The sequence below is a fragment of the Raphanus sativus genome, chromosome 5 (assembly GCF_000801105.2).
Source record: "Raphanus sativus cultivar WK10039 chromosome 5, ASM80110v3, whole genome shotgun sequence".
Classification (NCBI taxonomy): domain Eukaryota; kingdom Viridiplantae; phylum Streptophyta; class Magnoliopsida; order Brassicales; family Brassicaceae; genus Raphanus; species Raphanus sativus.
Window position 1 is genome coordinate 3,213,785 of NC_079515.1, and position 131,113 is coordinate 3,344,897.

A 131,113-nucleotide genomic window follows, 5' to 3' on the forward strand; every position below is an offset into this window, starting at 1 on the left:
TACCATGAAAGATAGTTTATAATATATTAATTCAAATGTAGAATGTGGTTTGAAATTTTAAAACTAAAGTGAAGAGTATAAACATCAGTATATAGGGCATTTACCGAAAACTCAATAATTTTGAAGGGGCTAACCCGCGGATTTTGAAAAAAATTCAAATATATAAAAATCTTGTTGTAGTGTATAGTTTCACCGAGCACTAACATAATATGATGGTCAAAGAGTTTAGAACCTCTGTTGTCTCCATTTCTCTAAATAATGAGGATTTTATAATGCTAATTCCACTAATCTAGAAAGTATTTAAACTTTTAGTAATCTAAATATTAAAAAAATAGAATGATTCCTATATACCATGAAAGATTTTTTAGAATAAATTAATTCAAATGTAGAATGTGGTTTGAATTTTTTAAACCAAAGTGAAGAGTATAAACTTCAGTATATGGAACGTCACATACCCATTGACCCTCTCTGCAAAAGATGCGGCTGTTTGGAATCTATTACTCATCTCCTGTTCCACTGTCGGTATGCGCGACGGGTCTGGCAACTGGCGCCCTTTGCAACCGAACTGGATACTAGCGGAATAATAGATTTGATGACTAGCTGGGATTCTCTCTGTGCCCTCAAGTGTCTTCCCCCCGCTGGAATCACGTCAGGTACTCTGGTCCCTTGGATCTTGTGGTCGCTTTGGAAATCCAGAAACATGTTTCTGTTTGAAGGACAATCCCCTGAACCGGAGGATGTACTCTCCTCTGCAATTGTGCTAGCGAGAGAATGGAGCCTGGAAGTGAAAAAAGAATCATCTACCTGCTACAAACCTCCACCCTGTCACATTAATGCCCCCACAGATGCCGTCGTGATCAGGTCTGATGCTGTGTGGGCTTCATCCTCTAACGACGCGGGTCTGGGTTGGGTCCTGCTCTCGAGCAACAGACAACAATCGTTCAAAGCCTCGGTTAAACACGTCATCTCTCCTTTACAGGCGGAAGGACTTGCGCTTCGAGAGGCAGTACGTACTTGCATCGACTTGGGAGTGAAGAGTGTGGTCTTTGAATCTGATCCTGCCCAGCTCATAAAGGCAATCAACCTGGATACTCCCCTATCAGAGCTCTATGGAAATCTAGCTGATATCTCTGTTCTTAGTTCAAGTTTCGAGTTTGTTTCTTTCTCTTGGATACCTCGTGAGAGGAATGTGCTTGCAGATGCTTTGGCAAAAGGTGCGTTAATTGTATCAGGACCTTTGGTTGTTGGTGATGCCTTCATTGCACCCAACTAACTCTTAGTAATCGAAGTATGGTGTTAAAAAAAGAGCATTTACCGAAAACTCATTATTTTAGAAGGGTTTAACCCACGGATTTTGGAAATTTTTTTAAAAATATGAAGATCTGGTTTTAGCGTATATTTTCATCGAGCACTAACATAAGATGATGGTGAATTAGTTTAGAATCTTCGTTGTCTCCATTTCTCTAGATAAGGAAGATTTTATAATGGTAATTACACTAGTCTAGGCAGTATATGAAATTTTAGTAAACTAAATATTAAAAAATTAGAATGATTCCTATAAACCATGAAAGATAGTTTATAATACATTAATTTAAATTTAGTATGTGGTTTGAAATTTTTAAACTAAAGTGAAGAGCATAAACTTCAGTATATAGAACATTTATCGAAAACTCAATATTTTAAAAAGGGCTAACCCACGGATTTTGGAAAAATTTCGAAAATATGAAAATATGGTTTTAGTGTATAGTTTCATAGAGCACTAACATAAGATGATGGTCAAAGAGTTTAGAACCTCTATTGTCTCCGTTTCTCTAAATAATGAAGATTTTATAATTGAGATTCCACTAATCTAGGCAGTATTTGAAATTTTAGTAATCTAAATATTAAAAAACTAGAATGATTTCTATATACCATGAAAGATAGTTTAGAATATATTAATTCAAATGTAGAATGTGTTTTGAATTTTTTAAACTAAAGTGAAGAGTATAAATTCATTATATAGAGCATTTCCGAAAACTCATTATTTTAGAATGGGTTGTTAACCCACGGATTTGGGAAAATTTTCAAAAATTTAAAAATCTGGTTTTAGTGTATAGTTTCATCAAGCACTAAAATAAGATGATGATCAAAGAGTTTAGAACCTCTGTTGTCTCCGTTTCTCTAGATAATGTTATTTTATAATGCTAATTCCACTAATCTAGGCAGTATTTGAAATTTTAGTAATCTAAGTATTAAAAAATTAGATTGATTCCTATATACCATGAAAGATAGTTTAGAATACATTAATTCAAATGAAGAATGTGGTTTAAAATTTTTAAACTAAAGTGAATAGTATAAACTTCAGTATATAGAGCATTTACCGAAAACTCATATTTTAAAAGGGGTTGACTCCTGGATTTTGGAAAAACTTCAAAAATATAAAAATCTGGTTTTAGTGTATATTTTCATCAAGCACTAACATAAGATGATGGTCAATGAGTTTAGAACCTCCGTTGTCTCCGTTTCTCTAGATAACAAATATTTTATAATGGTAATTACACTAGTGTAGGCAGTATATGAAATTTTTGTAAACTAAATATTAAAAAATAGTATGATTCCTATATACCATGAAAGATAGTTTAGAATATATTAATTTAAATGTAATATGTGGTTTGAAATTTTTAAAATAAAGTGAAGAGTATAAACTTCTGTATATAGAGCATTTACCGAAAACTCAATATTTTTGAAGGAGTTAACCCACGGATTTTGAAAAAATTTCAAAAATATGAAAATATTTTTTTATTTTATATTTTCATCGTGCACTAACATAAGATGATGGTCAAAGAGTTTAGAACCTCTATTGTCTCCTTTTCTCTAGATAATGAAGATTTTATAATGGTAATTACACTAATCTATGCAGTATATGAAATTTTAGTCAACTAATATTAAAAAATTAGAATGATTCTTATATACCATGAAAGATAGTTTATAATTTATTAATTCAAATGTAGAATGTGGTTTGAAATTTTAAAACTAAAGTGAAGAGTATAAACATCAGTATATAGAGCATTTACCGAAAACTCAATATTTTTGAAGGGGTTAACCCACAGATTTTAGAAAAATGTCAAAAATCTAGTTTTTGTGTATAGTTTCATCAAGAACTAACATAAGATGATGGTCAAAGAGTTTAGAACCTCCGTTGTCTCCGTTTCTCTAGATAACGAAAATTTTATAATGATAATTACTCTAGTTTAGGCAGTATATGAAATTTTAGTAAACTAAATATTAAAAAATTAGTATGATTCCTATATACCATGAAAGATAGTTTAAAATAGATTAATTTAAATGTAATATGTGGTTTGAAATTTGTAAAATAAAGTGAAGAGTATAAACTTCTGTATATAGAACATTTACCGAAAACTCAATATTTTTGAAGGAGTTAACCCACGGATTTTGGAAAAATTTCAAAAATATGAAAATATTGTTTTAGTGTATATTTTCATCGAGCACTAACATAAGATGATGGTCAAAAAGTTTAGAACCTCTGTTGTCTCCGTTTCTCTAGATAATGAAGATTTTATAATGGTAAGTACACTAATCTAGGCAGTATATGAAATTATTAAAAAGTTAGAATGATTCATATATACCATGAAAGATAGTTTATAATATATTAATTCAAATGTAGAATGTGGTTTGAAATTTTAAAACTAAAGTGAAGAGTATAAACATCAGTATATAGAGTATTTACCGAAAACTCAATATTTTTAAGGGGGTTAACCCACAGATTTTAGAAATATGTCAAAAATATAAAAATCTAGTTTTTGTGTATAGTTTCATCAAGCACTAACATAAGATGATGGTCAAAGAGTTTAGAACCTCTGTTGTCTCCGTTTCTCTAGATAACAAAAATTTTATACTGGTAATTACTCTAGTCTAGGTAGTATATGAAATTTTAGTAAATTAAATATCAAAAAATTAGAATAATTCCTATAAACCATGAAAGATAGTTTAGAATAAATTAATTTAAATGTAGTATGTAGTTTGAAAATTTGAAACCAAAGTGAAGAGTATAAACTTCAGTATATAGAGCATTTACCGAAAACTCATTATTTTAGATGGGGTTAACCCACGGATTTTGGAAAAATTTCAAAAATATAAAAATCTGGTTTTAATGTATAGTTTCATCAAGCACTAAAATAAGATGATGGTCAAAGAGTTTAGAACCTCTGTTGTCTCCGTTTCTCTAGATAATGAAGATTTTATAATGGTAATTACACTAGTCTAGGCAGTATATGAAATTTTAGTTAACTAAATACTAAAAAAATAGTATGATTCCAATATACCATGAAAGATAGTTTAGAATAGATTAATTCAAATGTAAAATGTGGTTTGAAATTTTTAAACTAAAGTAAAGAGTATAAACTTCAGTATATAGAGCATTACCCGAAAACTCAATATTTTTGAAGGGGCTAACACACGGATTTTGAAAAAATTTCAAAAAATATGAAAATCTTGTTTTAGTGTATAGTTTCATCGAGAACTAACATAAGATGATGGTCAAAGAGTTTAGAACCTCTGTTGTCTCCGTTTCTCTAAATAATGAAGATTTTATAATGCTAATTTCACTAATAGGCAGTATTTGAAATTTTAGTAATCTAAATATTATAAAATTAGAATGATTCTTATATACCATGAAATATTTTATCGAATACATTAATTCAAATGTAGAATGTGGTTTGAAATTTTAAAACTAAAGTGAAGAGTATAAACATCAGTATATAGAGCATTTACCGAAAACTCAATATTTTTGAAGGGGCTAACCCAGGGATTTTGAAAAAAATTCAAAAATATGAAAATCTTGTTTTAGGGTATAGTTTCATCGAGCACTAACATAAGATGATGGTCAAAGAGTTTAAAACCTCTGTTGTCTCCGTTTTTTAAATAATGAAGATTTTATAATGCTAATTCCACTAATCTAGAAAGTATTTGAAATTTTAGTAATCTAAATATTAAAAAAATAGAATGATTCCTATATACTATGAAAGATTTGTTAGAATAAATTAATTCAAATGTAGAATGTGGTTTGAATTTTTTAAACTAATGTGAAGAGTATAAACTTCAGTATATAGAGCATTTACCGAAAACTCATTATTTTAGAACGGGTTTAACCCACGGATTTTGGAAAAATGTCAAAAAAATAAAAATCTAGTTTTTGTGTATAGTTTCATCAAGCACTAACATAAGATGATGGTCAAAGAGTTTAGAACCTCCGTTGTCTCCGTTTCTCGAGATAATGAAAAATTTATAATGGTAATTACACTAGTCTAGGCAGTATATGAAATTTTAGTAAACTAAATATTAAAAAATTAGAATAATTCCTATTAACCATGAAAGATAGTTTAGAATAGATTAATTTAAATGTAGTATGTAGTTTGAAATTTTTAAACCAAAGTGGAGAGTATAAACTTCAGTATATATAGCATTTACCGAAAACTCACTATTTTAGAAGGGGTTAACCCACGGATTTTGGAAAAATTTCAAAAATATATAAATCTGGTTTTTGTGTATAGTTTCATCAAGCACAAAAATAAGATGATGGTCAAAGAGTTTAGAACCTCTGTTGTCTTTGTTTCTCTAGATAATGAAGATTTTATAATGGTAATTACACTAGTCTATGCAGTATATGAAATTTAATAAACTAAATATTAAAAAGTATGATTCCTATATACCATGAAATATAGTTTAGAATTGATTAATTTAAATGTAGTATGTTGTTTGAAACTTTTAAACTAATGTGAAGAGTATAAACTTCAGTATATAGAGCATTTACAGAAACTCAATATTTTTGAAGGGGCTAACCCACGGATTTTGGAAAATTTTCAAAAATATGAAAATATTGTTTTAGTGTATAGTTTCATCGAGCACTAACAAAATATGATGGTCAAATAATTTAGAACCTCTGTTGTCTCCGTTTTTCTAGATAATGAAGATTTTATAATGGTAATTACAAAAATATGAAAAATTTCAAAAATATGAAAATATTGTTTTAGTGTATAGTTTCATCGAGTACTAACATAATATGATGGTCAAATAATTTAGAACCTCTGTTGTCTCCGTTTCTCTAGATAATGAAGATTTTATAATGGTAATTACACTAATCTAGGCAGTATATGAAATTTTAGTCAACTAAATTTTAAAAAATTAGAATGATTCCTATATACCATGAAAGATAGTTTAGAATAGATTAATTCAAATGTAGAATGTGGTTTGAAATTTTTAAACTAAAGTGAAGAGAATAAACTTCAGTATATAGAGCATTTCCCGAAAACTCAATATTTTTGAAGGGACTAACACATGGATTTTGAAAAAAATTCAAAAATATGAAAATCTTGTTTTAGTGTATAGTTTCATCGAGCACTAACATAAGATGGTGGTCAAAGAGTTTAGAACCTCTGTTGTGTTCGTTTCTCTAAATAATGAAGATTTTATAATGCTAATTCCACTAATCTAGGCAGTATTTGAAATTTTAGTAATCTAAATATTAAAAAATTAGAATGATTCCTATATACCATGAAAGATTTTATAGAACACATTAATTCAAATGTAGAATGTGGTTTGAATTTTTTAAACTAAAGTGAAGAGTATAAACTTCAGTATATAGAGCATTTACCGAAAACTCATTATTTTAGAAGTGGTTAACCCACAGATTTTGGAAAAGTTTAAAAAATTTCAAAATATGGTTTTAATGTATAGTTTCATCGAGCACTAACATAAGATGATGGTCAAAGAGTTTAGAACCTCTGTTGTCTCCGTTTCTCTAGATAATGAAGATTTAATAATGTTAATTTCACTAATCTAATAAGTATTTGAAATTTTAGTAATCTAAATATTAAAAAATTGGAATGATTCCTATATACCATGAAAGATAGTTTAGAATACATTAATTCAAATTTATAATGTGGTTTGAATTTTTTAAACTAAACTGAAGAGTATAACTTTAGTATATAGAGCATTTACCGAAAACACATTATTTTAGAAGGGGGTTAAGCCAAGGATTTTGGAAAATTTTCAAAATATGAAGATCTGGTTCTAGCGTATAGTTTCATTGACCACTAACATAAGATGATGGTCAAAGAGTTTAGAACCTCTGTTGTCTTTTTTCTCAAGATAATGAAGATTTTATAATGGTAATAACAAAATCTAGGCAGTATATGAAATTTTAGTAAATTAAATATTAAAAAATTACAATGATTCCTATATACCATGAAAGATAGTTTAGAATATATTAATTCAAATGTAGAATGTGGTTTGAAATTTTTAAACTAAAGTGAATAGTATAAACTTCAGTATATAGAACATTTATCGAAAACTCAATATTTTTGAAGGGGCCCATGGATTTTGGAAAAAATTCAAAAATATGAAAATATGGTTTTAGTGTATAGTTTCATCGGCCACTAACATAAGATGATGGTCAATGAGTTTAAAACCTCCGTTGTCTCCGTTTCTCTAGAAAATGAAGATTTTATAATGATAATTACACTAGTCTAGGCAGTATATGAAATTTTAGTAAACTAAATATTAAAAATTAGTATGATTCCTATATACCATGAAGGCATGAAAGATAGTTTAGAATAGATTAATTTAAATGTAGTATATGGTTTGAAATTTTTAAACTAAAGTGAAGAGTATAACTTCAGTATATAGAGCATTTACCGAAAACTCATTATTTTAGAATGGGTTAACCCACGGATTTTGGAAAAATTTCAAAAATATGAAGATCTGGTTTTAGCGTATAGTTTCATCGAGCACTAACATAAGAAGATGGTCAAAGAGTATAGAACCTCTGTTGTCTCCGTTTCTCTAGATAATGAAGATTTTATAATGGTAATTACACTAGTCTAGGCAGTATATGAAATTTTAGTCAACTAAATATTAAAAAATTAGAATGATTCCTATATATCATGAAAGATAGTTTATAATAGATTAATTCAAATATATAATGTGGTTTGAAATTTTTAAACTAAAGTGAAGAGTATAAACTTCAGTATATAGAGCATTTACCGAAAACTCAATATTTTTGAAGGGGATGATAACCCACGGATTTTGGAAAAATTGCAAAAATATGAAAATATTGTTTTATTTTATAGTTTCATCGAGCACTAACATAAAATGATGGTCAAAGAAGTTAGAACCTATGTTGCCTCAGTTTCTCTAGATAATGAAGATTTTATAATGGTAATTACATTAATCTAGGCAGTATGAAATTTAAGTAAACTAAATATTAAAAAATTAGAATGATTCCTATATACCATGAAAGATAGCTTAGAATAGATTAATTCAAATGTAGAATGTGGTTTGAAATTTTTTAACTAAAGTGAAGAGTATAAACTTCAGTATATAGAACATTTATCGAGAACTCAATATTTTTGAAAGGGCTAACCCATGGATTTTGGAAAAAAATCAAAAATATTAAAATATGGTTTTAGTGTATAGTTTCATCGAGCACTAAAATAAGACGATGGTCAAAAAGTTTAGAACCTCTGTTGTCTCTGTTTCTCTAAATAATGAAGATTTAATTATGCTAATTCCATTAATCTTGGCAGTATTTGAAATTTTAGTAATCTAAATATTAAAAAATTAGAATGATTCCTATATACCATGAGAGATGTTTTATAATACATTAATTCAAATGTATAATGTGGTTTGAATTTTTTAAACTAAAGTGAAGAGTATAACTTCAGTATATAGAGCATTTATCGAAAACACATTATTTTAGAAGGGGTTTAACCCACGGATTTTGGAAAATTTTCAAAATTTTCAAAATCTAATTTTAGTGTATAGTTTCATCAATCACTAACATAGATGATGGTCAAAGAGTTTAAAACCTATGTTGTCTCTCTTTCTCTAGATAATGAAGATTTAATAATGCTAATTCTACTAATCTAGGCAGTATTTGAAATTTAGTAATCTAAATATTAAAAAAATTAGAATGTTTCCTATTTACCAAGAAAGATAGTTTAAATACATTAATTCAATTGTATAATGTGGTTTGAATTTTTTAAACTAAAGTGAAGAGTATAACTTCAGTATATAGACATTTACCGAAAACTCATTATTTTAGAAGAGGCTAACCCACGGATTTTGGAAAAATTTCAAAAATATGAAAATATTGTTTTAGTGTATAGTTTCATCGAGCACTAACATATGATGATGGTCAAAGAGTTTAGAACCTCTGTTGTCTCCGTTTATCTAGATAATGAAGATTTGATAATGCTAATTCCACTATAGGCAGTATTTGAAATTATAGTAATCTAAATATTAAAAAATTATTATGATTCCTATATACCATGAAAGATAGTTTAGAATACGTTAATTCAAATGTAGAATGTGGTTTGAATTTTTTAAACTAAAGTGAAGAGTATAACTTCAGTATATAGAGCATTTACCGAAAACTCATTATTTTAGAAGGGGTTAACCCACGGATTTTGGAAAAATTCAAAAATATAAAAATCTGTATTTAGTGTATAGTTTCATCGAGCACTAACATAAAATGATGGTCAAGGAGTTTAGAACCTCTGTTGTCTCTGTTTATCTAGATAATGAAGATTTTATAATTCTAATTCCACTAATATAAGCAGTATTTGAAATTTTAGTAATCTAAATATTAAAAAATAGATTGATTCCTATATACCATGAAAGATAGTTTAGAATACATTAATTCAAATGTAGAATGTGGTTTGAATTTTTTAAACTAAAGTGAAGAGTATAAACTTCAGTATATAAAGCATTTATCGTAAACTCATTATTTTATAAGCGGTTAACCTACGCATTTTGGAAAATTTCAAAAATATAAAAATCTGGTTTTAGTGTATAGTTTCATCAAGCACTAACATAAGATGATGGTCAAAGAGTTTAGAACCTCTGTTGTCTTTGTTTCTCTAGATAATGAAGATTGTATAATGGTAATAACACAAATCTAGGCAGTATATGAAATTTTAGTAAACTAAATATTAAAAAATTAGAATGATTCCTATATATCATGGAAGATAGTTTAGAACAGATTAATTCAAATTTTGAATGTGGTTTGAATTTTTTAAACTAAAGTGAAGAGTATAAACTTCAGTATATAGAGCATTTATCGAAAACTCAATATTTTGAATGGGCTAACCACGGATTTTGGAAAAATTAAAAAATAAGAAAATCTGGTTTTAGTGTATAGTTTCATCGAGAACTAACATAAGATGATGGTCAAAGAGTTTAGAACCTCTCTTGTCTCCGTTTCTCTAATTAATGAAGATTTTATAATGCTAATTCCACTAATCTAGGCAGTATTTGAAATTTTAGTAATCTAGATATTAAAAATTAGAATGATTCCTATATACCATTAAAGATAGTTTAGAATACATTAATTCAAATGTAGAATGTGGTTTTAATTTTTAAAACTAAAGTGAAGAGTACATCTTCAGTATATAGAGCATTTACCGAAAACTTATTATTTTAGAAGGGGTTAATCCACGGATTTTGGAAAAATTTCAAAATTTAAATCTGGTTCTAGTGTATAGTTTCATTGAGCACTAACATAAGATGATGGTCAAAGAGTTTAGAGCTTCTATTGTCTCCGTTTCTCTAGATAATGAAGATTTTATAATGCTAATTCCACTAATCTATGCAGTATTTGAAGATTTTATAATGGTAATAACACAAATCTAGGCAGTATATGAATTTTAGTAAACTAAATATCAAAAAATTAGAATGATTCCTATATACCATGAAAGATAGTTTAGAATAGATTAATTCAAATTTTGAATGTGGTTTGAATACTTTAAACTAAAGTGAAGAGTATAAGTATATAGAGCATTTATCAAAAACTCAATATTTTTGAAGGGGCTAACCCACGGATTTTGAAAAAAAATCAAAAATATGAAAATCTGGTTTTAGTGTATAGTTTCATCGAGAACTAACATAAGATGATGGTCAAAGAGTTTAGAACCTATGTTGTCTCCGTTTCTCTAAATAATGAAGATTTTATAATGCTAATTTCATTAATCTATGCGGTATTTGAAATTTTAGTAAACTAATTATTAAAAAATTAGATTGATTCCTATATAACATGAAAGATAATTTAGAATACATTAATTCAAATGTAGAATGTGGTTTGAATTTTTTAAAGTGAAGTGAAGAGTATAAACTTCAGTATATAGAGCATTTACCGAAAATTCATTATTTTAAAATGGTTATTGTATTGTTCAAAAAGGGACTATTGTAGAGCTCAGTTTTCATTTAATGTGTTTGAACGGATCGATGGGCGTTTTGGATGAAGTCACCATGCTGTCCTGTTGATTTTTGATCAAAGAACCAATAACAGTAATGTGTACACCGTCATGAAGTATTTTTTGTCTGTTTTATTTTTTTATTTTTTATTTTTGAATATATGTTAAATTTATTCAAAAGAAAATACCTTTTTTACAACTAGTGCATCTGTGTTTTAAAAGAATGTAAGAATACTATAAAGTTCCTAAGATAAAAAAAATTGTTTCATCTTGTATCAAGCCACAAAGAGAGGCCTGCTGCAAGCTTGTAGTTTCCTTGTTGTCGGAAGAGTATGCATCTGTTTCGAACTTGTCGATCCACCATTTTCGCAAGTGCTACTGCCGAAGTGAGAGTATCCCCATGTCTCCTGTCGTTCCTCTCTTTCCACAGCAAACATATAGTTGCTTGGATAGTGTATCTTGTTAGAAAAGTTTCAAGAAGACCTCTATTTGTATCCAAACTCAGGTCCATCAGCTCCGACCACTTTGTAGAGTATCTCCCTTGAAGCAGCCCAGACATAAGAAGCGACCAGACCTCTGATGAGTAAGAACATTCAAAAAATAGGTGCTCCCGAGTTTCCATGGGGGCTTGACAGAGTATGCACGATGGGTTTGTGCTTGCATTCCAAGCAAGCTGTAACGCCCCGACCGCCCACGGCTAATGGGCCACCCACGCCCGCTCTCTCGGCCCATGGGCCCCATCCCATCCGACGGTCGGTCGTTAATTTTTCAAGGCTCGAAATCATTGTTTACTGACCCTGCAATCACCACCCGACCTTTCCCCGTGCTTTGGCCTCACTCGCACGCTATCGCGAATCACTTCCCGATAGGTCACCCATCATTCCACTACTCCAGCTCAAGCACGCTTAACTCTGGAGTTCTTTCAGGATGTGCTCCAGAAAAGGTAAGTCAACTTTGGTGACATAGGTAGCCAAATCAATTCTCTTAAGCCTTTTCACATATCACAACTCGGGATGTTACAATTCACCCCCTCTCAAAGAACGCAACGCCCTCGTTGCGCCCCACGACAGGTCTCAAGACGCCTCTCATGTCAGAACTGAGACGGCTAACCAGCTCTGATACCACTTGTAACGCCCCGACCGCCCACGGCTAATGGGCCACCCACGCCCGCTCTCTCGGCCCGTGGTCCCCATCCCATCCGACGGTCGGTCGTTAATTTTTCAAGGCTCGAAATCATTGTTTACTGACCCTGCAATCACCACCCGACCTTTCCCCGTGCTTTGGCCTCACTCGCACGCTATCGCGAATCACTTCCCGATAGGTCACCCATCCTTCCACTACTCCAGCTCAAGCACGCTTAACTCTGGAGTTCTTTCAGGATGTGCTCCAGAAAAGGTAAGTCAACTTTGGTGACATAGGTAGCCAAATCAATTCTCTTAAGCCTTTTCACATATCACAACTCGGGATGTTACACAAGCATTCTGTCTCCCGTGGACAGTGTATTTTGAATCGCAACCCAGTGTATAAATGCATACTTTGGGGTGCAGTGTTGAAACCAAACCGCTCTCCTCCATCGGACTGGTGGCTCATGTTTCCTCGTTATCTCCCAAGTTAGCTTTGTTTTGAAGACAGATTTGAACGTGTCATTGTTCTGTCTCCATAAAGCCTGGTCTTGCATCAGTGTCAGCTTCTCCCTCTGAGCATCAATTAGCGACTCAACCTCATTGTCTGTTTTATTTAGGTTACATAATGCAACGTTTTTTGGTCCATGAAAGCATCTTACTTTTAATTTGATAAAAACATTCAAAGAATAGATTTCGGTAGTATTTAGCATTTACACCACATGAATTTTGCGTCCTGTATATGCATGGTTATAGTCTTTTAGAATTTAGAGGACGTCGAATCATATTTTCTAATCTATTTACATGCTTGCATATTGGTGCACACGTATTTTCATTAGAAAGAGTTATACATTTTGGTCTACCGTCTATGTCGTTGTGAATCACAACTAGGGATGTCAAAACGGACTTCTCTACCCATTTATGTCCAAGCCCGTTTAATTTTTCTGTCCATATAGAGCTCATTTATTTAATTATATTAAACGGGTTTCGACGGATTTGTCCACATATGTCTGTTTAATAAACGGGTTTCAATAAAAATAGTTGGACAGCCCGTTAAACCCATTTATTTTTTTTTCCATTAGTCTATAGTAATTAGTATTTCCTCATGAGTTAGTTGAAGGTATAAGTTAAAGATGTATCTTTACATATAATGATATAAAGCGACTTCTCTAAAGGGATATATGTTATTATAATTCCAAAGCATTGAGAAATGAAAAAACAAAAACACTTTTATTCTAACCAAGATCTCATGAATCTTGGTCAACTCAATCACAAACTAAAAAGAACAGAAGAGATCGAAACATTGAGACGAAACCAAATCCTCAAGAACATATAGATCAAAGCTCATCTCTCTTGATAGCAGATGGACGGACACCTTGACTTAGGAACTCTTTGTAATACTTTCCCGATTCTTTTACAATACGTGTGAGATTATTTTTGAAATCGATGTAGTAGAGTCCGAATCTGCTCTTGTAACCTTCATTCCATTCAAAGTTGTCCAACAATGACCATATAAAGTATCCTGTAACATTTACTTTGTCGATGCTGCAGTTTTGTCATATAATGTTCTTATTAGATTCTTCGATATAATTGTTACTCTTATCATATAAGCAAACTAAATAGGACTTACCAAATAGCTTCATTCATACTCAAAAGATGCCTCTGAAGATAATATTTTCTGTTGTGATCAGCAGTACCAACTGCAACTGAATCGGTTTCCCCAAGGTCTTCTCCATATCCTAAAAATATTAATCTATTTAATACAAGTTTTTTTAAACCAGATACCGATAAAAAGAGAGCTAACAATGATGAAATGACAGAATGTCTAGTTACCATTTTCCATGATCATAATTTCAGGGTTTGCATATTTATCCTTGATGTACTTCAAAAGACTTCTAAAGCCTTTTGCGAAAACGGGTAGCTTACCGGTGGAAGGCTGAAATACAACAAAGGTGAAAGTATTACATTAAAGACACAAACACAGGATTTATCCAACTTTTAGTTTTAGTTTCCAAAATCCATACCGTGCTACCAATGGTCAATTTGTCTGAATTCTTAGCTGAAAAGAAGATCAATTTTGATCAGTACCAAATACAAACCTATTCGTTTGATTTGTTGCGCCATCGCAATTTGAAGTTAAGGAGAACAAAATAAAAACTTACGTTCCCATGAAATAAGAGAATCTTGCTTCCATCTTGGTTTAGAATGATCTGGATTCTCGACATGGTTTGCAAATGTCGATGTGTAGTAGTTGAGGCCTACGAAATGGGCCGAGTTTTTCAGTTTTGCTTTCTGCGCAGCAGTAAATTGGGGCAGTCTGTGTCCAACAATATCTTTCATGATCTGTGGATAGTCCCCATACATGGTAGTATCCAAATGCCTACAAGAGATAATATAATTCAAGAAACAACAAAATCTCATTAAATGGAAAAAAGTTATATATATATAAGCACCTATTATTTACAATACCATCAACTGCTTACCATCCCAACATAAAGTCAAGTGCACGGCTTATGGACGCACCATCTTGTGAATCCTGAAAGTCATGTGGTTCAAACCAAGCCGGACTATGTGCGATTCCGACCTTTCCTCCTTTACACTGTCGCCATAATTAACATAACAGAAAACAAAACAAAACTGGTTTATATAAGTCAACGATGGTAAAACAAGTTTGAAGTTAATCCCTATAATTTATATACATTAGTTACCTTTTCACATTGTGTGAAAGCTTCAAAGGCTTCTGCGTGAGCGTTAAGGAGGTTATGACTGACGAGATAAACCTCGTATCCCGATCGTCCGCCTAGGCACTTTGCATCGACGTAAGAAGAGCAACGCCCTGGTGCTTTCTTGCCTACGTCATAACCGGCGTGAGCAAAAACCCATGGCTCGTTGAAAGTGATCCAATGTTTCACTTTTCCACCGTATTCTTGGAAAACAAAATCTGCATACTCCCGGAAATCTTTCCTGCATTTTGGAAATTAACGATATTCATGAATTCATCATATGTTCGTGGTTGCAACTTAGTTAGTATATTTAAAAAAAAATGATTTTGTTTTACAAGAAACTTACACAATCCTTTCACTTAGAAAGCCGCCATATTCGTCTTCTAAATCTTGTGGAGTGTCCCAGTGGAAAACAGTCACGAAGGGAACAATACCTATTTACAGTATTAAACCAAAATAATTTCCTTAGAGAACTATAGGGTACTTGAATATTTTTGTTTTATTAATTAAATTCTATGTAATCTTTTATCAAGAAAAAATCAATTAATTTTGATGTATATATATGTTACCATTTCTTAGGAGCTCATCGATGAGGTCGTGGTAGAACTGCACACCTGCTTGACTCACTCCTTTCTCCTTTCTCCCATCTGATTAGGCATTTGTTTTTTTTTCGTTAATACGTTTATTGCAGTCACATTCTATATGCGCATCAAATTTAATTAAGACTCAATTAAATTAGTGATGGGGAGCAAATCTACTCACGAGGAAATATTCTTGTCCACGCGATAGAGAGTCTGAAGGCATCTGTGTTTAGGTTCTTCATTAGCTGAATATCTTCCTACGTACACACATTTTTAAGAGGAGCAAGTTTTCAACATCTCTCAAGTATTAATTATACTAATGATTTACCAACCAATGGAATTGTATTTTACTTGATATACTGTACTTTTTATATAATCTTTACACACACACATATATATATATAACATACCTTATAACGATGGAAGAAATCAACGGCCACATCGCCATTATCGTTTTTGCATCTCTCTGTAATTTAAAATTGAAGATCAAGCTGATCAGCTAATTAAATATAAAAAAATTAGTATATAAGAGATAGGAATATATAGAGGCCCTAACCTGGATATCTTTTACAGAAGATATCCCACAAGGCCGGTCCACGGCAAGTTTCATTCACTGCACCTTCAACCTTATCAATGGCGTAACGAAATGAGTTGATTGGTTTAAGTAATGAGATATAGAGAAGTATGGGTTTATTTTCTGTTTTTTTTCAATTTCATATCATGTAATCAGTAAGATACATTTTCCGATAACTAGTAAAGAATGAAAAAAATGGACTATAGTTTTCGAATATATATATATAATTCAAGTAGAATGCTATTTTAAAAGTATGATATACGAAACACACTTATTTAAATATAGTATTCTGTTTGATATATGATAGTGTTCTATTTTCTGAAATGATAAACATGAATTTCAAAAATGATGGTCTCGTTTTCTGGTTATCCACAAGACTTCTCATGACTTAGAATAGAACAATTTAGATTACATTATATCATATGTCTCACATGGTATAAATAAAATGGGTTTGATTGAACAAATTCAGCATTTTATGATCTACATTTAGGTGTCAAATAACACATGGAAAACTTTTCTTACGAACGTATCAAAAATGTTCATGGAAACTTGTATTGTACCTGATATGCTGCAGTAGCCGTGCCAAATAAGAAACCCTCAGGGAAACTTGCCCGGCTAAGTTTGGTGGACGGAGGGCAAACAGGTCCATCAGCTGTTGCTGGAGAGACGACGATGGTTAGGAGCAAAAGCAGCCCAATGAGAGGAACTTTGTGCAAAGCCATTTTTGATTTAGCTGTTTTTGTTTTACTTCAAGAAAGAAGTTTAGTATGGTTCTTTTACATCTAAGTGGGGTTCTTTATATAGGGGTTTCCATTCATCTATTGATCTCTAAATTTATGTTATTTTAGTATGCCAACCAGGCCCGTTAAGCATATTTTAATTTTGTACTCTATAGATCCAGATCGAGTTTCGATTAAATCTTAATTGATAAGTGTGATCCTATCGTGTTTTTCTTTTAATTTATTGGTTTGTAAACGAGTGATAAAAGTAAAGAAGAATTCATATATCAACACTAGCCAACCTGTATCCAACTGCACCTTTAAACTCATATTCCAAGTGTGATTTGGAGAGAAACATAAGACCATTGATCGGAAACCTAACCAGCAAACTCTGAGACATTCTTAGGCATGCGGTATACCGTAATAAAATACTAGGTTTAGCTTCTAAATTTTTGAACATATATAAATTAGAAGACTTTTAAATTATAAAAAGTTACTAAAATTTACACTACAAATATATGTTTTAGCATACAAAGAAGTAGCCAGTTCCGCCACTGCCGTCCATTCAAGATCCATATACCAGTGATTTTAGTCTCGAATCTGGATACCTTATTTGCTCCTCCTCATTTATTTGTCGCTATTTTTCTTCTTTTCGAGTAAGTTGACTAAAAACCAAAACTTTCACTGCACGATCTCTTTGGTTATTTATTTTATATAGGAGTATTCATCGCACGATCTCTTTTATTATTATTTTTCCATTAGGATGATTCACCGCATGATCTGTGTCCTTGTTTCATTACCTAAAATTTTCAGAAATTGGAACAAATAATATCCCGCGTGTCTAACGTGCAACATCTATATATTAACATGTGAGTGTGACTGAAAATGAAAATTCGTGGTGCAACTCCTAAACAAATAAAGGTTTCACGTAGTAAGGTAATACTATTAATAATGCCCCTTCAAGACCTTTTAATATTTTCAGTCCAATAATAGGCGGTGACTATTTGTTTCCTAATTTTGAAGGCATATGGGCATTTTCTATTTTGTAAGATAACCCAAAACTTGTTCAGTGTTGTATGTTCTAAAAGGTTTAGAACGTGATTGTGTGTAAGCTCGGATCTGGTTAAACACAATACGATTTGTTTATAAAGAATTAACTCTCTTCATTGATGCTTAGAAACTTATTTAAAATTAAACACCTTGAATCTTATATCAATGTCACAACTCGATATTAATATATATAGCAAATAGATAACTCATATTTCATATTTCCTATAGTAATTAGTTAGCTTCTAATAATATGGGGAATGTTAATTTACCTATTTCCTAAACCGACATGTTTTAGGAAATTTAGACTCTAAACTATTGAAGCTTATCCAACATGTTCGTCTTGGTCTTGATCTACAGCGAACGACTAGATTAGTTTCTCGACCATGGACTGAACCTTCAGTTTCCTTTTTTAACTCTCAGTGTGAAACTCTTCTCCTTTGGAAGTATCCGCAACTAGTCATTTATATTATTAAAATAATTTTAGAATATATATATAAAATAATTTTAAAATACTATACAAAATAATTTTAAAATACTATATAAAATAATTAAATGATACTTTTTTAAAAAAGTTACAACTTTCTTAATATTATTGATTTTAAGTTACTACTTACATTAATTGTGAAATAGTGGGAGTACATAATTATTGATGTATACATCAAATTTATTAAAGAATAATACTAAATTAAAAAAAAATTATGGGGGCATGTGTACCCACAGTCCCACTCTCCTAAACCTAGCTTCGTCACTGTTCACCATGCTCTCCAGTTGATTTTTGATCAAAGAACCAAGGACAGTAACGTGTAACAACTATGAAGTATTTTTGTCTATTTTATTTAGGTTACATAATGCAACGTTTCTTGTTCTATGAAAACATTTTACTTTTCATTGATAAAAACATTCATAGAATAGATTTCGTTAGTATTTAGCATTTACAACACATGAACAGAGCATAAACTGTAAGTCTGTAATTTCTGACTTTTTTTTTTGCGTTCAGTATATGCATGATTATAGACTTTTAGACGACGTCGAATCATATTTTCGAATCTATTTATGTATATGCTTACATATTGGTACGTACGTATTTTCTTTTTTTTTGAACAACTTAAGACTTTTATAAAAAAGGCCTCAGGCCCATGACGAAATTACATTGTAGAGACAGGCTTTGGCTAAACAGTCAACAGGCCCATTGTTTTCTCTTGAGACAAATGAAAAACAGCAAAAATCAAAGAACGAAGATAGTGATTCGATATCCGCAAGAACTCCATAGAAATTTTGTGGTTTGATAACCGAATCTAACGCTCTGATGAGCGATAGAGAGTCTGAGCGTAGCCAGATTTTAGAGATGCCAAGGTCAAGAGCATGAGAGAGAGCTTCCCGTACTGCTAAACCTTCGGCCATGATCACCGATGATACGCACTGTTGATATTGGTATCCTTCCGTCGTAGGCAGTAAAGTAGGCGAGTCGAAGATCCAAGCAAGTCCCGCAGCCGCTGTCTCCTTCTTCCAAGCCGCATCAGTGTTGCATGTTACGGTACCAGAAGGGATTCGCGGCGGTCTTCGTTGAATCTGAGTCGTCGGTATCGGTTTCTTCACTGTGGATTGCGCAATCGACCATTCCCTAGCATCGATTAGAGCCTTTGTAGTGGTGATCGATGCAGAAGCGGGGCGGTTCTCGAAGACTAGCCGGTTTCTAGTAGTCCATATATTCCAACATACCCAAGAGAAGAGATCCCCGTGATCCCGCAAGGAGGGAGACATGTCCATTTGATAGCCTCTAGGAGGGCCTCGGTGAAGGAGGGGAGTAGCTCCGGTTTAAATTCTGCAGCGATGGGAATCAGATTCCAGACTTGCTTGGCAAAGGAACAGTGAAGGAAGATATGTTATGTAGTCTCGATCATACCACAGTGAGCACAATTGGAAGTTTGGAGCATTCCTCTCTTCATCAAATTCTCTCCCGTATGCAGACCGCCTTGTATTGCTTTCCAAAGAAATAGGTGAAGCTTGGGGGCTGTAGAAACGTTCCATACTGAACGATACCAATTGAACGAAGGAGGAGCTACAGCCAGTTGTGCTGAGTTCTGTTTTGCAATGGCTGATGCGTATCCTGTCTTTGTAGAATAATGGCCAGTAGAGGAAGCGTACCAAATGTAAGAATCTCTTGCTCCAGTCTTACTAGGCTTTAAGGCAAAGATAGCCTCAGCAAAATCTGGTAGAATGCTAAGAACTCTTTCTCTATTCCACTCGCAGGTACCTCTAATAAGAAGATCAGAGACGTAGAGACTGCTATCTCCTTCCTTTAGAGGTCCGTAGGGGTCGCAAACAGAGGAGGTGAGATCCAAGAGTCTGACCACACTTTGATCTCTGTCCCGTCTCCTATGACTCTTCCGAGCTCTGTCACTAGAAGGTCACGCCCTGCCAGTATACCCGTCCAGCCGTGTGAAGCTCCCTTCTTAATTTTTACTTTAAGTAGGGGAGCTTTGTGGCAGTACTTCCCCAGGAGAATTCGGGCTAGCAGACAGTCAGGATTGGTAAGCATGCGCCAGGGAAGTTTGGCCAGAAGCGAGACGTTAAAAGTTTGTACGTCTTTGAAACCCAGACCTCCCAGCCCTTTGGGTAAGGTAAGCTTCTCCCATGCAACCCAACTCATCTTCTTTTTACCCGTGTTAGAGTCCCACCAGAACCGCAACAGCGCTGACTGAATCATATTGCACAATCCTACAGGTAGCAGGAAGCACGTCATAGCGAAAGAAGGGATGGCCGATAACACCGATTTGAGCATAGTTAATTTCCCAGCAGATGAGAGAAATCTGGTGGACCAGCTGACTGCCTTGAGCTTGATCTTCTCCACAATGAAGGAGAACAAATCCTTCTTCTTTCGTCCAAATAGCTCCGGGAGACCTAGGTATTTACCAACTCCCCCCTCCTTTGTGATAGCTAGGATGTTTTTAACTTCGTTGCGTGTTGCTGCTGTAGTCTTTGCTGCAAAGGAGATGGAAGATTTATCGGTGTTTATCCTTTGGCCCGAAGCTGCTTCGTAGAGTGTTAATATCTCCTTCAGGGTTGTAACACTGCGCCTATCAATTAGGATGAAAAACATGGTGTCATCCGCAAACAGTAAGTGGTTTAGACTTTTTGCGATTTTTACACCTGGTAATCTTCCATCTTTTTGCGCTTTAGAGTATAAACCTGACAAAACTTCACTGCATAGGATGAACAAATACGGGGACAGGGGGTCACTCTGCCTGATTCCCCTTTGAGGTATCCCTCCTCCCAGCACCGAGTCATTTATCAGGAAGGCGTAGGATACAGAGGTCACACACTTCATAATCAAGGTAACAAACTTATCGTTAAAACCCAGCGTAGTGAGAACCTGTTTGATGAAGCTCCATTCTAGCCTATCGTAGGCCTTGCTCATATCCGATTTAACTGCCATTTAGCCTCTCTTCTTTGATTTTGTTGTTTTCAGGTAATGACATTCGAGAGAGTTAGACATTTTGGTCTACGTCGTTGTGAATCACTACTTTGGTATCTTTTCGATTAGTCTATCGTAAAATAGTATTTTTCTTCATGAGTTAGTTGAAGGTATAAGTTAAGGATGTATCTTGACATATAAAGCGACTTCTCCAAAGGGATAATGTTATTATAGCTCCAAAGCATTGAGAAATGGAAAAAAGAAAGAAAAACACTTTATTCTAACCAAGACCTCATGAATCTTGGTCAGTCACAAACTAAAACAGAACTGAAACAGAAGACAACGAAACATTGAGAAGAAACCAAATCCTCTAGAAGATATTGATCAAAGTTCATCCCTCTTGATGGCAGATGGACGAACACCTTGACTTAAGAAGTCTCTGTAGTACTTGCCCGATTCTTTCTCAATACGTGTGAGGTTATTTTTGAAATCAATGTAGTAGAGTCCGAATCTGCTTTTGTAACCTTCATTCCACTCGAAGTTGTCCAACAATGACCATATAAAGTATCCTGTAACATTTACTTTGTCGATGCTGCAGTTTTGTCATATAATGTTCTTATTAGATTCTTCGATATAATTGTTACTCTTAATGAGCAAACTAAATAGGACTTACCAAATAGCTTCATTCATACTCAAAAGATGCCTCTGAAGATAATATTTTCTGTTGTGATCAGCAGTACCAACTGCAACTGAATCGGTTTCCCCAAGGTCTTCTCCATATCCTAAAAATATTAATCTATTTAATACAAGTTTTTTTTTAACCAAATGCCGATAAAGAGAGAGCTAACGATGATGGAATGACAGAATCTCTAGTTACCATTTTCCATGATCATAATTTCAGGGTTTGCATATTTATCCTTGATGTACTTCAAAAGACTTCTAAAGCCTTTTGCGAAAACGGGTAGCTTACCGGTGGAAGGCTGAAATACAACAAAGGTGAAAGTATTACATTAAAGACACAAACACAGGATTTATCCAACTTTTAGTTTTAGTTTCCAAAATCCATACCGTGCTACCAATGGTCAATTTGTCTGAATTCTTAGCTGAAAAGAAGATTAATTTTGATCAGTACCAAATACAAACCTATTCGTTTGATTTGTTGCGCCATCGCAATTTCAAGTTAAGGAGAACAAAATAAAAACTTACGTTCCCATGAAATAAGAGAATCTTGCTTCCATCTTGGTTTAGAATGATCTGGATTCTCGACATGGTTTGCAAATGTCGATGTGTAGTAGTTGAGGCCTACGAAATGGGCCGAATTTTTCAGTTTTGCTTTCTGCGCAGCAGTAAATTGGGGCAGTCTGTGTCCAACAATATCTTTCATGATCTGTGGATAGTCCCCATACATGGTAGTATCCAAATGCCTACAAGAGATAATATAATTCAAGAAACAACAAAATCTCATTAAATGGAAAAAAGTTATATATATATATATAAGCACCTATTATTTACAATACCATCAACTGCTTACCATCCCAACATAAAGTCAAGTGCACGGCTTATGGACGCACCATCTTGTGAATCCTGAAAGTCATGTGGTTCAAACCAAGCCGGACTATGTGCGATTCCAACCTTTCCTCCTTTACACTGTCGCCATAATAAACAGAACAGAAAACAAAACAAAACTGGTTTATATCTTAAAGTCAACGATGGTAAAACAAGTTTGAAGTTAATCCCTATAATTTATATACATTAGTTACCTTTTCACATTGTGTGAAAGCTTCAAAGGCTTCTGCGTGAGCGTTAAGGAGGTTATGACTGACGAGATAAACCTCGTATCCCGATCGTCCGCCTAGGCACTTTGCATCGACGTAAGAAGAGCAACGCCCTGGTGCTTTCTTGCCTACGTCATAACCGGCGTGAGCAAAAACCCATGGCTCGTTGAAAGTGATCCAATGTTTCACTTTTCCACCGTATTCTTGGAAAACAAAATCTGCATACTCCCGGAAATCTTTCCTGCATTTGGCAAATTAACGATATTCATGAATTCATCATATGTTCGTGGTTGCAACTTAGTTAGTATATTTTAAGAAAATGATTTTTTTTTAACAAGAAACTTACACAATCCTTTCACTTAGAAAGCCGCCATATTCGTCTTCTAAATCTTGTGGAGTGTCCCAGTGGAAAACAGTCACGAAGGGAACAATACCTATTTACAGTATTAAATCAAAATAATTTCCTTAGAGAACTATAGGGCACTTGACTATTTTTGTTTTATTAATTAATTTCTATGTAATCTCTTATCAAAAAAATCAATTAATTTTGATGTATATATATGTTACCATTTCTTAGGAGCTCATCGATGAGATCGTGGTAGAACTGCACACCAGCTTGACTCACTCCTTTCTCCTTTCTCCCATCTGATTAGGCATTTGTTTTTGTTTCGTTAATACGTTTATTGCAGTCACATTCTATATGCGCATCAAATTTAATAAAGACTCAATTAAACTAGTGATGTGGAGAAAATCTACTCACGAGGAAATATTCTTGTCCACGCGATAGAGAGTCTGAAGGCATCTGTGTTTAGGTTCTTCATTAGCTGAATATCTTCCTACGTACACACATTTTTAAGAGGAGCAAGTTTTCAACATCTCTCAAGTATTAATTATACTAATGATGTACCAACCAATGGAATTGTATTTACTTATACTGTACTTTTTATATAATCTTTACACACATATATAATATACCTTATAACGATGGAAGAAATCAACGGCCACATCGCCATTATCGTTTTTGCATCTCTCTGTAATTTAAAATTGAAGATCAAGCTGATCAGCTAATTAAATATCAAAATTTTACTATATAAGAGATGGGAATATATAGAGGCCCTAACCTGGATATCTTTTACAGAAGATATCCCACAAGGCAGGTCCACGACAAGTTTCATTCACTGCACCTTCAACCTTATCAATGGCATAACGAATGAGTTGATTGGTTTAAGTAATGATATATATAGAAGTATGGGTTTAATTTCTGTTTTTTGTTCCATTCATATCATGTAATCAGTAAGATGCCATTTTTCCGATAACTAGTAAAGAATGAAAAAATGGACTATAGTTTTCGAATATATATATAATTTAAGTAGAATGCTATTTTAAAAGTATGATATACGAAACACACTTACATATAGTATTATGTTTGATATATGATAGTGTTCTATTTTCTGAAATGATAAACATGAATTTCAATAATGATGGTCTCGTTTTCTGGTTATCCACAAGACTTAGAATAGAACAATTTAGATATTACATTATTTCATATGTCTCACATGGTGTAAATAAAAGGGGTCTGATTGAACAAATTCAGCATTTTATGATCTACATTTAGGTGTCAAATAACACATGGAAAACTTTTCTTACGAACGTGTCAAAAATGTTCATGGAAACTTATAATGTACCTGATATGCTGCAGTAGCAGTGCCAAATAAGAAACCCTCAGGGAAACTTGCCCGGCTAAGTTTGGTGGAAGGAGGGCAAACAGGTCCATCAGCTGTTGCTGGAGAGACGACAATGGTTAGGAGCAAAAGCAGCCCAATGAGAGGAACTTTGTGCAAAGCCATTTTTGATTTAGTTGTTTTTGTTTACTTCAAGAAAGAAGTTTAGGATGGTTCTTTACATCTAAGTGGGGTTCTTTATATAGAGGTTTCCATTCATTTATTGATCTTTAAATTTATGTTATTTTAGTATGCTAACCAGGCCCGTTAAGCATCTTTTAAAGATCCAGATCGAGTTTCGATTAAATCTTAATTGATAAGTCTGATCCTATCGTGTTTTTCTTTAATTTATTGGTTCGTAAACGAGTGATAAAAGTAAAGAAGAATTCATATATCAACACTAACGAACCTGTATCCAACCGCACCTTTAAACTCATATTCCAAGTGTGATTTGGAGAGAAACATAAGACTATTGATCGGAAACCTAACCAGTAGACACTGAGACATTCTTAGGCATGCGGTATACCGTAATAAAATACTAGGTTTAGCTTCTAAATTTTTGAAAATATATATATAAAAATTAGAAGACTTTTAAATTATAAAAAATTACTAAAATTTACTAAAATTTACACTACAAATATATGTTTTAGCATACAAAGAATTATCCAGTTCCGCCACTGCCGTCCATTCAAGATCCATATACCAGTGATTTAGTCTCGAATCTGGATACCTTATTTGCTCCTCCTCATTTAGTTGTCGATATTTTTCTTCTTTTCGAGTAAGTTGACCAAAAACCAAAAGTTTCACTGCACGATCTCTTTGGTTATTTATTTTTATATAGGAGTATTCATCGCACGATCTCTTTTATTTTTATTTTTCCATTAGGATGATTCACCCCGTGTTTAACGTGCAACATCTATATATTAACATGGGACTGAAAATAAAAATTCGTGGTGTAACTCCTAAACAAATAAAGTTTTCATGTAGTAAGGTAATACTATTAATAATGGCCCTTCAAGACCATTTAATATTTTCAGTCCAACAATAGGCGTGGCTATTTGTTTCCTAATTTTGAAGGCATATGGGCATTTTTCATTTTGTAAGATAACCCAAAACTTGTTCAGTGTTGTATGTTCGTCTTGGTTTTGATCTACAGCGAACGACTAGATTAGTTTGTCTTCTGATGGACTGAACCTTGACTAAATTCAGTTTCCTTTTTTAACTCTCGGTGTGAAACTCTTCTCCTTTGGATGTATCGGCAACTAGTCATTAATACTGTTAAAATAATTTTAAAATACCATATAAAATAATTAATACTCTTACAATATTTATCTTCTATCTATACTATTAAAAAAATTACAAATAAAAAACAACCCTAACTTTTATAACTTATTTACAATAGAATGTCACTAAATTAATTAATAGTACCATCTCAAAATATTTTTTGTTTTTTCCTAATTTACGATCTTTTGATATTTTTTGTCTTTTCCTAATTTAATTTAAAACTAACCATAAGTAATAATACAAACTACAGAAAGATTACAGCTTCAATTATGCCTAAAAATCTGCGATTAGGATCCAAAATATAAATGACAACTTTCGACAGTAAATAAATATAAAACTCTGTTTTTAATAGATTAAATATTAATAATAGTAAAAAGTAAATATTTTGAAATATTCTAATACGATCCGACACAAATTTTTCCTCAAATAATATAAATAAAAACAGATTTTAATATTGTCATATAAATTAATTTTGTTTTCAAAAATTCATCAAAATACCAAAATTTACAAATATAATAGTTTTTTCAATATTATGTACAATTTAAAAGTATATACTAATTTAATTTTAAAAATATTATCAATTTTCTTTGGGTTTTTGATGGTTCAACCAGAGTTAGGTCACATGTTAATGATAAAATTTCCGATTTTTTCTGTATTTTATTAGATTTTTAATTAACGAAATTTTTATTAAATTTGAACCGGATTATATACGACTCACCAGGCTTACCGGTGCAACTGTGGTTTTGGGTCGATATGAAAACACTGAATATCTTAACATAAATATGCAGATCAAAACTCAAAAAATTGTGCTTAATACTAACTAACATTTCTACCGAGAAATTAAAATTTGCGTTTTCAAAGCGCGGATCAAAATTTAGTTTCTATTATTAATTGTGAGTATTGGTTAATAAACTTTAATGATTGTCTGGTTAGCCTAGTTTCCTTTGTCTGGTTCATACAATTTTCTTTGTCTAGCCTGAATAATTTCCTTGTCAAATTAAGCTGATGGGTTACTAGCCGCCTCGTTCAAATTTTCAGATCTTCCATCTTCCTCGGTGGCTTGGCTTTGCTGCATGTTATATTACTAGCTGCCTCGTTCAACTTTTCAGATCTTCCACCTTCCTCGAAGTCCGTAATCCTCCTTAAACCCAAAATCACAGCAGGTTATATTAATTTCGTCCCAACGGTTATTCGAACTAGGAACCTCTGACACAATGGTCAGGGTCCTTTCCAGTTAAGCTAATGACTTCGATAATTTTCCACCTTATAACCAAAGGCCTTCCTTTTGAGAAGTGTCTTTCCTGCTTAAAGCAGGTGAAAAGTTGCCATAGTCCTTAACTGTTTTGTTGTTTTGTATATCGGTTTGTATGGACTTGAAGATACAACGGATCAATTAATTTCTGACGATATTTTGAGGTGTAGATTTGCTTTCAACATCACGATTCAATATAATTATGTTCCAACTTTCTGGGTTTGTTGTGAACCTTGTTTCGGCCCACTCACATTTTGCTCTGAATTCGTTGTCATTCTATCCTAAAAATTTCTCTATGTCTATCTTTTATGTTGTATTGCCTCATTGTAATGCTCGTAGAATTAGGATTATTTCTTCTTCAAACTGTAATCTGAATGTTTAAGTTTTAATGAAAGTGGTGTTCCAAATCAATAACTGTTTTAAGAATCAGTTCAAATAATGATCCGAGGGAATATCTCTTTATTATACAAAACACAACTGTAAGAATAAGCAAGAAAAGGCAGTCAAAAGAAGTCGAATATCATTTGTCTATACAAAAGCAAAATCCTAAATTTCCACCATCGGCTCACAGAGAACAAATAATCTTTTTCTAATAATTTGATGTCTCACCCTCCCTCTTTTTACTTTTCGGGCTTTATTGCCTTGTGCTTACGCAGAATACACTCTGTGCGAATGAAGTTGTTGTGATATACTATTTCGTGGGTTCATTAGATTGGTCGACATCACAAAGGGATTTTTAAACTACAATATATACAAAATAGTTGCCCATTTAGAAACTAGTTTCGAGCTAGATCCATAACATTTACCATTGTTTAACATGTTGCCGCATTCAATTTCTTAACTTTTAGTAGTTTGTTAGGAATAGATCACATTTAAAACAAGACGGGCTTTACAATAATTAATATGTAAGATACGTATAGGCCTAATTTACATGTTCTCATCCACCCTTTTATAATTTCGACTATACCTCCCACCTACATATTTACCAACTTTTGTATTAAAAAAGCTTATAGAGATTTAGTTTTGAATAATACTAACCCAAAATCAGAACAGAAGTTGTTAAGCAAAATATATCACATATGCAATCATAGAAACCACACATTTTACATTGGGCAAAAGTTGTTTATCTTTATTCCGCGTATGGAAAACTCAGAAGCTGGCTATGTGGCAAAGGCAACTCTCGCTGTAGCAGACAATTCCTCCGTCTATGGAGTGTAGTTTCTGTAATGCCCCGATCGTCCACGACTAATGAACCATTTACATCCATTTTTTCGGTCCGTGGACCCATCTCGTCGGACTGTCAGTCCGTTAATTTTTCCTAAGGTTCGAAATCATTGTTTACTGACCATATAGTCACCACCAGACCTTTCCTCGTGTTTTGACCCCACTCGCACGGTATCGTGAATCACTTTTCGATAGATCACATATCCTTTCACTACTCCAGCCAAAACACGATTAACTTTGAAGTTCTAAACCAATATGTGACGGAAAAAGTAAATCAACTTTGGTAAAATAGATAACAAAATCAATTATCTCAAGGCGCCTTTCCATATACCACAAACCGGGATGTTACAGTTTTTTTTCTTATTAAGCTAATGAAATCAAAGTAGTTCGACCCAAAAAAAAGAAACCACACATTTTTACATTGTAAATGCTGCATCATCATTTGGTCAGAAAATTGTGCATGCATCAAAAGAAATATGAGTTTTGATCTAAGAAACTCACATAGCAATCAAATATAACTACTCTCTTAAAGAGCTCTATAAAGTTTAAAGTACAAATTCTACAACGTTCCTAGTATCTTATGCGCAAGTTTAGAGCTCTAACAGTTTACTGAAGAACATATGCACGACACAACAAGAAAAATATGTTGTTTTACATTAGAGCATATGTTCTCATAGCATTAAACCTTTCGAATATAAGCATATTCTCTCATTACTATTTGGCCTCAAGAGCCTTATAAATCTGACAATTTCCAAGTAACTTATCAACAACGAAAACAAAATCAGTAAGAACACACCCAAAACCATAAAACTCCTTTTACCATGCATTAAAACGAGACCATACAAGATAAAATGAAGTGAAAGAAGCTATGCATCTATATATGGCGAGTATTGGTGAGGAACGGGTAATCGGCATCCTGAGGTTTAAAGCTTAATTGCATAGCTATGCATATATATCATGTGTGTTTTTTTTTTTGGGCGTATTGGTGAGAAATATGAGTTTTGATCTAAGAAACTCACATAGCTTTTAACCCTCGGGATGCAGATTACCTACTCCTTACTTACAATACGTATATACGGTGACAAGTTAACTGAGAGATACACGAGACGTATATCATATTTGTAAGTATATGTACATACAATGTGTGCATACGTTCCATATGAAAATATTATTAATTTTTCTTTTACTTATTTATTTATTATATATCGGAAGAAATTACAATGAAAATAGAAGCCTAGTAAACAATTTTCAAAGAAAAAATGTTTTTGACAAAAAAAGTTACAGTACTAGTTGAGATCATATATCTTTTACATATTATTTGAGAAATGTTATAACATTTTATATATGACAAATGTTATCATTACAATGTTTCTAAAAGTTCATACAAAATATGTTTGTCTTCTAAACATACATTATATTTTTTATAAAAAATAATTAAGAACATCTCCAAAAAGACACTTTATTTTGATGTTTGTAAAATTTCATATTTGAAGTTTTAACCTAGTCTTCTCCAATAAATTTAACTTCAAAAATAATTATATTTTATGTTCACTACAAGAAAACACGCAAATACTAAGGGACTTTTTCCTCAGTATGTCGTCGGAATAACCGTATTCCGACGACATACCGAGGAAAAATGTCTTCGAAAAAATTCCTCGAAATTTCCTCGAAATTTTCTGACGGAATTTCGAGGAACAGTAATTCCGAGAAAATTGTGAGAACGAGGGTTCATCACAAAAGTCCTCAAAATTTTCCTAGGGACGTGGTCGTCGAAATATTCCGAGGGAACGCTTTCCTCGGGATTTTCAAAAAAGAAAAATAAAAAAAAATATTAATTTTTTTAATGAAATTCGAAAATATAAAATATAAAATAAAAATTGAAATTGAAAATATATTAGATAATATAATTCAAAATTGTACAAATTAAAATATATTAAAAATTAGTTTTAATAAATAAAAATTTTAAAAATCCAAAAATAGTTTTAATCACAAAAATATAAATATATAAAAAATAGTTTAATAATTACTATATATAGTTTTTAGTATACATGATTTATACATATATATATATATATATATATATATATATATATATATATATATATATATTTATAAAAAAATTACAAATCGTTTATAAATATAGAAAAAGGTTTTTAAATATTTTTAAAATTTATAAAAAACGTTTTATTATTACTGTAAACTTTAAAAAACGTTTTAATATATATAAAATAGTTTAATAATTACAAAAATAATTTAAATATATAAAAAAGAGTTTAAATAAATAAAAAATAGTTTAGTAATTACAAAAAACGTTTAAACAAATCATATACACATTTTTTAAAAATCAAAAAACGTTTTAAAAAATCAAAAAACGTTTTAAAACATGAAAAACGTTTTGAATTTTAACCAAAACACAAAATAAATCGAAAAAAAAATAAAACAACAATTTCATAATTACAAAAAGTTTTAATATATATAAAATATTTTAATAATTAAAAAATATTTTTAATATAGAAAAAATAGTTTAATAAGTACAAAAATAGTTTTAATATATAAAAATAGTTTTAAAAATCAAAAAACGTTTTAAAAATTCAAAAAAGTTTTAAAAAATCATATACACATTTTTAAAAATAAAAAAAAACGTTTTAAAAAAATCAAAAAACGTTTTAAAAAATCATATACACATTTTAAAAATCAAAAAACGTTTTAAAAAATCAGAAAACGTTTTAAAACATGAAAAACATTTTGAATTTTACCCAAAACACAAAAGAACTAAAAAATATATATAACAACAATCCAAACAACAATCCAAACTTGAAAATCCTAAGCTATTCATTTAATCCTAGAATTTCCTTCCTAACAACCTAAATTTCGAGATCTAATATCCAAAGAATCGATCTATGAAAAGAGGAAGAGAAGAGAGATGAACTTACATGATAGGAAGAGAGGAGAGGAAGAGAGGAGAGGAAGAGAGGGGATTTGCCGCACAGAGGAAGAGAGGAGAGGAAGGAGGCCGCGCAAGAGAGGAGAGGCAGAGAGAAATGGGGAAGAGAAGAACGTAAAACCTAATTTATGAGACGTCCGACGGACACTTTCCGTCGGAATTTCCTCACAAAATTTAATAAGGTTCCTCGAAATTTCCTCGAAATCTTCTAATCTAATTTTCGCGAAACGTTTGGCGGCTAGGGTTACCGGGTTAATGAAAAATATTCCGAGGAAAGCGGGTTCCTCGAAATTTTCTCACAATATTGTGAAGAAATTTCGAGGAAACAGGGTTTGAAAGCAGGTTCCTCGAAATTTCCTCACAATATTGTGAGGAAATTTCGAGGAAACAGGGTTTGGGGTTTTGAAAACATCGATTTTTTTCCTCTATGTCATTTCTTATACAAATGTAATTCATACTAATGAGGTTTCTTTGTATAGATGATCATAAACAATGAAATAACACAATTACAAAAATAATTGTAAGTATTCCCTTTAACGTTTATTAAAATGTATAAGTGTTTCTCTTATGTTGTGTGGTTTCCGTTCAATCCGCAAAACATTATTTTCGGTTTAAAACCCTAAAGTTTGACTTCATAATCTGCCTAAGACACTTAATGAAGGTTATATACGTGTTATTCAATCCGCAAAACGTTGTTTTCGGTTTAAAACCCTTATTCCTCGAAATTCCCTCGGAATATTGTGAGGAAATTTCGAGGAAACAGGGTTTGAAAGCAGGTTTCTCGAAATTTCCTCACAATATTGTGAGGAAATTTCGAGGAAACAGGGTTTGGGGTTTTGAAAACATCGATTTTTTTCCTCTATGTCATTTCTTATACAAATGTAATTCATACTAATGAGGTTTCTTTGTATAGATGATCATAAACAATGAAATAACACAATTACAAAAATAATTGTAAGTATTGCCTTTAACGTTTATTAAAATGTATAAGTGTTTCTCTTATGTTGTGTGGTTTCCGTTCAATCCGCAAAACATTATTTTCGGTTTAAAACCCTAAAGTTTGACTTCATAATCTGCCTAAGACACTTAATGAAGGTTATATACGTGTTATTCAATCCGTAAAACGTTGTTTTCGGTTTAAAACCCCTTATTCCTCGAAATTCCTTCGGAATATTGTGAGGAAATTTCGAGGAAACAGGGTTTGAAAGCAGGTTCCTCGAAATTTCCTCACAATATTGTGAGGAAATTTCGAGAAAACAGGGTTTGGGGTTTTGAAAACATCGATTTTTTTTCTCTATGTCATTTCTTATACAAATGTAATTCATACTAATGAGGTTTCTTTGTATAGATGATCATAAACAATGAAATAACACAATTACAAAAATAATTGTAAGTATTCCATTTACCGTTTATTAAAATGTATAAGTGTTTCTCTTATGTTGTGTGGTTTCTGTTCAATCCGCAAAACATTATTTTCGGTTTAAAAAACTAAAGTTTGACTTCATAATCTGCATAAGACACTTAATGAAGGTTATATACGTGTTATTCAATCCGCAAAACGTTGTTTTCGGTTTAAAACCCCTTATTGCTCGAAATTCCCTCGGAATATTGTGAGGGAATTTCGAGGAAATACCGAAAATCATTTGTTTCGTCAAAATTTCCTCGAAATATTTCGAAGGTACTTCGACGAACAAGGGGTTTTAAATCAAACCCCTCAACCGTGAAGGGATATTCCGAGGAAATTTCGAGGAAACCCTATTGTCCCTCGGTATTCCCTCGAAAAATACCGAGGAAATGTGTCTTCCTCGCAATTTCCTCGAAATTTTTCGAGGAAATACCGAGGAAACCATATTTCTTGGTTTCCTCGGTATTTCCTCGAGTTTTCGTCAGAAAATTCCGAGGAACTCATTTTCCCTCGGTATGTCCCTCAGAATACTGATGTTTTCTTGTAGTGGTTATGGTCCTTATATTTATGATACTTAATTTAAATTCATAAAAGTTTATAAATAAATGACACATGTATAAAAATATTATAGAAATATTAATTACAAAATGATACAATAAATATATAGTTTATAGAAATACTTAATTAAATATTAAATTACAATTAAATTACTACATTATTCTATAAATTAGTATATTTGTTAATTTTCCTTTCTTATATTGTTGTTATCTGAATCTAGTTTTGAATAAAAAGAATCTATTTTAAATTTTTATTTAATTTTATTTGTAGAATTAGAACTATAAAAACAAATTTGAAATATTATGAGTTATAAAGTTTTGAAAGATTAAAAAGATTAAAGGAAAAAATATTTAATAATTAGAAATATAATATGTAAATGTAAAGAGAAAAATGTAATAAAAATGATGAAACTTCAAATTTGAAGTTTTGAGTAGTTACACTCTATATTTGAAGTTTTTTTTAGAACAAAAAACTTCATATTTGAAATTATATAGTGTCTTTTAAAGATGTCTTAATAACGTACAATTAATATTTTTCCAATTTTTCCTTAGATAAACTAAAGTTACGTCTAATCCAATGAATGTTAAAATTTTACTGGTGTATGAAGATTTAAGACACTTCCAGATAAAGCACATAAATTGATCTTGCACTGTATATATTTGTAAATATCAAAAGGAAAATAAATTCTTGAAATATCAAACTCACGAATCCGTCTGGCCATTCTTTTTGATCAACTTCTGTCTGGCTATTACAAATGGATTCTCGGCACAATTTCTATTGAAGCTAAGCACAGACATGTGCATTCGGGTTTCCGGGTCGGATTTGTGTCGGATTCTTTCGGGTTCAGATCTTTCCGGTCTCAGAGTTTACGATCTAATAGAATAATTTGAAATTCTCGATTCGGGTCGGTTAGGGTCCTATCGGGTTCAGTCGGTTCGAAGTTTAGATTGTTAAACCCAATAGGGTAATTAGAATTTTTCGGTTCGAATCCAGTTCGGTTCGAATTTAGTTCGGTTCGGGTTTGGCCCAAAAATACCCAAAAATACAAAAAGATATGTGAAATTATTTAAATATCCAAAATTTTATCCAAAATTTATATTTTTTATTGTATTAAAATGAGTATATATATTAAAGTATACGCGATACAACAACAATCCATTGTCTCAGTGGTCCACCTCCTTGCTCTTTGGACAAATAACACTTCGATGCATTTTATTTTATTTTATTTATTAATTTTGTTATGATAAAAGTCTCACCTCGGTTAGACAACAAAAAAAAGATGGATAGAGAGTTTGGACTTTTAGAAATGACTTAAAGCATCTATGTTGCTAATAATTTGGGGTACTCATTGGGTTTCGGATTTGGGTTGGGTAGGGTCCAAGACCCACGGATCCTCCATAACAAGATCCAAAGTAAAAATATTGAACCGGATTTTTTTCAAGTTAGTTTCAAATCAAATCTTTGGATCTGGATAAAATGTCCAGACCTAGCTAAGCATGTATATCTAATTATCTATTATCACTACATTATCACTGTGTATTTATTTTGTTTGGCCTTGCTTCGTTTAAATTCAACAACTTTTGTAAATGACACGTCCAAACAAATATAAACGGTGGAAGCATTTATCTTGATATTTAAGGTTTAAAGGTTTCTACATCTAAGTTTGGGGTTCGAATCCCAGATTATATAATTTCTTACAGATTATAGGAGATCCATGTTTCAAATCCTGAAGAAAGCGATTTATTAAACAATTATGCAGATAACGAAAAAAAAATTTACAAGGGATCTTCGACATGGTGGAAGTAAATCTAGTTAGAACTCGATCTTTATAAGACGATTCAGATGATGTAATTAGGCATAGATTCTCGTAATACAAATAATATTGTCGGTTATCGAATCGTCTATGTAATTTTTTCATTATTGTAATATCAGTGTTAAAAAGGTTATATAAATGGGGTATAAATAGATTTAGTGTTTTGCTAATGAAATACTTTAATTTAATTCAAAACATCTCTATAAAAACAACATTTTATAAAAAAAAACATTTCTATAAAACACATCTCCATACGCGAATCCGAACCTAGTGTGTATATAAACAAAGGTCTATATGCATAATGCATTCCTAGCTTGCTCAAGATGAGGTTTCTTTAATTTTTTCCCTTTTCAATTCCGAAGCGTATTTGAATCGTATACATTGTATATAAACGTTACGATAATTGAAAATAAAACAAAATTTTGAAAAAAAAATCCTTTGAACCGCTAAGATTCCAAAATGTTGATGATAATTATAAGCTTAACGTCATACCATGTACAGTGTAGTATAGTTAATTAAAAACCAACTTATACTTTTTACAAAGTTGACTCAACCAGCCATTTGCAACGGTGTATGAATAAGGGTGGGCAAATATCCGTGAAATTTGATTCAATCCGTTATTCGTTCTGATTCAATCCAAAAATCCAAATATCTGTAATTTTACGAATCGAACCAAATATTAAAATTCAATATTCGTCAAATAAAGAATAAATCACAAATACTTATTTAGAAAACGGATATCCGATCTATCCGTAATGTACATATGCATATATATATAAAATTATATATAATTTATATCTATATATAGATTTTTATTTATTTTCCACTAAATTAATTATTTGGTCATTAAAATAATTTGTAGTGGAATATTATTATTTATATTAAAAAAATTCCTCTTTTTAATATTTTTCGAATAAATAAAATTTTTATTACTTTTTACTGGATCGACGAATCGAGTTAGATATTTGATAAAATATACTGATTTTTACGGATATCTGTATTACCAAATATCCAAAAATTACGGATCGGATCGGATCCATACAGAATATTCCTAAAATTTCAGATATCCTCCCAGTGTCCACACAATATGATCAATCATATGAGTCACATGAGTGGAAAAAAAAACAATAGGTGTACAGCAACATGATCGTAAAAGAGCATCCAGCGAGAGCATGCATTTTGATGACGTCATCAATGGCGAATACCTCTTAACCACCTCCCCGATTCGGTTGGAGAATCTGTTTTGAGTTCCGGTTTGGAGAAAGTAATAATTTCTAAACCAATAATAATATTTTACTGAAAAAAGGCGAGAACCAACAAGAAGAACTTTAACCGAACCGGTCCGGTTTGATCATGTTAAAAAGTTGAAGAGGTGCCAACGAAGGCCAGCAGCACAATCCTCTGCTTCGTCTCCATCGCTGGTCATTCCATTATTGAGGAGGAATCTATTAAAAAAATATTCTAATTTGACCCAGTTGAAAAAAATTCATTCTCATTACCCTACCAAAATTCTATATACCCCAGTTTTTTTTCTTATAATTTCCTTCTCTTTATTACCCTCAAGTATTTTATTATTATCCTTTTTCAGTGGTCCCCACGTCCCTCCATGTCCCACGCGCTTTCTCTATTTTTTTTAAAATCAATCGCAGCTTCTCTTCCCCTCATAAAGCCAACCTTAAACCCAACCACCTAACAGCCGACCCCACATCAACCCACCTCTCTCATTCCAACAGCTGTACCTCCTGTCTCCTTTCTCCCATCAAGTTTCTCTTTTCCCCAACCACCATCGAACTTCTTCTTCTCTTCCACTTGAGATTGGCGATTTTGAATCTTTTTTTGAGGTAAAATCATGCGTTTTTTTAACGAAATTTTCATAATAATATTCTACTTATGTTCTATGTATTATGTGTAACGAAAAATGAAAGTATTGCTGTAAAATTCGTGAGAGTTTTGAAAGAAAAATGAAAATATTAGATTTCAAAAAAATCTGTATTTTTCTCTATTTTTAACACGGTTTTGAAAGAAAAAAACATGAAATTTGTGTTAGACGATAATCTGGGTTATGTAACACGTTATTAGTTGATTAAAAATACTTAAAAAGATGAAAAACTAAAGTTTTAGGTAAAAATGGAGGTTTTAGGTATTTTGTTATGAAAATGGATGGTTAAGGGCGATTTTGTATATTTGTTCTTGTTTAACACTGTTTTAAACCAAAATAATGCATTACAGTAGTAGTAAACGGTACTGTGGGTTGTATAACACCCTTTTGGTCAGTTAAAAGTGTTAAATAGACAAAAGCAAAATTTTATAAGAACTACTGGAACTACTGGTACTACTAAAGTGAAACGTGTATTACTTGTATTACTGGAACGACTATGTACCAACGATCTTGGATAACTTAGATTCTTTAAATAGTTAACTAATCATAGTTTTATTTCTTTTCAGGGAATTATATGGCGTCTCCTATTACAATCATATGTTTTGACTATGGAGGAAGTTACATCAAGGATGGGGCTGATATAAAGTGGATCTCGGGAGAAGATCAAATTCACACTCTAGTGATGAAAAAATCTGTGGAAGAGGTTACATATTCTGAATTGGTCGAGTGTATATGCAGAAAGATTAAGGCAAATGGAGATGGGATGGTGAAGATTAGTTACTTTCCATTGGTATTGTATTCCAACAAGCCATCATATATTTGGAGTGATGAAGACGTTTTGGGTTATCTCATGCAAGTAAATCATGATAAATGTAGAAGTGTTTTACATGTGGAGATTAGCAGTGACATGGATGATACATATGGTGGTCTGCCGCTTTCAGGAGATGGTGAAACTGATGAAAGCTATGTTGGTCTTTCTGATGGAGAGGATACTGATACCGAGGAAGATGAAACTGATGAAGATGAGTCTGAGGAAGATGAGACTGAGCAAGATGGAGATGAGCAAGATGGAACAAATCATGATCATGAGATGGATGGCATGGTCACGCTTTACACAGCTGAACAACATGAAAACTTTGAGTTGCATGAGAATTTAGAGCACGGGTATGAAGGAACAGAAGTCGGAATGGAAGTTGAAGCTGCAAGAGAGGGAGTTGAAGCCACAACAGTTGTAGAAGAAGAATGGGATGATGGTCTTGATTTGGTTAAGGGTCAAGAATTCAGAACTAAGACAGCCATGCAAGTTCTAGTTCAGAGGGGTGCGCATAAGAATGGTTTTGAGTATGACACACTTAAGTCCGATACTGGGAGATTTGTGGCAAGATGTCGAGGAGCCAAAGAAGGTTGCAAGTGGTATTTGCGTGTAGTAAAGCTTAAGAATTCAGATCTTTGGACGGTTAGAACTTACGTCAAGTCTCATACATGCTCAGTGGTAACTACAAGTACCCTTAGAAATGGAAGGAGAGGCACACCACAGGTCGTTGCATCTGTTTTGGGTGAAGAATATCCCGGTAGATATGACACACCAAGATCAAGTGTCTGATCAGTATGGTTACCCGCAAGGTTGGTGTTAAGGTATCATATGCCACAGCATGGAGAGGAAAAAGGCCGGCTGCTAATGAAGTGCGAGGTACTCTGGAAGAGAGTTTTTCTATGATACACTCCTATATGCACATGCTTAAGTTGAAGAATCCTGATTCGGTAAGTTATGTTGAAGTAGATGCGGCAAAAAGATTTAAGTATCTATTTTTCGCATTTGGAGCTTCCATAGAAGGGTTCATAGCGATGAGGAAAGTTATCATTGTGGATGGAACACATCTTAAGCATGTTTATGGTGGAGTTCTGCTTGTTGCGACGGCTCAAGATCCTGATCGCCACCATTACCCTATTGCATTTGGTGTAGTTGATGGTGAGAAAGATGAAAGCTGGACGTGGTTTATGAATAAATTGAGGTCAGTGATATCAGATGTAGACGGATTGGTGTTTCTTTCGGATAGAAATGCGAGCTTGATCAAGTCAATACGTGAGGTGTTCCCAACGGCCGCACATGGGTATTGTGTCTGGCATTTGTCTCAAAATGTGAAAGGACATGTATTCAACAACAGAGACGTTTGTGCAATCAAGTTTAGAGAATGCGCATATGCTTATACAGTGGCTGAGTTCGATGTTCTCTATGATGCTTTTTCCAGAAAGTATCCTTCTGCTGCCGAGTATCTAGAAAAGAGTGTTGAAGTGGGAAAATGGGCAAGATGTTATTTTGAAGGAGACATATACAATGTTGACACAACCAATGCAGCAGAATCTATCAATGGTGTTCTTCGGGAAGCGAGGAAATACTTCATGCTACCGATGATTGATGTTATCATTAAGAAAATGGCTGAATGGTTTAACAAACATAGGAAGAAGGCAGCCCAAATACCAGCCACGAAGAAGCTTGTGCCTACAGTAGAAACCCAGTTGTCAAAAAGATCTTTGGAAACGAGGTGTTTAGATGTGGTTGAGATAAACAGCTTTCACCTTGAGTACAATGTCAATGGTAGTGACGGAAAGGTTTATACGGTTGATTTGGCAAGAAAAATGTGCAGCTGCAGGTGCTTTGATATAGACAAAATCCCGTGTGTTCATGCATGTGTTGCTGCCAAGTTCTTGAGCGTTGGAACGGACCTCCATCTACAAGACTTTTGTTCGGTATACTATACGGTGGAGCTTTGGGCGTTGGCATACTGTAGGACGATTTATCCTGTGCCACATCAGTCTGAATGGGTTATACCAGATGAAATTCGAGCACTAAAAGTTCTTCCTCCATTATATGTTAAAAAGAAAGGACCCACTCAGAAGCAAAGGTTTCCATCAGCCGGAGAATCTCGTGGACGTGGAAGAGGGCGAGGAAGGGGAATGGGAAGAGGAAGGGGAAGGAGCAGAGGAAGGAGAGGCGGACGTTTGTATGAGTATTTTGAGTGTGGAAGTACTTCTGCAACCGCCGAGTAGCATGGGACTCTTGTGATTTGAACTATGTGTAATATGTGTAATATGAAACTACTAGTACTACTATTGGAACTACTATATGTAATATGGACTACTAGTACTATTATTGGAACTACTATGTGTAATATGGACTACTAGGAATTACATAGTACTACCATGAACTACCAAAAACTACCCTGTATTACTATGTGTTATGCATGTTTCTAAAAACCTTAATTTTCTTCATATTATTTATTTTTAGAAGATGTATCTCATATTTAACGTGATTATATGTCCATTCATGTGTTTATTTTTTAAAATAGACATAAAATTCTCTTAAAATCTCAACTTGGTAGAAAAATTCTCATTTCAATAGAAAACATCCTTATACTTCCTTGTTAATGTCTTGATAGGAAGACCATGATGAGATGAATTTCTAAAAATACATATTTTCTGAATTTTTTTTTGCCAATTTGTTATATACAGTCTAAAACTATCTAAATGAATTGGTATTACTAATTAATTTAATTTAATGACATTGTATTATTAAAAAATGCTATAATCTGCAAAAGTATTACTATGAAGAATGAAATATTACTACCACCTTGAGTACTACTAAGAGTAAGATAAATATTATTTTAATATTCAAACATGTTTTGTTCAATATCATCTTTAACACGTTTTAGACATGTGTATATATATATTTTTTTTATTCTACAAAGTGTTGACATTGTGTTACACGTTTTTGACATGTTTTAGACATGTGCATATATATATATTTTTTATTCTACAATGTGTTTGTCTTAGTAATACCTAATAAGTCAAGTAATACGAATTTCCTTTAGTAGGACAAAAATTGCCTTGTCTTCCATTAGACCAAACCTGCTTCAAGACAATCACACAACACAAAAAGATTGCACATCCTACATAATAGAATCCAAGCATCATACATAATAGCATCCAAAAACCAACAAGAACATAGTACCTACATAAGTTCACAACAAAGCCGAGATAAATATTAAACATATCATCCTACAATAGTTCACTAAGCCTCAGTTCTTGGCTTCTTCTTCCGCCCTTCAATCTCATCAGTGTCAGCTTCAGTGAAAGGAGAGGAAATCCACTGTGATCGTATACGTGTCCTTGGCTGCTCTGGCGTCCTTGTCTCCTCTGGCATTGTGAACTTCTTTGGGTCAGTAGGCTTTCTTGGTCTACCCCTCGCCTTAGGCCTATGCTTAACCCCAATCCGAGCAGGAAGACCCTCATCTTCCTCAGCTCCTACAACAGGAGCTCCCTCATCTACAACAGGAGCTTCCTCATCTACATCAAGCTCATCCGTCTCCTTGTCAGCTCCCTCATCTACAACAGGAGCTCCCTCATCTACAACAGGAGCTTCCTCATCTACATCAAGCTCATCCGTCTCCTTGTCAGCTCCTTTATCCACAGCAGGAGCTCCCTCATCTACAGCAGAAGTTCCCTCAGCCGGTTCTCTATAGCTCTTGCAAAGTGAAAGAAGCCATTCTTCTTGTTTCTCTTCATCACATGTTAGCACCAATCTCTTACTTGGTGATTTCCAATTCCATGATGGTTTCCTCGCGGCTGCCTTAGTCCTACCACGTGGTGGTGTAGGAGTCTCCATAGGTTGCTTCTCAGCCTCCTTCTCTTCAATCTCAGCCTCCTTATTTGTTTCAATCTCTTGTTCTGTTTCAACCCGAGCCTCTTGTTCTTCCTCAGGTTGTTTCTCTTCCTCACAACCTTTATCTTTATTCTCCGTTTCAGCCTGCTCTGTTTCTTTCTCTTCATGAGTCAAGCCTTCACCTTCTTTGTCTTCTTCAGGTTCTGCTTCATGCTCAGGTTCTTTCTCTTCCTCAGAACCTTTATCTTCTTTCTGAGCCTCTTCAGCTTGAGCTTCAGCTTCAGGTTCTTTTTCTTTCTCAGAACTTTTATCTTCTTTCTGAGCCTCTTCACTCGCTTTCTCAGCTGAGCTTCTGAGCTTCAGCTTCAGCTTCAGGTTCTTTTTCTTTCTCAGAACTTTTATCTTCCTTCTGAGCTTCTTCTTCACTCGCTTTCTCAGCTGTTGGTTCCACGAGGTTGCTGTCATAACGCCCATTATTCCAACCATGATCCATGGTTTGGTACTCAAAACCATCATCGTTCTCCTTCTCTTTCTCCTGCTTCTTCATTTCTTTCTCAATGCCATCAAGTCTCTCCTCTAATGTCTTCTGCTTCTTGGCCTTTAGTTTTAAACCATCTTGCGTCCGCTCAATGGCATCAAACCTCTTCTCCATTGCTTTCATCCTCTTAGACCTTCTTTTTAAAATAACATGGCTCTTCTCCACCACACCAAGCCTCTTGTCCATTGTATCTACCTTCACAATCACTTCACTCAAAGAAGCCATCAACCTCTCTTCAAACCCTTTCAGAACGTCCTCCAAACCATGAACAGAGGAGGATGCTTCTTCATTCACTTTCCCTTTTCCTTTGTCTTTTTTCTTAGGAAACTCCCTTGCAGCCACATCCAACTCATAGAGTCCTTGCCAAAAGATAGGCTTCTCCTTAACAGTCAGCCATGTGCTCCACAAATTACTCACTCCTTCTTCATTTTCATAGTCTGGCTCCCCCTCACATATACGTGCCATGAGAGGTTCCTCATCAACAGTTGGAACCAAAACACTATCAATGACCTGAAAAAATTATCAAAACAATATCACACACATATTTTAACTCAAAACACTATTTATTCCACTCATTTAATAAAAAAAAATATTCAACTCATACCGTAGTGTGTCCAAGCGTGTCGTACAAATCCTGGAGTGGATAACCTTTCATGCTGTTACTTTGGAACCGTTTCTTGCACATCCTCGGGCAGGAGCTGAAACAGCCAGCTACACGTTCTCTGAATTGTGCATTCAGAGCTGGAATACACTCAAATGCCAGGATCTGAATGTCAAAAAAAAGGAGTCAGAGCTGATTCACAAAACAAAAACAATTATATAAAGATGTAAAATTTACCTCCAAAGGAACTATGAACCCGGGAAAGTTGACATTCTTCTTAGGTTCCCCTTTGAGTTTCTTCATCACGTAGTTAATGGACCCGATCGCATCATCGAACGTCAAGCGACCCCATGGAAAGGTTTTGCAAATTTCCACATCATTGACGACTCTTAAAATGAAAGAGTCGAATGGGGCATTGTACCTTGCCTTCGCTCTGATAACCGTGCCTAGGAAGTAGAGCACCGCCATCCTGAGTCGATCCCCACATGCACTCATACTCAGCAACTTCTCTCTCACAGATTCCATTGTTATCTCCTTATGCGAGCCAAAATGCCTATCTACAAAAGCAAAGCTCCCCAACTTCTTATAATTCGGTGGGTAGTCACGACAGTCCAAGCCTGAGATGAGTGCATGCTCTCTCATTGAATACCGGAGGGGCACGCCATTAACCGCAAACCAAGCTGTGTCCTCTCCCTCGTGTAAGGGAATTGTGCGCAGTAACAGCGACCACATACCCAGCAGCCTCAAGTTTGGTTCATTCGGCATGTGGAAAATGTGGCAAAACTGAGGGTGGTTTTTGAACCACTCCAACTCGAGCGACTCATCCTCGGGCGTAAGCTTCTTCAAGAGGTCCACTGTTCCGCTCACAGAGCACTTGCTCTGTATCTTACACGACTTGGTGAATTCCGTGTTCTTGAAGTATAGCTCATCAGGTGGCAATGGTTGACATTCCTGCAAACCACATTAAATTATATATATTAGCACTTTATTTATTAATCTGTCTTAATAAAACCAGTAGTACTAGTAATACACCATACTAATACCAAAGAAATGTTGGAGAATGATGATTAGTGTGAGTCTGAGATGTTGAGAATGCATACCTGAGATGTTGCAGAATGATTTTCGGTTTGAGTCTCATTCCTGCCGGAAAGCTCTTCATCAGCTACTGGAGCAGGGTTGTGTTCTTGAACCTTTTCTCTTGTGGAATTGTTTTGTTTCTTGTTCTGTCTTTTCCCCCGCTTACCACGGCTTGTCATTCTCCTATAACAACAAACAACTATGTATCATTATCAAACAGTCAACATTCAATCCATAAGGTCCAATCCATAATTGTATTAACCATTTCCACCATTTTTACTAATAGGATTTCAATTAAGTTACACAAAAATAAAACAATTTTTATCAATACCAAATCGATTAAAGAGAAGAATAGTCCACATCAAATCGATTTGAATCATATATTTCAAAGAAACCCACTTCAAAATTTCTTCATTTCTTTAAGCCAAACAACCATACATCATATATTTCAAAGAAACCGACATCAAATCGATTTGAATCTATGAAAAAAGTATGAAAAAATGTTACCTTTACACGCCGAGAATGGTGATGGAAGAGGTTACAAGAGGATGAAAAAAGCTTGACGCCAGAAGAAAAAGGTGATTCTGATGATGGACAAGAGAAAACGTGGTGGTTTTCGGTGGATTGCGTTGGGTTTCAGTGGATTCCGGTCAATTTCGTCGAGATCATCGGGGGCGGGTTTTAGGGTTTTCAGAGATTGATTTTTTTTCGATTTGGAGAAGAAACTGTCGATTTGGTCCGTTTGGGAAGGGTTTGATCTGTTTGGGAGAGAGACACTGGGAGAAAGAGAGGGTTTAGGAGAGAGACAACGCGGGTCATGCCCATGGATCCGGGTCGTATGAGTCGGGTCAAATAGAGAGAGGTTGGATCCTGTAAATATCAAATTTCATTAAGAGCAGTTTTGTTTTTTCTCACGTTTTTAATAAAATAAGATTAAAAATATAATCTATTTTATTGATGGGGCAAAATAGAATAAACAGTATAGTGACTAGGGCAAGAGAGAATAAAGTCCAATCTATTATCCTTCCTCCATAAACATAATCCTTTAGATTCCTACGAACGTCTCTCTCTCTCTATTCGTTCTTCGCCGGAGCTCGTAGTGTGGTAAGCCCACGGCGGGAAGAGAGGAGATATGGCTCCCAACGATCCTAAAAACGGCGGCGGTTTCTTCGCTTCTCTTGCTTCCTCCATCTCCAATTTGGGATCCGCCATGACCAAATCAGTTAACGGGTGAGTTTTTTGAAGATCCTTTTTTTTTTGTTAAACCCGGATCCGCCTCACTCAGCTAAGATTCGTAATGCTAATATCAGTTTTTGAGTTTGAATCTGGTTTTGGTGTCTCCTCTGTTCAGACATCTTCGTAAGTTTTGTTGTAATTGAGTTTCGATCCCACTTGTGCAGTGGTGGGTTTGCGTAAAGTTTAGACCTTTTGTGGCTTGATCTCAATGGGTCCTTGTGTTTTGGTTTGATACTCAGTTTGGTTGGCTATGAGGGACTTGAAGTTATTAACCCTGAAGGAAGTACAGAAGATGCAGCGGAGGAAGCAAACAGAGGAAGATGGAAGCAAGAGGTATATACTCTGTTGTTACAGCTCTTGTTGTCACCAAACGGGTTTAATCTATAATGACCTTTGAACACAACTCTCTCAGGATCGAGATGGTTATTGGAAGATGATGCAGAAGTACATAGGATCTGATGTCACATCAATGGTTACCCTTCCCGTGATTATCTTTGAACCTATGACAATGCTCCAGAAAATGGCTGAGGTTTGTGTGCTCAATGATAATACCTGAGTTTTTTTTTCTGATGGTTTTTCTGATGATATGTGCTCTGTTTCTGTCAGTTGATGGAATACTCGCATCTATTAGACATGGCAGACCAAACTGAGGACCCTTATATGCGCATGGTGTATGCGTGTAAGCACATCTCTTCCTTCCTTTGATTTCTGCTACAATCAGTATCTGTTTCGTTTAGTTTCTCTCTCCTGTGTGGCTGAATTGTAAGAATTGACCCTTTAAATAACAGCATCATGGGCTATCTCTGTGTACTATGCTTTCCAACGTACTTGGAAACCGTTTAATCCAATCCTCGGAGAGACTTATGAGATGGCTAATTACAATGGTGTTAACTTCATATCTGAACAGGTCAGAGCCATTTCTTTTTTTAAAACTCAAATAATTGGCGACGACTCAATGTTTAGCTGCTGACTTCTCCCAGATTATTGACACTAATGGTCTTGTTCTCAGGTCAGTCATCACCCGCCAATGAGCGCTGGCCATGCTGAAAATGAGCATTTCACTTATGATTGTACATCAAAACTGAAAACAAAGTTTCTTGGCAATTCCATTGACGTTTACCCAGTAGGAAGGTAGTAGTTTCTACAAACCACAGCATGGGTTTCTGAGTTAACACTCTTCATTTGTTCATGATCATGAACCTTAAATGCGATGGACCTGTGGTGCAGGACACGAGTGACACTTAAAAGAGATGGAGTGGTTCTTGACTTGGTGCCTCCTCTGACCAAAGTTCACAACCTAATCTTTGGACGAACTTGGGTGGATTCTCCTGGGGAAATGATCATGACTAACCTGACCACTGGTGACAAAGTCGTGCTTTACTTCCAACCATGTGGCTGGTTTGGGTAAGTTCCCTTCACTCCAAACCTCATCTTCCTCTTTCTTTTCCGATTATAAGCTTAAAGACACGTGCATGTACTGTGTTAACAGATCTGGTCGATATGAAGTGGACGGATATGTCTATAACGCCTCTGAGGAGCCCAAGATACTCATGACTGGTAAATGGAACGAGTCGATGAGCTATCAGCAGTGTGACGGTGAAGGTGAACCTCTCCCAGGCACCGAACTAAAGGAGGTTGGCCAAATTCTCTCCCCATCATCAACTCAATTCTCTTTCCAATGACTTTCTAAAGCTGTTCTTTTGTTTCATAGGTCTGGAAACTCGCTGATGTTCCAAAAGATGACAAATACCAATACACACACTTTGCTCACAAGATCAACAGCTTCGACACTGCCCCGAAAAAGCTGTTGCCGTCTGATTCACGGTTACGCCCTGACAGATACGCACTAGAGATGGGTGACATGTCCAAATCCGGATATGAGAAGAGCAGGTATGGTAACAAAAACTTGTCCTTCAGGATCTGAAACTGATGTACGCTAATGCTCATCCAATATCTTGTTTATACAGCATGGAAGAGAGACAGAGAGCTGAAAAGAGAACCCGCGAAGAGAAAGGCCAAAGCTTTACTCCCAAGTGGTTTGATATAACCGAAGAAGTCACTCCTACACCATGGGGGGATCTCGAAGTTTACCAGTTCAACGGAAAGTACTCAGAACACCGGGAAGCTGCGGATAGCTCTGAAGATAATACGGACGACCCTAAGTCAATCACATTCAACCCATGGCAGTTTCAAGATTTGTCTACCTAATGAATCGCTCCAAAAGATAAGAAAAAAAAAGATCAAAATCTTTTGGTAACAGATGTTGTAATTCTTATTCTCAGCTTTCTTTACTTTCTCTAGTAGTAGTTTTACAAACTTTTATTGTTCTTTTATATTTAAATCAAATCTCTCTTTCATTCTCGTTGCCATAGCCATCTTCTTCTTCTTCTTCTTGGGGCATGATCAAACCCTCACCAAACCATCTTGGAGGATCGTATCCAGACCCACCTGTCCAAATAGTTAGGGACTCCTTTTGATTGTAATAAAAGAAAAAAAAGGAAGCAAGAAAAGTACCAAAAGGATTGCAGCGGCAGAGACGCCATGTGGTGAGAACAGTGCCTTTGAGAACTCCATATCTTTTGTAAGCTTCCATAGAGTACTCACTGCAAGTTGGAACGTAACGGCAGCTTCTAGGTAACACCGGCGATATCTCCCCTGTTTTTTCACCAGCAAACACCATATTAACAACCCTATGAAACACACTAGTACACAAGAAAACAATTTGCAAAAGGGGAGTTTATTTTTGGTTACTCTTGTAGAATCTCAGCATTGCTAAAGCTACTTTGACTCCCACACTCTCCTGCTCTTCCCCATCTAAAACCCAACCAATTAGTCGCAAAGACTCAACGCATAATTAAAGAGAGAAACTTTATAACTGAGATAGGGAAAGAGAGACCTTTAGGAGATTCAGGGTCTGGACTCGAAGGCGTTGATTTCGCGGATAAGCAACGGAGCTGATGCTTGTTCGTATGAGAAAGATGATGAAAGCTCAAGCGAGACGTACTGAATTTCAAGTGAATTTTAGGAGGATTAGGGTTTTCAGAGATTAAGTGGGTTGCATAAGGACGATGAACGGAGACGACGACGACCGCCATCAAATGCAAAACTCATACAAACAAAGCTTTTACTTTGAACCAAAAAAAAAAAAAACAAAGCTTCTTAGTTCTTACTAACAAGTAGACAACAGAACACTCTGTCTCAATCTCCCCCTTCCCCTCTCTATATTCTACAATACGACGACGTCAAGTAAAGCCCATGTTACTACATGGGCCTTGAGTAATGGTTTAAAATTGTAAAAAACACAATTGGATTGGCTTACTAATAGCCCAAAGGCTTTGTAACATGAAAAATTTTAGAAACACAAAAATATTTTTGTTTGTACTATTGCACAGTCACATAGTCATAGTGTGTCGGAATCCTACTTGTGGTGTTAGGAATATGACACGTTGCATAATTTGTACGCACGAAATACATCAGAACTAACGGAAGCACATCCACAAAACCAAGACTCATCTTCCTCCTTCGTCTAAAAACAAAAACAAAAATGGCGAGCTCGCTTCTCACCTCGACGCCACTGTCCTCATCTTTCTTACCTGTTCCTCGGAAGCTGTCGGTTCATCATGGCCATTATCAGAGCCAAAGAACTCTCTGGTTCGGTCGGAATCAATCGTCTCTGTGTGTTCGCGCAGCTAAACTCCCTCAAGGGGTATGTAAATAGTCTCTTAACACATTCTTGACATATAAGAATCTAAAGCTTCCATGTTTTTCTTTCTACCTTTCTCTTTCTTGTGTAAACTTGTTTGTTTTGGGTTGGGAAGGTGATAGTGCCAAAAGTGGAACCCAAGTTTGAACCAGCGTTTCTGGGATTCACATTTACAGCTGAGATATGGAACTCCAGAGCTTGTATGATTGGTCTCATCGGCACCTTCGTTGTTGAGCTTGTGAGTTCAACATAATTATGGAAGTTCTGTAATATATAGACAAAGAGAATAACTTAACATATGCTGTCTTTTTTTAATTTTCTTTCAGATTTTGAACAAAGGAATACTTCAAATAATTGGTGTTGATGTTGGAAAAGGGCTCGATCTTCCTCTCTGATTTTGTTATTGTTCAATCTGCTTTTACAAACTTCTTTTTCTGGTTTCTTATGGAATCCAAGAATCTACAAGTTATATAAGTTTCAGCATTGCATATAACACATACTGAGAGAACTGTCTGATTCTTATAAGAGATTATAAAAGCTTTTGATAATCTTACAAAGATGTATTTTCACCTGTTAATTGTCATGTATAATTTTTGAGTTATGTATCCACAAAAAAAAAAAAACTGATGTTCTTTGAATCAAGCAGCCAAAAAAAAACAGAGGGAATAACTGACCTAACTGGCATCATAATTTCACAAACTGATGTTCTTTGAATCAAGCAGCCTCTGCTAGTGATTAAAGGCAAGTCTTGGTTCTGAGCTGAGGCATCTAAAACACCGGAGAAGGGGACGAGGCAAACCGCTATGAAGTTCACAATCTAATGCCTTTTTTTCCGATGGAACTCGCCTCCAAAAGTTAGGAATACATGATTTGGATCATGGCTAAGGTTTAGTTTCGGAAGAAACAGGGACTGAGTCAAAAGCTGTACGGAAACGCAGACCGGAACCGATATGCCTTGATGTAGGGCAGAGCCAAGAGAGTACGTTCGGACCCAAAATCTGAGGAAGAAACAGTTAAAACTTTCACAAAACGATTAAAACGTTTTGACTGATACTTGACCATCTAAGGAAGATAAAAGAGAAATGTTTACCAAGGTAAGGTTATCATATGGGCCTATGTCATATGGATGCTTATAGACTTGGCCACCTTTCTCTGCTAACCACATAGCTCTTACTCCTTCGTGGTACTGCTCAAAAATTTACGCAAAACATTTATTAACAAGATGGAAACAAACAAACAAAAAACAAAATATGAAGAGAGAGAGTAAAAGAACAAACCTCGATGGTTGTTTTGTTTTGTAAACTGAGGTAAATGTGCCACGCGAGAAGAACACCTAACGCGATGCTCAATGAAATAAGAACAAAAGCTGAAACCACCTGAGAGTTAAACAAAACATTAGAAGGGAAAAATGATATTTTTTCTGGTAGTTTTAGGAAACATACATATATAGTTCTTAAATAGCTTCCCATTTCTTCGTCTTCATCTTGAGATTCAACAGTAAGGCTTCCCACAAGCAAAACCTAAGAACATTCATATACTAAGGGACACAGAGTGATATATATATATATACATTGAAGTAACAGACGTTTAAGGAAATGTACCAGAGAGTATATGCATGCAGTCACCGCATAGACAACAAATACGAAGAAGACCTTGTAGTTAGTGTGTCCTACGCAGTTGTTGATCCAAATACAATGGTGGTCCTTCAAAATCAAATACGATGATTTACCATAAGGGTTTGGCTGATTTAATTAATGGTTCGGTTTGGCAAAGCTGAGACATATAAGTGTGTTGAGTAAAGAGAATAATACCATTCTAAGCACACATCTTTTGCAAACTCGGCAATGGTGAGCTCTCGGAGGTTTGAAATGTGAACACTTTTGACAATACCTCAAATCTCCTCCCTGCAAATGATCCCTAAGTTAGGAACAAATCTGATAAGCTTGAAAGGTTTCTCTTTCAAAGCCAATATCTTTAAGAGACTCTGAGAGAGAAAGAGGCCTTAAAGAGTTGACCTTTCGCTTAATCTCATGGACAGGACTCTCCTGATCTTCAACATCCGGCATGTAACTGGATGGAACCCGACCCGGATCCCTGAAAACCGCGACGGAGTAGCTGTACACACACATCAGAGCCAAGGCGGTGAAAGCGGCGGCGTTAGCGATCCCGGGAGAGGAAGTGAGGCTGAACCACCGATCGATGTAAGTGAAAACCGTTGAGAAATAGATGAAACCGATCACCATCATCACCACCGCCACGGGGAGAGAGAACCCGAATCCTCTCCGTTTCATCTTGTTTTATTTTTCCTTCCTCCGGCGTCGGAATAACCGTGTCTCCGGCGAATGGTTTTTTTTTAATTGTTTTTCTTCTCGATTATTCGTTGTTGGAGTATGTCCGAAGTTGTCGATGAGTTTGGAGATGTGTCGTGTCTTTAACTCGAAGCGCTCCCACCTAACTAAAACGACCATTTACTCTTACATTCTCTCGTATTTCACCATCTTGTTTCTATTGAACTCTCAAAGGTCACTATTATTAACATTCCTTGTTTGGGATGTCTATGTTTCAAATATGAATTTGACCGGTAAATTTACAAAATTAAGCTTCCAATATTTTTTTAAAAAATTGTATTTTCTTTAGACTTTCTATTATATAGTATATAATAATATTGGACAGTAACATATGTTTGGTGTAATTTATGTTTCATATAATATATTACATCGATTCAATATAAATAAAGTTATGATGTTATAAAGAATAATAATATTGAACTGTTATTCGCCTTATGCATAAATTATAAATCATAAAAATTATTTAGTTTTATTATTTTTATTTCTATATAATAATAAATTAATATGTATAATATCTAAAACAATACGAAGATAGTTTGGAGTTGTTTTGTTTTTTTGTCTTGTTGAATTTTGTTTTGTGATATATAGGTTTATGTAGCTTGGACAAACTATATATAAATTTATTATAAGATATTGTCCATATTTTATGGATTCAACAATGAGTAATTTTTTGCTTAAGAGTTTGTCTAATTAAAATATATTATATGAAAATACTAGTGTTAAAATTTATTGTAACATACTTTAAGTGATTGTTTAGATAATTTATGAGCAGTTACATTTAAATATTTAACTGTTTTCATAAATTTTTATATTTTTAAAAAAATTGAATATATCATTGATTTATTTGTGTCAGATTAAGTTAGAAGCTTCTTTATTGTATTAGATGAATAGTTTCAAAAGTTTTTGAATGGGATATTTAAAAATTTTGAACCTTAAGAGAGTATAAGATTAATATCAAAACATTTGTGACGTTCATGGATGAAAAGAATCTATATATATATATATAAAAAAACGTCGGTTTTCGATGAAAATGTGTGGATTAATCTTAAATATTAACTACAACCAATATATCTTTTATGGAAAACGTGAGACAAAGAAATACAAGTCTATATTCTTAGTATTAATGTCATGTTGAACATACTTTATAAGAATCATCAATAATGTGACTTTTGATTGATATTATTAAGATTATAACATATTTCGTTATATGGAACCGATTCATCAATCGAATAGAAAATTTTCGAATCTTCTTTACGCCGTATTCCTCATAGAAGTCGACGGGTTAACCCAGAATGTCGAATCATATAATGGAGAATGTTGTTATAACAATTGGATCGTAGCAAAGCTTATATACAATGCTTAAAAAACAGAGCGAAAAACAATCATATAAGTAATTATAATGAATAACCAAATATGATAAATATGTCCAAATTTTACGCATAGGAAAATTAGTCGATCATAATATATAACAAATGCAACTGAATTTTAACTATCCAACATTTTATTTTTTTGATATGATATTATTTTTTGGCGTACATTATTATATGTGAATCAATATAAAACAAATGAAAAATACTTATGCAACCTTCTTGATACATACAACCAGTTTATAGTTTTGTAAATTAAGCATCATATAATAAAAATTAGTCATCTCGATGTTTTTCATATGTGTAAGCATCTCATACCTTTGTATCTTTTGTATAATTTTCCTATTCATTCCATAAAACTATATTCAAAGTAGGAAGATTACAATTCAATACCAATTTACTTAACTAGTGTCCTAAACTAAATAATTTACCTTGATTCATGAGCTCTTAGCTTTATTAAAAACGATAGTAAGAAAATAATGTGTTTTTGATACAAATTAATATGTATAAACATATTAAAAGAACTTTTTTTTAGCGGAATGAGTAAATTTATAACGTTGCTAAACATCTTCGCTAATGTGTGATCTGACTAAACGAGATTTAACACATGATTTATTGTATTAAAACAAAACTATATATTATCTACTATATTAATTTAGAGTCCTATTTTTATCTACTGATAAAAGTTGTTATTTGCATTTTAAATGGTCTAACAAAAACATGTAACAATATAAAGCATTATAAATAAATGAATGCATTTGTAACATGTAACTGGAGCTAAATCTTAAACAAGATCTTTAAATGACTGCTATTGGAATATAAATACCGCTATAATATATGACAATCTTGATAAGATCTTTTTTTAGTTACTTGATATCTATTTACAAGAAAGAAACCTCAAAACACGTATTGAAACTATTCTATTAATTATTTTAGGTAGAACTCAATTATTAAAATCTGTGTTCTTATTCCAGCTGCTTTGGTTCACAATTTCTCTGTTTAGCCAAAGAAGTTAGAGAAAAAAAAGAGAGATTCATATGGTATTGTTTCCCGTTAGCAAAGAGATGCAAGTATAAAAATACTCAAATAAATAAATTAATATAACACAATAAATTTATTAGTTTTTTTTTTGGCATTAGTTAATCAACTTTATAAATGAAATATACAAAAAGTAGGCCGCGTTTTAACGAGGGTAATATTCTAGTTAGATGTTAAGTTGGGGGTATTCAATTTGAATTTGTTTTATGTTTGGGTTGAAATAAGCATTGGTTATTGGATAAGGTGGGTCTTATCCTGATATTTAATGTAACGGGCCTACAAAAGCCTAATAGCGTTGCATTTGGCCCAATAACGTTAAAGGCGTCATTGTCTTTTACTTTTTTCAGCCTTGTCTTCAGAGATCGACGAGGTTTAAGATACTTCATTCAGAATGTTGTAGCAGCTTCGCGAATAGTCTATGGTCGGTTTATAAAAACAAAACCACCGAATAAGCCGTTCTCTTCCTCTTCATTAAGAGACAAAAGCTTCGATCTTTGTAGTTTCTCCTCTCTCAAATCTTCGTTTCCAAGTTTCTATTAACGGTTCTTCAATGGCGAAAGACGGACCCAATTGGGATGGATTGCTTAAATGGAGTCTCTCTCACGCCGACGGTACTCGACCAACTCGCCAGTTGAGGTACGAGGCCTCACTTTCTAGTTTCTTAGGTTCTGTCTCTGTCGTTTTTTGTCCGAGATTAGATAAGGATGCTTGTTGGGTAGTGAGAAAGATCAATCCTTTAGAGTGATTTCAAATATGGGTTCGTGTAAAGGAAGGGTTTTTAATCAGTATCGGTTAGATTAGACGCAGTTATCGAATCGTGTAGCTTATGTAGGTGAAAGGGTATCTCTTTTCTTGTTCTATATCGTGTCAGTGGATTGTGTTGTTGATTGAGTTGTTTTTTGGTGAGACAGCGAGGAGGATAGGAAGTGGTTCATGGAGGCTATGCAGTCGCAGACGCTAGATGTAGTCAAACGCATGAAGGAGATTACATTAGTTATGCAAACACCTGAACAGGTTTTGGTGGAACATGGTGTAACACCTGAAGACATTGAAGGTTCTTTTTTATTGGACCATAAACATATTAGTTTCTTCCTGGCTTAATCTTGTGCGGCTGCTGATTTGTTTTTTTAATGTTTTGTGGTTAGATTTGCTGGATGAGTTGCAGGAGCACGTTGAGTCGATCGATATGGCTAATGGTATAAACTAGCTAACTCTTCTTACTTTGGAACTTGTGTGGTTAGCTCAGTTTGAATAATGGTTGCTTACTACTGTGTAGATCTTCATTCGATTGGAGGTTTGGTTCCTCTTCTCGGGTTTCTGAAAAACTCTCATGCTAATATTAGAGCCAAAGCTGCTGATGTCGTGAGCACGATAGTTCAGAACAATCCTCGAAGTCAGGAGTTGGTTATGGAAGCCAATGGTTTGGAGTCATTGCTGACGAACTTCACCTCCGACACAGATGTTCATGCTCGAACTCAAGCTCTCACCGCTATTTCATGTAAGCCTGGTCTAGAATTCTATTAGTGAAGATTGAGATTGTCATGTTTTGGTTGTGAGCATATTCTTAAAGGAGTACTTTTTATCTTTATTTATGCAGCTTTGATTCGCCATAACAAACCTGGAGTCACTGCTTTCAAGCTTGCCAACGGTTATGCTGGCCTAAGAGATGCTATGGCATCTGATAGTGTGAGATTTCAGAGGTAATTAATCTAAAATGCTCTTACTCGTTACATCCTACAAGTACCTTCAAACCTAGGTGGATTCTTTAATTATTATTGTTCTGTTTAAAACACTTCAGGAAAGCCTTAAACTTGTTGCAATATCTTCTCCAAGAAGATGATTCAGACCGAAGCATCGCCACCGGACTCGGCTTCCCTCGAGTGATGATCCATCTCGCGTCTAGCGAAGATGCAGAGACGAGAGAAGCTGCTCTCCGAGGATTACTCGAGCTCACAAGAGAGAAAAACGACGGGAGTGGATGCAGCAGCATGGAGAAAGGCGACGAGAAGCTGAGGCAGCTGCTAGAAGAGCGTATCGAAGGGATCAGCTTGATGTCACGAGAGGATCTAGGAACGGTCAAAGAAGAGAGACAGCTCGTGGATTCACTGTGGAGGGTTTGCTACAACGAACCTTCTTCTCTGAGAGAGAAAGGGCTTCTTGTTCTTCCAGGTGAAGACGAGTTGCCTCCTGATGTGGCGAGCAAGCTCTTCGAGCCTCCTCTCAGAGCTTCTGCGGGGAGTCGTGATGCCACTGAGAAGAAGAAAGAAGAGCCTATCAAACTACTTGGACCCGCACCATAAGAGCGCTGTACTTTTATGTTTTTGTTTGTCTTGTAACGTTTCAAAGCTTTCAGAAAAGATTGATAAACTTCAATGTTTATGTGATGGCAGTTCCTATTTTTGATTTTTTTTAAGATCTCACACAGAGCTGTGATTGTTTTATATTAAGTTTATATGTCTCCTTTGCAGCTCTTTAAGGACTAACCTAATATATCCATGTTTGTTGGGATGTTCTACATGTCTTAGTTGGTTTGTGTGTCTGATAGAATGTTAAGGTTAGGATATTACGAGAATTCATGTCTATGGTGAAACTTTGGATTATTACGGTTCTGTGAGAAGTTGGGAACTATGTTTTTTTTTTTCTTTTTGGCTTTTGGACTCTTGAGAATCTTTGCTGTGCTGTGTCCCAGGTTAAAGGTGAAGGAGAAAAGGATGGGGATGATGAACATTCTGAAGCTTCGGATGATTTAAGACAACTTTTTTGACATCAGTGATACTGAGGTGGGTGGGGAATAATTTGCTTGCTTTCTTTGTGGTGTAATGGTCGAAATTTTCAACACGCTGTCCTAGTCTCTCTTTTTCTTACTACAGTTTCTCTTGTTGATTGATCTTGGTAGTGATATTTTTTCACTGTGAACCAGGATGATTGGTATATTAACACTGATGAGGAAAAGCGTTATAAGAAGGTGATATTGAAACACATCAACAAAAAGTATATTAAGGTGATTTTTAGGATGGTGAAAATGACGACGAAGTTGAAGCTGAAGTAGGATCAAGAAGAATCATATGACATGAACACATATTTTCAAAAACGGTGAGAAGCTCTCTGAAGAGGAAGAAGAGGATGGTTAATGATTTTGGACTGTATTGATGATGCATTCTAGAACAAAGTTTTCATTATTTTTCTTTTCTTTTTGCTGGACTAGTTGATTTGAAAGTAAGGAAAAAGTGGTTGTACTTATCTGCTTCACTCCTACACTTTAATCTCTTTCAATTCTTGTTACAATTATCATAAAACAACTTGTTTTTTCTGAAAAGGGGCATTTTGCATTGTTTATTTCTAACTAGGGTACGGACGGGATATAATTTACATGAGATCTAAGTTATTATTTTTCTGTATAATTTTGTAGTTTGTGTGTTTAAGTTTGCATGAGATGTGTATTACAAAAAATATTATATTACATCACATAAATAGTATTAGACAAACAAATGATATCAATTTGAGAACTTTTTAATAAATGATACAAAATATTTGTTTTAACATCAATTATTGTATTTGTGTTGTTATTAACTTATTTTTGTCTATATATTAGTCTTTGTTAAGTAAGCGAAGAACAATTAAAAGATATATCGTATTTTCATATACATGTAACAATATGCAGTTTACTCTAAACTAAAAATAATTTTAATTTTTACTATTGTTTCTGTTAATCTTATTAGAAATCAAAGATTTGATAAATTAATAAAAATATTTTATTTATGTAACTATTTAAGATTTTAAGTGTTTGTTTATATATTATTGTAGTCCACAGAAAGAAAAATTGTTTCTTATAGAATTCATAGGGAAGAAGGTTTCCGATAAACTATACTATAAATAATGTTAATAATTAGTAAATGTGAAAAAATAAATAAAAATAAAAGTATAGCTCGATCGCTTGTAAGTAAATCATGTACATTTTTTCATATTTTTGCACCATATAATTTGACCTGCGTTTTGTAAGTGCGAATTTATTTTTTGAAATTATATATATATATACATATGAGTGTCTATATAAAATAGTGTATATGTATATGACCACATTAATCCGAAACTGTAGAATTAAAAAAACAAAACTAAAACCGAATTAAATTGCATAAATAGCTAAACAAATTCACTATTTATGGAGCCAAAACACTAAAAATCGAATTAGAATTATATTAATTATATATCTACAAATATCTACAAATATTAATTATATTTAATTTTTAAAAAATTGTTTTCGATTTGTTTAGTTATAAATTTTGTTATGAAAAAATTGTTTGAAAAAAAAAAAATTTATAAATTTTTTGTTTAAAGGTTTTATTTTGAAATCCAAAATTTTGTGTTGTAATTATTTTTTAAAATCATTATTTTTAAATTTGAATTATCATATTTTTAAAATCATAAACTCAATCTATCAAATCAAAACCAACAGTGTAGATTATTTAAACATATGAACATAATTGTTTTCTACCTTTTTAGTGAAATTTATTTTGGACATTTTGACACTTGTGTGCTTTACTTGTAATAAAAAAAAATTTAGGACTAAAATAACTTTCAATATTTAACTAAAATTTAATTTTGAAATTCGTTATTTTTGCTCTGGTGGTAGCAGTCTGGATTCTTGACATTTTTGTTAATAACATTTGGAAAGCACTTGCTTTCTGATGGAATGCTTACTTTATGTGCTGTATTTTTTTGTAACTGAACTTTAGGTGAGATTTTAAATTTCATTTTTTTTGGTTTTGTACGGTGACTTTTTACTAAGAGTCACCGTACCCCCCAGCTCTATTTTTCACATTAAAATAGAGTTTAGAATAAAAAAATGCTCCAATAGTACTTTATTTTACACTCTATAATAGAGTGAAAAATAGGTTTACTCCAAATATAGAGTAAGTTGTTTTTTTTATTCATCATTCTATTTTTTTATCTTTATATATAAAGTAGGCTTTTTTATCTCCTTGGGGGGAAAAATGCCATGTGGCATTTTCTTTAACCATTAAAACATTTTCTCAATTTATATTTAATGGGTTTTAATTGGTGTTAATTGTGAAAGGCATTGAATTTTAAACTTTCTTTCATAAATGTCCACGAGTTTATAACAGTGTTTTGAATCCGATCCGGATCCGCGGTTGAACCGTTAGATTTGGTGACCCAATGTAAATCAGATTTTTTTTTATCAGCAAAATTTAATTCATATTAACCGGATTTATGTTTTGTAAAAAATCCAAAATTTAAGAACCAAAGAAAAAAATATTTGATGGAATTGTAGTATTTTATAAAACTATATTTTGATGTTTAAAAAACATTTTTAAATATTAACTTTAGTTTTTATATATTTATTTTCATTGCTAATATATTATTATATAATAAATTTAATTCATATTAATCAGCGGTTGATCATTTGACCCAACGACCCGGTAAATCGTCTGGTTTAGTATCCGAATCAAATTTCAAAACATTGCTTCACAGGGTTTCTTAGAATTTGATGTTGACGATGGAGAATAGGACCTCTACGATTCTTCTTCTTTAACACAATCGACGTAACCGTTCATGAATCCATAAATCCCACTCATCCCACTCATCCCACTCTCTCATATTGAATATTTATTCAATTCATGCTTCCTTAGCTTCATTGCCTATGTATAGACGGTGTGAGAGCTCGGGTGGAAATCCTTTTACTTTTTCCATTTCAGATCATGTCGAAGTCCCAGTTTCATTGTTCAGAGTTAAAGACAAGCCGGTACAGAGATGTTGTTAAGACTAGGATACAACAATTTTGGCAAGCCTGAAATGTTAAGAAAGAGACAAGCTGTTGGGGTTGATATGTTGTTGCTTGATGGAAAGGTAAGAAGATTTGGTGAAATGTTCCACTCCGGTTAAAACAGAATTTGTCCATTAAATAGAGGAGTTTACCAAACATTTATATTTTTTAGCTAAAAAAATATATTTAAATTTATCAAGATTCGTTGATATTTGCAAATAAGGGTAGACAAACAAGAATTTCGTTAACAGACGGACATAATCTTCCATTATAATAAAATTAATATAGAAAATAAATTTATGTTTCTTATTTTAAAATACATATTTTTAGAGGCCTTCAAACTAAACTAACACATACAACTTGCACCTCCATATTTAAAAAATAAACGTGGTATTCTGAAAATATATATATTAATACTCATCAATTAGTTTACCAAAAATTGATACTTCACCCTTATTTTTTTTATAAAATTTATAAAATATGAAACTTATTCTATCTTTCTATTCTCTGAACTATATATATTAGTACAAGTTTAATAGGTCATAAGTATTCTAATAATTAATAATATAAGTATGTTCTCTAAATAAAATGTCAACTTTACTTTATTTCTAACTAAATTAACTTTGTTACGACTATCAGCTTTTTATTCTATTTTTATTAAATCAATTAGTAACAGCCACTTATGTTATTTCTCTTTGAACTAAACAATTTCAAACAAAGTAATATACTACGTTCGTTAACCACTATCAAAAATATCAGAAAAATATCATTTTCTTTTAACATATTTTCATTTTCATATTTTTAACATATTTTCTTTGCTAAGATCATATAATAAATTATAAATTCATGTAAGAATAAAACATACACACCCGGCGCGTAGCGCCGGAAAACCACTAGTTTTAAAATAGAGTACCACTGAAGCAAACTCCATCTCTATTATAGAGTCACTCTATTTTAGAGTAAAAAATAGAGTGAACCCTTGGGAAGAGAGTAAAAACTGGCTTTTGGTAGTGATATAAATCTTCACTTTAGAGTTGCATCTGAGATTTTTCAATTCATGGTACCAAAAAACATGACCAAAAAAACTTCTATGTACGAAGCCATGGAAGATTAGCAAAGCCTATTGAGTGAGTGATCAAACAATCGAATCACTGATCTCCTGTCCTAAATGTTGATAGATAATTTCGAGCAAATCCAGAATGTCATAATTGCAAGTAAAATGAATATTTATTTGATATTCGGGAAATCATTTATTTATGGAAATACTAGGGTCGGCCCGCCCTACGGGCGGATATACTTTATTTATATGTTATTATTTTTTTTACTATTTTGTGGTTTATGTTTTTAATTTCATTTGCAAGAGATATGTATGATAATGATTTTAATCTTTTAGAAAGGTTTAGATGAGGAGAGATTACATGTGATAAGATATATTATGCTTGTTAACATTAGTTACAAATGTTCTTTATGTATTTTGTTTGACAATTTTTTTTTTTTAAATGTTTGATTCTGTATTATGTGTAAAATTTTTTTATATGATTATTTTATCTATTTATTTTGTAATTTTTACTATTAATTTTTTTTTTGTTTTGAAAATTTAGTTTTAGTCTCGTTAACAGTTAACTAAATTTTATTGAATGAGAGTATCTTCTATTTTCTATTAGGATTGTGTATATGTTTTTATCATTTTGTTCTTTTAAATCATATAAGTTCACTTTTTTATTGACCTTTCATTCATATTATGATCTCCATTTTAATGGTTTGTGATTGTAGTGTGATGTGTGAACCATATTATTGTAGTTTTTTATTGGATGTGTTTTTATGTTATAATTTATGGTGTTTAATAATGTATATTGTTTTTAAGAATGGTTGTGCTTATACTAAGTGTTTGTGTACAAAAATATTATATTAAGATTTTGATTTTAATGATATTTATTATAATTGAGATACTAATTTAATATAGTAGACTGTAACAAAAGAAGACTCCTGCATATTATTAATTTATTGTATTTTTTATTTTTTAAAAGAAATTTATCTTGTTTCTACTATATATATAAAATATTTATTTTTCATTATTTGTGTCGTTATAAGAGCATCAATATTAGTAGAATATGTTGGAGTCTCTAAAATAAAATCAAAATATTAATATTTTCTTTATCTGATTATTTGTAATTTTCTTGCAAGTGAACCATTATGTTGTTGACATCTCTCAAAATTTGTTTGATAAACTCTTCTCCAAGAACGTCTTCTTCCTTCTAACCCAAATGATCTATCTTTTTTTTTTCTGTAACAAAAGAAGACTCCTGCATATTGTTAATTTATTGTATATTTTTTATTTGTTAAAAAATAATTTATCTTGTTTCTACTATACATATAAAATATTTTTTTTTTTCATTATTTGTGTCGTTATAAGAGCATCAATATTAGTAGAATATGTTGGAGTCTCTCAAAAAAATATCAAAATATTAATATTTTCTTTATCTGATTATTTGTAATTTTCTTGTAAGTGAACCAATATGTTGTTGACATCTCTCAAAATTTGTTTGATAAACTCTTCTCCAAGAACGTCTTCTTCCTTCTGACCCAAATGATCTATCTTTTTTTTTTTTTTGATCAAAACCCAAATGATCTAATCTATAATCTGCATTCAAGAACGAATCAACAGTAAGATACGAAAATAGAAATCTTCAAACCATTGGGGGAATAGTCTTACAGGAATGTCATTGTCGATTGTTTTGGAGATCCCTGCAACAGCAACTTTAAGTCCACATCTCCTAATCTCCTGCAGAGACAAAGATACTTTCATTAAATCAATATCCAAATCCAAACCAATGTACTGCATCATCAGATACAACGTTTTTGCACTACCTGGAATATAACAGCTGCTCCTTTCTGTGATCCATCTCCACCGATTATATAAACCTGGTCAAGTCCCAATAACAAAAACTCAGTTTCAACTGTATCTTGGTTGTGTCGTTGGTTTGAGTTACTAAAAATCAAGAACCTGGTTGATCCCACTATCTTGAATACTATCAACTATCTTGGTGGTGTCGTGACCGCCTCTTGAAGTCCCAAGGATGGTTCCTCCACGTTTATGAATATCATTCACTGTTTTCAGGTCCAAATCGATCGTGTTCCTTGCATAGAAACCTCTGTAACCTCCCTGCAAACCACATTGTTCTCAAGATTTTATATATACATTGAGTTTAAAAAATCTTAGAGCAATGATGAAAGATTGAGGGGACCTTACATCAATTCCAAGGATTTTCTTGACACCATACATGTAAGACAATCCACAAACTATCTCTCTGATCACAGTATTAAGACCGGGACACAGGCCACCACATGTAACAATGCAAGCAACTACATCATCCGAATCAAAGACAACCCTTTGACGTGGTCCTGCTCTGCGGAAATGTGTTCCTCTCGGACTATCAAGACGAAGAACTATCTGCGAAAGAGCCAAACATATTAAAGAGAGACGAATAAATGGCTAAAGGAGAGAGCTTTTACACTTACCTTTTGAGGAACCGTGTCATCCTCATCAATGAAGTACTGCCTGAAAACACATAGCAACCAGATAAAGATTACACATTTCTAAACCGAAAGCTATTTGATTCAATACTGAGGGAAAAAAGTAACGAACTTTGTGAAAAGAAAACTGTCACTTCATCAAAGGATGCCGACTCAGTAAACCGGATCATCAAAGGAGAGTCGGAGAGTCGGAAATTCAGAGCACACCGTGACACATCAAAACCGAAGACGGTGAACATCGACCCGACGGCGAGCCTAGACTGGAACCATAGACTATGAGTTGAAAGGGAGAATACGTAGTGGATGGGATTAAACACAGACTCTTAACTCCGACCGTTTTGGTGAGGGGAATCAGAAACGACATAGCTTTGCCGTAGAAGGAATGGAGAGATGCGAATTTCGTTTTCTTCGCCGAAGAATATTAGGATTAGAAAGTAGCTTATGTTAGTACGGGCCGGTTAAAGAACAAACTCAGCAAGCTAAATCCCAGACAAATAACACTAACATGAAGCCCATCAAACCAAGGGATTAATGAAACGATGCGCTTAAAGGAAGCGGACACGTGGCGACTGGAGGAAGCGTGAATTTCCTAGGTGGCAGCTGATGTGTCACCAGGAGAGAAACAACTTTTTTTTATAGTAATAGATTATATTTTTATTAAAAAAATAAAAAGGAAGAAATTTGCAAAAGAGTATTAGTAATGGAAAGTCCTACTTTATGCAGAAACCCCGTCCCACTTTCCTCTCTCCATTAATAATCTTCTCTCTATCCTCCTCTCTACCATCCTCAATGCCTCTCTCCATTTCCTTCACGGCCTCATCCTCCTCCTCTCCTCTGTCGCTGCCGCTTTCCTCCTCAATCCTCATACTCTGCTGCACGCGTATCAGGCGGTTGGCTCTTCCGGAAAGCCTCGGACTTCATCTCATTGGCGAGACTCTGATCTGGTCGGAAGATCCTGGGACTTGCATCGAGGAGAGAATTTCCCGGAATCGGTTTTAATAATGCATATATTTGGTGAACTGACGATTTGCTCAGCTGACCCGGAGTCGAGCAGGTTTCTTATTCAGAACAAAAGGAAGCTTTTGGATTGCTCTTATACTGTCTCCCTTCAAACGGTAAGAACCAAACCATTTCGTACCCCATTGCCGGTACCTGGGTCTCAGAGGATTATAATGATTAAGATTTGAGAGGAAGAAAGTGAGGTGATAAATTTCACGAAAGCTTACTCTGTTATTTATAGGTGCACATTCGATACCATAAAAGGAAGGGTGTATTGAATGTGGCGTAGTGGAAAGAGTGGTTCATTGGTATTGATGAAAACGTTACTTATGTTGATTGAATGCAAGAGTAAACTGTTCAGAGGTAAAAGATTGAACATCCAACGACATGACGATGACGACCAAAGCGAGAAAAAAAAGGAAAACCTCAGATCAAGTGAAACGCTGAGTTTTGCTTCTCTGGGACACGTGTCACATCTACATAGCTCGAATTTGTGACCTGTATGCTGAGTTGGCTTCACTAGGAGAGAAAGAACTATATTTTATATAATAAGATTAATTTAAATAATAAATTAATATGTGCTTAGATAAGGCTATATATTGTAGGAATCAAGCACTTGTAAGTTGTAAACACTCTCCGGTTCACCTTATCCTGAATTGATTGAGAAAGCCGGTTTGGTTTGGTTGAATCATTCATAAATTACAAGAATAAACCGGCCGAGTGAGAAAATAGGTTACTAGTTATGGTAAAAAGAAGGGCGAGTAACGGTAGAGAAAGCTAATTGAAAAAAAAACCCTTTTTTTATTTGTCTCTGTGTCGATCCAAAGTCTCTTCTCTTTCTCTCTGCTTCAACGGGCAAAGTTTTATTTCGAATAAAGTTTCGTCTTTTAACGTTCTTGTTCCTCCTCTGCTCCTGGGCGAATTCGTGAATCTACCTATCTCGATGAGCTTGAATCTCAATCCATCGTCTTCTTCTTCTCCAGATGAGGTTTGTTTCTCAAATCCGATTCCAAGGGTTTTTGTTCGTCCGATCGGTTCTGAAATCGATTACAGATTCATGTGATTAGAACTGTTATAAACCCTAGATTATTATTTTTTCATTGAATTATTTTTGTGAGAGATCTGGGGGCGTTTCTGATAGAATTGAGATTATGGATCTTTTTTTTTGTGCAGGGAGAAAGAAGAGGTGGTGAAGAAGTGAAGATGGAGGAGGATGAGTGTGTAGAGAATAAGCAATCAACAGCTGCTTCTTGCTCCTCTGTATCCGAAGGTAGTGGTAGTGGTAGTAGTTTCCTCCTCAAGTCTCCTCCTGCTGTTGCAAGTCCTCCTCCCACTCTCTCTCCAACTCATAGGTGCGTTCGAATTAAAGTTTACAAATTTAAAAATCTCAACATGAGTGGGAGATTTTGATGTTTTGTTATGTTTTTTTAGGAGGACGAGTGGGCCTATAAGGCGAGCCAAAGGAGGTTGGACTACTGAAGAGGTTAGTTAGTAGTGTTGATTGCTTTTGTTGTGTACTATTTTCGGAAGTTTTTTTAGATGTTTTGTCTTTACTTGGTTGTTCAGGATGAGACATTGAGGCAAGCAGTTTGTACTTACAATGCCAAGAGCTGGAAGAAAATAGGTAAACGTATCATTTCCTTTTTTTCTATAGATTCTTAATTGATGTCACAGCTTTGTGGTTGGAGTCTTTGTATGCAATTGTGTATATGAGTTTCATCAACTGTTCTTTCTGTTTGAATTAGTGTGTTTTGTTTCTTGTTCAGCGGAGTTTTTCCCTGATAGAACCGAAGTTCAATGCCTGCACCGATGGCAGAAAGTTTTGAATCCGGACCTTATTAAAGGACCGTGGACGCAAGAGGTTCCATTCTACTCCTTGGTTTCTTTTGTTTTTGTTGTCTTTTTCAATGTCTGTATGAGAGCTAAAGGCTATTTTGATTTTACAGGAGGATGAGAAAATAGTTGAACTTGTTGGAAAATACGGTCCTGCGAAATGGTCTACTATCGCAAAGTCTTTACAAGGTCGAATTGGGAAGCAATGTCGAGAAAGGTAAATATTCATATGAGCAGAAAGGCATTTTTTTTTCTTTTCTTTATAGTTGTTTTTAAGAAGCTTCAATGTGTGTCTTTGGATATGTCATATGCAGGTGGCACAACCATTTGAACCCTGGTATCAACAAGGAGGCTTGGACCCCAGAGGAAGAGTTAGCTCTCATGAATGCTCATCGAGTCCACGGAAACAAATGGGCTGAAATCGCTAAGGTCTTACCCGGCAGGTAATATATATATATACTCTTCCTTGGTGCATATGCTTCAATGGAGTCAAGGGTTAGGTTTTAATGAAAAAGGGTTTGATGCAGAACCGATAATTCGATAAAGAATCATTGGAATAGTTCACTGAAGAAGAAGTCAGAATTCTACTTAGCTAATGGTGCCTTACCACCTTCAGCAGCAAAGACTGGTGTTCTTGATAGTGCTGCTACTAAACGTCCATTCTTTTATAGAAGAGACTCTGTAACCGTTGCTCAAACCTCTTCTTCGGGTACTATACAGATTAACAAACCAGATGAAGACCGAAAAGACCAAGCTGCTTCACCACTGACCGGTGTTAGCGAGTACGGACGTTCTCCTCAGTTACCTAACCCAGAGCCATCGCCAGAGAACGGTTACCATCTTTACTACAAGAATCCACCTCAAACGGAGTACTCCATGGCGTCAGAAGCGGATAAGCAGCGTATGTACGGGTACGAATGCGGCTGCAGTCCAAGCGCATCACCTGTGATCTTCTTCACACCACCACCGCCTAGTAGAAAGGAGTACATTAACGGTTTGCGTCCAACGAGTCCTGAATCTTACCTGAGAGAAGCCGCTAGGACTTTCCCAAACACACCTTCCATATTCAGGAAAAGACGACGCAGGACTGTTGTTGTTGTTTCTGATAATGACAACAAGGCCACGGAAAGAGATGAAGAAGCTAAAGAGGTTGTTGTTGCTGTTCAAAAGGTGGTGAATGAGACAGAGAGGAGCCCTGATACTGAACAAGAGAAGCAGAGCGATGGTTCAAACGCTTACAACTTGTCTCCTCCGTACCGGATAAGATCCAAAAGAACAGCTGTTTTCAAGTCAAGACAGCTTGAGTTCATCTCTCCAGAGGAAGCAAAAGCAGCTGATGATGAAACCAAATCATCTGAGAAAGATAAGGTGCTTGATTGATGGGGAAGACTCTCAACTCCCATGCTAAGAAACAAAAAAAAAATTATTTTTCTTCATTACACGCTGAATTTTTGTTATTGGTTTTTATTTTTATTTTTGGGTGACTTCAAAACTGTATTAATACCAAAGAATAATTCACAACAGGTTCGGGTTAATAATTCCCAAAAGAAAATATCATATTTTATATCAGATGAAATTGAATATTTATTTTGCTATGGAATCTATTTATATGAAAGTTCTTTTACATATGAGCTGTCTTAAAACTATTAAACCTTAAATAATTTATGAACTATAAAACTATTTATATAATAATTTTCATAAATTATAAAAAGACTAAAAACTAAAAACTAATTTTTCTGAATAAATTTTACATATTATTCAAAAAAGAAAAAAACTCCTAACGTCACTTTGAGTCTTTGACCAATATTTATCAAATCCTGAAAAGGGCAGCGAGAAGAGAAGAAATATAATACTGCAGCTCTCAAGAGAATAACAATTTCCAGTTAAGAGTATTTAGTAAAACAATATTGTAATAATCTGGAGAGAAGAAACACATTCAAACTGACTAAAACTTATAGTAAATCGTACTACCAACTTTCTAACTAAACAACACCATTACAGCAAAAGTGATGCAATGGCCTAGTTTCATCCATCATAGGCTGCCTCTACAAGCTTCGCAGTAAACCTAAGCTTCTTGATTTTCAATTTTGTTTCCTCGGAACATAATGCTTTCCACTCATTGCTCAACTCTTTTCTTTTCTCCGTTCCAAGGTTCATCATCAGCTTCTTAAGCTGTAACTTCCTCTGCCAAACACTTAAACCTTGCAAAATCGTTGTCTCAAACGCATCTTCCACAACGCGTAACTCATCAGCATCATCATCATGACTCTCCTTTCCGTCGGTTGTTTTGTCAACACCCACTTCATAAAGCGATTTGCCATCAAACGCATCTTCCTCCGCCCCGTTTTCATTTACAGGTTCATTATTACCCACTCGCCCATTATCCTTTACAGGTTCATCATTACTCACTCGCCCAGTTTCCCTAAAGCCATTCTCCTGATTCATCAAAATCACTCTTAACTGTTACTGCGATAGCAAAACTTTAGACTTGGAAACAGAACCAAAACTGTAGGTTGGAAAACAAAAAAAAAACGATATAAATAGGTCACTCACGATCTGCACAACGTTCTCCGTGCCATTGCCACCATAAAGCTTACTACTTTCATCCCCATTGTCATTCACATAAACAGCATTATCCATTTGTTCATCATCCCCCTGATTGATCAGCAACCAATAGTACCAAATCATTTTAAACTATTTACAGAATCAAATCAAGAAACCTTCACTTACGCAACTTTGAGTCGTCTCTCCTCCTGGTGATTTCTCAATGCCTCCTCCTTGAGCCTCTTCTTCTTGTGCTTTCTCGTCGTTAGCAGCAACTTCAGGTTGGTAAACGCCCCAGATCATGTTGGAGTATCCAAAGGCTTGAGAGTCAGTAAGCCTAGTAAAGAGCGGATCTTCCCCTCGATCGATTCTCTCCATGTGAAGAGCGAACTTCCTCCTCAGCTTCCTGACCTTACTGAAAAGCTGCTCCTTGGAGAATTTCACATGGATGGAACCTTGCACGAAACGGAAGAAACCATCCCAATCGAAACTCGGATCGTGCCTTGTATTCACTCTGTAATCCACTAATCCCTAAAAATATCCACAGCAAGTGAGAAGAGGATCTAATGTGACATAGGAGTAGAGATGCTGAAATGAGATGGGGACCTTTAAGATAGAGAGCTCGTCGTCCTCGTTCCATATCCGTTTGATCAAAGGAGAAGCCGATTTATTCTTCTTCTTCTTCCTCGAAACGTCTTCTGAGGGAGACTTCGGCAGACATGTATCGGAGCAATTGAGGCGATTCGTAGTCGCCATTTGCACTTACCGTATCGGATCTCTCGAAGCTAATCGCGACGGGGACTTGCGTGACCCTCGATGCGTGTTTGAAGATTCCTCAGCGCAAGGTAAAGGGACGAAGCAGAAGAGTTTCTTCACCTTCGTGCAAGGAAAAAAAAAAGGGCCCCAGTCTCTTTTATACACTCTTGTTCATTTTGTTAATTATAAAAATAAATAATTCTACTATATTTCATAATTTATATTTTTTATAAAAAAAATATTTTTACTTTTGTTTTCGAAAAAGTCCATATGTCACAATATAATTGACATGGGTCTATGTTAATTCTAATTTTTAACAAACTTAATTTGTTAAAAATATTGGTTGTATGATAAATAAAATAAGCAAATAACAAAATAATAACCATTAAAACTTATGCAATTTTGAATATGAAAAAACACAATTTTAGACATTTTTATAATTTAATATTAAATAATATATGGAAAAAATTAAATCATATTTTTCATACATATGATAAAAAACATATAACGGTCGAAATCTCAAACTATTTCAAACATTGTTTTTCTCTTTATTTCGATCACAGCTTAACTAGTAACAAGTAAATCCAATAGGATATTTACATCAGTTATTTTTGTATTTAACTGAAAGCTTAATTTTTAACTGATCAAAGAGAAATAGTATAAGACCTCAAAAACATAACTACTAAATTATATAGCTTATGGAGAAACGGATTACAGGAGATCTTCAGCTTGGTGCATGGCGTACCATCGAACATGGATCTCATAGGACGGCTCGGAGAGGTGCAGTCAGGCGTGTATTCTCACAAGATGGTAGAATTGTCGGCTGTATAATCGTCTTTGTAATATTCTCATCATTGTAATAGCATAATTAATCGATAATAATCGATCCAGTTCAAAAAAAAACAATGTCCAAAACTACTAATATACTTAGTTTTCGAATATAATTTTTTAAAAATAAGTAAATTACCTAATAAATAGAGTCACCAGAATATTTTTAGATCATTTAAAAATTCGCTAAAAAGGTATATAAAATTAGTTGTGAAATTAAACAAAAAAATAGTTTTAAAAAATCTATGCAAAAAAATATATCTATCCTAGACCTTTTGGAAATTCTGTAAAAAATTATGTAGTTTTTATGATAAAAAGACACATTCTTACACATTTTTAATAATCTATTAAAATTCAATTAATTTTAACATGAATATATACATCTTTATGAAAAGACACTTCCTTATACATTTTAAAAATTTCTTAAAATTAATTAAAAAATTAAAATAAAAAGATATATCTTTCACATGTTAAATGTCTAAACAGTTTTAAAAAGGAAAAAACACATTCTTTGATACAATCTCTCGGAGTCTGAAACAAAGACATGGGATACCACTTGTGAACAAGTTCGACATCGAAGTATATAAAGTCGGAGCTATGTATGTCCACACGGATCCCTTTAACCGGAAACCACCAGAAAATGATATATCCGATAAACCACTGATGCTTATGTATCCTATCATTCCTGTGATGCAGGCTTCGTAATATATAAATGTCTGAAAACCTGTACAATCTGTTGACTTCTGAAAAGATACAACTTTTAAGATGACGACGGTTAGTGTAAAAAGATACAATTCTTAAAAGATATGATGGTTCTGCAATTTGTTTAGGAGACGCCTTTGAGAAGATACAATGAGGCATGGATTGTTAATATGAATCATGACGTCATATCCTTCATCCTAAACAAAGTTTTATCCCTTAAATTATATTTTAGAAGCCAATTGTCACTGTTAAATTTTGGTTTTTTTTCCTATAATAAAATGGTGACATCAGTAGTACAAAAAAATAGATTTGCTATATATATTATATATAGATTAATAAATAAATAAAATTATTTTATATATAACTAAAAGATAACTCTGATATGTATTGTTATCCAGAAATTATATTTTAATATAATAATAATTTTTTTTATATAATTATGTGGGTATCTTCAAGCAAAACACCTGGTTAAAAGTATATATCATATAAATCCTTTTAGTTGTTACATTATCGAAAAAGAAAAAGTGAATAAAAGCGGGAAAAAATCAAATAAGAAAAGGAAATAGGGAAAACAAATTTAAAAAAAAAAGGAAACAAAGTGGCTATATATACAGCTAGCTCTACAGAACTCAAACTAGCATAGAAAAAAAAAACCTAACGATCCAGAGAGAAAGAGAGAGATGGAAGGAGTCTACGTTCCTGCTTTCAGAAGGAAGGAGAAGACGACAGACATGGAGCGAGAATCATGGGACGAGCTCCGGAGAAGAATCAACGCCTTGGTGAACAAGGCAAGCGCGAACAACCTGCGCCACGTGGCTTTGGAACTCTTCCAAGAAGATCTGATCAGAGGCAGAGGCCTCTTGTGCAGATCGTGCATGAAATCTCAGATGGCTTCTCCCGCTTTCTCCGACGTGATCGCCGCTCTGATCGCCGTCGTGAACTCCAAGCTTCCTTCGGTCGGCGACCTCTTGCTGAGAAGGTTGGTTCTGCGGATCCGAAGGGCTTATGATCGTAACGACAAGCCTCTTTTGTTGGCTGTAGTTAGGTTCCTCGCGCATCTCGTGAACCAGCGGGTGGCTTGCGAGGTTATCGCCCTCGAGGTTGTACACATGCTTCTCGGCGAGCCTACCGAGAGCAGTGTCGAGGTCGCTGTCGCGTTTGTTAGAGAGTGTGGTGCGTTGCTTCTTGAGGTCTCTCCGAGTGGTATTAACGTGATCTTTGACGTGTTTCGAAGGATTGTTCAAGAAGGGGATTTGGAGTTTAGGTCTCGGTGTTTGGTCGAGTCTTTGGTCGCTCTTAGGAGAGCTAATTTCGAGGGCCGTCCAGCGGTTCGTGATAAGTTGGATCTTGTTGATTCAGACGAGAAAGTGACGCATGTCATCTCTCTGTTTGATGAGTCTGATCCCGAGACTTCTCTTGACGTCTACAAGCCTGACCCTGAGTTCCACCAGAACGAGAAGAAGTACGAGCAGCTTAAAAGGAAGATACTTGGGGAGCAAGAAAAAGAAGAAGTAGATGATGATGATGATGATGATGATAATGATGATGATGAAGGGACAGTTATACATGATCATACAGAAACCGATCTTGTCAGTCTGAGGAGGACAATTTATCAAACGATCATGTCAAGTCTTAATTTCGAGGAAGCGGGGCATAAACTGCTCCAAATCAGACTCGAACCGGGTCAGGAGATGGAGCTATGCGTTATGATCCTCGAATGTTGCGCTGAGGAGAGAACTTATCGTCCTTTCTACGGTCACTTAGCACACAGGTTCTGCCTAAGAAGCAAAACGTACAGAGAATGTTTCGAGAATCTGTTTGTGCAGCAATACGCGACGGTTCACCGTCTGGAAACTAATAAACTGAGTAAGGTAGCCATGTTCTTTGCTCACGTGCTGGCCGCGGGATCTCTACCGTGGCGTGTCCTTGGCAATGTTTGGTTGACAGAGGAAGACACAACATCATCGTCACGTATCTTTCTCAAGATACTGTTCCAAGAACTCTCTGAGCAAATGGGATTGAGAGCGTTGAATGAGAAGCTTCAGGATCCGACCATGGAGGACACTTTTGAGTCAATGTTCCCAAAGGACCATCCTAGGAACATGAGGTTCTCCATCAACTTCTTCACCTCAATTGGTCTTGGAGGCATCACTGAGAGACTCAGGCAGCTCCTCGCCCAGCGTCAGAATCCGTAATTAATTAGATGAGATGGAGAAGAAGCGTAAAAGAAGAAGAGGTTGATTAGTATAAAGCTCTCTACAAATTTTTATTGTCTCTTTATTTGGCTTGAAGTGTCTTAAAAAGAAAATCAAAGAAAGGTTTTTTCGTATCTATTGCCTCTTTTTTTTTCTTTTTTTTTTTAACTTTGATGAGCTCACAAAAAATCAAATATGTTTTAAAGCTATGAGTTTGCATACAATAGCGTTTAAGGTCCATCATCTACTGCTTTGTTGAGCCTAATTTTATGTTCAAAGCTCAAGTTAGTTTAAGAACAAACTTAAACTCGCCAAAATTACACCATGATGATGTAAAGCTTAACTAACACCTCTGTCCAGACTCTAATGATGTAGTAATCACAAGTTGTAATTAAATAGAGAATGAAGTTGGAAGAAAAACACAGCAAAAATCAATTACAAGGCTAATGTTGTTATCAGATAAGAGACTGAAACAAGAAAGTATAGTTAAAAACTTAAAATCCTAAACGATGTGTCGAGAATCAGACCGAATCCAGAATCAAGTGCTACCGCTCTTTATCGCTTAGTTGTTTATTGACTGCAATTTGAGTAACAGACTGTTTTATTCCAACTAACAAGAGTAGTCTGAAATATTGTACCTGCAGCCTCGGTTGCATGACTCCCTGGTGCTACTCTAATCGACCTGAACACAAATATGCGGAAAATTAATAAGAGAATTAATCACCTTCAGTTAGTCTTAGTGATCCTGGTGACTCTTTAAGAAACACAAGAATAATCTTCAACCGGAACAGTTACTTGTAACCTTAAATCGAGAAGGATGGCTTTTGAGAAGTTTGTGTAGATGCAAAGGCCAATAAGGTGGCAGACGTGACAATGTGGAAGAGTTGGCGTGAGTCTAACTCTGCATAATTAAAAAGATACAACAATTTAGTAGATTGGACTAAGGGAAAAGATAAGAAAATCCCAGTAACTTTCTTTGTGCTTACCTAACGTAACTCATCATCAACTTCAAGATTCTTCTGTAATCACGCGGAGCTCCTCCAGCGTCAGCTCCGAATGCTCTGGATCTTTGATATCTCATTGTATGATTTGTAGGTCGGCAAGACGGCAAGGCACAAAAGATAGGTTGATCAAATAATAGGCATAACGACGAGAAATTCAATATTTCTAACGGGTTAAGAACCTAAATATCAAAAATCTCGAGCTGGTCTAGTTGTTCTCTACTGAGTACTCATTGGTGTTGCGCTGATCAATACGAACACGCCGTTTCCTAGGGTAAACAATTGTGTTCTCATTAACCAATCTAGCTAGAGCCAGGTGATTCTCCTCCAAAAGAGTTTCAAAAAAACTAGGTGATTCTCCTCTCCTCTACTCAAACTCATGCAATATAATATTTATTAAATAAATATATTATAAATATTAATTAAATATTTTACTTTTAGTTTAAATTATTTAATAATTTATATGTATAATTCATTTAAAATAATAATATTATTATTTTAACTAGATACAGTATGTAATTATATGTATATATAATATCTAATTAGTTTGATATTGTTTAGATATAATGGATTGCATTTACTTCATCAAATTCTACTTAGTATTCTTTTGTTATAAGCAAATTAATGTTTCTTCAAATGATCAAATCCTTATGCAAGTTAGAAAATCTACATTCCCCAATGATCAAGAGGTGCTTCCTATTCTCAAGCATTTTCAAACACAACTCCACTATCCCATACTTGCCGGCAATATCAGTTCTTTTCATAGCTTTTTTACTGAAAAGAAAAGAAAGAACACAATTAATTAAATTGATTGATTGAAGTTTTAAATTGAAAGTTAACAGTTCATAAAAAGAAGAAAGAAAAGAAAAAAAATACAATGTCAATATCAATTGTTCTCTTAGTTTTTACCATGATTGTTATTTTGTTTCTCTATGACAAGTATTTGAGATCATAACCGAAGTGGAACCTTGGATACTCTATATCCCAAAGTGCGTTTACGTCAATAAAGCTGGGTTCGAATAACTACTGTTGCTTATATCACATTTTCTAGTTGCTTATATCACATTTTCTAGTTGTCACTGTTATAGAACACTTGACTGAGAAAATAAATACTAAATGATGTTTGCTTTCGTTGCTCATTGTTTATATATGATTATGTAGAAGGAATGAAGCATTTATTTGTATTGTTTGAAAGTAAGGCTGGAGCCGTGTACAAATTTAGTTCATAGTTCATACCTACGCTAGTTCATAGTTCATACCTACGTCCATATTATAAAACAAGAGATCCTATTGTAGTAGATTAAAAGAATATTTCAAATCTATGATCCTATGACTTCTATTTTCGTAAATTAGCTTTCTTGTTCCATTAATCTATATTATTAAAAGAGAAGTACACATATAAAATGTTCATTAGTTTTCAGTGTTATTTACACTTCTATGCCACTGATATTAAATAATACTTCCTATTTTAATGCTGTTTTTTTCACTTTAATTAATGTGTTTTCCTAAATTAAATTTGAACTAAATACACAATTAAATAATATTTCTTATTTTAATGCTTTGTCTTTTCCAATTACATTAATGTGTTTTCTAAAATTAAATTTGAATTAAATACACTTCATTAATTTCTCAATTAAAATAATGTCAAATTAAAAAAAAAACACACATTTTTATTGGACAAACAATTCATAAAAATTATAATATTAACTCTTCATTGAACAAATATGAACGAAAAGTATTACCAAATTCGAACCGAAACTAGATAATATCCAAACGGATTTACCATTTTGGTATCTATAAAACCATAACTAAACCTTATCCGAACAAAATATTTCGGATATCCGAATGTATTTAAATCATATTTATATACTTTAATATGTTAGCTATTTTTCGAGTTAATATCTAACTATTTTAAGTTGATTTAAAATATAAAAAATAATCAAAAGTAAACATCTAAAGTAGATAAACAATAATCAAAACACCAAAAATACTTAAAATATATATATATATATATATATATATATATATATATTCTTCATCTAAATATTCAAGTTAAATTTATTTTAATTTTTAATTTAGGTACTTTAGCTTACATTACTCAAATTTACATGTTATATTTTTTTAGATTTAAGGATATTTAAAGATACATAAATTTTTAAAATTTAAAAATAATTTAACGGGTTATCAAACCCGCAAAGATCTAAATCAAACCGGAACCAAAGTTTATAAATACCCGAATAGAGTTATAATCTTTAAACTCGAAAATCTCAAATCCGAATAAATTTTAACCGAATTCGAGTGGATACCCAAATACTTATCCCTAGATTAAACAATATAAAACGATCAAAATAATATTTAATATAAATAAATAAAAATTAAAACTGAAAATTAATATCCGTGCGGTCGCACGGGTCAAGATCTAGTGTGATATTATTTTGTAATTATTGTTGCTTTGCTAGCAACAAAACATAATCTCCCAGCTTCATTTGCCACATATAGGAATATTGTAAATGAAGAAACCTCAGTTACCATCCTCATAATTCTAACTAGAACTTTTCAAAGGAGATATTTGAGTAATACCAAGAAATTGTGACAAAATATTAGACAATGAAGCTAATGAAACACGATAAAGATTACAAGGTCTAGTTTCTGAAACTAAAGTATTGTAATCATATAAAAAAAAACTGAAACAAGAAACTAAAGACAAGAAAAGAAACCAAAGACAAAAGATTATATCCTAAACGAATGTACCACAACTAGATGGATCCAAAATCACATATTTGTAAGCATTAGTTGAAAAGATCCACAAAGTAGGAACTCTCAAGCTGCCTCTACTACGCTCTTTATCGCCTAATTGTTTATTGACTGCAGTCTAAAAGCCAAATTGAGAATCAGACTGGAACTTTTATATTCGAAGACTACTATTATATTTAGAGAATCATTCAACTTCATTCCATAGAAGTACAAACTGACTCATCCGTCACACATGGCAGAGACATCTAGATATCACGTCAACATAAACGAAAACCATTACCGGCTAAAAGACAAAGGCCGCAGCCATTATTACACCATAAACCAAACCAAGAATATAAAACTCTGATTATCTCTGCCTTTTTAAAAAGGTTTCTTTATTCATTTATTTAAAAAGGTTTCTTTATTCATTTACAAGTGCATGGGTCACACTTGCAGTCGGATCCACACTTGCATGCATCGTTCTCAGCGCTGCCCTCTCCAGAAGCCTCATACTGATACTGGTTCTTCATCGCCGGTGCAACGCCAAAGACGAAAGTCTCAGCTGTGGTCGTCTCACCGGAGAAGCCCAAATCTGGGTACATTTTGCAACTGCATCAACCGCAACATCACACGTCATCAGAGGTTGTGAATCATATATACAAAGAATCTCAAAATAAGAAAGAATTGTTACAATGGACAACCAAAACAGAGGACTGAGACTTACCCTCCGCAACCGTTGCCGCACTTGCAGCCAGATCCACAACCACAGTTTCCTCCACAGCAAGACATTTTCTCTCGAGAAAGACCGAAGAAATAGCAGAGAACGTTTAAATTAGATTGATCGTTTATAGAAAGTTTATCACAGAATGAATTTTAGATTGATGAAGCTTCCAAATTTATAGGCTAGATGAGAGAATCCTGGCCATAAACGTGTCGCCAATCCGTCTCCGCTCTTATCTCCTAAATTTAATATCAGTCCAGAATTAGTACTTATTTACGGCTTTACCCTTCGGGGGATTGATTCTCGTACGTCGGTTCAATAATTGGCGGGACAATAATTGTGGAGCGTGTGTTTGTTCTGGTACATCCTAGAGCGTGCCGGAGTTCCGTGTGTTACAGTCTTATCACCGTCCAGTTTTACACCGCCTTTTATGCAGATCTAAATCTATGGTTGTTATTTAACTTCGTTTAATCCACATGCACGCATGTCACATCAATATCATCATTCTATTTTTTTTTTCTAAATTGAAATTATATTAAAGCCTAGAACCCAAAAGATACATGGCCGAAACCCATAAACCTTACAACAAACTGCTCTAAAGCCCAAACGAGAATTGGGCGGACTTAAACCAAAAAAAATTGGGTGAAGCCCAAAACCACAAAAACCAACAGATCTCCACTGACATTTCGGAGAACAATAGCAAGTGTCACGATCCTCCTCCGATCGGACACACGTGTCACACAATCTTTTCAAATCGATGAGTGCCGCCATTACATGTCTTCTTCGGAGACCCCGACCGAGACTCACCCGATGTCGCAGATCCTCGGAGCCGAACCAACTTAAGACCATCAGTGAACTTCATCGGGATTAACCCGAGATCTCATCCCAATCAACGCAACCCGCTTCTTTTTCTTCACCGCTTCAAAACGCCGGAGAGCCTCATCGACTCGAGAGCTCCACAGATCCGACGCTGAAACCCACAAATTCGCTACCAAGCCAAAATGAATCGAAGCATAAAAAGCTTCTTCCTAACAATGCAAACTGAAACCGCATATTACCCTTTGGCGGAAAAGAGCAATATCAGAGCACTAAAGCCGACCGTCCACCGAGAGGACGATGTGACGGCGGACGCCAGATTACAAACCGAAAATCAGAAAAAAAAACGGGACTTTAACATCAGGAAGACACACCGATAAAAAATCCGGACCGACAGTGGTTGTGGGAGCCCATCCGTCGACCGGGAATGCTTTTCACGGTGGTTTTCTCTTTTCTCTCTCTTCTAACTATTGATCCGATATCATCATTCTATAATTTCTATTACTAGTGCTTTTGCAGAAAAATATAAAATTTTGAGATTTTTAAAACTTTTTTATTTTTTTGATATTTTGATAATTTGATTTTGAGACGACTGATTTCATTTTATTATTCCTAAAAGCCTCTTTTATATATTTGCATTGAATGTGTTCTACCTCTAATACAAAAGATAAGAATTAATCATAAATATTAAATTTGGTAATAAAATTCAAATAGTAAATTTTGAGTTTCAAAAAAAATCAAATAGTAAATCTAATTAATAATTACTTTACAAAGAAAATATCCAAATTACCTTCTTGTGAATGAAATATCTAAAAATATCTAAATAAATAGTTCTTTCTATAAAGATAAATATGTGATTGTAGGAGAATCGTTTCCCGAATCTTATCCGGGATATCAATATTACAGATATGAAAAGGGGTTTTTATTGTTGCCAAAGTCATGCTATGCAATCAATGTTTTCATGTTCTTTTTGGCAAATAAATATATTCAAGATTCTAGAAATGAAAATATCTTCTTTGTCGGAAAAAAGAAATTAAAAAATATCTTGGGGGTAAAATGATACCCATTTTTATCGAACGATATCCATTTTTGCTTCTTTTTAGTTTTTTTTTTTGCTTCTTTTTAGTTTTTAACCTGTCTGTAAGTATTTAAGAGTTTTCATTTTAAAAAAAAAAAGTTTTCAAGAATTTTGAGGTAAGTCTTGGTTAATGAAAAGAGAGAGCATAGTGATAATTAGTGTTTTGAAATTCTGACCCGGATCCACGATTAAATCGGTAAATTTGATGATCTAAGATAAATTTGATTTGAATTCTGTGAAAAATAATATTTAAAAACTCACTAAAACTTGTAAAATTAACTAAAATCTATAATCCAGTTACTGACTGAACCAAAAAAATATTTTTACTTACTATTTTATAGTTTTACTTGAAGAAAACGAAATGAACAATGGTAAAAAAGATCAAAATTAGTTGATTTTATTCAGTGTCAGATTATTTTGTTATCAATAATTCATTAATGATGTTTTATTTTAGATTTGTTTTAGATTTGAAATTTAATTTTGTTATTCACATTAAACATTTATGATTTTTAAGTTTTAATATTTTTATTGGATTTCATAACTCTTAACTTGATACAAAAATATTTTAGGTAATCTAAACTATTTTCTAGATATTTTTATATGAAAAATGAAGGTAAAATAAAACAAAATTAAATATTTTCTAATATTATCTTATGATTTATAAACATTTAGAAAATACTTAAATTTAGCTTTTATATATTTATTTTCAGAACTAATATACTAATATTATATAATAAAACTAATTCATTTATTAATTCACGGCCCACTCTCGATCGATCTGATAATCCGATGATCCAGATTGTCGTCTGATTCAGTATCCATATCGAGTTTAAAAATATTGGTTATTACTAATGTGTTGTGAGCCCCTAGCTAATGGACCAAGTGACCACTTACCAAACCAAAAAAACATGTAAGTATGTTGTTACTGGTACACTTAGATTAAGATTATGATATGGTTAGCAAAAATATGGCATATTGAAAACTTGTGCTCTTCTTTTTCCCCGGCCTTGCATTAGGTCTTCATTTTAGTTTTCTGCTGTGTTAGCTTGGACCTGTTTGTCAGCTTATCCCTCTTCCAATGGAGTTATGGAGCAGGAGCCAGCCTTTTCTGTTGATACCTGCTTGAACCATCTCGGTGAATGCTTGATTGAATTTGTCTATAATTATTTTCTTGATGGTCTGGTTAACGCTAGTTGTCAAGAAGCGCTTGGTTAGGGAGTTTAATATTTGGTGTCTCTTGTCCTATAATTATCTACTGACTTCAAAGTTCACCTTTGTTGATAAGTTTTGAGTTAATCTCCTTGTGTCTTTGGAGCATTTTTAATTTTTTGCGGCTCTAAATATTCAAAGTAGCTGTAAAGCAGAATCTGGTTGTGATTTTGATTGGATAACCGAACCTTCATTTTAATTAATGATATTTATAATTTAGCAAAAAAATAGCATATTGAAAACCGGGAGATGTTTTTCCTTACCAATATAGTTAAGAGACCAATACAAGAAGAAAATACATACCGGCTAAGTCTAACTATATTATGACAAAGTAAAATGGTCATTCTCATTCTCTTCTTGCATTATAAATCATACTAGATCATGATCCGCGCGTCTGCGCGGATTTATCTTTTGATTCACATATTTTATATACATCTTGTATATTATTTAAAATTTATAATATAAAAAATTAGAATGATCCGGAACCAAAAAAATCGACCCGGAGAAAAAAAATCAAATACCTACTTAGATCCAAATGTTGAGAACTCGAAGAACTCATACATGAAATGAACAGATTTATACCCGACCAAGTGAGCTAAATTTCAAACATAATATCTTTTGTTATATTTTTAATTCATTTTTATGGGTTGGTGAGATTTACTATTTATTCGGAAAATTTTTGGCTAACTTAATGGCATATATTCGTAGGTTTCTTTTTTCTGAACAGGAAAAAAAAAGATTTGGGTCTTGATTAAATTTATCTTATATAACAAATTACTGCTATAAATAATTTTTATAAAAACTAATTTGTAACAGTAATATCTTTTTTGTTATAAATTAGTATATCATGGTTTATAGGTTCAAATTATAGAGTTAGTCGTTTTCATAGTATTGCTAATATTGATAGATGCAAGTTAATGAATACAGATAATATATTGTACTATTAGTAATCTGTCGTATAGTATTATATGTTAGTAGATATATTATTAATAATCTATTTTATAGTATAATATGCTAGTGGATGTATCTAGCTTATAATAAAATATATGCAATATAAGGAAACATGCGTAGTAGATATAATAATAAGGTAAGAAGTGAAAAACTATGGTAATGTTGATATTAATTATTTATAAAAAAGCATGTCTAGTAATAAGTAGATTAATATAACATTAATTACATCAGGTCCAACTTTAAAATCCACCTAGAAGAAGTTGTAATGTTTTTGTTTTAATAAGATAGATTAACTAAACTACATATTTGGTTATGGAAAACACAGCATATTGAATATGCGAGAAAGTACATAACAAAAACTTAGTGGATCACACACGGTTTTTTATTCACATGGAAGATTTCCAAATTCTCCCTTCAAGTGAAATCACAATGACAGAAACATCGTCATGATACCTGCGACGATCTCCTTGTGGTATCTCCAACAATTCGTGGAAGTCCATACCTAGAAAACCAATCAATGTCGTACGTTAGTTTATTTTATTTTTTAATGAGCGTTTTGCATGTTAAACTGCGATTACGTTTTGGTTCTTAGTACCATATTTTTTGGCAGCTCGAAGGAGGACTTCTTGGATGAGATGCTGAGCAGGATCACCTTCAGGGAAGGCTGAGATGAAAGACTCGACCTCGAAGATGACTTCCTCACTTGAGAAGTATTCATACAATCCATCAGAAGAGAGGATGAGGAACTTATCATGCGACGTGAGTCTATGGTGGTGAAGCGACGGAGAGCACGTGATGTACGGCGATGTTCCAACGTAGTTTATTCTAAACATCTCTAGAACCGCCTTGTTCCATTTCGGCTGAAGAAAAGCGTTTAATCTTTAGCTAGATATATAAGGAATAAACACCTAATATATAGTCTACTAGTTAGGGTCAGTCTTGAGCATAGCCAAGTGAAATTTTGGCATGTGGCTCCCAAAATTTTAACAAATAAATTTACATAAATATAAACTTCCAAATTTATATAAATTGTTTGATACAGTTTCTTACTAAACTGATTTTAACCCATAAAATCTCAGGATGTGTCCTGCTACTAGTGATTGATGTGTTCTTTCATCTAAACTACTACCATGCATAGTCCATTAAAATTCAAACTATTCTAAATAAATGTACATACTTGTTTGAGAAATCCAGCGCCAAAGGCACGAGTAACCTTGAGATAACCTTTCACTCTACCATTCTCTATCGCCAATGGATCATCAGAATGTTCATTCTTGATTCTTCTCACTTCCTAAAGAAAAGTTAAAATCAGTACTATCTCATAATTGTCGATCAAAACAGAACAGTTTGTAACAAGCGTTACCTCTTGAACGTTTGTGCTGTGTTCCATATTGAGCTGAACAGGAACCAGAAGACTCACTCTTTTTTCTCTGACCAAACAAGTCTTTAATGGACTCTCTTCCTTGATTCTCTGAAGATCATTTGCCATCTTTTTCCTCCCGAGATAAGATCTTTGAGCCAGAACCGCTCGGCTGTCTCCAACGCTCATCACGTAAACGTCTTCACCTTTCATCAACGTCACAAGTACGCATGATCCCATCAAGGCTAATACCGGATTCTCGTCAACCGTCAGGTCAAACGCTTCCTCTGTTTTCATCAACGCTTGTTGAAGAGCCTTTAGCACGTCTTTGTGGTTAATCATCTCCGAGTCAGATTCTTTGTGATTCTGTTTCGAAGCGTATCTCCACTGGAGTTTCTTCACATCCTCAGCTATGTTTCTTGAGTCACAAGTAACACTGCCTCCTTCCAGTTTACTCTGTTTCTTGATATGTGACTCGCTACATGATCCGAGATCATCAGAGTTGTCGTCGTCCCATAGCAAACCTTTGAGCTCTTTGAGCACGGCGGTGTAGAGATTGTTGAGAAGATAATCCGGTGGATCCGGACCGTTGAACCCGTCGTAAATCCCTACGAAAAGCCAACCGTTTTCCTCGGATAGGATGACGTGTACTCGATCTTCCCCTGCTTTCCCCTGCGCCCATTGAATCTTCGGCTTTTCTAGAGAAGAAGACTCACTCTTCTCCTCCTCCTCCTCTGAGCCTTCTCGTTCTTTGGTTCTAGGGCTCTCTTCTTGGCTGCTCAGAGTCGTGCTTGAGTAGTTGATCTCAGGAACTGATGCTCCTCCTTGACGTGAATTGAAACTGCTGATTGGCTCGATCACGCTCTTCTTTGATCGAGATAGATTGTTAGGTATCATCAGTTTGTTGACAATGGTTTTGAACGTGGCAAGTCTTTTTTTGTTTGGTTTAGGTTTAGAAAATGATTTGTTCTTCTTTGGTTTCTTTTTATTCCCAACCAAACCGGTTTCGATCGGACCGGACAAGAACCGGCGCTCGAACGGACCAACAGACACATGACTCTGCTTCTTTGTTGGACCACGCGGCACGGGCTCGAGGGGAAATGAAGCGAACCTGTTGGAGCTCTCGAAACCGGAGGCCTTTAACGACGCGTCTGTTGACGACAGACAGGCAGAGAGCGGCGTCGAGTTATTGGCGCTGACGGAAGCGCCGGAGATCGAACGGAAAGTTGTCGTGGTTCCGGGGATCGGGTCGGGTTCGAGAGACGGTTCCTGCGCGAAAGAAGGTCTTGATCCGTCGAGAACCGGTCGGACGTAGCTGAAAGAGTGACCGAGGCTGTCGTGAACCCGTTTGGCTCCGACGTCGTATCGCACGGAAGTATCTCCCGCCACGCAACAGTTACTAACTCCGTTTCCCATTTGTAGAAGAAAGGAAAGAGGTGAACTTGGGGGCTACGCAGCTACTAAAACGCTGCCGTTTTAGTGGAGACAAAGAGGGAAATGTTTTTTTTTTTTGCTAATAAATATCGAGAGGAGAATGTTGCGGAGACATTATTTATGAATTGCTTCTTTGGGTATTTATGATGTGGGAACAAACTCGTGAAGATGATGAAAAGAGTTGACTTTTTAAGAGGTTTATTCTGTTGGTATTATGTTTATTGTTTTGGTCGTCACTGGAATTAGTAAAGCCTGTAAATAAACTTATGATACGAGATTAACTCGTTCGATAAACCTATATGTCTGGTTTTGTAGTTTACAAAATACCTTTTTGTTTTGCAGAAGAATGTCATCATTCAATTAAATTAATTTAATTTGTTTTCGTTACAAGGGAGTACTTGACTTTGAAGAAGGGTATGTGTGGTTTGATTCATACAAGTAATAGAAAAGTATGAATTGTTACACTAATGAAATGCAAAAAGTCAAATAATTAGATGTTAAATTACATGATTAATGTGACCAGTCACTACCAAGAAATTAATTGTGCGAAGCTTGCCTTAGCCTCTATCTAGGGAAAACAAATCTTATGTGCTGACGACGTAGACAATATACGTTCAAAAATTAACAAGTAACAATCATAACAATGAAAAAACACTGTAAAATGTTTTATAAGATGTGAGTAATAGTATCATTGCCTAATACTCCTACAAAATTAGTCTTTTTCAGATTGTAAATAAATATAATAAAAGGATACCAGATATTCTTGGAAGAGTAGCTGTCTCCTTACGTTACAATATGCACTGCGTGAATTTTGCAGCCAGATTTCTTATTTTTTTAAAAATTGAAATTTTCAACATACGACCATGTTTCAGATTTCCTCAGACATCAACAATATGATAATAAAACTGCGACTAGTCGACCAGAATACTTCGATGAAGTGCCATGATCAGAAATTCAAAACAGACTGTTCCAACATGTTTCAGAACAAAAATATTACTGTCATATAAGTCAATTAGTCTATCAACTTAACCATATAATATGCTTAAGCACGTAATTACATTTTGTGGATCCTTAGAGAAAACTTGTCAACGATTTCGGGAATGGAGAACGTGAAGGCAGAGAATCTTGCTTTTAAAATCTGACTTTCTTCTATATATGGTGATTTTTAAACTATTTTTACCCCAAATATATAAAGTCGTAAAGGTACATACAAGTCATGAAATATTCCATAGTTGTGAAATTATTATTATTATTCGATTTGAACGAGATTAAAGGCTAAACCACTCTAAAAACACAACCGTTTTATTTTAATGTTTGCTTGAAAAACACACACACACTATTAAATCAAACACCATAATTCTTGTTTAGACGTGTGGAGGACATACACATGCCTCATTTGGATTGTTCCAAACATCCATTTTCTTTACGAGGACGTCAAGAAGATAATATCCCACGTTAAAAAGGAAAGGAAGAGATACACAACGTTAATAGTTTATCTTTAAATTTCTTTTTAATATTACAGAAAAAAATTACAAACCAACAAGTTTATATATCTATGTTTACACCAAAAAGAAAAGTTTATATATCTTATGAGAATGACTGAGCCATATTTTTACTACATTACTTACAGCTTGATTTCCGAGACCAAAACCCAACTACTGATGCACCACGTGCAAGTGCAACCTCTTAAGTAGGTCGTCGAATCCTACCTACGGATTGGATAAGGAACCAACATTCCATCGTCTGGAAGATTCCGACCTAGAAGGCCACATTTAAACGATTCAAATTCACTCTTCTTTCCCCATTAACATAACACTGGTACTTCTTTCCACACGAAAACCAACCTCATTTGAATATATTACCAACACAATAATATATACATATACAATATGCCAATATGGATTATGATTATGAATTGTGTTGCTTTTGTAATCAAGTCTCTCTCAGTGATCAATCAACTAAGTTAGAATACAAAGCAGGTGACAATAGATATCTTCATGCTTCACGAACATGAGACCCTTTAGGACTCAAACCAGATCGAGGATTCGAGAATGGCTGCTCCTCGGATGAAGAAACTTGTGGAGAAATCCAGAAGCAGAGAGGGATTTTGGTCAATGGCAGCATATAAGGCACGTTCAGGTGAAATTCAGGTTGTAACAAGAGGGATTGCACGGATAAGGACAATCGATTAGCTTCACTGGTTTTCGGTTGAAGTACCAGTCACCTACAGACTCCGCAATTGTCTGTTCCAGCAACCAGAACAGAATAGAATCAGTTGGTTTTGTAAGAAGAAAGATTTGAAAAGGAAAGCAAAAAGATTGTGTGTCACATGCGTTGTTGACCTTATTTTCGATTCTTGTTGAGGTTGGGGAGTGCCATGTCGCCGACATAAGTGTCTGGCAATGAGAGAAGCATGAATCTATGAACATCCCACCAGCTTTGTTCTGATGAAACTTGCCGATCGCATCCATCAGAGAGCTGCGAAAACCTGCAAATCAAATAGGAATTTATACAACTGAGAAATCCCAAGAATAATCAAAAGGACCAAAACAGATCATATCAACTGATTGTACTTTGACACATAGGAGATTTATGATAATCAAGTTATATAATCATTTTGGTCATTAAGCTTGACTAAGGAGTAAACTACCATGTAAAACTTTCATCTGAGCGGCATCACACTCCTTTATATTGAGTCTGCACTTTGCCCAACTTTTATCTAAATCAGTAGAAGCTGGTACCAAGACATTTTGAATCTGAATATGTGCTTGGTATTAGTTAAATAAACATAATTTAAACAGAAATAGGAGAATAGTTATAATGTTTGGCTTGGTAACTCTAACCTGCCAAAAATCGTAAGCTGGATTGACAAGAAATACTGGTGTTTTTATGTTGTTAACGAAACTTTGAGGAAACATACACTGCAAATCATAATAATAAAAAAAAAGTTCTCAATACCAATCATAATCAGTCAAGAAAGACTTTAATATAAGTAAGAGACAAAATCTACCTTAGATGGCTCCGGTTTGGCTACACAGTTCTGATCCAAGCTCTTATCTACACCCTGGTTGGAATCAACCATAGCAAATCGGCTCAAAGCCATGACATGTTCTTGTTCATTTTGATGAAGCATTCATGAAAAAATAAAAAAAGAATGATTTTAACTATTGACAGAAAGTGAATGGGGAAACCTGCAGGTTAACAACATCATGATAGAAAGATCTCATCGTAGGGTGTCCAAGGACATCAGGCCTGAAAAGAAGAAAAAAAAACAGCTTTTCTGAGACTGATAGACACTGATAAGCTGATATCACATTAATAGTAATTTTTCTAGCTCTGTGGAGTATAATCTGCAAACAATTCTAAAACAGTCGTACAGGTTTTGCTTCTTTGTACCAGCTTAGACCCAAAGAAACTAACTAAACAGTTTCACAAGTCTCTGTAAAGAAAAATTAATTAAACATACACGTTGAGAAAGAAGCCTCCGTCAGAAACACATTTGACAGCTGCATCTTTTGGGAGATGATCACGAAAGTAGTCACAGTGTATAAGAGTTGCCAAACCACCAGCAGAACATCCTGTAAGTATGCCCTACATTTTCTCAAATAATTATAAGACAAGAAAAAATATTAATCATTAGATGATGCAAAGTTACCTAAGTAGGCGAATCCTGCAAACACATAAGGAATATCTTATAGACTGTATATAGATGCAAATGCAAGACCGACTTGCTTAATCACCAACAAATCATTAACACAGTTCCTTTCTAAAAGCTCACGAGGATGCTAACCTGTTTCGCATCTGACATGCCCATCGACAACAACTCATCCATAATTGCCTCCCAAATAAGCTGGCCTCGGAAGAAAAGCCGTGTTCCGTTCTGAGAAGAGAAAAAACATGAAAACTTAAGCATCTTTTTTTTTGCCTTCGATAGATTTTGACACTAAGCATTTTTTCTCAGCCTACCAAAAAACCCCGTTTATTACCTTGAATTCAGCTTCAGGGTGTCCAGCAAAAGAAGCACCATCACAGTAACGTATCTTAACTCTGTTCCAGTTAAAGAACTCTACAAACCAACAAAAGACGATTATACATTAAAAAAAAACGACCATGTAAAAGCAGAACAGAAGAAGAAGAAGGTCAATAGACAGTCTCCTACCAGGGTTTTGAGATGGGTCACTGCTTAAAACACCTTGAAAGTCAACTTCATCTTCAAAGTAGGTGGAAGAACCTAACATAGTCATTGCTCTAGCAGAACACGACGCTACCGTACTGCACCAGCCTCCACCCTTTTAACACATTTTCACTCAAAACATATTCTAATCCCCAAAGTAAAAAGTTTCAAACTTTCAATCAACAAAACAAAGAAACAATACCTCAAGATGAAGAAGCCAGCTTTTTGAGCCTGACCCTGAACCCTTATGAAAATGGTACCCAGGCAAGCTTCCATCCAAGCAAACTGCAAAAAAAATCAAAGCTTTACTCTTTTAGCATTCAGAATGTGAAACGAAAGCTAGAAGAAGGAAGATAGATTTGGTTCACAGTACAAGCTCCTCTCTCTTTAGCTTTACTCGATAGCGTCAGTTTCACCAGATCGGGTGGGGATTTGATGGGAGGAGATCGGTCAACGGAAGGGACGGAGTCTGACGTGGGATCGAAGAAGAATGAGAGGAAGAATACGATCAATACGAATCCTATCGAAGCCACAAGACAATCGCTTTTAGCGAATTTTCTGCTTCGAAGCAGAGAGCTAAACCTCGGAATCGCCATTGAAGAAGAAGAAGAAGCGATCAGTAAGCAACACTGTTTCTTATGTTCATTATGTGGGACCCACTATCACTTAATCAAACCAATGATCAATTCGTAATTGAAAAGAACCGCTTAACAACTTAAACCAGGTTAGTAATACTGGTTTAGAAAACCAGGTCAAACCAGGTCAGGTTAGGTGACAAATTAAACCTGGTTTACCAAGCAGATATACCGGTTTAAGACGGTTTAAACGCGGGAGAGAGTGTGAATTTGAATCACTCTAACTTTCCCACCTTGTACAGAGCACGCTTGCTTCCCATGGCGTCGTCGTCACGATCGTTGGCCTCTTCCTATACCTTCGATGACAAAGATCTAGAAGACGCTGATCTCTGGGCGGTTATCGATTCCGCCGCAGCTTCTCTCGCTCAGAAGAATCCTACTACTACTAGTACTACCTCCTCCTCCGGGAAATCTTCGAAACCACTCGCTGTTAGGTATCCAAACTTCAATTCCCCTCCGACGCCTGTTTCCAACGCTCCTCCGCCGTCTAAGCTTCTTCTCCAGGTCGCGAATCATAATAACCCTAGGTCACACGAGGAGTCGCCGCGCCCGAGCAAAATCGCCAGATCTCGCGTCTTGTGCGAGGTGAACAGGGAGAGTAGTAGTAGTAGTCCGACGGCTCTCGTTACTACGACGTCGCATCGGAGCTCGAATCCGATTATCCATTCCACGAAGTTTTCTTCGCCGGAGAGTTACTATTCGCCTGGGATCAGGCAGTCTACGGCCTTACCGGAATCACCGCGTCCTATGGCTCTTGTTACGACGGCGAACCGGGATTTGACTCCGGTTAACCACTCTACGAAGTTTTCTTCGCCGGAGAGTTACTTGTCGCCTGGGATAAGGCAGCAGCAGTCTACGTCCTTATCGGAGGTTTTTTCTCCACCGTCGAGGAACGATCCCGTTAACGAGATGAGGCATAGTTTGTCAGGGAGCTTTCCTTCAGCTGCTCTTTTCAAGGAGTACCAGAACACAGCTATGGCGGTAGGTACTTCGATTTGCTCTAGATACTTCATACTATTCTGTTTGATTCCGATGCATTGAAGGTGTTTGATGAAATGTCATGCTGTGTGTTTGTATGATATAATCTAACCTAAGCTAGATCACTAATGTTTATGTGCTTGTGAAAGAGATGGATGTTTGATATTATTAACATATATGGCTTCATTCAATTTTTACAGATTCTAGAGAAATCTGATTACACGATGATCTCCGGGAAAGCATATATTAAGAAGTCAGGTGAAGATTGGTGCTTATTGTTATAATCTAATCATATGACAGTTGTTTTGATGCTGCTGTATCTTAATGGAATGTGAAGGTTGGAGGAAGATATCGTTTTACTTCAATGTGTCTTACGAAATAAGGGACAAGAACATTGAGTTTGATGAAAACAGAAACGTCCAGCGTGCTGAGTTCATCGTCCGAGCTATAATGCAGTAATGTTCTTCTTCCTGCTTGAATTTGAAGGTGGTTTTTAGAAGATAGTTTGCAGTGATCAATTGCTTTTTTAACCTTTTGTTTTTATGGGTTTTCTCAGAGGAGGAAGATTCGCTGATGGATGGGGCTCTTGTGAGCGACGTGAGAAGAAGTTTCTCAAACCAAATCATGATATCCCCAGTACCGCAGAGACCAGAGCCAAAAACAGAGCTTGCCAGGTAATCTTTATCATCTGATGTTTTTGACTAAGTTGCAGTGTCATTTGTCACAGTCTCACAGAATGCTTATTGAATTTGAAACATCTGCATGACAAGTCAGTGTAATAAAGAAGCTTAGAGAGAATAATGTGTACCTTAACATGTACAGGTTTAAGCCTAAAGATCCTGCATATATGAAAGGAACTGTTGAGCACACTGATATCTTGCTCTTTACCATCAAACTGAATGCTCGTTACAAAAAAACATGGGTCTTGCATAGTGTTTGATTAACAAGCTCTGTATTAAGGAAACTAGGAAATGAAACACATGAACTATAAGAAACTTGTATTTACGAGTTCAAAGTTGTATAAACCCATATTGGTGTGTTCCTAGATTCAATGTTCGTTGTGTTATGTTCTTCCTAATGCTCTAAGAACCTCTTTTCTTCATGTAGGATCTTCTAGGAATCGGTGAATACCGAGAAAGCTCTACTGGGTTTCCACGGTGATCAGACGTCATCAAATGTGTTTCCCGACTTCATCAGTACCAAGCTAAACAATCAAAACAACCAAACCAAGATCGATAAGGTATGCCTCTTCATTGATTTTCGTGGATTTAAGTCTTGACTTCACAGGAAGAAAACGAATGAAAAACTTGGTTGTAATGGATTATGATTTGTGTCAAAGTATATTACATCTTAATCAGCAAAAACATATATAACATTCAAATTACTAATCATTATGCTTTAGCTCTTTCGCTTAATTATTCCCATCTGTAGAACCTATATACACCAACACCTGCATGGGAAAAAGTGGCTTATAAATTCATACCACCTCCATATCGTTAGCAGCAACTAGCAAGATTGCAACATGCTAATCCATAAGGTAATCTGATGCATCTCCATATCATTGCGGTTTAACGATTAAAGCAAATAGATTGTTGTTGTGGTAGTTCCGCATTTCTGGTATATAATTTTAATAAATGCGATTGATAAGAAAATTAAAAGCCGTATAAGAAGAGGGAATTAATATTCAGATTTCAATTCATTTTAAAATGATTTTTGTGTGGCACAGAAAGTTGGATCCATCAATGAAAATACAATAGGTGTACAAGTACCAAGTATATGATAGTGTAGGACCTTAATGATAATGCTTTCAAATTCCCTGACGAAGAGGAAACAATGCTAACCATGAAGCGTGCAGGCTTGTTATAAATGCTCTCTACTTGAACTGTTGTTGACGAGACTAATGTTTTTTGAGATTTCATACGGCTTTCTTCTTCTTCTCTTGTCTCATTCCATAATCAATTTTTTTGATTTATCATTCACACATTACCTTTTAGTTCCGTCGACAGAATTTCAAGTTTAATCAACAAAACTCTTAATAAATAAAGTTTAAATAATACTCCCTCTGTTTTTAAATAATACATGTTTTGAGATTTTCACACTTTTTAATAAAACATATTAAAACTTACTTATTAATGCATAGTTTTTTGTTATTTTATATTTCCTATATTTCTAAACCAATAAGATTTCAAAAAATGCAATTAATGTTTTTGAGATTCACAATTTTTCATAATTAGTTGACAAAAAGTACATTGAAAATATGAAATATACATCTTTTTGAAACAAAAAATTTTCCTAGAATATACATCTTTTAAAAACAGAGGGAGTAACTTCAGAACTCGTCAAAGATAATATTAACAAACTCTTCGAGAAACTTAGAGAGTTCTGAAGAACTACTCTGGTTTGCTTTGTAGTATGTAACAGCAGGTTTCACTCATTTCCCACCAACCTATTTGGTTTAAACCTTACCAAATTGTATACATACCGGTTTATTTAGTTACCTAGAGAATAGTAATGAAACAAGTGCACAAAAAAAAAAAGAATTCGAACTAACACTAAGAGTGTAAAACCATTCAACCATGGGCATGCCCAAAACTCAAATATCTAAGAAAATTACCTGCTTCCCCTTAGACATATAGCATTGCCTTAACCGAAACCAAACTGATGTATCACAAAGTCTTGTTTGGTTTGTTTTGGTTTTGGTCCCATTACTACAAAGATATAGAATATGAAAATACTTGGCGCTAAGAGACAGCTGCTCATAACTATTAACTCTTTGACGTTGCCACTTTAAATCCCATCACTTATTTATACGTACTCTTCTTGTTCACCATAACCTTCATCTCATCATCTTTGCTCAAACAAACAAAAACACCAACACATAGATATCCACAAAACAATTCGTATAAAAAAGAATGCGTGACACAACATGTCTCGAGCGACTCAGCCTAGCTTTGAGAACCGCCTTGGCTTGTCTCATCGTGAGCTTGACCACTTTGTACGGTCCCAAACCACTAAAACACTTGACAACGTTTCCAGCCTTCTCTTACCTGACCACAATCTTAATCTGGCTATCCGACGCCGAACCAACATACGGCGAAGTTCTCAAATCCTGTGTTGACGTCTCTTACGCCACTTTTCAGACAACAGCCATTCTGCTTGTGAGTGTCTTGGTGGTTGGACCAGCATCTCTAGGAAATAGCTTGGTGGCTCCAGTTGCTGTGGCTGTAGCTTCATTCATCGTGGCTTTCCCAGCGTCCACGAGTCTTTTAACCAAACGAATTGCCTTTGGGCAGATCGTTTTAGTCTATGTGACTTTTGCCGTGTTCAATGGAGAGGTGGCTCATGTTTTCATGCTTCCCGTTCATGTGGCGGCTAGTACAGCACTTGGAGCCATTGCTTCTCTACTCGCCGTGCTTCTCCCGTTTCCAAGACTGGCTCATAGTCAGGTGAGTCTTGCTATATTTTGTTTTTAACCTTTTTTTTTCTAATATGACGATAACTCAGAAAACTTACCTCGGGTTTTAACTTGTTTGCAGATGACCAAAGGTTGCAAATTATATGCTGAAAATGCTTTTGAGAGGTTGAATGTGTTCGTAGAGGTCATGATGGCTAGAGACAACACCACAGCTCAGGTGTTGATCACAAAGGCCGCTTCATTGTCTGCAGCAGCTAGACACACACTCAAGAGCATCAAAACACACCATGTAAGACAACCAGCTTAATAATATTGAATCATAAATTTACACCAAAAAGAAATATTGAATCATAAATCTCATAAATTTGATTTTTTAGAATTTTGTTTTGTCACAAAAATAACACTCAAAAATAAAAATCACCAAAATAACATTTAGTCATTTACTAATCAATAAAAACAGTAAATTAAACATTACAACTCTAATCACTAAAAAATAAATTTAAATATATAGATATATTTATACTTTCACCTTTTAATAACATACTATTTTGAGATTTTTTTTCTTTCTTCTGTGCTAATCCTTTTTTAAAATTCATTGGTTGCTGACAAAAATTTAATTATGTAACAGGAGCGTCTTGCATGGGAGAGACCGGATACAAGATTCTTGAAAAGGAAGCAGAAGCATCAAGGGGAGAAACTACAAGCCACAGAGTTTCTGATGAGAGGGATGGAGATAGCGTTGGGATCTTGCAGTTCTTTTCCTCTCGGCATGAGCCGCGATGAACTGACACATCTTTTAGAAGCTCCCAGAACACATATCGCTCGTGAGCCAGCACCACCTACTGTCAAGCCTGAGGACAAGCAAGCTGGTTCTCTTTCTACTGCAGCTTTACCTGTTAGCTTCTTCAGGTACTGTGTGGAACTCTTCAGAGGTGATGTCTTATCTTTGAGACAAGACAGTAAATGCGTAGAGAGTGAGAGGGATACTCACCAAGGAGACAAAGGGTTGCCCATGACCAAAAGGGTTTTGGATTTTCTCTCTGTCTGGATGGCTAGAGAAAGGTTTGTTTTTGCATTCAAGTGCTCAATTTCTCTAGGCCTTGCCGTGCTGTTTGGTATACTGTACAACAAAAAAAACGGGTACTGGTCGGGTCTAACCGTCGCCATTAGTCTTGTATCCGGCAGGCAAGCGACACTAACAGTAGCTAACTCTCGTCTGCAAGGAACAGCCATGGGATCAGTCTACGGTCTGTTATGTTGCGCTATTTTTCAAAGACTAGAAGAGTTCAGGTTCTTACCTCTGCTCCCTTGGATAGCTGCCACTGTCTTCATGAGGCACAGCAGAGTCTATGGCCAGCCTGGAGGAGTTACATCCGCCATTGCAGCGCTGTTGATACTAGGAAGGAGAAACTATGGAGCTCCCACTGATTTCGCCATCACTCGGATTGTTGAAGCTTCGATAGGGTTGCTCTGTTTTGTCTTTGGGGAGATTCTTGTCACCCCTGCGAGAGCATCGACTCTTGCAAGAACCGAACTCTCACACTGTCTCGACGCGCTCGTGGATTGTATCCGGTCATTGGTTCTTTGCTCTGAGCAAAAGAAGAAGATGCCATTGTCGGATTTAAGAAGCAAGCAGGCGAAACTCAGCTCTCACGTTGAAGCATTGGAGAGGTTTACATCAGAAGCGTTGACAGAGCCTAATATACCGTTCCTCCACCCTCTCAACGCGGTCAGTTACAACAAGGTTTTGGTTTCTTTCTCCAAGATATCTGATCTTTGTCTCTACGTTTGTGATGGTCTCACAAACCTATCTGGAGGAGCTCAACCATCGCTTGAATATCCTTGGGAAAACATCACTCAGGACCTGAAACTCTTCCAAGAAAAGCTTCAATCTTCGGTGAAATGCTTAGATACCAAGACTCGAGCAAGACTGCAAAAAGAGTTGCGGAAGAGAAAGATATGCCATGATGTTGAAGCAGGAACAGCAGCATCAAACGACAACCACTCAAACATGGAGTTAGGTCCAAGCCAAGATGATGCAGAGAAGTTTTCAGATTCTTTTGTAAAACTACTGAATGAAGCAACAGAGAAGACGAGTGGTAGCACAGGTGAAGAGGCGGTGAAGAATGAGACTACTCTATGTCTGAGCAGTCTAGGTTTTTGCATTAGCAGATTGATGCAAGAAACAGTGTGTATTATCACAGAAATAACCCATAGAAGTTGATTTTCTTAATTACGTTTAGTAACAACTATAGCATCATGTAAGAAAAGATGAGGTGATTTGGATGTACAAAATCAATGTAAGCCAGAGAGATATTTATAGCAAAAGGAGGTACTTTGTTTCTCTATTAATGCAACAAGACATAGAAAGCAATTTAAATGGTGGAAACTACAGAGAATATTTATTGCACAAATTACAAAAACAAGTAGAGTTCTTTACAGTTGAATTGGGGATAGTGTTTTTTTAGCTTGAGTTTGTCTTAGGACGTGAACAAATCAAAAGCATCATCATTCGTCGCGTGTAAACACACTCTCGACTTTAAGAGCTAAAACCAAGAAAGAGAGGAGAGAAACACAGACCATAACAAGCATCACAATGACCATGGCTTGCAATGATATATATGGGCTTAGGAAGAACACAATCGCTATCGATGCGCTTTGCCATACTTTTAGCTGCGCAAACGCTCCTTCCTGTTTTCCATAAGTCAAAAGAAAAAGTGTATTTGTTTTCATGTATATGTTTCAGTGAACCAAGAATAATAATAATAATAACAAATGGTTTTGTTGATAATCACCGTGTCATGTTTGAAGAGTAACGCGAGAAGAGCACTGATTTGAGTGTTTAATATTCCATCACCGATGCCTAACACAGCCGCCATTACAAGTGGGTAAACTGTGCCAAGTACTCCGCTAGTTGTCCTGCAACATTATCAAATATCATCACACCATAGCTGAGTTCCTTTAAAAACCATTGCACTAAAGCACTAACAAAAGGAGTTACAGAGTCACATAGGGGGGAACAAGCAAACAAACCTGTAACCAAGAAGAAGCCAGAGAAACACAGAAGCTTGAGCAACAGCTCCACCAGAAACTATGAAGGTGATTGATGACAGACCAGAGGTAAACCGTCCAGCGGTTATTGAACACTAAAATGGTTTTCAATAAGATTTTTAGAAAAAAAGGATTAAGCTCACAGAACCCACGCCTATAAAAGCTAACAACAGGATGACTTTTGGCTCTTTCGTTTAAACTTACAACTGCGTCAAGAGCTCCGTAGACAGCCATTGCCCCGCCAACACCTGAGACACCAATCGCAGGTGTGACTATTTCCTTTGTAAACTCAGCCCTATTAACAGGAAAATTATTACTTCATTTGTGCTATTCTTGTGACAAGACATGAAAAAAGAGGAATGCATATATAGTTGGTTGAGAGAGACATGCCAAACAAATGCTTGTTGTAGTCCTGAGTATGCAAGGAGTGGGACAATCAGTAGCATCCGTACGTCGAGCAAAGGAGTGATTATCATCCTTGGAAGAGAAACCAAGGAATCAACTAAGCCCATAGAAGAACCCACAGGTTCTTTTCCATCTTCTCCGTCAATTTTTCTAATGAAGAACATTAGTATAGTTCCAAATGTCATAATGAGGAGGAACACCAACAACAATAAGGTTGTGCTTCCTTCCTACATTCACTCAACAAGAAGAGAAAAAAAAATGGTGGAGCTACCCAAGTAGATGAGAATGTGGGTAGCAAATTCAGCTATTCAATACTTCTACTTATGTATATATTAATGAGGTGAAATAAATTTAACCTATATCAACAAAAAGAAAAGTCATAATGAATATATATGATACTTAAAACTCTGACACATGCTAAAAGATTGGTGTCAACACCAAAAAGAAAAACCTTTCCATCTTTGAGCAATGTAAGTGTAATGAGATTCCCAAACAGCTGCAAAAAGATTGATGCGCAATATGTCAAAATTTAAAGTAAGTGCATAGAAGATTCTGAGCTAAGGAGCAAATTAGAAAGTATAATGAAAGAAGCTATCTACCTGGTGGCAGGCAAAGACAGCCCAAAACTCTCCATTGAAGACACCAATTATTGATCCTTCATGCACATTATGATCTTTAGCATGACTTCTCGCAATTGATGTAAGGTATGTTCCCTAATACAGTAAAAGAAAATTTTGAGTAAAGGTCTTGAAATCAACTACATTAGATTTACACATTGAAGAAAAAAATAGTGGCACCTGGCCAACCCATATTATGGAAGCTGCAAATCCAAGGTATAAAGAGGCTGGCACCATAGTGATCCTGTAACCGATAACATATGTCAAGGAAGAAGTGATGAAAAGATTGTAATGAAATACAAGAGAGGAGATGGGGAATAAATACCATGATGGCTTCAGATTAGCGGCAACGAAGAGCCAATACCCTGAAGTTCCTAAAATAAGAGCATTCTTTGATCCCATTAAGCGGACAACCAAAGAAGCAACCATGGAGCAAAACATGAAGGACACGTACAATATCCCTAGAGAGATTGTTCCCAAATCCTGAAATAACCAAACAACTCAAATATATCACCGAACTAAGACAAAACCGTGTCTTAATCTTGAACACATTGTAAACCCACATAACTAAGATAGATTCCGACAAAAATCTTCACTGGATCCTGATCTCAAATTGTAATGAAACTATAACATCAATCAGAAACTCAAAGCTTGTAGCTTTCTTTCAGCTGATTTTCCAGAAAAAAGAAAAAAAAAAGAAGCAAAACTAAAAAAAATTGAAGATGAAGGGCAACCTTATTAATAGTCGTTTCGAGGTTCTGAGCGGCACCGAAGGCGAGGAAGATTAACAAAAAGGAGATACTAAGCATATGAACATCTCTTGTGTAGCTCTTCCCAGCTCTTACTTTCCGATCCTCACCAGAGACCAACACCAACGGCGCCTCCTCGTCGTTTCGAGAATCCATCGCCGAGAACGATGTCGGAGTTACCTACAGTGAAAGTCAAACCATGGGGGAGAGAGAGAGTGAAAAGCCTATATTGGAAGAACATAAATATCTGGTAATGATTCGGTACAATGTCGGTTTATTATGTTCCCGTATTGTTTCAAATTACGGTTTTTTTGATGATCGGTTTATTTTGAATTTGAGACCCAACAACGATTTTCTGTTTGGTTCCCGCGAAAAACAAATAAAACCCACACAAAATTGGTTTCTTCTTGGGTCTGTAAAGGCCCATTAAGGATTCTTTAAATGGGCTTTAGTCGACCCACTAAGGAGACTCGAGGGTTTTGTAAGCTCTCTTCGAGTTAAACGAGGCCCTTATATACATAAACCACCTAGGGTTTCTGATTCTCCCAGCCAATTTTTAAAAGAGAGTAGTAGCGGCGCAGCAAGGTGAACACGAGTGAAGCTCACGATGGGTATGGCGATGAATCGTGGTTTTGTTAATTCAGATTCGTTAGGAGGGATGATTACGTCTGAATCTAATGTTGTTCTGTGTTGTGTTGGTTGTTAGCGAGGATTAAGGTTCACGAACTGAGGGACAAGTCGAAGAGCGATCTCCAGAATCAGCTTCAGGATCTTAAGGCTGAGCTCGCTCTCCTCCGTGTCGCTAAAGTCACCGGTGGTGCTCCCAACAAGCTCTCCAAAATGTACGTACACTACTATACTATATATACAAAAACTTTAGATTTCGAATTTAGCTTAATCTTGTTACAGTTTAGAATCTGAAATGAATCAAATGCTATTGTTCTCTTGATTCTTGTTGTCATAAGCTTTTGCTCTTCCCTAGTGAATCAGATCGTTTATCCCTATCTTATAACATTTTGTGCTTGGGCTTTGTTTCTCTGTTTAATCTAAAAACTCTTCTTGTGTGTTTTGTAATAAACAGCAAGGTTGTCCGCAAATCCATTGCTCAGGTCTTGACAGTGACATCTCAGAAGCAGAAGTCTGCTCTCAGAGAAGCATACAAGAACAAGAAGTTCATTCCTCTTGATCTCCGTCCCAAGAAGACCCGTGCTATCCGCAGGCGCCTCACCAAACATCAGGTATGTCCTGTTTCTTTTTTTCGTGTCTATGATTGTTCATTTTTCCCAATACTGTGTTCTCATGGATTTTTTTATATCTTTGTTGCTTTTTGCAGCTCTCGTTGAAGACTGAACGTGAGAAGAAGAAGGAAATGTATTTCCCAATCAGGAAGTACGCCATCAAAGTTTAAGTTACCTGTCCTTCTTAAAAAAATATTTCTACTAGAAACTCTGTTTCAGCTTTGTTGTTTGATGGAAACTTGTTTTTGTTCTTCACTTGTGTCAGCAAAATGGATCTTGGTTCCTATTGATGTTTTGACAATTCTATCTTTGCAAGTTTTTTTTTGCTTAGTGAAAAAAAACACACGCTTATCCCTAACCTTCTTGCTATTTTGGCTCTAATTCCTTAGTTTGAAAACTTATCCAGGTCAGGTTGTTCGGTTAGTTATCGCTACAAGTCAACTGTTGTTATAAACTTGTCTTTACAATCAAATTATGTTTTGAAAGCAGATGTTCACAGTGCTACTCAGGTTATCTAGAAACAAATGATGTTAGTTTTTCATAACTAATAGCTAGATTACTGAAGACGAAGCGTAAATCAGAAGTCGAAACCATGATACACATCGTCTGCGGTCAACATTCTTCTTTGTAATTTGTACATGTTTTGGCAAAAGAATAAAATACGACCACAGTGGGAGTACGACCTTTTGATCCGAAGTCAAACGCGCTAATCCACTGCGCTATGCGGTCCAAGTGTTACAATGAATCGGTGATTCTTTATTCTTGTATTTTTAAAACCTTGCGTGAAAGTCGATAGCATTATGACAAATTTGTCTAAATAGTATGCCATAAACATTAATAAAACCTGAATACACATAAAAGGATCATAAGTCTTTGAATATTCAGGAAATAAAAGTCAATTGCATTATGAACTAATGCATGATGTTCTTGAAAGCGTAATTACTCCTTAATTGGAATGTCAATCTTAATATTTTTAATAATTGATTTGTCCCTTTGTTTCAAACGTGCGTACTTTGCGTGTACGGATTGATGATCGAAGAACAATAGCGTAAACTCTGGAAGATTATGTAAAAGGTTTGATAGTAACAACCCAACAACAATATTAATCCTCGGAATAACGTAACTGAGCCACCAATCTGAGGTGATCAATATTGCGACATGAATGTGAATGTGCACCAAGGCCTAAGGTGGTGTTAGTTTATGGCAGTAATTAATTAAACTGCGTTCCTATTCTCTTCGATTTTCACAACTGATTTGATCAAAGTAAATTCTAAATACTATCTTCCAAGTAAGCTCATAATTACGACGAATTTCCGAGAGTAGCCATGCATGAAATGTTGTGTTGAGTGTGTACATGCATATATATATTGGTATTCAAATACACTAACTCGTTATTCGAAGAATCATTGATAGAAAAACAAAAAGAAAACAGACAAGATAATGTTCCGACTCTTTTTATCGTCGAAGTGAACTGGCATTAGATGGTTTTTGTTACGGCGAAGGTATCATGGTGGCTAGACCGTGAATCTGGACATATCTATAGTTCAACCACAATGAGTTTTCAATAAAAATAGTACTGTATTAGGTTTGTTGTTGCCGGGTTTCAATTTGACGACTAATTACAATAATATAATAATCAAATCTTGATAAAACAAATATATGTCAACATATATGCATCGCTATTTGATCTTATCACGCCTTCGACCTCCCGAATATCCAAAGTTGAATTCGACTGTTGATGAAAGGAAAATCTAATCACAAATTCACAGTCATTTTCAGAAACCGAATGAATCTGCATATAGGCTAATCTTATTCAATGCATAAGCTATACCCCATTGTTGACATACCCAAAAAGCTATCTATAACACAGTTGACACGTGGTTGAAGATATATTAATTAATTTGACTATCGAAATAACCACAAGTTTAAAATCATTTCAACTTGTTATAGATCGAGGCATTTTTTTACATGATCGAGATGCATCCATTGACATTTTGTTTTTATCATTTTACTTTCCGAGTTATGTTAATATTATAATTTGTGTGAAACAGATTGTCTCGAGGACCATCGACAAGTAACGTAAATTCAAGGTTGTAATTGACGGTTAGTTCATGGGTCAGGATCAAGGTCAAGCATCCACTCTACGTTCAATATTACACTATCAATGATTTCAAGAATTTGGGGAAGATACGTAAAAACCATGCAAAGCCCACTACACTGTAGGCCCAGAGTAAATCAATTCAGAAAAAGTCAAAAGTCAACAACAACTTTCTCCGTCCCTTCCCATCCACAAGTTTAAACGACGCCGTTCGAACATTGTTGTTTCCTATAAATACTCCCTTTGAATACTCTCCCTCATAAATGTTCACAACTTGCATCATCATTAGTAAAAATTTCAACGATGAGAAACTTATGCTGCGTCGCCAAAACGTCGTCGGACCGTCAACCTCCTCTGACTTTAACGCCAAGCCAGAGTTTGGAATTAGCAGCCGTCTACAGAATCATCGAATCTGCGGCCGACGTAATCGAGAGATGGAACACAGAGACTTCCACTAACGTCAAAATCACTTCTATGTTCTACGAGAACAAAGAGGAAGCCATGTTGTTCATCCACCGAGTGAAAGATCTTCAGAAGACGATGGACTTGCTAGCGAGTCAGGATGCAAACTCCGAGAGGCTCGTGAGAGCTCAGAGACTGATGGAGATCGCTATGAAGAGGCTTCAGAAAGAGTTTTACCAGATCCTATCCATGAACCGTGCTTACCTCGATCCAGAATCCGTCTCTACTCGATCTTCGCTAACCTCAGAGAGATCATCTAGCTACTTAGACTTCCCCGAGGACGAAGATTCATCACACACGGCTGGTGTTGACTCAATAGTTGAAGTTGAAGAGGCTTCAAGTAACGTCATGATGGACTTGAGATCAATCGCTGAGTGCATGATCGTTTCCGGCTACGCGAAGGAGTGTATTAGCATATACAAAAGCATCAGAAAGTCGATCGTCGACGAAGGTGTTTACCGTCTCGAAGTGGAGAAGACGAGTAAAGCTAAAGCGAAGAGAATGTCGTGGGAGGAGATGGAGTTGAAGATCAGAAGCTGGTTAGAAGCGGTGAGAGTCTCCATGGAGACACTCTTCAAAGGAGAGAAGATTCTTTGCGATCACGTCTTCGAAGCCTCTGATTCAGTTAGAGAGTCTTGCTTTAGTGAAATATCTCGAGAAGGTGCGATTCTTCTCTTTAGCTTCCCGGAGACCGTTGCTTTCAGAGCAAGCAAGAATAAGAATCCTCCGCCGGAGATTATTTTCCGGCTTCTCGACATGTACACCTCCGTCGCCGGAAACTGGCGAGCTATCGAGTCTATCTTCTCCTTCGAGTCTACCTCCGTCGTGAGATCCCAAGCGCTCAAGTCTCTCGTCTCGCTCAGCGAATCGATTCGATCGCTCCTTCTTGATTTCGAATCAAGAATCCATAAAGACTCCTCCAAGGTGGTGGTTCACGGCGGAGGAGTGCATCCTCTGACTCTCTCAGTCGTGGATCACATCTCTCTCCTCGCCGATTACAGCGACGTCCTCGTCGACATCCTCGCCGGATCTCCTCCGCCGGACAGATCACTGATCCCGGAGTCTTACCTCAACGTATCTGACTCCTCTGACGACTCGCTAGCCACCAGATTCGCGTGGCTTATCCTCGTCCTCCTCTGTAAAATTGACCGTAAAGCGAATCGCTACAAGGACTGCTCCGTGCAGTATCTCTTCCTCACAAACAATCTCCATCACGTGGTCTCACGTGTTCGCTCCTCCTCGAACCTGAAGCGGCTCCTCGGCGACGTCTGGGTCAAGAAGCACGTCGCTAAGATCAAGCAGTTTTCAGACAGCTATAAGAGGCTTGCGTGGGGACCAGTGTTAGCTACTCTACCTGAGAGTCGTGGCATGGAGATGTCGGCTGAGGAAGTGAAAGAACGGTTTGAAAATTTCAGCGAGGGATTCGAGAGGGCGTATGGTAAGCAATGTGCATGCGTCGTACCGGATATAGAGTTACGTGATGAGATAAAACTGTCAATAGCGAGAAAGCTGGTGCCAGTTTATCGAGAGTTTTACAACACGAGGAGGTCTGTTATCTTGGCGGGAGAAGGTGGCGTGAGAAACTTGAGCTCGGTTGTCAGATTTACCCCTGAAGATATTGAAAACCATTTGTCTGATCTGTTCTCGGGGGAGGGTATTTCCGGGAATTCGTCTGTCTCTTCTCCTTCGTCTTGTCGGTCACGGCAATCAACATCCTAAAGTGATTTTTTTCTTGTCTGTAAAAGGCAAACACTGAATAGGGTCATGGTACTCTGTTTTTTTATTACCTCAAGAGGAAGGAGTGATTGTTGACAACGAGGAAAATCTTGTCTGTACTAGTATCTAATGATGTAATGATTGAGATGGTATTATTTACTCATATTGATAATCTTTTTACACAAAGTGATACTCATATTGATAATTCTGAGAAACTTTAAAAAGGTTTTTCACCACTAATTATGCTCTTAAATTCTCCTAGAATTGATCTCATATTTTTCGAGAAAAGAGATATGTATGTGTCCATGAGAATGACACGTGAAGAGAAAGGATGAGTCAAAGGTGAAGGCTATACTACTATGCAATACAACTATACAAGTATACTTGTTCTTTTAAGTTCTTGATGGATGTGATTATTAGTCTTTGGTCCATTGATGGTGGGTGAGGACCGTGTGATGTATCAAGAAGAACTAAAGTTAAGTCACATATCATGATTTGTTGAGACTAGGCATACTTATAGAACAAATCAACGAAACGCGACTTGACAAAGCAGAAGAGCCACAAGTTCTGTAAATTCATGTCAAATTTCACCTTTAGATTGTCATATCAGAACATCCCCTAGTCTATATTTGAGAAGTGATTTGCCACATGTCTTCTCTACAATAGTTTTCACAAAAAAAATTATGACGTGGCTATTAAGATTGATGACATGTCACATGGTTAAATATGACATGGACAATTACATTTAATACTAATATATATTTTTGGAAATTTTTTTAGAATATGGCAATACCTCATATATTACATTTAATATTGATTTATATTTTTGGTAAACTTTGTAAAATATGGTAATAACTCATAAATCATCATTAAAATAAATATATTCAAATATGACATTTTGAATTTCGAAATATTATATAATTTTACTTTTATAATTATAAAATTTTTATTATCTAAAATTTTCTGAATTAAAAAAAAATCGTAATATCATTAGTTTCTTTTAGATATCTACAAATAATATAAATATTATTTAGTTTTAATTTTTGATAACTATACAATTTTATATGATTTTTAGTAATTTTGTACAAGTTGATTTAATACATTTAACCAAATGAAATAAATAATTTGTTTATCTAAGATTTAAACTTTATATATATACATATATATTCTTAAATATAATTTAAAATTAAAAAAAATATTTTCTCTTAATTTTATGCTTAATTAATGATATTTATATTAATTATTGGTCAAAATAATAAAATATGATATTAATAAATTATGTTTTAAAATATAAAATTTAACTTTTACAAAATTCATCACTACACATGGTGCAAGAAAATATCTAGATTAATAATTGTGACATGTCTACTAAAATTGATGACATATCTTATACATTAATATGATATGGACAATTATATTTAATGTTAATTTATATTTTTGGTAAACTTTTTAAACTATGGTAACTCATATATTACATTTATTATCGATTTATATTTTTGGACTTTTTAAAAATATGGTAATAACTGATAAATCGTCACTAAAATAAATATATTCAATTATGGCATTTCAAATTTAAAATATCATTTAAATTAAAAATATTTCCAAATATATACATATTTTTATAAAATTATAAAAATTAAATCATAAAATCAAATTAAAACGTAAAATCATTAGTTTTTTATATATATCTATAGATTTTATAAATATTGTTTAATTTTAATTTTTGACAATTATGCAATTTTACATATTTATTTAATATATTTAATTAAAATAAATAGATAGAAAATCTACCTATGATTATAATTTTATATATATATATATATATGCACATTCTTAAATATAATTCAAAATAAACAAAATTGTTTTTATCTTAATTTTAATGTTCAGTGAAATCAAATTTATATTAAAATATTGATAAGAAAAAAAATTTATAATATTAATAAAAAATAAAAAATAATTTATATTTATTTATTAAAAATATTTTAAAATTTTTTTACTGCACATGGTGCAGGAAAACACCTAGTTTCATTTGAATTGCCAGTAATATAAACGAGTTACGAGTTTGGCAAACCAATACTTATCAAATTATAACATTATGGTGAAATTCCATTTTACTCAAGTTGAGTATGCCCTACGTGTACGTGTATTCTTTGTAACTCACACGTTGTGCATTCTTATAATTCATCATTGAATAAAGAACATATACATATTCTTATCTTGTGATCATCGACTTATTCAGTCTATTGTTCTATATTTCTGGAGTTACCAGCTAACCCCAAAATTGTTTTCTATTTAATTTGTTTAGCTTGTATCTTGGTATCATGTTCTGCATCCATAATTTGGTGTTGTCTGTGGAATGTCATAAGTTTTATAATCCCAAAACTCGAAATTAAAAGTGAAGGAAGAAGATACAAGCATCACACAATAACTTTCGACCACTGCCTAGTAATCCAAATCATTGTAGTAAGCAATAGTTACGCTGTGGTTGGAAGTTGGTCAGGTGGAAGCGGAAGGTTCTGCCAGCCGGTCGAGTGTTTAATATATTTCTTGAGTTTCTCTGTTGAAGACTCGACGGTCCATCCAGAATAGTGTTGAGTCGGAGAGAACACGTGGTGCTCTTTGTCGTGGCTAAGACACGACTTGGCGCCGTTCAAGAACCAATCCCCTTCTGATCTTATAAAACCAGCATCGGCTTCCTCTTTATCCGCAGCCTAATCACCAAACAAAAAAGGTATATATAACCTTATAACCAAACAAATAGTAGTAATAGTTTAACAACCGAATGAACACAATCTAGATTTACCTTCTCAGTGATGTACTTAAAGACGGTCTTCTTCTCACCAGCTTCATATATGTTGCACTGAGAATATACCTATATATCACAATAACCTCAAAAATTAATGAATCATATAAAATCTATGATGGCAAAATCAAAATTCAAAAATATGTGTATATATGATTTATTTTCCCGGTGACGGACCTGAGACTCAACGCCGGCTCCAACGGCATAGATGGACCAATGACGAGTGTAGTTGTTGAAGAGATGGACTTTTGCGAAGCGAACACGAGGGTGTCGCTGACGTGTACCGTCGAAGAAGCAGTGGTGAATCGTAACTCTAATGCATCGGTCCGTCACGTGACTTGGGTCCGCGCCAATCAGCATTGTCTTGTTGTGGTTCACGAAATGGCATCTACCCATTTTATTGAAATAAATTAGCACAGCGGATATACTCCTCAGTTTTTAAAAGTTACATGTTTTACCTTTTTCACACATATTAATAAAACATATTAAATTTAGTACTAAATGTATATTTTTGTGATTTTTTATTTTCAAAAAATCTAAACCAATAAAAATTCAGTAAATACTATTAATTGTTTCAAAGTTTATGATTAATCATTATTAGTTGATAAAAATTACATTAAAAAGTAAAAAATGTATCTTTTTGAATTAAATTTTTATTCTAGAATATAGATCTTTTAAAAACGGAAAGAGTAGTTAATTGCTAATACTAATTAACTTTATACGAACCTTGAGACAGTGATGTCAGTGCTTTCTCGTGTGATATCAATCAAACCATCATGGTAATTCTTGAGAGTACAACGATCGATCCAAATGGTGCTTGATTTTGGTTTGATCTGAATAGCGTCTGCGTCTGGTCCTACACCACCTTCGAATTCAAGGTTACATATTATAACGTTTTCACTTTGTTTTAGCCTTAACCCTTTCCCCGTTATCTTCACCCTTTGACCTCTCCCGTCTACCGTTTTGTGCGATGATACGTTCACGAACGAAGATAGATTGATCGTTCCCGACACATCGAACACAATCCACAACGGTTCTGGCCTCTTACAAGCCTCTCTTAACGATCCTGGACCTTCATCTACAAAAAGATACATACGATTGCGTTACCCCTTAAACATAAAGTGTCCAAGTTCTGTTAAACAACGTCTATATATAGATACCAGATTAGTATTTATTAATTTGCGAAAATGAACCAGACTCTTGAATTCACGTCACAAGCTTTGATTTCAATATAATACATGACACAAAAAATATTATGTATATATGCAAAAAACAACAACCTGTTTGGTCCTAAATTTAAATTTTATTAACAGAAAGATACAGTAAAACAAAACTGAAAGAGGGAGTTTACCAGCTAAAGAAGTGACGTGGCAAATCGGACCATTAAGACCACCAACGGCGCCGCGGCCGAAACCTTCGGCCTTTCCGGCGAGGCAGCGGAGGCTTGAGTCTACGCCGCAATAAGGTTCCACCGTCATGTGGGGAGCGGAAGGTGAATATGAAGATGGAGGAGCTGTAGACGGTGGGAAAGGGGAGTTGTGGTGATGGGATCTGTGAAGACCATGTAAGTTTCCCATAGCTTACTTATACTACTGATAAATACCGAATTTAATTTTGGACAGTTTCAGTTTTTGTATTTTTGGGGAGTTTTGAGATATAATTACTCTTTGTTGCAACTGAAACTCACCATTGATGTTAGCTTTTGTTGGAACTGTGCAAGGAGAATCATTGATCTTTTGTCCTCTCCTTTTTTGTTGCTGCCGACAGTAGCTTTTTAAACAAAAATATATATTTTGGGATTTTTTTTTAAAATATTTTAGCATGATGTATGTACTTCCTTTTTAGAGATTTTTTTTTTTCTAAAAAATATTAAAGCTATTATTTAAAACATTTATAAAGTGCGAACCGGCCTGACACACCAAATACAACTGTTGCCAAACCGAATTTCTTTTCCAACCAGCATCATTTTAAGACAAGGGTTAAACCCCTAACTAATAAATGAGCTTTACATACCATACTTTTCATTATGTTAAAATTTTCTTCTTATTGTATTTGAACTCTTTCAATAAAGATAAGTGTTTTGATATGGCTCCTAATTTCTCTTCAAAGTATCCTTTTATCTGTTGTCATTTCGTTTTTAGATAAGTAAAAAGCTTAAAAAAAAAACAAGGATCTTATACATAACATTTGTCACATCTTATATATCGTTCTTTCCCCTACTATATCAATTCCTACATGAGACATTACGAAAAAAGACACAAGTCCCATATCTTTCTAAGAGGCTTACAAAACTCCGATCATAGAGTTTCCACAGGCACCGTGTTGGACACCATCTGCAGCTCATTTCTTCAGTCAACCTCCTCTACTGGTAATTTCCAGAAGTTCCATGGGTTATAATCTTCCTGTGGATGTGTAAAGCAAACACAATTGAAACTATTAATGAATCTATACATTTGGTTTGCTAATAAAGGCTGCTGCTTCTAGCTTTTAGTTTTACCTGCTCAACAAGCGAAGTTGGAGGAAACATGTCGTTGACTAGTGTATGAAGTGATGTGTACGATTTCTTGACATCTATGCGATGTCCTGTTGCTACCTCTCCCTGATCATTTTTTTTTGATAAAAAGCACAAGAGTCTCTCACAGTATATTCCAACAAAATAATCAACCATGCATGTCAAGATTTACCTTTGGGTTGATTATGAATATCTTTCCCTTGGGGATTCCGAGTTTCCTGTAACTCAGTTCATCGGTGTCTCTGTTCCCAAATCCAGCGTAGAACGGGTTGTAATCCTTTGGGAAGAGTTTCCTGATATCCTGCACCATTACATTTGTAAACTTGTTCTTATTATCTAAAGATATACCACTGGTTTTAACCGTTCTCTCTTATGTCCTAAAAAACAAGAAGATAAAAAACTCTTACCTCCAAACATGCGATCTTGAATTCGTGTGGTGCTCTTCTTATCACTGCAAAGCAGTTATGAAGTATATTAGTAAAATAATAAAAGATTCTTATAATGAATTACAAGTATGTTTAACTTGCTACTAATGTATCTCCCAAGGCATTAAGATTAAACCTTCACGGTACAATGCTGGAAACAGTCCGTCAGGTGAAATGACTACAGGACCGTTCGGCAGAGCTTTCCCGTCCTGCAAGCCAGCCGGAGAGGAAAATCCATATGAAGCAAATAAACAATCTCCTAACAAAAAGTTATAGATAGCCCTCACTCACATGGCATCGGTTTTCAAAGGTAACAAAATCTCAGTCTCACCTGCTTTAGATTATTTAAGAAACTTCTTGTTAGATATGCCTGAACAATGGCACGAGCGCTCAGAAACAGCAGCTGGTATCCATTCTCCTGAATAAAATACAAAGCATAATGTGAGATCCATAATTACAGGGTGCAGACTTGAACAAACTGTATCTTACATAAAGCAGAGTAGTGGATCTCATGTTCTACCAAACTAAAGTGCAAGAAGCGAGACTTGACTTAAAACCTTGAAAATTTACCTTAATGGCGGAAAAAAGCTTGGCCACACCAGACTGTGTCCAGTCTTTTCCAACCAAAGGCATGAACTGACCAAGCACATCAGATCTGCAAAATAAAAAAGATCATCACATTGGCATAAGTCTAGATTATTACAATTCTAATATGAAAACAAGTTAAGTTACAAGTAAGGATTCAAAAGTTGTACTTAGTTATAGTCCCATCAACATCTGAAATTACAATCTTGGTGTCCCATCTCCACCGGTAAATATGTGCATCAACCTAGTTAAAAAGAAAAACAAAGTTAGAAGAATATTCCATTTGAAGTAATGTTACTAGTAATAACAAACCTGTTGTGTTCCAAGAACTCTCGTGGAGAAACTAAAAGTGATCATATTCTGACCATCTTTCAGGTTCAGAGACGCGATCTGTTCATTGGTAGGGACATTGGTTCTCACAAGCTGTCTACGCGGAGACTCATGGCGGCTCTCCGCGGCTGACAGCACCTCCGGCGAGTTCTGCAAGCCAGGTTCAGAGTCAACAAACAGATCTTCTTCGCTCGAGGAGTTACTACTCGTGTGCTCGATCGTCTTAACCCTTCTAAAAGGAATAGGCCAGAGTCTCCATCTTCTTCCAGACGAAGAGGGAGTTGTTACTGCAGCAGTTTCATCATCCTTGGGTTTGGTGGATTCGTTTTTTTCCTCCACGGAGATCACATCCTCTGGCTGAATATCTAAGTCTAGATCGAACACAGCTTTTCCAAGTATGATTCGAGCAGCTTTCTTCCATGGCATGTACGTTTCTCTGATCCTAACAACTAGATTTTCACTTTCGAGAATCGATGTTGCCGAGTTTTTATACTCTTCAATGGAGATCAGATGCGTATTAAAGACTTCAGAAGCTGCGGTGAGTCCCATGCCTTGACGAAGCTCGTCCTTGCAAAGTGATAACTCATACTCTGTAAAAGATAAAACCACCGTTTTAAAAATAATGCATAAAACTAAATGTGAAAAAGAGTTACTTACTCATGTCCACACTGGAAGTTGCAGCCACTGAATCACTAGTGTTCTGTTTAGATGGAGTTGTTAGTTGCTCATCGTCCTCCCTCGTTGAATCTATAGAGACTCTCTCTGAAGCTTCTGACTCTACTGTAACCTCGCTCTCCTGGTTGTCAATCAAGATGGCAGTAGCTTCTGCACAAGTTATTGTCTGTTCATCTTCACATTCTGACTCCGTATTAGCATTAACAGATTCCTCAGTTATTTTCACTTCTTCTGTTGTTAATTGGGTCGTACAAGATTCAGAACCATCATCAACAGAAGTATTTACTGTTTCAACAGCCACTTCATCTTCACCTCTAACATCTTCCGTGATGATAGTAGAAGCTAGCTCCTCAGACATCACATTCTCACCAGGCTGTGACAGCTCCAAACAGCTCCCAACAGTATCTCTTTCAGCATCATCATGAGTCTCTTTAACGGTGATATCACGAGAATGGGTGTCGTCTACTTTGCTGATAAACTCAGCCTCCCAAGAAGTCTCAGAGGAAGCAAACTCAGTATTACCTTCACAAAACTCAGTCCCATCACCAGGAGCCAAATGAAACTGAGGAGTATTCAACCTCAGATTCTCAGCCTCCCGTTCCGCCGCTGATACAGGAGCCGTCAGTATACGTCCATCAACACTCACCAACACCACCTCAGAATCCGACCCTTGAGCCTCCCCATAACTCTCCACATTCAAATTATCAAACCGAGCACTCCCGTACTCAGACGGAGAAGGCGGATCATCATCATCATCATCCTGGAAATCATAATACCTCCTATTACAATCAGACTCAGTCCTATCAAGCCGAGACAAAGAGTTGAAACCCTCTCGTAACCTATCAGCACCAGCGTCGGATAAACTATGCTCAAGCCTTAGACCCACGCCGTTGTCACTCTCAGAGTTAGATATCAAATTACTGGTGTCGTTAGCCGCTGCAGGATCAACCTCTCTGATGAAATACGCTTCCCCGGAGTTATCGAGATACATGTGGAAGTCAGCCTCGGTGCCGTTCACGGAGATCTTCACGAACTTCTCGGCTCCTTTGAGAACGCCTTGGAACTTGCCGAACCTGACGTACCAGGGCGTGCTCCTGAAGGATCCGTCTTGTTGTTGGACAACGATCACATCGATCGCACCGCCGAAGGGGTGAAAGGGTGTGGCGACGGAGTAAACGCCTTGAGAAATCAAGCTCCCGAATCTTCCGACCAGACTCATTTAGTTGAAGCTGAGACAAGACCGTTTAAGTTCAGTGTCCTAATCATATACTAGACGGAGAAAATTAAAAAAAGGTTCGTGATTTCCAGCCTGCAGATGGAAGAGAAAACAACCCAACAATCCAAATTTAGAGAATCCAAAATCAAATTAAAAACTAAGAAAAGAAAAGAAACCCAGCAAATACAAGTTTCCGACCAGGCTTGTCCGATTTCGGACATTCAGTGTTAAGCGGTTTCAGAACTAAATTTTAAGCAGATATAAATCAAAACATGGGTTTTTAATTGTCGGAGAGATGTAACAATATGGGATGATCCACATCCACTGTCTAAATCGCGAAGAGTCGGAAATCGCGAAAAACGTAAATGATCAAGGTTTCGAATTTTAAACTTACAGATTAGGAACTTTCCAGCGGAGAATCCGAGAAAACTAAACACCGGCGGAAATAAACGATGAATCTCGCTGCTCAACAAATCGATGTGTTAATGTGAATTTTCTCCTATTCTATCAATTGCATTGAGTTTTTTTTTTGTTTTTCCTTTTGTGTGAGCAGGTTGAGAAGACTTTTCTTTTGCTTCGTCGATTGTATTTTACTGGTGTGGGTGGATTTTCCGAGGAAGAGAGGAAAGATGCTTGTTTGGATAACCAGAAAACAAAAATTAAAAATCAAATCCGCTACGGTAAGAGAGACTGTTATATAGATATGTCTGTGATCGGAGGGAGAATTACGAGAAGGGTCTAGGGTTTTGTCGTGATTAGTTGATCTTTTGGAGGGTACTATTGATATTCCTGTAAATTACTCATGTGGCTTAATATGCTCATGAGAGTTTCAAAAAAAAAAAAAAAAAAGGCTTAATATGCTCATGAAAATTCGATTTTTTTGGTTTGCTTGGGATATCCATAGACGCCAGTCAAATCCGATTAGTTTCTGGTAGGCCTGGGCATTTTACCCGGACCCGAGGACCCGACCCGGAACCGACCCGAAAATACCCGACCCGGAACCGACCCGAAAAATTATAAGTATTCATATGTGTCTTTTTATTTTGGACCCGCGGGTCTTGGGTAAGACCCGGACCCGACCCGAGACCCGATCGGGTACCCGAAATACCCGAGATTTATTTTATATATTAGGTATATTTGGGTGATTGGGTATATTTTTGGTATTTCTAATCTTTTTTTAAGTTTTAGGTTCTTATTTTCGGGTATAATTTCAAATTTTGAGTGTAATTTTAGATTTTCAGAAAATATAATTTGGGTATTCAGATATTTTTTGAGTTTTCAGGTCTGATTTTAGGTAAATATTTGGGTACTTTTACGGTTTTTTGGGTACTTTTCGAGTTTTCGGGTCCAGTTTGGGTATTTCGAGTTTTTTGGGGTTTTATATACCCGAACCGACCCGGATCCGAACAATACCCGAATATTATATGTGTTTTACGGGTACTAAAATTCTAGACCCGAACCGACCCGGACCCGACAAGACCCGACCCGGAACCGACCCGAAAATTATAAATACCCATATGGGTCTAATTTCCGAGGACCCGAAAGACCCGGACCCGACAAGACCCGACCCGAACCCGACCCGAAGACCCGGATGCCCAGGCCTAGTTTCTGGAGACTTTTTTGTGACCTAACCGGTTAGTTTCTGAAGATTTGATCACTTACGCCAGTCAAATCCGATTGTTTGCTAGGAAAGTTAGATATATTAAACAGGGTGTGTTTGTTTGAGGAAAATATAACCCTTTTTTGGGGATCGAAACCTATCTTTGTAAGCATCAACTGTTTAGCTTATCGTTGTCTTTAACTAATACATGAATTTAACTTTTTCAAAAAAAAAACTAATACATGAATTTATTGCCTCGATATCAACCTTTAGACCGTCGCACCTAACTCGTTTCCTTAAGCATCGTTCACAAGTGTCGTAACGTGATTACAGTTTCACCTAACTCGTTTCCTTAGAGAGACATCATTATCAGGCCCCGCTATGGTGGTCGCTCCGATAATTTTATATGCAAATAATAAATACCACTTTAGTATGTCAGATACAGTCATGATGTTTTCTATGGATTGTTGTATATTATTAGTTCACTTTTTCCTTTCTCTCTTTTTAGCCAAATACAAAACTGTTCCAGATACGATGAAGAAGAATCTAAAAGAAAAAGAGATGAAGAAGACAGGTGCAACGCACGTGTTACACATTCTCCTTTGAGTTTCCTACCAGAGATACAAACCGTTCTCTTACTCTCCTTACATTTATCTCGATTAGAGAGGCCCAATGGAATAATGGGCTTGGACTAAAGCCTGGTCAATCAACCAGAACTCTCCCGACAACAAAACGACACCGCAGCTTCAAATCGGGTCAAACGCCATTTCCGTTTCTTCAAGGGGAAACCAAACGAGAAGAAGCATCATCTCTCTCTCTACTCGACTGTTACGCCGCGAAATGACGAGATCACCCCTCTTCGTCTCCCTCCTCATCCTCCTCCTCTCCGCCGCAACTTTCATCACTCGCGCATCGGCGGAGATAAAGTCTCTCACGATCTCCGACGACGACAGACCGATGATCCTCTTCGAGAAGTTCGGATTCACACGATCCGGCCACGTCAGCGTCTCCGTCTCCTCCGTATCGGTAACCTCCCCTACGTCCGCCACGATCCCGGATCCGTCGCGGCTAGGTTTCTTCCTCATGTCGGAGGAATCGCTTCTCCAGGTCCTCCTCGAGATCCAGCAAAACCCTAGCTTCTGCGTGCTCGACTCCCCCTACGTCCTCCAGCTCTTCACGTTCCACGATCTCTCCCCTCCGCCGAGCTCCAAGTTCGAGCACTTGTCCCCTGTGGCTTCTCCGGACGAGTACTCTCTGTTCTTCGTCAATTGCGTGAGGGATACGAAGATTTCGATGAAGGTCCGAACGGAAATGTATAACCTAGATCCGAACGGGTCGAAGGACTACCTCCCGGCCGGTTCGACCCGATTACCCGGGTTGTATTTCTTTTTCTTCCTCGGTTACTTAGCTTTCCTCGGTCTCTGGGGGTATGTTTGTTGGATTAATAAACGAGTCGTTCATAGGATCCACGTCCTCATGGCGGCTCTTCTGTTAATGAAGGCTTTGAATCTGATCTGCGCTGCTGAGGATCAACACTACGTGAAAGTCACGGGAACTCCTCACGGATGGGATGTCTTGTTCTACATTTTCCAGTTTATCCGCGTGGTTCTTCTCTTCACGGTGATCGTGTTGATCGGGACTGGGTGGTCGTTCTTGAAGCCGTTCTTGCAGGAGAAAGAGAAGAACGTGTTGATGTTCGTTGTTCCTCTCCAGGTTCTCGCCAATATCGCCTCCATTGTGATCGGAGAGACGGGGCCTTTTATTAAAGATTGGGTGACGTGGAACCAGGTGTTCTTGCTTGTGGATATAGTGTGCTGTTGCGCGATCTTGTTCCCTATTGTATGGTCCATACGTTCGCTGAGGGAGACTTCGAAAACCGATGGGAAAGCGGCGAGGAACTTGGCGAAGTTGACTCTGTTTAGACAGTTTTATATTGTTGTCATTGGGTACTTGTACTTCACGAGGATTGTAGTGTTTGCGTTGAAGACGATAGCTGCGTATAAGTATCTGTGGGTGAGCAATGCGGCTGAGGAGATTGCGAGTCTGGCGTTTTACGTGGTGATGTTCTATATGTTTAGGCCGGTTGAGAAGAATGAGTATTTTGTTTTGGATGAGGAAGATGAAGAAGCTGCGGAGCTGGCCTTGAAGGAAGATGATTTTGAACTCTGAAGAATCAGATCAAGAACTTTCATTGACTATACAAAGCCGACTTTGAGGAGGTTTGCTTTCTCCTTTTTTTTTTTTTCTATTGTTACTTTCGACTTCAAAGTAGTTTATTTGCAAGGGGAATAACCCTGTATGTAGTAGTACTCTCTTACATTGTAAAAGATTGTTTGTCCCTAAGACTGTTTTTACTTGTAAGAAAGATTAGTGCATCTGTTGTTCAGTGTGTGTATTGCCGTTAACTGAGCCGCTTTATCCACTCCCTAGTTCGATAACAGGTCTATTGAGCTTGAATATTTTTGGTTTTGCTCAGTGGTTATATATCTTAGTGCAGATACTTGTTGAAAGCTTCATGTTTATAGTGATATATGAATCTATCGCATTGAAACTTAGGGGAAAGATCTGAGGTAATGTTTTCCTCGATTGTAGAACCATGTAAACGCCACATAGATCATTACAAGTCGACGTCTCATCACTGTGTTTCATTACTCATCGTCAGAGCAGCATACTAGCCTTCTTGGTGTACAGACGAACCAGTTAACGGACAATGGTATAAATATATCATTTTAGAGGATGCATACTACACAAGGCATGAATATAGATACAAAAAGAATCTCAAAAATAAACACAACCAACACATTCAATTATAGAGAGCTCAAACTAGCCCTTTTTCTCGTAACAAAGCTTCCAAAGCTCGTCTCCCAGAGACCAAAGCACCGTCAAATGTAGCAGAAGTCATGTAATCACCGGATAAGTAAAGACCCGACCCGACTCGAGGATTCTTAACCAAATCAGTGGGTGGGCATTGGTTCGGCTGGGCGAATTGGATCCGGTAAGTTCTCAAATGTCTCCACGACATAACCAAAGACTCACCGAACCAACCAGAGAGTTCTCTGATAACCTCTGCTGCCAAATCATCATCTGATCTATCCTCGAACGAACCGATCAATGACACCGAAACCAGAGCCTTTCCCGGCGGCGCGTACGTTCGAGCAACGTTCGTAGGGAAGAACATGTTGTTGATGATACCGGCGTTTGACCCGTTGAGAAACAGAACCGGATCTTGCACCGGTATCTGATCCGGTTCAGCTGAGAAGTAAATGCAAACAGTGCTCCGAGCCGGTTTACTACTAACCGGTTCTCTGATACCACTCAGAAGCTTATCCACTTGTGGCAGCTCGACGGCGAGTATCACACCCAACTCAGCACTCAAAACGCCGCCGTCTTGGAGTCTCACTATAGGCGGACCCGAACCCGACCCGTTCGGATACTCGATCGAATCCACCCTAGTGTTCATCAAGACGGAATCAGCGGGTAGTTTCGCGGCCAGCTGGTTAGGGATCTCACCGATCCCCATGGCGGGAAGCGTGTTTTCTCCGAGCGCGAGACACCGGAACACGAAATCGAAGAGCTTCGAGGTCGTCTCGAGGTCTCTGTCGAAGAAAATCCCTCCGAAGAAGGGCCGGAAAAACCGATCGAGGATCTCATCGGAGAAACCGATCTTCCGGAGGAGATCGATAGTCAGAACCTCTTCGGCGCTGGTCAAAATGTCTTCGTCTGATCTAACCAGAACCCTAGCTCTAGTCAGCGCGATGAGCCCCTTGTCGACAACGGACCCGATCGGGTTCGCGAGAGACGCCACGGAGTCCCATAAGTGACGGAGAGGATCAGCCACGGTGTGAAACTCCCCGCCGTAGAAAACCTTAGCTCCGGCGTAGAATCTCCGGAGATCGAGCGCTTCGTAGTCGAGAAGCTTCTTGGCTTCGGGATACGCGGTGATGAAGATCTGAAACCCTCTGTCGAGAAGGAAGCCGTCGACGGTGGTGTCTGTGCGGACGCGGCCGCCGACGCCGTCGGAGGCTTCTAGAAGGAGGAAAGGGATTTGGGCGGAGGCGAGGCGAGTTGCGGCGGCTAAGCCGGCGAGTCCAGCGCCGACGATGATGACGCCCGTCTGGTTCTTTTGAGTGGTCGTCGCTTCGGTGGAAGATCGAGTTACGGAAACGCGTTGATATCGGAGATTTGGATGAACGCGGCGGCGAGGGAAGAGGTGAGAAGGAGATGGGGTTGGGAGAGAGATAGCCAGTGGCATTTTTTAAAAGTTTGGATAAGGTTTTTTTTCGATTCGTTAAAAGTTTTCCCCCGCGAAGAATCGAAAATAATTTGTCTTTGGACTTTGGAGTTTTTTTTTTTTAAATCAGGAAAATCGTTAGTTTGAGATCTGAACCGTTGGTTTGGTACCAATTAATATTGACCGTCCGATACTTTCTCCCTCTTTGTGTGTGTGTTTATAAATCTGAGGTAAGAGAGAAGTGAGAAAGTTTAGGTTAAAGCTTCCGCGGAGCGCGGCGAACTATCTGATCACGAGGTATGTATGGTTTTTGCTGGTAATCTTTATTTCTATCGAATTAGGGTTCTTCTTAGACTCTATCTTCCGCATTGCTTTGTTATCTCGATTTCGAATCATATCATGGAAACCCATTTAGTCATTAATTCCAATACGAAACTGAATCGAAAAGGTTAAAAATAAATGGTTTCAGCGTTGTTTACGTTAAAAAGGTTATACCTTTGATTCTTGTTTGGTTCTTCACTTTGTGGTGCGTGATGGGATTTGATACATAATGAATGAGAGATATCAAATGACTTCTTTTTTGTGTGCAGACTTTAAGATGCCTCGCTACGATGATCGTTACAGCAGCAATGACCGATACGGCGGCGCACGTCTCTATGTGGGACACCTCTCCTCTCGAACAAGGGAACGAGATCTTGAACACCTCTTCAGCAAATACGGAAGGTACTTTTTTTTTCTCTCTGTTTTCAGCTCTTCTACGCATAGCTTTCTTTTGCTCAAATTGTGGTTGTTTTGGGATATGCATCTCTGGTTCAGCTCATATTGAAGGTTTGTGGCAGCCTTTCTGCACTAAACCTGAAACAAGGACTGTACAGTTGATGTGTGTATTCGTTAGCTTATAATGGGTGGTAGTGTTGTGGCTTAACAGGTAGTTTATATTAACCTGAGTGATCTTGGTGAAGGTTTTTTTGACTTGGAGGTTTGGGGTGAGAGAGAGGGTTCGCGTTGGTGGAAATTCTTTCATGGTGTTTAGGTGACTTTTGGCGGCACTGTTTGTTGTGTTATTGCGTGTTTTAGTGGTGAAAATGGCAACAAGTGTTTTCTTCTGCTGTTGATGGTGGTCAAGTACCATAACACTAGCTACACCAGTTTCACTTCTTAAATGTATAATGATGGCCTTACTGTTTCTGGCAAATCATTTCCGCAGAATTCGAGATTTGGACATGAAGCGAGACTATGCCTTCATTGTAAGTAGTATTGCTCTATAATTACGTACATTAGTTTTGTTTTTTCCCCTATTGATGGCTCTCTTTTTGAATCACAGGAATTCAGTGATCCTAGAGATGCTGATGATGCGAGGTACAGACTGGACGGAAGAGACTTTGATGGAAGCCGTATCACTGTCGAGTTTGCCAGAGGGGTAGAATCCTATTTTATGAAAAAACTTTTCTTCTTCGTCCGTTTTACACTTTTGTTAGCTTCCATCTAACCCTTTTCTGTTGTAGACACCTCGTGGTTCCCGGGAGTTTTCCTCGAGCAGAGGCCCTCCTCCAGGGAGTGGTCGTTGCTTCAACTGTGGTCTTGAAGGTCACTGGGCTCGAGATTGCTCTGCTGGTGACTGGAAGAACAAATGTTATCGTTGTGGAGATAGGGGTCACATCGAGAGGAACTGCAAGAACAGTCCTAAGAAGCTCAGGTACCGTTTGACAATCCCATGTTACACCTTGTCTAGCTTATAGCATTGTCATAGAAGTTCTAGTTTGATGATTTGTTTTGATTGTATCTCAGGCGGGACGCAAGTTACTCAAGATCGCCGGTTAGGTCTCGGTCTAGGTCTCCTCGTCGCAGAAGAAGAAGCCCCAGCAGAAGCTATAGCCGCGACCGTAGCTACAGGTATAATGATTTCACACATAGTTTTCACAATATCAAACGCAAGTTTTGGTTCTGACACAACTCTTTTTACGCTCTGTCTGGGTCTCTGTTGTCTCAGCCGCTCCAGGTCACCGGTTAGGAAGGAAAAGGATCATAGTCCTGAAGCTGCAAGAAGCAGAAGCCCTGAAACTGCAAGGAGCAGAAGCCCCGAAGCTGCAAGGAGCAGAAGCCCTGAACCAATGGCGGACAACTCTCCTCCATCCAAAGATAGGAAGCGAAGTCTGACTCCTGAAGAAGGCAGCCCAATGCGTGAGAAGAACAGCCCCAAGGAGAATGAATTGAGCCCGAGAGGAAACGATGATGGCGGTATTGGAACCAATGAGCAAGACCGAAGTCCTAGTCCTAGAGAAGACCGTAGCCCTGTGGAGGATGTTGATGAGCAGTGAAGATTGGGGAAACAACTGTTGGTGATTGCTTAAGAGTGTCCTCATAAAAGACTGAAATGGATTCTGTTATTTTTAGACAACTGCAATGGATTCTGTTATTTTTCTTTAGTGTTTGGAGTCTTTGGTTTCTACTTCGACTGTTTCATTTTCCTGTAGAAGAAAGCTTAAGAAAAGTATAATAAAACGACTTTCTGATATGATGAGTCTGCACTTTCATACACTAAAATCTTTGTAAACTACCTTTGATGCGTCACTCGAAAGTCAATATGTCCGAGTGGTTAAGGAGACAGACTCGAAATCTGTTGGACTTTGCCTGCGCAGGTTCAAATCCTGCTGTTGTCTTTTCATTTTTCTAAAATCTGCTGATGTGCTATTCCACTGCACCTTCTGAACTTTTATAGCTACTTGCAAATATCTTGTTTAATATTCTCCAAAAAGTCAGACTCCTTGCAGTTAAAAATGGAAACAAACTTTCAACCTCTTAGAGTAAAGAAGAGGTCGTGCTTAGTCTCTGCTTCTCTCCCCTTTCTCCCCTATCTATACTATTAAAGTACAAGCACATTTGGATTTTTTACTAAACATGCCCTTTCTTTAACTCACATTGTTTATTTCATTAAGGGCAATCAAGTAATATTAATAACACATTTTTATTGGGTCATTTTTTTTGGATCCAGCCCACTACCTACATCATCTCTCTTGGGCCATTTGGGCTGATTAAGAAATCAGATCCAATTCTTATTTTTTTCCCTAATTCAAATAATTTATTTTCAACCATTCTTAATATTTTGTGTAATGAACAAAAATTAATAACTTAATTATTATGTTTTTTATTTTTAATATAATTTAAGCATTCATAAAAAAATTTGAATTTTTTCATTGAAAAGTATAAATCTTTATTAAAAGTATATATTTTTTATTAAAAAATTAACCACATAATAAAATTAATATATCAGAGTTATACCAACTTAATTCATTAAAAATAAAGTTTAATTTTCTAAACATAAATACTCATTAGACCTTGACGTTCGGATACCCATTCTGGTACGGATTGGTTCTTTCGGATATCGAGTTTTTCGGGTTTTGAAATTAAACCCCATTCGGGTTTTAAAATTAAACCTCATTCGGGTATTATAAAATTTTGGGTTGGGTTCGAGTCGGGTCTTTCTGGGTCCGGGTGGGTTCGGTTCTCATGCATAAGAACCTGCAAAATAACCAAATAACCAAAGTATCTAACGGGTTCGGTTATTTGTACTTAAAGTAACCAAAGTATCTGATTCGGTTCAAATTTTTGTATCCAAATTATTTAATAGTAACCAAAAATATATATTTTATACAGTTTTTGGGTAAACTTTTATCCAAACTATCATATTTTATCCAAAAATACTCAAAATTACCGAAAATAACTACTATAGTTAACTTATAAAATTAATTTAAAAATTAAAATAATTATAAATATAATTATAACATATATTTTTAGATATATTTCGGATATCTTCGGGTACTCATTTGGTTCTCGGTTCGGGTCGGATTCAGGACCGGTTCTTCGGATATAGCAATTTAGAACTCATTCGGATATTTACCCCGGGTCTGATCGGGATCGGGACCCTGATTTTCGGGTCGGTTTCGGGTTGGTTCTTCGGGTCCGAATATTGTGTTCTGGCCTATACTCTTTTAAAATGAAACACGATAAAGAAAAATAAAAAAAAACTTAAGTCTTTTATAAAAAAAACAAATATATAAAAATATGACATTTACTAAATATTTGTCAATTTAAAAAAAAAAATAAAGGAAAATAAACCCGCGCTTTGAAAGCGCGGGTCAAAATCTAGTTGTGTACTTATTCCTCTTGCTAAGGTTGTTAAAAGCTTTCATCAAACCTTACAAATTACAATGAACTGTACACTATGATCTGTCTTAAAAAAAAATTAAGAAAAGAAGCATTTGTTTGTTCATGGACGTGCAGAGCATATGGAAGGACCACAGTTTATCAAAAACGTCGACAGCAGGGTTCGAACCTGCGCGGGCGAAGCCCAACAGATTTCAAGTCTGTCTCCTTAACCACTCGGACATATCGACGACTTGATTATCATGTATTGAAAAACACTAAGATAGTCTAAACACAATGATTGAAGCCGGTAACATTGACATGAGGCAAGCACTAACTGTGGAGGGAGGGACCGAGACGTACGTGGAACGTTAATGTGAGATTCGTAGTGTCATGTTTGATTTATTTGCATTTGGCAATAGGTTTGATTCGGTACATGTCTTTTTCTTACATACCAATTATAGGCTACATAAAAAAGCACGACCATACAAATATATTTCAATATTAGTATCATGAAGTCCAAGACTGCTGCTAGAAGTGTCCACCACGTGAAATAAGCTTGAGGCTCTAAATTCAAGTGATAGCAACTAAACAAAAATTATATAAATATAAAATTAAAAAATGGGAAAATGAATGGTCTAGGATCGAAGCGAAACCTACTCCACATAATATTTTAGACGCACACCAACTTTCTTGCCCGCCATGTGGATTCTCCACCTTTTGTCTCCCTTTCTAAACACTGTCGTTATCTTAACTAAAAACCGATGAGCTCCTCGCCGTCAGGGAATCCGACGTCCGTCGAAGCGCAACCGCCGTCATCATCATCCACATCGACAGCTGATGCGGAGGGTTCGTCGAAGAAGGTGAGGAAACCTTATACCATCACCAAGTCTAGGGAGAGCTGGACAGAGGAAGAGCACGACAAGTTCCTAGAAGCGCTTCAACTGTAAGAATCTCTGCTTCTACTGTCTTCTCCTCTTTGTTTCCGTGTGTTTAAAGCTTTCTAAGTATGCTTATTTTTCTGTGTTTAGTTAGTTCCACTAAAAGATCCGTTTTTCTTCTCGTGAAAAACACAAAAAACTCTGACGCCGGGAGTCGAACCCAGGTCTCTCGGGTGAAAACCGAGTATCCTAACCAGCTAGACTACGACGGATTGTTGCTTTATTAACTTTTTAAGTGATCTTGTATTGGATGATACTAGTATTTCTTGGGTAAATAGAGTTACATTTTATCTTGTGTAGGAACTAGTAGCTCATTTCAAACCTAGCCTTTAAGATGATTCAGAGGATATGGTAAATGTTTTTTTTTTTTCTCTTTGAGTCGAGCATCTTTGTCTTCTTTGATTAATCGTTTTTTTTTTCTTGCTCAAGATGTTGAATGATATAATCAGCTATTTATTCTTGAAAAAACTTCATATATGTGGTCTTCTTTTGAAAGTCTTTATTGCTTTAGAAAAATCACAGACCCTGTTCTTGTTCCTTACTTTCTTAGGTTTGATCGAGACTGGAAGAAGATAGAAGATTTCGTGGGTTCCAAGACTGTTATTCAGGTTTGTGGGAATAAATCTACTTTGACACGTTTTCAACTTATTCTTCCTCTGCTAATTAACTTCTTGATTTTACTTAATTACAGATAAGGAGTCATGCACAAAAATACTTTTTAAAGGTTCAGAAAAACGGGACGCTAGCACACGTTCCACCCCCTCGGCCTAAGCGCAAAGCTGCTCATCCTTATCCTCAAAAGGCATCCAAGAACGGTTCGATGATTGTTTCTTACATTTGTTGTCAGTTCGGTTACACAGATGAAATATTAATTTTCCATAACCTGAGTTTTGAATTAATCCTTTTATTTTTCCACAGCTCAAATGCAACTTCAAGTTTCCACTTCTTTTACTACGCGAAATAGCGACATGGCAGAGGGATATACTTCGTGGGATGACGTATCAATGATGCTAAACAGATTCATTTCACCACGACAGGAACTTTCTACACTTCATGGAGCAGAAGGCATGCTATTATATATATTCCATTGTTATTTTGGTGCTAGTAGAATAGGGCTTCCTTCATGTTGTTAGGACGTTTCATGTGCTTATTACGGCATATAACGCCACTGATTCAGATGATATTGGGTCGAAGGGCTTATTAAATGTTAGTAGCCCTTCCACATCCGGTATGGGAAGCTCAAGCCGAACCATATCAGGTTCTGAGATTGTAATAAAACAGGCAGAGCAACCTCCACTGCTTCAAGGTAAGTAATTCATCTTATTTTATTTTGTGGTGGACACTGTAGTTATGATGATTGCTTCGCTTTGGCAGGTGTACCTGATTTTGCTGAGGTTTATAACTTCATTGGAAGTGTGTTTGATCCTGAAAAGAGAGGCCACGTGGAAAAGCTCAAGGAAATGGATCCTGTCAATTTCGAAACTGTGAGGAGTCATAGCTTTTAGGTTTAGTGATGTACAAGCTTTTTCCTTTGCTAATCGCAGTAAGTTTGTTTTTGCAGGTTCTGTTATTGATGAGAAACCTCACAGTTAACTTATCAAACCCTGATTTGGAATCCGCAGTAAGTGTTAAATTTACGATCAAAAGGTTTATGTGATGATGACCAACTTTGTGTCAGAGTCTGAACCATTACACTTGGTGGCTCTTTCACTTGTGTGATCAAATACATTCTAACCTTAGCTAGTCCGACTGTAATGATGCCTGCAGAGGAACGTACTCTCATCAGATGAGGTGAACAGCGAGATCCCAAGTGTTACCACTGGTTCCTTTGTCCACTCAACAAGCGACAAATCTGATTCATGAAGATATCAACCATCAGTTATCAACGTAAGTGTATTTTCTTTCTCCTCGTGCATTTGAAATATATTACAAGAAAAAATACTTCACCAGTATCTTTATTCACCTGAGTCAATAGCTAGATCTAGATATCTGCTTAGATGTAAGTCTAGTTGCAGCCCTCTGATTCTAAGGTTTGCATCAAGAGTTATAGACTTCTCACTAGTAATCTCAGTCACATTCAAAATGACCAGCGTAGATGTAATTATAAGCATTGTTGCTAATTTCTTAAAGTCTTGCATAAGGTTTATGTATAGTTCTCACCGTATATGCAGGTTGAATCGTCTATTTTCAATGTTAAATGAACTTTGAGCTATATACGTCACTAAGGAATCACAATCTTGTCAATGCGTCAAGTGAGGATTGTGTAATAGGGAGTCAGCCCAATACGGTTTGTTATTGTTCTGAGGAGGAAACATGAGTGAAGTTTTCATGCTTCATGTGAGTACAGTTCCGTGAATGGCATAGGTTTAATATATTTCATATACTGTCTATAACAATAAAATTAACATTATAAAATCTTCATAATCTAGAGATCCGGAGACTACAAAGTTTCCAAACTCTTTCATAATCTAGAGATCCGGAGACTACAAAGTTTCCAAACTCTTTGACTATCATCTTATATCAGTACTCGATGAAACTATACACTAAAACCGAATTTTCATATTTTTGAATTTTTTTCAAAATCCGTGGGTTAACCCTTTCAAAAATATTGAATATACTGAAGCTTATACTCTTCACTTTAGTTTAAAAATTTGAAAACATATTCTACATTTGAATTAATGTATTCTAAACTATGTTTTATAGTATATATGAATCATTCTAATTTTTAATATTTAGTTTAGTAAAATTTCATATATTGCCTAGATTAATGAAATTAACATTATAAAATCTTCATTATCAAGAGAAACGGAGACTACAAAGTTTCTAAACTCTTTGACCATCATCTTATGTCAGTGCTCGATGAAACTATACACTAAAACCAGATTTTCATATTTTTGAATTTTTTTCAAAATCCGTGGGTTACCCACTTCAAAAATATTGAGTTTTCGGTAAATGCTCTATATACTGAAGTTTATACTCTTCACTTTAGTTTAAAACTTTCAAACCATATTCTACATTTGAATTAATGTATTCTAAACTATCTTTCAAACCATAGGAATCATTCTAATTTTTTAATATTAGTGGAATTAGCATTATAAAATCTTCATTATCTAGAGAAACAGAGACAACAGAGGTTCTAAACTCTTTGACCATCATCATATGTTAGTGTTCGATGAAATTATACAATGAAATAAGATTTTCATATTTTTGAAAATTTTCCAAAATCTGTGGGTTAACCCCCTTCTAAAATAATGAGTTTTCTGTAACTGCTCTATATACTGAAGTTTATACTCTTTACTTTTGTTTAAAAATTTCAAACAACATTCGACATCTGAATTTATGTATTCTAAACTATCTTACATGGTATATAAGAAAAATTCTAATTTTTTTTAATATTTATTCTACTAAAATTTCATATACTGCCTATATTAGTGGAATTACCATTATAAAATCTTCATTATCTAGAGAAACGAAGACAACAGAGGTTCTAAACTCTTTGACCATTATCATATGTTAGTGCTCGATGAAACTATACAATGAAATAAGATTTTCATATTTTTGAAATTTTTCCAAAAGCTGTGGGTTAACCCCTTCTAAAATAATGAGTTTTCGGTAAATGCTCTATATACTAAAGTTTATACTCTTCATTTTTGTTTAAAAATTTCAAACACATTCGACATATGAATTAATGTATTCTAAAGTATCTGTCATGGTATATATGAATCATTCTAAATTTTTAATATTTATTTTACTAAAAATTTCATATATTACCTATATTAATGGAATTACCATTATAAAATCTTCATTATCTAGAGAAACGGAGACAACAGAGGTTCTAAAATTTTTTGACCATAATCTTATGTTAGTGCTCGATGAAAACTATACACTAAAATCAAATTTCATATTTTTGAAAATTTTCCAAAATCGTGGGTTAAACCCTTCTAAAATAATGAGTTTTCGGGTAAACTCTCTATATACTGGAGTTTATACTCTTTTGTTTTTAAAAGAATTTCAAACCACATTCGAAATTTGAATCAGTGTATTCTAAACATATCTTAAATGGTAGATAGGAATCATTCTAATTTTTTTATATTTATTTTACTAAAATTTCATATTACTATATATTATTGGAATTACTATTATAAAATCTTCATTATCTAAAGAAACGGAGACAACAGAGGTTCTAAACTCTGACCATCATCTTATGTTAGTGCTCGATGAAACTATACACTAAAATCAGATTTTCATATTTTTGAAAATTTTCCAAAATCTGTGGGTTAACCCCTTTCTAAAATAATGAGTTTTCTGTAACTGTTCTATATATTGAAGTTTATACTCTTCACTTTGTTTAAAAATTCAAACAACATTCGACATCTGAATTAATGTATTCTAACTATCTTTCATGGTATATAGGAAACATTCTAATTTTGTTTAATATTTTATTCAACTAAAATTTCCTATACTACCTATATTAGTAGAATTTACCATTATAAAATTTACATTAATCTAGAGAACGGAGACAACATAGATTAAAACTATTTGACCATCATCAATGTTAGTGCTTGATGAAACTATACAATGAAATAAGATTTTCATATTTTTGAAAATTTTCCAAAATCTGTGGGTTAACCCCTTCTGAATTAATGTATTCTAAACTATCTTTAATGGTATATAGGAATCATTCTATTTTTTTAATATTTATTTTACTAAATTTTTTTTATATAGGAATCATTTTTAATGTATTCTAAACTATCTTTGACCATCATCATATGTTAGTGCTCGATGAAACTATACACTAAAATCAGATTTTTATATTTGAAAATTTTCCAAAATCCGTAGGTTAACCCCTTCTAAAATAATGAGTTTTCGGTAATTGCTCTATATACTGAGTTTATACTCTTCACTTTTGTTTAAAAATTTTCAAACCACATTCGACAACTGAATTAATGTATTCTAAACTATCTGTCATGGTATATGAATAATTCTAATTTTTTAATATTATTTTACTAAAATTTGATATAGTGCCTATATTAGTGGAAATTACCATTATAAAATCTTCATTATCTAGAGAAAACATAGACAACATAGGTTCTAAACTCTTTGACCATCATCATATGTTAGTGCTCGATGAAAACTATACACTAAAATCAGATTTTCATCTTTTTGAAAGTTTTCCAAAATCTGTAGGTTAACCCCTTCTAAAATAATGAGTTTCGGTACATGCATGCTCTATATACTGAAGTTTATACTCTTCATTTTTGTTTAAAAATTCAAACCACACTTGACATCTGAATTAATGTATCTCAAACTATTTTCATTTTATATAGGAATCATTCTAATTTTTATTATTTATTTTACTAAAATTTCATATACTGCCTATATTAGTGGAATTACCATTATAAAATCTTCATTAACTAGAGAAACAGAGGAAACAGAGGTTCTAAACTTTTTGAACATATCTTATCTTAGTGCTCGATGAAACTATACACTAAAATCAGATTTTCATATTTTTGAAATTTTTCCAAAATCCGTAGGTTAACCCCCCTTCTAAAATAATGAGTTTTTGGTAAATGCTCTATATACTGAAGTTTATACGCTTCACTTTTGTTTAAAAAAATTTCAAACCACATTCGACATCTGAATTAATGTATTCTAAAACTATCTTTCATGGTATATAGGAATCATTCTAATTTTTAATATTATTTTACTAAAATTTCATATACTGCCTATATTATGGAATTACTTTATAAAATCTTCATTATCTAAAGAAACAAAGACAACAGAAGTTCTAAACTCTTTGACCATCATCTTATGTTAGTGCTCGATGAAAATATAGACTAAAATCAGATTTTCATATTATTTCCAAAATCCGTGGGTTAACCCCTTCTAAAATAATGAGTTTTCTGTAACTGCTTCTATATACTGAACTTTATACTCTTCACTTTTGTTTAAAATTTTGAAACCGCATTCGACATCTGAATTAATGTATTCTAAACTATCATTCATGGTTTATAGGAATCATTCTAATTTTTTTAATATTATTCTATTAAAAATTTCATATATTGCCTATATTAGTGGAATTACCATTATAAAATCTTCATTATCTAGAGAAACGGAGACAACAAAGGTTCTAAACACCTTGACCATCATCATATGTTAGTGCTTGATGAAACTATACAATGAAATAAGATTTTCATATTTTTGAATTTTTTCAAAAATCCGTGGTTTAAACCCCTTCTAAAAATAATGAGTTTCGGTAAATGCTCTATATACTGAAGTTTATACTCTTCACTTCTGTTTAAAAATTTCAAACCACATTTGACATCTGAATTAATGTATTCTAAACTATCTGTCATGGTACATAGGAATCATTCTAATTTTTTAATATATATTTAACTAAAATTTTGATATGTGCCTATATTAGTGAATTTACCATTATAAAATCTTCATAATCTAGAGAAACGGAGACAACATAGGTTCTACACTCTTTTGACCATCATATTATATTAGTGCTCGATGAAACTATACACCTAAATCAGATTTTCATATTTTTGAAATTTTTCCAAAAATCTGTGGGTTAACCCTTTCTAAAATAATGAGTTTTCGGTAAATGCTCTACATAATGAAGTTTGTACTCTTAATTTTTGTTTAAAATTTCAAACCACATTAGACATCTGAATTAATGTATTCTAAACTATCTGTCATAGTATATATGAATCATTCTAGTTTTTTAATATTAATTTTTACTATTATTTCATATACTGCCTATATTAGTGGAATTACCATTATAAAATCTTCATTATCTAGAGAAACGGAGACAACAGAGGTTCTAAACTCTTTCACCATCATCATATGTTAGTGCTCGATGAAATTATACACTAAAATCAGATTTTCATATTTTGAAAATTTTCCAAAAATCCGTGGGTTAACAACCCCTTCTAAAATAATGAATTTTTCACTAAATGTTCTATATACTGAAGTTTATACTCTTCAGTTTTGTTTAAAAATTTCAAACCACATTCGACATCTGAATTAATGTATTCTAAACTATCTTAATGGTATATAGGAATCATTCTAAATTTTTAATATTTATTTTACTAAAAATTTAGTATACTTCCTATATTAGTGGAAATTATCCATTATAAAATCTTCATTATCTAGAGAAACGGAGACAACAAAAGTTTCTAAACTCTTTGACCATCATCTTATGTTAGTGCTCGAGTGAAACTATACACTAAAATCAGATTTTCATATTTGATTTTTTTCCAAAATCCGTGGGTTAACCCCTTCTAACAAATGAGTTTTCGGTAAATGCTCAAATATACTGATGTTTATAATCTTCACTTTTGTTTAAAATTTCAAACCACATTGGACATATGAATTAATGTATTCAAGAACTATCTTTCATGGTATATAGGAATAATTCTAATTTTTTAATATTTATTTTACTTAAATTTCATAATAGTGCCTATATTAGTGGAATTACCCTTATAAATCTTCCATTATCTAGAGAAACGAAAGACAACAGAGGTTCTAAACTCTTTGACCATCATCATAATGTTAGTGCTCGATGAAACTATACACTAAATCATATTTTTCATATTTTTGAAATTTTTCAAAAATCCGTGGGTTAACCCTTCAAAAAAATGAGTTTTCGGTAAATGCTCTATATACTGAAGTTTATACTCTTTGTTTTTAAAAAAAATTTCAAACCACATTCGAAATTTGAATCAATGTATTCTAAACTATCTTAAATGTAGATAGGAATCATTCTAATTTTTTT

The 131,113-nt window shown here is 35.3% G+C and overlaps 28 protein-coding genes and 3 non-coding genes across 39 annotated transcripts; 15 read left to right on the forward strand and 16 right to left on the reverse strand.

Moving 5' to 3' along the window:
- Window positions 1-13,540: 13,540 nt before the first annotated feature.
- On the reverse strand, window positions 13,541-17,017 carry LOC108862930 (beta-glucosidase 23-like). Its single transcript, XM_057010248.1, has 13 exons — window positions 16,809-17,017; window positions 16,231-16,300; window positions 16,085-16,140; window positions 15,856-15,931; window positions 15,663-15,740; window positions 15,440-15,527; window positions 15,079-15,334; window positions 14,854-14,969; window positions 14,533-14,750; window positions 14,395-14,429; window positions 14,204-14,306; window positions 14,001-14,109; window positions 13,541-13,915 (listed from the first exon to the last, which is right to left on the reverse strand). Exons 1-13 carry the CDS (start codon window positions 16,968-16,970, stop codon window positions 13,708-13,710), a joined length of 1,575 nt encoding a protein of 524 aa, XP_056866228.1. The 5' UTR covers window positions 16,971-17,017; the 3' UTR covers window positions 13,541-13,707.
- Window positions 17,018-21,646: 4,629 nt separating this feature from the next.
- LOC108859886 (beta-glucosidase 23-like) lies at window positions 21,647-25,076 on the reverse strand. Its single transcript, XM_018633789.2, has 13 exons — window positions 24,893-25,076; window positions 24,329-24,398; window positions 24,183-24,238; window positions 23,968-24,043; window positions 23,775-23,852; window positions 23,554-23,641; window positions 23,193-23,448; window positions 22,964-23,079; window positions 22,639-22,856; window positions 22,501-22,535; window positions 22,310-22,412; window positions 22,106-22,214; window positions 21,647-22,024 (listed from the first exon to the last, which is right to left on the reverse strand). Exons 1-13 carry the CDS (start codon window positions 25,052-25,054, stop codon window positions 21,817-21,819), a joined length of 1,575 nt encoding a protein of 524 aa, XP_018489291.1. The 5' UTR covers window positions 25,055-25,076; the 3' UTR covers window positions 21,647-21,816.
- Window positions 25,077-36,719: 11,643 nt separating this feature from the next.
- Window positions 36,720-47,761, forward strand: LOC108862131 (oxysterol-binding protein-related protein 3B). Its single transcript, XM_018636172.2, has 11 exons — window positions 36,720-36,850; window positions 45,176-45,393; window positions 45,639-45,732; window positions 45,812-45,928; window positions 46,006-46,078; window positions 46,188-46,306; window positions 46,409-46,530; window positions 46,627-46,803; window positions 46,889-47,033; window positions 47,111-47,289; window positions 47,367-47,761. Exons 2-11 carry the CDS (start codon window positions 45,296-45,298, stop codon window positions 47,605-47,607), a joined length of 1,365 nt encoding a protein of 454 aa, XP_018491674.2. The 5' UTR covers window positions 36,720-36,850; window positions 45,176-45,295; the 3' UTR covers window positions 47,608-47,761.
- On the forward strand, window positions 37,050-38,890 carry LOC130512533 (uncharacterized). The gene is made up of 2 exons (XM_057010621.1): window positions 37,050-37,249; window positions 37,854-38,890. Exon 2 carries the CDS (start codon window positions 37,862-37,864, stop codon window positions 38,888-38,890), a length of 1,029 nt encoding a protein of 342 aa, XP_056866601.1. The 5' UTR covers window positions 37,050-37,249; window positions 37,854-37,861.
- On the forward strand, window positions 38,896-40,335 carry LOC108846800 (protein FAR-RED ELONGATED HYPOCOTYL 3-like). The gene has a single exon (XM_057010626.1). The coding sequence runs from the start codon at window positions 38,896-38,898 to the stop codon at window positions 40,333-40,335; it is 1,440 nt and encodes a 479-aa protein (XP_056866606.1).
- LOC108862134 (UPF0161 protein At3g09310) lies at window positions 47,635-48,588 on the reverse strand. Of its 2 annotated transcripts, none has more exons than XM_018636176.2 (4): window positions 48,296-48,588; window positions 48,151-48,213; window positions 47,914-48,054; window positions 47,635-47,822 (listed from the first exon to the last, which is right to left on the reverse strand). In XM_018636176.2, the coding sequence occupies exons 1-4, from the start codon at window positions 48,492-48,494 to the stop codon at window positions 47,803-47,805; spliced, it is 423 nt and encodes a 140-aa protein (XP_018491678.1). In that variant the 5' UTR covers window positions 48,495-48,588; the 3' UTR covers window positions 47,635-47,802. The 2 variants fall into 2 exon arrangements, with proteins under 2 accessions (XP_018491678.1, XP_018491677.1); XM_018636175.2 differs by having other exon boundaries at window positions 47,635-47,847; window positions 48,296-48,586.
- Window positions 48,589-48,943: 355 nt separating this feature from the next.
- On the forward strand, window positions 48,944-49,707 carry LOC108862135 (light-harvesting complex-like protein OHP1, chloroplastic). The gene is made up of 3 exons (XM_018636177.2): window positions 48,944-49,105; window positions 49,218-49,340; window positions 49,429-49,707. Exons 1-3 carry the CDS (start codon window positions 48,944-48,946, stop codon window positions 49,495-49,497), a joined length of 354 nt encoding a protein of 117 aa, XP_018491679.1. The 3' UTR covers window positions 49,498-49,707.
- On the reverse strand, window positions 49,603-51,572 carry LOC108862133 (probable protein S-acyltransferase 16). Its single transcript, XM_018636174.2, has 7 exons — window positions 51,118-51,572; window positions 50,914-51,006; window positions 50,704-50,805; window positions 50,545-50,622; window positions 50,380-50,478; window positions 50,193-50,288; window positions 49,603-50,100 (listed from the first exon to the last, which is right to left on the reverse strand). The coding sequence occupies exons 1-7, from the start codon at window positions 51,391-51,393 to the stop codon at window positions 49,984-49,986; spliced, it is 861 nt and encodes a 286-aa protein (XP_018491676.2). The 5' UTR covers window positions 51,394-51,572; the 3' UTR covers window positions 49,603-49,983.
- A 2,655-nt stretch (window positions 51,573-54,227) lies between these two features.
- LOC108862132 (hsp70 nucleotide exchange factor fes1) lies at window positions 54,228-56,253 on the forward strand. The gene is made up of 6 exons (XM_018636173.2): window positions 54,228-54,491; window positions 54,767-54,909; window positions 55,001-55,051; window positions 55,132-55,353; window positions 55,453-55,555; window positions 55,654-56,253. Exons 1-6 carry the CDS (start codon window positions 54,406-54,408, stop codon window positions 56,153-56,155), a joined length of 1,107 nt encoding a protein of 368 aa, XP_018491675.1. The 5' UTR covers window positions 54,228-54,405; the 3' UTR covers window positions 56,156-56,253.
- Window positions 56,254-62,266: 6,013 nt separating this feature from the next.
- LOC108857946 (ATP-dependent 6-phosphofructokinase 1-like) lies at window positions 62,267-64,037 on the reverse strand. Its single transcript, XM_018631950.2, has 7 exons — window positions 63,886-64,037; window positions 63,157-63,196; window positions 62,888-63,088; window positions 62,642-62,800; window positions 62,506-62,559; window positions 62,351-62,419; window positions 62,267-62,278 (listed from the first exon to the last, which is right to left on the reverse strand). Exons 1-7 carry the CDS (start codon window positions 64,035-64,037, stop codon window positions 62,267-62,269), a joined length of 687 nt encoding a protein of 228 aa, XP_018487452.1.
- A 907-nt stretch (window positions 64,038-64,944) lies between these two features.
- On the forward strand, window positions 64,945-67,586 carry LOC108856713 (transcription factor MYB3R-3). Its single transcript, XM_018630578.2, has 8 exons — window positions 64,945-65,158; window positions 65,344-65,522; window positions 65,602-65,653; window positions 65,737-65,794; window positions 65,937-66,031; window positions 66,117-66,220; window positions 66,318-66,446; window positions 66,531-67,586. Exons 1-8 carry the CDS (start codon window positions 65,114-65,116, stop codon window positions 67,381-67,383), a joined length of 1,515 nt encoding a protein of 504 aa, XP_018486080.2. The 5' UTR covers window positions 64,945-65,113; the 3' UTR covers window positions 67,384-67,586.
- Window positions 67,587-67,837: 251 nt separating this feature from the next.
- LOC108857240 (GLABROUS1 enhancer-binding protein-like 1) lies at window positions 67,838-69,439 on the reverse strand. Its single transcript, XM_018631199.2, has 4 exons — window positions 69,154-69,439; window positions 68,734-69,078; window positions 68,557-68,658; window positions 67,838-68,439 (listed from the first exon to the last, which is right to left on the reverse strand). Exons 1-4 carry the CDS (start codon window positions 69,301-69,303, stop codon window positions 68,029-68,031), a joined length of 1,008 nt encoding a protein of 335 aa, XP_018486701.2. The 5' UTR covers window positions 69,304-69,439; the 3' UTR covers window positions 67,838-68,028.
- Window positions 69,440-71,425: 1,986 nt separating this feature from the next.
- On the forward strand, window positions 71,426-73,154 carry LOC108857947 (uncharacterized). Its single transcript, XM_057010349.1, has one exon. The coding sequence runs from the start codon at window positions 71,514-71,516 to the stop codon at window positions 73,026-73,028; it is 1,515 nt and encodes a 504-aa protein (XP_056866329.1). The 5' UTR covers window positions 71,426-71,513; the 3' UTR covers window positions 73,029-73,154.
- Window positions 73,155-73,256: 102 nt separating this feature from the next.
- LOC130512399 (protein AE7) lies at window positions 73,257-74,450 on the reverse strand. Its single transcript, XM_057010350.1, has 3 exons — window positions 74,015-74,450; window positions 73,831-73,929; window positions 73,257-73,710 (listed from the first exon to the last, which is right to left on the reverse strand). The coding sequence occupies exons 1-3, from the start codon at window positions 74,107-74,109 to the stop codon at window positions 73,599-73,601; spliced, it is 306 nt and encodes a 101-aa protein (XP_056866330.1). The 5' UTR covers window positions 74,110-74,450; the 3' UTR covers window positions 73,257-73,598.
- Window positions 74,451-76,932: 2,482 nt separating this feature from the next.
- On the reverse strand, window positions 76,933-77,645 carry LOC108856766 (metallothionein-like protein type 2, MT2-18). Its single transcript, XM_018630648.2, has 2 exons — window positions 77,487-77,645; window positions 76,933-77,371 (listed from the first exon to the last, which is right to left on the reverse strand). Exons 1-2 carry the CDS (start codon window positions 77,549-77,551, stop codon window positions 77,188-77,190), a joined length of 249 nt encoding a protein of 82 aa, XP_018486150.1. The 5' UTR covers window positions 77,552-77,645; the 3' UTR covers window positions 76,933-77,187.
- A 4,188-nt stretch (window positions 77,646-81,833) lies between these two features.
- On the reverse strand, window positions 81,834-84,426 carry LOC108860464 (probable protein phosphatase 2C 36). The gene is made up of 4 exons (XM_018634341.2): window positions 82,901-84,426; window positions 82,715-82,828; window positions 82,133-82,397; window positions 81,834-82,039 (listed from the first exon to the last, which is right to left on the reverse strand). The coding sequence occupies exons 1-4, from the start codon at window positions 84,311-84,313 to the stop codon at window positions 81,924-81,926; spliced, it is 1,908 nt and encodes a 635-aa protein (XP_018489843.1). The 5' UTR covers window positions 84,314-84,426; the 3' UTR covers window positions 81,834-81,923.
- Window positions 84,427-86,199: 1,773 nt separating this feature from the next.
- LOC108857354 (pectin acetylesterase 5) lies at window positions 86,200-89,135 on the reverse strand. Its single transcript, XM_018631332.2, has 12 exons — window positions 88,879-89,135; window positions 88,708-88,790; window positions 88,491-88,620; window positions 88,318-88,397; window positions 88,122-88,211; window positions 87,798-87,922; window positions 87,523-87,583; window positions 87,342-87,395; window positions 87,175-87,252; window positions 86,982-87,087; window positions 86,674-86,819; window positions 86,200-86,574 (listed from the first exon to the last, which is right to left on the reverse strand). Exons 1-12 carry the CDS (start codon window positions 89,099-89,101, stop codon window positions 86,467-86,469), a joined length of 1,284 nt encoding a protein of 427 aa, XP_018486834.1. The 5' UTR covers window positions 89,102-89,135; the 3' UTR covers window positions 86,200-86,466.
- Window positions 89,136-89,270: 135 nt separating this feature from the next.
- LOC108859594 (cell wall protein RBR3) lies at window positions 89,271-92,109 on the forward strand. 2 transcript variants are annotated; one of them, XR_001950501.2, is made up of 6 exons: window positions 89,271-90,121; window positions 90,319-90,376; window positions 90,456-90,573; window positions 90,675-90,792; window positions 91,226-91,358; window positions 91,550-92,109. XR_001950501.2 is itself a non-coding variant. In XM_018633503.2 (5 exons), exons 1-5 carry the CDS (start codon window positions 89,399-89,401, stop codon window positions 91,277-91,279), a joined length of 1,071 nt encoding a protein of 356 aa, XP_018489005.1. In that variant the 5' UTR covers window positions 89,271-89,398; the 3' UTR covers window positions 91,280-91,519. The 2 variants fall into 2 exon arrangements, 1 of the variants encoding a protein (XP_018489005.1); XM_018633503.2 differs by lacking the exon at window positions 91,550-92,109 and having other exon boundaries at window positions 91,226-91,519.
- Window positions 92,110-92,774: 665 nt separating this feature from the next.
- Window positions 92,775-95,881, forward strand: LOC108863065 (uncharacterized). Its single transcript, XM_018637370.2, has 3 exons — window positions 92,775-93,564; window positions 93,655-93,822; window positions 94,162-95,881. The coding sequence occupies exons 1-3, from the start codon at window positions 93,031-93,033 to the stop codon at window positions 95,755-95,757; spliced, it is 2,298 nt and encodes a 765-aa protein (XP_018492872.1). The 5' UTR covers window positions 92,775-93,030; the 3' UTR covers window positions 95,758-95,881.
- Window positions 95,882-95,913: 32 nt separating this feature from the next.
- Window positions 95,914-98,586, reverse strand: LOC108863066 (UNC93-like protein 3). Its single transcript, XM_018637372.2, has 10 exons — window positions 98,341-98,586; window positions 97,932-98,089; window positions 97,787-97,850; window positions 97,589-97,702; window positions 97,441-97,485; window positions 96,975-97,216; window positions 96,789-96,879; window positions 96,567-96,679; window positions 96,329-96,452; window positions 95,914-96,224 (listed from the first exon to the last, which is right to left on the reverse strand). Exons 1-10 carry the CDS (start codon window positions 98,509-98,511, stop codon window positions 96,042-96,044), a joined length of 1,305 nt encoding a protein of 434 aa, XP_018492874.2. The 5' UTR covers window positions 98,512-98,586; the 3' UTR covers window positions 95,914-96,041.
- Window positions 98,587-98,816: 230 nt separating this feature from the next.
- LOC108857357 (60S ribosomal protein L35-1) lies at window positions 98,817-99,951 on the forward strand. Its single transcript, XM_018631336.2, has 4 exons — window positions 98,817-98,966; window positions 99,062-99,197; window positions 99,437-99,593; window positions 99,689-99,951. The coding sequence occupies exons 1-4, from the start codon at window positions 98,963-98,965 to the stop codon at window positions 99,761-99,763; spliced, it is 372 nt and encodes a 123-aa protein (XP_018486838.2). The 5' UTR covers window positions 98,817-98,962; the 3' UTR covers window positions 99,764-99,951.
- A 1,912-nt stretch (window positions 99,952-101,863) lies between these two features.
- On the forward strand, window positions 101,864-104,015 carry LOC108860604 (exocyst complex component EXO70H1). The gene has a single exon (XM_018634470.2). The coding sequence runs from the start codon at window positions 101,995-101,997 to the stop codon at window positions 103,870-103,872; it is 1,878 nt and encodes a 625-aa protein (XP_018489972.2). The 5' UTR covers window positions 101,864-101,994; the 3' UTR covers window positions 103,873-104,015.
- Window positions 104,016-106,233: 2,218 nt separating this feature from the next.
- Window positions 106,234-108,421, reverse strand: LOC108861784 (probable pectate lyase 4). Its single transcript, XM_018635736.2, has 5 exons — window positions 108,024-108,421; window positions 107,399-107,750; window positions 106,850-107,060; window positions 106,673-106,741; window positions 106,234-106,580 (listed from the first exon to the last, which is right to left on the reverse strand). The coding sequence occupies exons 1-5, from the start codon at window positions 108,247-108,249 to the stop codon at window positions 106,344-106,346; spliced, it is 1,095 nt and encodes a 364-aa protein (XP_018491238.2). The 5' UTR covers window positions 108,250-108,421; the 3' UTR covers window positions 106,234-106,343.
- A 370-nt stretch (window positions 108,422-108,791) lies between these two features.
- On the reverse strand, window positions 108,792-113,084 carry LOC108861783 (phosphatidate phosphatase PAH1). 3 transcript variants are annotated; one of them, XM_018635735.2, is made up of 11 exons: window positions 112,810-113,079; window positions 111,182-112,428; window positions 110,507-111,114; window positions 110,365-110,438; window positions 110,180-110,264; window positions 109,941-110,027; window positions 109,746-109,818; window positions 109,592-109,635; window positions 109,357-109,485; window positions 109,170-109,271; window positions 108,792-109,074 (listed from the first exon to the last, which is right to left on the reverse strand). In XM_018635735.2, exons 2-11 carry the CDS (start codon window positions 112,416-112,418, stop codon window positions 109,021-109,023), a joined length of 2,493 nt encoding a protein of 830 aa, XP_018491237.1. In that variant the 5' UTR covers window positions 112,419-112,428; window positions 112,810-113,079; the 3' UTR covers window positions 108,792-109,020. The 3 variants fall into 3 exon arrangements, 2 of the variants coding, with proteins under 2 accessions (XP_018491237.1, XP_018491236.1); XM_018635734.2 differs by having other exon boundaries at window positions 111,182-112,508; XR_001950903.2 differs by lacking the exons at window positions 108,792-109,074; window positions 109,170-109,271; window positions 109,357-109,485 and having other exon boundaries at window positions 109,901-110,027; window positions 111,182-112,508; window positions 112,810-113,084.
- A 1,678-nt stretch (window positions 113,085-114,762) lies between these two features.
- LOC108861785 (protein CANDIDATE G-PROTEIN COUPLED RECEPTOR 7) lies at window positions 114,763-116,401 on the forward strand. The gene has a single exon (XM_018635737.2). The coding sequence runs from the start codon at window positions 114,856-114,858 to the stop codon at window positions 116,182-116,184; it is 1,329 nt and encodes a 442-aa protein (XP_018491239.1). The 5' UTR covers window positions 114,763-114,855; the 3' UTR covers window positions 116,185-116,401.
- A 314-nt stretch (window positions 116,402-116,715) lies between these two features.
- On the reverse strand, window positions 116,716-118,326 carry LOC108857736 (15-cis-phytoene desaturase, chloroplastic/chromoplastic). Its single transcript, XM_018631747.2, has one exon. It carries the CDS (start codon window positions 118,265-118,267, stop codon window positions 116,834-116,836), a length of 1,434 nt encoding a protein of 477 aa, XP_018487249.2. The 5' UTR covers window positions 118,268-118,326; the 3' UTR covers window positions 116,716-116,833.
- Window positions 118,327-118,385: 59 nt separating this feature from the next.
- LOC108859230 (serine/arginine-rich splicing factor RS2Z33) lies at window positions 118,386-120,759 on the forward strand. Of its 3 annotated transcripts, none has more exons than XM_057010356.1 (7): window positions 118,386-118,543; window positions 118,837-118,969; window positions 119,454-119,493; window positions 119,571-119,666; window positions 119,752-119,942; window positions 120,035-120,139; window positions 120,237-120,759. In XM_057010356.1, exons 2-7 carry the CDS (start codon window positions 118,845-118,847, stop codon window positions 120,562-120,564), a joined length of 885 nt encoding a protein of 294 aa, XP_056866336.1. In that variant the 5' UTR covers window positions 118,386-118,543; window positions 118,837-118,844; the 3' UTR covers window positions 120,565-120,759. The 3 variants fall into 3 exon arrangements, with proteins under 3 accessions (XP_056866336.1, XP_056866335.1, XP_056866337.1); XM_057010355.1 differs by having other exon boundaries at window positions 118,526-118,562; XM_057010357.1 differs by lacking the exon at window positions 118,386-118,543 and adding an exon at window positions 118,581-118,734.
- A 65-nt stretch (window positions 120,760-120,824) lies between these two features.
- Window positions 120,825-120,906, forward strand: TRNAS-CGA (transfer RNA serine (anticodon CGA)). The gene has a single exon. It is a non-coding gene; the product is annotated as a tRNA-Ser (tRNA).
- Window positions 120,907-122,558: 1,652 nt separating this feature from the next.
- On the reverse strand, window positions 122,559-122,640 carry TRNAS-UGA (transfer RNA serine (anticodon UGA)). Its single transcript has one exon. It is a non-coding gene; the product is annotated as a tRNA-Ser (tRNA).
- A 411-nt stretch (window positions 122,641-123,051) lies between these two features.
- On the forward strand, window positions 123,052-125,760 carry LOC108857585 (protein REVEILLE 8). 3 transcript variants are annotated; one of them, XM_057010541.1, is made up of 10 exons: window positions 123,195-123,335; window positions 123,421-123,681; window positions 123,881-123,938; window positions 124,022-124,145; window positions 124,249-124,395; window positions 124,508-124,636; window positions 124,705-124,814; window positions 124,892-124,951; window positions 125,098-125,217; window positions 125,502-125,760. In XM_057010541.1, exons 2-9 carry the CDS (start codon window positions 123,665-123,667, stop codon window positions 125,191-125,193), a joined length of 741 nt encoding a protein of 246 aa, XP_056866521.1. In that variant the 5' UTR covers window positions 123,195-123,335; window positions 123,421-123,664; the 3' UTR covers window positions 125,194-125,217; window positions 125,502-125,760. The 3 variants fall into 3 exon arrangements, 2 of the variants coding, with proteins under 2 accessions (XP_018487083.1, XP_056866521.1); XR_001950365.2 differs by lacking the exon at window positions 123,421-123,681 and having other exon boundaries at window positions 123,052-123,335; window positions 125,075-125,217; XM_018631581.2 differs by lacking the exon at window positions 123,421-123,681 and having other exon boundaries at window positions 123,055-123,335.
- Window positions 123,470-123,542, reverse strand: TRNAE-UUC (transfer RNA glutamic acid (anticodon UUC)). Its single transcript has one exon. It is a non-coding gene; the product is annotated as a tRNA-Glu (tRNA).
- Window positions 125,761-131,113: the final 5,353 nt, after the last annotated feature.

Coding starts and splice junctions, on each gene's coding strand:
- LOC108856766 (XM_018630648.2), bottom strand. CDS start 77,551: ATGTCTTGCTGTGGAGGAAACTGTGGTTGTGGATCTGGCTGCAAGTGC. Junction 77,372..77,486: donor TGCGGCAACGGTTGCGGAGG/GTAAGTCTCAGT, acceptor CGGTTGATGCAG/TTGCAAAATGTACCCAGATT.
- LOC108859230 (XM_057010355.1), top strand. Junction 119,943..120,034: donor AACAGTCCTAAGAAGCTCAG/GTACCGTTTGAC, acceptor ATTGTATCTCAG/GCGGGACGCAAGTTACTCAA. Junction 120,140..120,236: donor AGCCGCGACCGTAGCTACAG/GTATAATGATTT, acceptor CTGTTGTCTCAG/CCGCTCCAGGTCACCGGTTA.
- LOC108861785 (XM_018635737.2), top strand. CDS start 114,856: ATGACGAGATCACCCCTCTTCGTCTCCCTCCTCATCCTCCTCCTCTCC.
- LOC130512533 (XM_057010621.1), top strand. CDS start 37,862: ATGGCGTCTCCTATTACAATCATATGTTTTGACTATGGAGGAAGTTAC.
- LOC108859594 (XM_018633503.2), top strand. CDS start 89,399: ATGGCGTCGTCGTCACGATCGTTGGCCTCTTCCTATACCTTCGATGAC. Junction 90,377..90,455: donor AGCATATATTAAGAAGTCAG/GTGAAGATTGGT, acceptor TGGAATGTGAAG/GTTGGAGGAAGATATCGTTT. Junction 90,574..90,674: donor ATCGTCCGAGCTATAATGCA/GTAATGTTCTTC, acceptor GGGTTTTCTCAG/AGGAGGAAGATTCGCTGATG.
- LOC108860604 (XM_018634470.2), top strand. CDS start 101,995: ATGAGAAACTTATGCTGCGTCGCCAAAACGTCGTCGGACCGTCAACCT.
- LOC108861784 (XM_018635736.2), bottom strand. CDS start 108,249: ATGGGAAACTTACATGGTCTTCACAGATCCCATCACCACAACTCCCCT. Junction 107,751..108,023: donor CCACGTCACTTCTTTAGCTG/GTAAACTCCCTC, acceptor ATCTTTTTGTAG/ATGAAGGTCCAGGATCGTTA. Junction 106,581..106,672: donor TTAAGTACATCACTGAGAAG/GTAAATCTAGAT, acceptor TTTGGTGATTAG/GCTGCGGATAAAGAGGAAGC.
- LOC108857947 (XM_057010349.1), top strand. CDS start 71,514: ATGGAAGGAGTCTACGTTCCTGCTTTCAGAAGGAAGGAGAAGACGACA.
- LOC108857354 (XM_018631332.2), bottom strand. CDS start 89,101: ATGGCGATTCCGAGGTTTAGCTCTCTGCTTCGAAGCAGAAAATTCGCT. Junction 87,923..88,121: donor GCATGTCAGATGCGAAACAG/GTTAGCATCCTC, acceptor GAGAAAATGTAG/GGCATACTTACAGGATGTTC. Junction 87,584..87,797: donor GGAGGCTTCTTTCTCAACGT/GTATGTTTAATT, acceptor TCTTCTTTTCAG/GCCTGATGTCCTTGGACACC.
- LOC108862930 (XM_057010248.1), bottom strand. CDS start 16,970: ATGGCTTTGCACAAAGTTCCTCTCATTGGGCTGCTTTTGCTCCTAACC. Junction 15,528..15,662: donor CGATGAGCTCCTAAGAAATG/GTAACATATATA, acceptor TACTGTAAATAG/GTATTGTTCCCTTCGTGACT. Junction 14,110..14,203: donor AATTATGATCATGGAAAATG/GTAACTAGACAT, acceptor TAATATTTTTAG/GATATGGAGAAGACCTTGGG.
- LOC108857585 (XM_018631581.2), top strand. CDS start 123,154: ATGAGCTCCTCGCCGTCAGGGAATCCGACGTCCGTCGAAGCGCAACCG. Junction 124,146..124,248: donor TCAAAAGGCATCCAAGAACG/GTTCGATGATTG, acceptor ATTTTTCCACAG/CTCAAATGCAACTTCAAGTT. Junction 124,952..125,097: donor ACCCTGATTTGGAATCCGCA/GTAAGTGTTAAA, acceptor TGATGCCTGCAG/AGGAACGTACTCTCATCAGA.
- LOC108859886 (XM_018633789.2), bottom strand. CDS start 25,054: ATGGCTTTGCACAAAGTTCCTCTCATTGGGCTGCTTTTGCTCCTAACC. Junction 23,449..23,553: donor TTTCTAAGTGAAAGGATTGT/GTAAGTTTCTTG, acceptor TGCCAAATGCAG/GAAAGATTTCCGGGAGTATG. Junction 22,857..22,963: donor CTTGACTTTATGTTGGGATG/GTAAGCAGTTGA, acceptor TATCTCTTGTAG/GCATTTGGATACTACCATGT.
- LOC108863065 (XM_018637370.2), top strand. CDS start 93,031: ATGCGTGACACAACATGTCTCGAGCGACTCAGCCTAGCTTTGAGAACC. Junction 93,565..93,654: donor CAAGACTGGCTCATAGTCAG/GTGAGTCTTGCT, acceptor ACTTGTTTGCAG/ATGACCAAAGGTTGCAAATT. Junction 93,823..94,161: donor AGAGCATCAAAACACACCAT/GTAAGACAACCA, acceptor ATTATGTAACAG/GAGCGTCTTGCATGGGAGAG.
- LOC108856713 (XM_018630578.2), top strand. CDS start 65,114: ATGAGCTTGAATCTCAATCCATCGTCTTCTTCTTCTCCAGATGAG. Junction 65,523..65,601: donor ACTCTCTCTCCAACTCATAG/GTGCGTTCGAAT, acceptor ATGTTTTTTTAG/GAGGACGAGTGGGCCTATAA. Junction 65,795..65,936: donor CAAGAGCTGGAAGAAAATAG/GTAAACGTATCA, acceptor TTTCTTGTTCAG/CGGAGTTTTTCCCTGATAGA.
- LOC108862132 (XM_018636173.2), top strand. CDS start 54,406: ATGGCGAAAGACGGACCCAATTGGGATGGATTGCTTAAATGGAGTCTC. Junction 55,052..55,131: donor GTCGATCGATATGGCTAATG/GTATAAACTAGC, acceptor ACTACTGTGTAG/ATCTTCATTCGATTGGAGGT. Junction 55,556..55,653: donor GATAGTGTGAGATTTCAGAG/GTAATTAATCTA, acceptor AAAACACTTCAG/GAAAGCCTTAAACTTGTTGC.
- LOC108857357 (XM_018631336.2), top strand. Junction 99,198..99,436: donor CCCAACAAGCTCTCCAAAAT/GTACGTACACTA, acceptor TGTAATAAACAG/CAAGGTTGTCCGCAAATCCA. Junction 99,594..99,688: donor GGCGCCTCACCAAACATCAG/GTATGTCCTGTT, acceptor TGCTTTTTGCAG/CTCTCGTTGAAGACTGAACG.
- LOC108863066 (XM_018637372.2), bottom strand. CDS start 98,511: ATGGATTCTCGAAACGACGAGGAGGCGCCGTTGGTGTTGGTCTCTGGT. Junction 97,217..97,440: donor CATTGCTCAAAGATGGAAAG/GTTTTTCTTTTT, acceptor GAGTGAATGTAG/GAAGGAAGCACAACCTTATT. Junction 96,880..96,974: donor CTACAACAAGCATTTGTTTG/GCATGTCTCTCT, acceptor TCCTGTTAATAG/GGCTGAGTTTACAAAGGAAA.
- LOC108862133 (XM_018636174.2), bottom strand. CDS start 51,393: ATGAAACGGAGAGGATTCGGGTTCTCTCTCCCCGTGGCGGTGGTGATG. Junction 50,479..50,544: donor GCTATTTAAGAACTATATAT/GTATGTTTCCTA, acceptor TTTAACTCTCAG/GTGGTTTCAGCTTTTGTTCT. Junction 50,101..50,192: donor CATATGATAACCTTACCTTG/GTAAACATTTCT, acceptor TTTCTTCCTCAG/ATTTTGGGTCCGAACGTACT.
- LOC108857736 (XM_018631747.2), bottom strand. CDS start 118,267: ATGCCACTGGCTATCTCTCTCCCAACCCCATCTCCTTCTCACCTCTTC.
- LOC108860464 (XM_018634341.2), bottom strand. CDS start 84,313: ATGGGAAACGGAGTTAGTAACTGTTGCGTGGCGGGAGATACTTCCGTG. Junction 82,398..82,714: donor GCGCTGGATTTCTCAAACAA/GTATGTACATTT, acceptor GCTTTTCTTCAG/CCGAAATGGAACAAGGCGGT. Junction 82,040..82,132: donor TCGAGCTGCCAAAAAATATG/GTACTAAGAACC, acceptor TTGGTTTTCTAG/GTATGGACTTCCACGAATTG.
- LOC108861783 (XM_018635735.2), bottom strand. CDS start 112,418: ATGAGTCTGGTCGGAAGATTCGGGAGCTTGATTTCTCAAGGCGTTTAC. Junction 110,439..110,506: donor GAGTTCTTGGAACACAACAG/GTTTGTTATTAC, acceptor CTTTTTAACTAG/GTTGATGCACATATTTACCG. Junction 109,486..109,591: donor TCAAGATCGCATGTTTGGAG/GTAAGAGTTTTT, acceptor GTAATGGTGCAG/GATATCAGGAAACTCTTCCC.
- LOC130512399 (XM_057010350.1), bottom strand. CDS start 74,109: ATGAGATATCAAAGATCCAGAGCATTCGGAGCTGACGCTGGAGGAGCT. Junction 73,930..74,014: donor TTGATGATGAGTTACGTTAG/GTAAGCACAAAG, acceptor TTAATTATGCAG/AGTTAGACTCACGCCAACTC. Junction 73,711..73,830: donor GCCATCCTTCTCGATTTAAG/GTTACAAGTAAC, acceptor ATTTGTGTTCAG/GTCGATTAGAGTAGCACCAG.
- LOC108857946 (XM_018631950.2), bottom strand. CDS start 64,037: ATGAGGATTGAGGAGGAAAGCGGCAGCGACAGAGGAGAGGAGGAGGAT. Junction 63,197..63,885: donor GGACGGGGTTTCTGCATAAA/GTAGGACTTTCC, acceptor ATGTGTTTTCAG/GCAGTACTTCATTGATGAGG. Junction 63,089..63,156: donor ATGACACGGTTCCTCAAAAG/GTAAGTGTAAAA, acceptor GCTCTTTCGCAG/ATAGTTCTTCGTCTTGATAG.
- LOC108862135 (XM_018636177.2), top strand. CDS start 48,944: ATGGCGAGCTCGCTTCTCACCTCGACGCCACTGTCCTCATCTTTCTTA. Junction 49,106..49,217: donor CAGCTAAACTCCCTCAAGGG/GTATGTAAATAG, acceptor TGGGTTGGGAAG/GTGATAGTGCCAAAAGTGGA. Junction 49,341..49,428: donor GCACCTTCGTTGTTGAGCTT/GTGAGTTCAACA, acceptor ATTTTCTTTCAG/ATTTTGAACAAAGGAATACT.
- LOC108862134 (XM_018636175.2), bottom strand. CDS start 48,494: ATGGCGGTCGTCGTCGTCTCCGTTCATCGTCCTTATGCAACCCACTTA. Junction 48,214..48,295: donor AGACCCTGAATCTCCTAAAG/GTCTCTCTTTCC, acceptor GTTGGGTTTTAG/ATGGGGAAGAGCAGGAGAGT. Junction 48,055..48,150: donor AATGCTGAGATTCTACAAGA/GTAACCAAAAAT, acceptor GTGAAAAAACAG/GGGAGATATCGCCGGTGTTA.
- LOC108857240 (XM_018631199.2), bottom strand. CDS start 69,303: ATGGCGACTACGAATCGCCTCAATTGCTCCGATACATGTCTGCCGAAG. Junction 69,079..69,153: donor ACGAGCTCTCTATCTTAAAG/GTCCCCATCTCA, acceptor GGATATTTTTAG/GGATTAGTGGATTACAGAGT. Junction 68,659..68,733: donor GAGAGACGACTCAAAGTTGC/GTAAGTGAAGGT, acceptor CTGATCAATCAG/GGGGATGATGAACAAATGGA.
- LOC108846800 (XM_057010626.1), top strand. CDS start 38,896: ATGGTTACCCGCAAGGTTGGTGTTAAGGTATCATATGCCACAGCATGG.
- LOC108862131 (XM_018636172.2), top strand. CDS start 45,296: ATGGCTCCCAACGATCCTAAAAACGGCGGCGGTTTCTTCGCTTCTCTT. Junction 45,929..46,005: donor TGCTCCAGAAAATGGCTGAG/GTTTGTGTGCTC, acceptor TGTTTCTGTCAG/TTGATGGAATACTCGCATCT. Junction 47,034..47,110: donor CAGGCACCGAACTAAAGGAG/GTTGGCCAAATT, acceptor TTTGTTTCATAG/GTCTGGAAACTCGCTGATGT.